Source organism: Vipera berus (assembly GCF_964194415.1).
Source record: "Vipera berus genome assembly, chromosome: 2".
In the NCBI taxonomy this organism is placed as follows: Eukaryota; Metazoa; Chordata; class Lepidosauria; order Squamata; family Viperidae; genus Vipera; species Vipera berus.
The window spans coordinates 71,637,082-71,756,403 of NC_138203.1; the positions used below are offsets into that span (position 1 = coordinate 71,637,082).

Here is a 119,322-nt window from a genome sequence, read left to right on the forward strand (position 1 = left end):
GATGATGTCATACATTGTGCTGACTGAAATGCAGGATAAAGCCTGCAGGCTTCAACATTCAAATATCAAAACCTTTCCCTGAACAACAGAACCTTTGATACTTTTGTTCATAAGGACAAAATTCTGTGAAGCAGCGGATTTAATCATGGTTCTTGAATAAAGCCCCAAAATTGTAATCACCTAGCAAGCTAAACCCAACCCAACCAATCGCACAATGATTTCAATGCATGTGGGAACTCAGCCAATCCAGGTGTGAATGTTTTGAGATCCAAAAGGGGTTAAGAGCTATATATAATCCTTGAACTTCATACAGAACAAAGAAATCTATCAATCAGTGCTTTGCAAAAACCACTCCCTGTAATAATAATAATAATAATATTTCTCACAACTGGCATGCTGCAGCCTGTCATGAGATTGTCTTAATGGTGCTGAGTTGTGAAAAAAAACTGGATTATGAAAAGGGCATAAACACCAGTCTTACGCAAATATTTTTTAAAACATGCTTACTCACACACATTGCTGCAACATAGGCTAAATTAGCATTGGTTTATAGTGTTGAACCACTGTCATATTTTTAGTGCTCAAAATATAAACAGTATATTAGAGAATCATCAGTTGTTGGAGATTTGAACCAGAGGTTGGCAGTGGTTAATCTGTACATCCTGAATTGCTAACAAAATTGGCAAGGATGAAATTGTGAATGTTTTAAGAGGTTTTAGGGAAGGCTCCACCATTGTTCGTTAGATCCATTTGCTTTGCTTAATGACTGTATAGAGTTAAACCCCTAATTTTTCCAAGCATGTCTTGTGCACCAGGACTGTAAAAGTATTCTTCTGAAACTGGGAAGCAATAAACCCTTGAGAATCACCAATACTATCATAGATGGATTGGTGGTTTAAGAAAGAACTGGTCTCAGAAAACTTTTTATTTAATTATTTGAACCATTTATATGGCCACCCATCTTGTCCGTCATCTGGAGCAGGTTGTAACCAAGAGCTACTTGGAGGGAAAACAGGTCTTGAGTGCTGCTTGGATGGTTAAAAGGATGGGGGCCTGCTGAATTTCAGGGGAAGGGCTTAAATAAATTTGTTGACATACTGTATATTGAGCCTTTCTTACTTCTACAACTTTTCTCAGATTCTCTGATGGAACAACTATTGCCAAGAAGAAGGTAGAATCAGGGTCATCTGATTGCTTGATGCATGAGACCACATTGACTGTAAATTGTCTTTTAGTAACCCCAGGAAATAAGTCCTATGGAGAACAGTGTCCCCTTGAGATCTTTGACAGTATGGAGAACAATAGGCTGCGATGTCACCTGTTATATTCATGAAACAATCTTGAGTAAAGTTTATATTGCTAAGTCAAGAACTTGAGAAATCCACAATTAAATCTCGAACAGTTTTTTTTAATGAGCTATTTCAAGTGACATATAAAGATGAATCAGAGAGCTCACCAAGTTCATTCTTATCAGGAATATGGACTGGAAAAAATACATCATGCTCTTTTGATAAATGAAGTTCCATTACAAATATCCAGACAACTTTATCTCTAAGTTCAGCAGTGAAAGGAAGGAAGGCTTGGATTCCCCTTGGCATGAATTGAGGCACTGCAATTTAATTAAAGGGGCATCTTTATTTCAACTTACATACAAGTATTCCAATCACTTACAGCAGTGGTGTCAAACTCACAACGTCACATGATGTGTCACGATGTATTGTGACTTTTTTTCCATTGCTGGCAATGGGGTGGGTGCGGTTTCGGCATGACGCATCCGACCCACAGGCTGGCAGTTTGACACCCCTGCCTTACAGTAACTGAGTGCCCCATTGATAGAAAACAATCTATGTTTTCTGTCTGCACCACCCTTGAAACTTTTATTTAAAGTGATCTAACTCAACCATCCAGAAACTTTTTTTATTGAAAAGTTTTTAAAATACATTTTTTAAAAACATAAACTCCCTCCCTCCCCCTCCCCTCCCTCTTACCCTCCCTTATCTCCCCCCCCCCCGACTTCCCAGAGCTGAATACAGGGTATTAACTTTACAAACTTAAGCTAAAATATGCTAAATAACTAAAAAAAGACATATTAAATTCTATCGCACTTCAAATCCCCTTAAACATAACTAAATAACCATCCAGAAACTTTGAGCATTTTATCAAGCCAATAGAAGACAAAAATATTTCTCCTGTTACAAAAGTTATCTTGTGGCCAGTAAGAAAGAGTGGAAACCAAAATATCAATGAGACTTTTCAAACAGGAGAAGTCAACAGTGGCGTAGCGTGGGTTGTCAGCACCCGGGGCAAGGCAAGCACCGCACCGCACGCCTGGCACCCCCCCCTCCACAGTGGGCGGCGACCTGGCGGCTCGGATCGGATTCGCACAGCCAGCACTGCAGTGAGAGAGAGTGAGTGAGCCAGGCAGGGGCAGAGAGCTGCGAGTGCGAGCGCGCCCCCCCAGATGTTGCGCCCGATGCGGCCGGCCCCCCCTGCACCCCCACGCTACGCCACTGGAAGTCAAGTCACAGTGCTGGCCAGAAGCTGACACTTCATCCTTACAATCTGAAAGAAGTCACCCGAGCAACTTTCTCCTCTTATATGAAGGATGGGCAAATATGGTAACTTTACAACCTGTGGACTTCAACTCCCAGAATTCCATGCTGGCTCAGGAATTCTGGGACTTGTAGTCCACAGGTTGTGAAGTTGCCATAGTTGCCCACCGCTGTCTTATATGAACCTCCAGGTCTTAAGGAATAGCAACACCCATACATACACAGAGATGAAGAAGAACCTGTAAAAACAATACACCATTTCATTCTTCCTTTCTCCCTACCAGCCAATCAGCATTTAATAACCAGTAAATAGAGCCAGGTTGTGTAAATGCTTTTGAAACTCTGAGATAAATACTTGGCGTTTCTAAAATATTGGGATTTCCCCTGTTCCTGTTGATATTTCACTTTTCTATATGGATGATGCATTGACTTGAAGTCACCAACTGTTCAGTTTCACCACCTTATGTTCTGCACTGTCAAGACTCCCCTTGCAAAGCAACTATTTTGAGTTTCAGAGTTTATCTATAAGCCAGTTTCTGCCCTATAAAATATTAGGTTTATTACCTTATTCCAGGGGTGTCAAACTGGCAGCCCAAGGGCCGGATGCGTCATGCGGAAGCCGCACCTACCCGATTGCCGGCAATGCAAAATCGTCCCGATATGTTGTGTGACGTCAGGTGACGTTGCGAGTTTGACATGTCTGCCTTATTCCACATTTCTTTTCTTGTGGTGTGAAAGTTGTATCTGTAGTTTGATTTCTGGGTGTTGCCTTGAAGGTTGACTTTCACCTGCTGTTGACCTTCTTCTTTGCATCCTTTTTGCCTTTAAAACCCATCTGACAGACTTCTCCTGACATATAAGGGTTTTTTTTCCAGCTTATTCTGTGAACCTATTCATTATGGTTTTGTCAGGGCCAGCTTATTATGGCTTCTTCAACAAACCTGATTTAAAAATGGTTGGTTTTATATTATACACCTGTGTCCCTGCTTTAGCAGCTCACAAAGCCTGATCCAGTTACTCAAGCCTTGCTTTCAGCATGAGTGATGATCTACCACAGGAGAGGACTATTGTAGGAAAGTGTTTTTATGGGACAGGGGATGAAAGGAGAAAATAGAAAGCCAGAGAAAGTTAAGCAAATCCTGCCTGCTGATGACCATCTTTCTATTTCCATGAAAGCATCCAACAGAAGAATGGAAGGTTAAGAATTCTAGGCTTGTGTTGGAATATGAAGTTCTGTCCTCAAAAGGATTGATAATCAAAGGTCTGAATAGTAAGTGAGTTCAAGCTTTAAAAAAACCAAACACTTTTGCTTTATCTTTACAGCTCAACTATTTCACAAATGAAGCTTTCACTTTTCCTGCTATGTCATACCTTCTTTTAACTGACATTCCCACTGCAGGAGAAATAGATGTTTAATTCTACGGACTGCAGATTGGAGTAAGGCATTTCTCCACAGATGTCACTAAAAGCTCTATTCTTTCGGTAGGCTTACTGCTCTAGGGAACTTAGCATTTTCTAGGATCCTTGACAATGTTACAGCATGGGACATTGTCTCTGTTTTAGTGCAGAGGGAGAGAGTGAGAGCGATGACAATGGTGAAGTCAGTCCAGGCAGGACTAGGACAAAGTTGATGTATTACAGGTCATGATGTCACTGGCAATTGGGTGGTATTTGTTCCTGCCATTCAGTGCCCTTGATTCCTTCCTAAGTGCCTCATAAAGCAGATAATACATGCTTTCCAGGTGGTTTATGCAAGGAGGACTACATAGTAAAATATCTCTCTTGGACTTGATTCCGGTTCAAGGATCTATATGGGCATCCCCAGATGCAAATTCCAATGGAAAGCATAGAAGGTGTTTGGTTGGATTGCATGTGCAACTATAGCAAAAATGAGACAATTCATAGGAAGAACAAGATTTTCTTGTTACAGAAAAGGGTGCTTTCAGATAAGACTATGTGATGCTCTTATCCTGCTTCCTTCTTGGGATATTATAGAGAGGATGATTTCATTTGGAATCTAGTTATCCCCCACCACCACCACCTTGTTAGTTATTATTCAATGGTTGTGCAACACCTTTTGTTTAATAATTGTAGGAACTATCATCTGAGAACACTTGCAGAACGCTTGCAGAAAATGTTTGTTCTTCTTCTCTCTGTCCTTTGCCATTATCTCCAGCCAAATTTCATTTAGGTTTGGTACCTAAAAGGTGCTGTGGGAATTTGTGAGAAGATTCCCCTCTATAGCAAACTGCCTCCACATTTAACCTGCACTACAAAAGCATCAGGATGTAGCTTTTCTAATGGTGGAACTGATTATGAGTCATGTAAGTGATACTGAATATATTAAAATAAGAAAGGATCAATCAAGGACCTTCTAAATCGCCTCCACTTGCAAATAAATGCATATAACCAAAGACAAGCAGTTAATCTTTCCTGTCTATTTGAACAAAGTTCTTTTTTAAAAACTTATTTTTAATAAGCCAAGAACCACTCTATACCTTTGGAACAAATTGGTGGAAGGCTGAGAAGAATCTTGTAGATAAGGCAGCAAGAATTTGCTGAGTTTATGTTGGCAATTAAACAATACAGGAAGCATTTTTGTCTCTTCTTTGGCAGTGTTTTGATTATAAGTTAATCTCCTGAGATATTATGACTGCTTTAAATGGTTAATGGGTACCTTAACACGTGTCCAAAGGACACTCAGTCTCTGATCATATAAAATCTGTGCACAGAAAAGGAGAAATAGTCCAACCAGAGCACGCTGAGACTAAGAGCAAGGATGTCCAAGAAACTCTTCTCATTTGTCCGCTTGCTTGTGCTGTTACTTGGCTTTGTAACTATTTGTTTAGGAGCTTTTTGCATCTCTACAAGTGCCTCCGCCTGTAAGTGCAAGAGCTTGCCGCTGGCGTATTTTCTTCTACCATTTGGATTCTTTCTTCTCATTGCTGGGATCTTCTGGAGCACCTATCATGAAGCCAGCAAGCACAACAGCTTGTTCCGCAGCATTATACATGGGAGTTCCAGACTTCACGAAAGTCACATCACGACCATAGATAGGTATGTGTTGACTGTTTCAGGCCATCAGCTGGCCCTGATGTACACTCCTTTTCCATCTTAATTCTCCACTCTGAATTTGCTTCATTTAAGTTCTTGGTTTTTTTCCCCCCCTCCTGATAATGACTCACTAATTATACATGCTATAAACACAGCTCTTTCTTAAATGGTACCCCATTGTCTCATTATATGTGTTGCCTCCATTCTGGCTTCTTTTTAATAACATCAAGTAATTGTTTATTATTTTTTTCCAGCCGATCGTAAGGGGAATTCTCTTTACATATAATTGTTCAACTTCATATTTTAAATACCCTCAGTTTTCATTCATTCATTTACTTTTATCACATTTTACTGATTTGTGATGGCACAGAGGGTAGAATGCAGTATTGCAGGCTAACTCTCCTGTCTGCTAGGTGACGTTGGGCCAGACACTTTCTCTCAGCCCTAGGAAGGAGGCAATGGCAAATAATTTCTGAAAATCTTGCCAAGTAGTTGCAGTTCCCAGAAGTGAAAACTTGCTTTAGTTTACCTCCTACTGAAAAATGGAATACATTATATGTTTTATTCGTTGGTTTCCTACCTAACATTTAAGATTTGGAGACTTGGGTTAAATTAGTTTTGTTAAGATCTACTGAAATAAACTAAGCCATTTTTAACTTAATTCCCATTGATTTAGGAGAATAGGTAACAGTCTGAATCTAACCGAATAGGTTCTGCAAATTTTCTCCTATCTATCAATAGCATATTTATTCCCTTGTTTCCCTCATTATCTCTTCCTTTTTCTACGTATATTATAATTCATATTTTAAATCTCTCCTCTCCTCTCTATGGGTAATTAGATGATAGTACAGCTATCACACTCAGCCTTAAATTCTCTAGATTTGTCAATGCCATGATCCAACCCATCTAGAGAGAACTAATTAAGAATGGAAAATTTATTCTGCTTTCATTATATTTCCTAAAACTAATTTGATCCTTACTTAACTGCTTACTGGACTTTATTGACCATTCTAGATCACCTTCAATGGTCAATCATGCAAGAATCCAGTTTAGTGCTAGATGTGGAGGCAGCAGAACTAAATTCTGTTTCCTGTTTAGCCACTAGAGGGCTTAGACCTGTGTTTCTCAACCTTGGCAACTTTAGTATGTCTGGACTTCAACTCTCAGAACTCCCGAGCCAGAATTCTGGGAGTTGAAGTTCACACATCCTAAAGTTGCCAAGGTTGAGAAACATTGACATAGAATAGATTATTCCTTCTAGTCTAGTGGTTTTGAGCATGTTCAGTTATACACTTTTAAGGACAGGCAGCATAACAATGCTTATCCTCACACCTTCTAAAGCAGGTATTGTGTATCTTTGTCCAAATTTCTGTGGGGTTGGCTTGAAGTCATATAGGGAACTGTCACGAGCTGGTCACTATCCTGAGAACTCATAACAAGTCTTGGATATTATAAATTCTGAATTCAAATCAGAGCCTTTAAGAATGGCATGCCTCAGTCCTATAAGTATTTATGGCTCTACAATATTTTTCCAAAATGTCAAGAACACATTCTTTTTAAAAATCAGCTGATAGTTTCAACCATGTTCAGTATGTGTTGAAGTGGTGTGCAGTTGCCTGCTTATTTTCAGTTTAAAATCCTCACAGTCATATTCTGGGCCATTCTGCAAGAAGACTTACACTCTCACAATATATTTCTTTTAAAGTCAAACTGGCCTTTAGACTGGCAAGCCTTGTTAAAGGGCTACAGATACAAAAGTCATTTCTTATTCTGTTATGGTAACAGTGCCATAAACACACACAATCGGCAAAGCAACAGCTCTATAAATATGACAGAGTGCAAACCTTGCTTAGATAACCAGAAAAATGTCACACTTTGGAAGACACCATAGCCTCATTAGGAAGTAAATTTAGGAACACTTTAGACAGAATACACATATGCAATTTTTGTTCAAATACCAGGGAAATTAATGGAAGACTGGCACATAAACTATTCAGTATTAATCAAATTCACTTTTCCTTAGATGTGCCTCATAATATTGCAATTACAGAATACATGTAGTCCTCGACTTATGACCGCAACTGAGCCCAAAATTTCTGCTGCTAAGCAAAACAGTTGTTCAGTGAGTTTTGATCCATTTTACGATCTTGCTTGCCACAATTGTTAAGTGAATCACGGCAGTTGTTAAGTTAGTGACATGGTTGTTAAGTGAATCTGACTTCCCCATTGACTTTGCTTGTCAGAGGATGGCAAAGGAACTCTTTCATAAATATGAGTCAGTTGCCAAGCTTCTTAGTGGAGCTGGTTGACTAATTAAAACTTAATTCCATCTCCCCCCTGCCCCCCCACCCCCTTGTCTGGCTCTCTCCTTTCCCACCTAGTGTTAATGATTTTATTTCTAATGTGTGTTTTATTGATGATTCAAATGTTTTTATGACTTTTTTTCATCTGTAAGCCATCCAGATCCATTGACTACAAAATGGCTGGCAAGTTAAATAAACAAACAAATAAATAAATAAATAAACAAATAAACGAGCTGTGATGCTTGCAAGGCAAAATAATCATCCAAGCCTCTCTTCTACGAATTTTCTCAGAATTTTACTATCTGAAAGCTTTTTTGGTTCTTGAGGTAATGAAATGATTAAGAGGGTCATTTTTTTTGTCCTGAAGTAGGAGGAGAATGGTCATTGTAAAGAGTAGAGAAGAAAACCCAGGATTGTATAATTTATAAGCCAATATGGGATCATTTTTAATACCACCCTCTTAAATCTGAGGACCCAGATTGTTGGGGGTAATAAGCTGACTTTGTAATAATGCTGCTTGGGGGGGGGCGAAAGCCCTAATAAGCAGGCATATACAAAGAATGAAGGCTATTGCTAAGCACATTGGTTTGTGCTTAACTTGTAAGCCGCCGTGAGTCTTCGGAGAAGGGCGGGATATAAATGGGATTAAAAAAAAATAATATGTTTTTTTTTCCCTGACTGTCTTTTCCAGGCCTGATTTCTACCCGCCGTCTTACGAAGACAGCACCGGTGTGGGAAAGCAGACTTTCTCAGTGCCAGCCTGCTCACTGGAGCCAAAGAGCTATGCTTATAACATACCTCCACCTTTGTACACAGAAAGCCGCTTCGAATTCATTGAGGAAACTGGTGCTCAGCAACAGCAGCCACCTTCCTATGAAGTCTCTGTGCAGCAGCAAGCCACAGGGAACCACCCAACACAAGCAGAGGCTTCTCACGCACCACAGCCATAGAGCAAGTGCTAAGAAGATGGGCTGTCCAAGGACTGGAGAAATTAAGCCATACCTTTTATTCTGGGACACAGACAATGTTTAGGCATTGTGTGTAAAGCCTTGATGAGGAGGTGCGGAAAGGACAGTGTGATTTCATCACTGGCCACAGATGAGGGAGCATTCAGTGGCTGTCAGTCACTGGGCACTGGGCACAGATGAGGAAACATTCCATGGCATTCGGAAAGGTTGTGTCAGAAATAGTCTTTGTGACCGGGAATAAGCCATAGTGTTGCTGGTATTAGGAATGATGATGAATTCAGCCCAACATTGTTGGCTGATGGATGGGAACAACTGGATCTTCTTGAAGATCTTATGTGATTGTATTCTGCCTCTATTAAGCAATGCTCGCAATAGCCAGCGGTATCTTCTAAATAGCAGCATGCACTGCAAGAGGCAATGAGTAAATGAAGAAACCTAAAGCTTCAACTTAGTGATGAACATGGGAAATATAGGTATAGCAAAGCCAGGTCAGTTACATTAGTTTTCATCAACTCAATGCGTTTCATGTGAATTTGACTTCAACTCTGTCAGACGTGCACAATCTTTTGGGAAGTGAAGTTCAACACATCAGAAGAGCACCAGACTAGAGAAGGTTATGTTACTGTAAATATTCTATTCTTGGCATTCATAAAGGAGATGAAAGGCACTTTCCAAAATTAAACTCCTACCTAAGCTCTTTTGGTGCTCTGCAAGCGTTTCTCTGTACCAAGAGATGAATGGGTCCAGTTGAAATGACCAAAGACTAGGACTTGGTTTACCAGCTCCTATTCTACAGTTTGAGTTAAAAAAATACCCTTTGATTTAAACTTTTACCATTTTATTGAAATTGAAGTTAAACAGCTTACGTGAGTTGTAGTTTCGTCTTGCTTTGGTTTTTTTCCATGTTTAAATTATTGTGGTACTATTGTGTAGGATCTGGGATCCTGGAAACTAAGTTAAGCCTGCACTCAGATGAAAATATGAAGACAAAGAATTCTCTGGATAAAATAGACTGATTAATATGTTCTTATTTCAATATTTATTCTTTTTAAAAAGAGTAATTGTATCAGTATTGCAATTAATTATTTTTCATCATTTAACCAACTTCATTACCTCTCATTACTTTTGAGGGGACAGAGTCTCTTGGTACAATGTAGATAGCCCACTGAAAAAATAGCCAACTCAATGTTAGAGGTTTAGACAATTGCAGTAAGACAATTAGCATTGGAATGTCTTCCATACATATGTAATTTTTAAAATATCTTGGAATTTTAGCATCGGTTCTTTTTGTTATCCATTAGCATTACAGGCTGAAATCTAATTAATTACCTAATAGTTGACATTTGTTGTTTATAGTAACTTTTTATTGTGTTCTGGGGCTAACCAGTTTACATTGTTTAATGCTGCACTGCAGTTTTCTTGTAATAAAGTTTTGTAATGAAATGTATTCTGTGAAACAATTAGCAATTACTGGCTAGGGGAATAAATGTGTATTTGTTTCCATCATACAAAACAAGGAAGAAGAAAGGAAAAGTGTCTTGGTAACCTTTTCTTCTAATTCCTCCATTGCTCCTTTATACTGTATAACAATCAAGCCTTGAGCTTGTTTATGGCAAAGTTAACCCAGTGGTGGAATTCAAATACCTGAACAACCAGTTTTCTTATTCGATGCAGGCCTGGGCCTCTGAGGCCTAGAACAGACTTCCAGAAGTGGCATCCATGCACTTCCAGCTGGCTGTTCTAAGTCTGGGAGCCTCTAAGGCTTAGAACGGAGTTCCAGAAGTGGCATCCACGCACTTCCGGTGGGCCGTTCTAGTCCTGGGAGGCTTCTTCTAGGCCTCCAAGGCCTAGACTGGACTTCTGGAAGCCAGCCATTCTCCAAATGCAGTAAAATTTAGCTATCAGTTCTACTGATAAAACTGGCTAAATTCCACCACTGGGTTAACCCACTATTTTATGCATATCTAGTACTGAATCCCGAGTGCCACGTAGCAGAGTGAGCGCCTGTTACTCATCCCAGCTTCTGCTAACCTAGCAGTTCAAACACACGTAAAAATGCAAGTAGAAAAATAGGGACCACTCTGGTGGGAAGGTAACAGTGTTCCGTGCGCCTTTGGCGTCTAGTCATGACGGCCACATGACCACAGAGACGTCCTCAGACAAGCGCTGGCTCTTCGGCTTTGAAACGGAGATGAGCACTGGCCCCTAGAGTCGGAAACGACTAGCACGCATATGCGGGGGAAGCTTTACTTTTACTAGTACTGAATTCACTAGGTTTACCTTAATAAAGACATTTTCCCCATATTTCTGGAAGTCAGAAAAAGAAATCCCAATTCTCATTTCATGGTAAATAAAAGTATCTGCCTATCAAGATGTAAAGGACAAACCTAATACTCTAGGGCAGGGATGTCAAATTCGCAACGTCATGTGATGCAACACATCATGACTTTTTTGCCATTGCCAGCAATGGGGAGGGCGCAGTTTTGCTATGATGGATCCAGTCCACGGGCCGTCAGTTTGACACCCCTGCTCTAGGGCATCGTCTTATATTTAGGGTAATCCTTATGAGCAAAGCAATTTTGCGAATCTATATTCAATATTAACTTCGATTCTAGTATCATGACAAGTTTAAAATGGTACAGTATTTCTTTTAATGAAGTGGTTTAACACTTGGAGGTCTTCTAGTCCGACCTCCTCCTCAAGCAGCCATTGGACAAATGGCTGTCCAATCTCTTCTTAAAAACCTCCAGTGATGTGAGCACCCACAACTTCTGAGGGCAAGCTGTTCCACTGATTGTCACTGTCATGAAATTTCTCATTTCTAGGTTGGTTCTCACCTTGATTAGTTTCTGTCCATTGCTTCTTGTCCTGCCTTCAGATGCTTTGGAGAATAGGTTGACACTCCCCCTTCTTTGTGGCAGTCCCTCATATATTGGAATGCTGCTATCATGTCATCCTAATCCTTCTTTTCATTAAACTGGACATACCCAATTCCTGCAACCATTGTAGCCACTCCTAATCATCTTTGTCGCTCTCCTCTGTACTCTTCCTAGAATCTCAAAACCTTTTTTATATCGTGGCAACCAAACTGGACTGATGGACGAGTGGTTGTGTTTTTCTTGGCAGCAAATTAGAAGTGGTTTTCTTCTGTCTTCTGGATGGTTTTGCAATTTCACAATCTAGTCTGCAGCCTTGAGATTTCCCTGAATCTAAGAAAGTGCTGCCATCTGCTGATATGGAGGCCGTGTGTTTGCAACAAAATAAAAACAAAAGTTAACACATCTCCAATCCTTTTTCATGGATTGGCTCTAATCAGTAAATGACTTCAAAACCCATGACAATTTGTATGCATTTTAATTCAAAAGTTGGATATCATTTATGAAGATCTCTTAAATTGTTCTCAGCTTTTAACTTGCTCCATATACAATAAATTCTCCAGCAAATCTTTATACCTCTTATGAAAGGTCAGCACAAAATAAACCAAACTAGCTACTTGTTGCTCTGGGCAGCCAAAAGATTATATACTGTGTAATGTTATATAAAACAGAACAAAAGTATTTGACTTACAAAAAATCTGTTTAATAATACTGCAATAAAACACTGTGCAAAGATAAATCAGTGCCTCATTTACCTAGACACAGCTTAAAAAGAAACCTGTTGCATTAGAGCAAGTTGTGTTCCATCAGCGATTTCATGCAAGGCATATACGGCACAGCAGTTTATTAAATGTCATAGTAAGTTTTGACACATATCAAAGAATCCAAGTCAGTTACTTAAAACACAGCAGCATTCAAGATTGCACTAGAAAGGAAGGCTTGCCGTCGCAATGTTACTAGACTATGAATGTTTCAGATTGCACAAAAGCCACTGTAATGACTAACAGTCACACCTCAGCTTCCCAAGAAGAAAAATATTTGAATTAGTGAAATTTAGAAGTTTTATGTCACAGTTTTGTGCTATGGATGGAGCCTTGTAGACTTGTTTTTGAGTTTGTAAAACAGGGGTGTCCAACTTTGGCAACTTTTAAGACTTGTGGACTTCAATTCCCAGAATTCCTGTCAGCATTTTGGGAGTTGAAGTCCACAAGTCTTAAAGTTGCCAAAGTTGGACACCCCTGTTTTACAAACTCAGAAACACTTTTCAATATCCTAGCATTCACTGAGCAAGCCTCCTTCCCCTGCCATATTATTCCCTGACTTTTTAGTAAGACATTGGGCAAGCTTTTCATTAAGTGAACTAGGCAAATATTTCTAAAACCTCTCAGTTCCACTAACAACCCAGATGGTGATTTAGTTGGGAAAATTTCCCTCTTCAGCTCCATACACTCTCATGCACCCAGAGCCCTGTCTCTTGATTAAAAGAAATAACTTGGAAAATGGAATTTTAATTTCTTTGTCCAGAGTTATGCAAAACAGTACATTTTAATTCTAATGCCAGCTGTTTCCACTGTCTTCCTGCTTTCCTTTTTTTCAGCTTTCTTCTACCATTTGAGGTTTTAGAGTAGGGATGTCCAACCTTGGCTACTATGAGACGTGTAGACTTCAACTATCAGATTTTCCTAGCCAGAATGGGGAATTCTGGCTGGTTGGGGAATCCTGGGAATTGAAGTCTACAAGTCTTAAAGTTGCCAAGGTTGGGTACCCTTTAGATACGAAAACCAGGTTTTCTGCTGCTTTAGCTTGAAAAGATCCAAAATTCCACTTGCAAAATTGAAGAAATTATCTGCTGTAAAAAAGTGATGGGTTCTTTAAAAATGGTTTCTGATGTAATGTTTCAGAGATGTTGATAAGGAATAGATAGAAGCAGGAATCTTACACTTCCAACAGGACATAACATTTAAATATTTTAATGTTATGTGGGGATGTAGCAGAATCCTAATTTGTCGAGTCATATTCACATACAAAAGAATTAAACTCCACTATGTATTTCCAACTATATAAGAGCATACAGTCCTTAAAAGAAAGATTATGCCACCTCTGTCACTAAGTGTGATATTCAATTGTCACACATTTGCAATAACCAAACAGCACTTCCAACTTTCTGAATTATGATTATAAGTCAGTGCATGACAATGGAACACACCACACAGTCCCATTTCCTCCACCTTATCCAAATTCATATGTTGATGGAGTCCTTGGTCCTCTGTTTGCTTGCAGACATTTCATTACCCAACTAGATAACATCACCATCATCATCAGTGAATGTGGTTTTTCTGCCTGTTCATATATAGTAGCTTGGCCTGCCAGGGTTGGAGGGCATGTGGTTTTCTCCTTGGTATTTACTTAGGGTATTGTTTTCTGCTGGATTGTTTGTCAGGTGTCAATCCCTGCTTATCTGGATATTGGCTCTGGGAAAGGAATGGTTTCCTTTTTAGCTTTTTTTATTCTCTTATGAATAGTGGGTTTTTTAAAGAAATCAGCTGATCCACCTATATAAAAGTTTGAACTCTGCTGTGATAACTAGCCCTTTTAAAAAGTGGAACATAAATATATCTTGAAAGGTATTTTTTAAAGATTTTGAATTAAATTAACTTTAATTAAATATTCGTATATGAGAGAGCAATAGTGAACATGCACACGAAGAGTGAGAGGGAAACAGCCTAAAGATTTACTTCTAAAAACAGAAACTCATAACAAAAGGGGAGGGATCATTGTCAAGATTTGTCTCCACAGTAGGAGACAAATCCACAATAGAAAACTTCATCAGCTAATAGCAAAAGGCTTTTATCTTAAACTGAAGCTGCATAAAGTTGAATCCAAATAGAAGGTGGATGAAGAAATAAGTAGAAAAAAAAGCAGTCCTGTTTTTAAACTAAAAGCAGAGAGACCACACACACAAACCAGATATGCTGGTGATGGTAGTTAGGAGTAACAGCAGACATGAACAAAACATGAAAGCTGTTTGCCAAACAGTTTGCTGCAAGATAATTTCTCATTCTTCCATTTAAATACGTAAGATTTAGTTATATAAAGTGTGTATAAATGTAGCAGCTGGTGCATAAAATTGGACTCATTAGTCTTAAAACTTGAGCTGAGAAATTAGGAATGGCAATTGCCAGCATGCTTTGAAAAAGATAATCAGCTAACTAAAATCTCAGAATAAAGCTGCAGAATTAGGCATATTTATGGAAGATTGCATTTTAAGGCACTCAGGAGACCTATTTCCAAATAAACCTGCTGGGCTACATATTTGTAACCTCTAATACAGATTAGAATAGCCCCACCTGCAGATTCTGCTCATGAGCTGCACCTCTTGGACTCAATGGCTATGTTCACACAACACGAACTTATTCATGATTAACTCATAGTTTAATTAATTTTCCAAATTTGCAGAAATCACTGAACCATAAATTAACCACACAGACCAGAGTCACAAAGCCACTAGGTCAAAACGTGATTGGCTAGTTTGTGGTTCATTGTATTACACAAATTCTTTGTCTCAGAAAGGACAAAATTACTGACATTCTAGGTTTTTCCACCCTCTGGGACTTCAAACATCTGAATTTTTATTCAAAATCAATCCATCATAACTACCAGATGGGTTTAGAAAATAAGGTAACCCAAGAATAATATTTTGTTTTTGAGCTTTTAAAGATGTCCTTGACTATCATGAGTGCTTTTTTTAAAAATTATGATGGGAAATTCATAAAACACTATTACCAAAAATCTATGTTTTTCAGCCAGCACTAGCTAGCAGGGGTGTCAAACTCGCAATGTCATATGACGTGTGGCGACATATTACAACTTTTTTGCCATTGCCGGCAATGGGGTGGGCGCGGTTTCGCTATGATGCATCCGGCCTGTGGGCCGGCAGTTTGACACCCCTGAGCTAAGGAAACATGTAGCCTATTTTCGCCTTGCAAATGCAAACAGGAATCTTTTTTAATCATCTCTTCTGAACACATCTGTTCAGAAAGCCCTGGTTTTGATTATTTGCATCACAAGAAGAGGCTGAAGCTATAATAGACAAGTGCACATTTTTCGTAATAATGAAATTCAAATGAATTTTGTCCACCCACCTCCCCCCAACTGCCCTCAAGCCCTTAGACTAATATAAGGCACAAAGAACTGGTGTGCTTGAGCAATGCCTTCATTCTTCCTTGTCCTTCCATGTTTGGCCCTGAGTGAGCAATCCTCCTTCAGGTGATGACCGTAGGACCTTTACGAGCTGTCCTCTCATGAATCTGAGATATTTTCAGTGCAATGGCGATGAGTGGACTCAGAACTGCCTAGAGAAGAAAAGAAATTTGAACATTTAAATCAGTGGTTTATGTATCAAAAAGGAAGAAGTTACTTAATACCCATCAACATATGTGTATGTTAAGTTGGCCGACTCCACCAATTTGTTTCCATAAACCACCATGTCTTTCAAAATTCATGTTTAAAGTAGAAAAGGAATTGGGTATTAAAAATGCAAAAAATAGTATGTGATTAAAACATGCATGATGTTAATTGGAAAGAAGATAGCTGTTCACGTTGAAGATTTTATCTCCCAGGCTTCACATGGAAGGTAACATACCAAGCTTCGGATAATATTTCAACATGCCAGCTTGACAACAAAAGGTATGTGTGTATGTTTAATACTAAAAATGTGATGTTAATTAAGCTAGCAAGGTGGGAGACTAGATGTAGGATACTTGACTGCTGTTTTAATATATATTATGTATTTTATTTATTTTATCTATTTTATTGTAGGTCACCCAGAGACATCTAAGTCAGATGGGAGGCTATATAAGCCAAATACATAATAATTTAAATAAATGGTTTCTAAAACCATTATGTGATTAATTTATTTAATTAAACTACACAACATTTGCCTATCCCAGGACCTTAGGAAAGACTCAACAGGGGAACCAAAATGCCAAATCCAATCTAAACATGAGACCAACTATAATAATAATAGTAATTTGCATTTACTTGGAATCTCATGCTAAAAGTATGCCTTTATTTGTGTAAAGATAGGATACTTTAATTTTTTTTCCAGTGAAAAAAAAGGATATTTTCAGGAACAAAGTAGAAATGTTGAATTGATTTTAACAATTAGCATTATTTACAGATTAAAAATCATTTTATTTATTTATTTATGAGTTGATGTGTTCAGCAACTGCTGGTCAAGAAAAGACTGGAACAATCACCGTAGCCCCCACCTACTGATCCAGGAGAGACTCCATATTTGTATTGACTGCTTCAAAGAAGTACAGGAATCAAGAGCAATTTAAGGTGCTACCTCGGCACCTGAAAGCCTCTGTAGAAAAATAAATCTGTCTTGCTAGGATACAGTCTGTTTTGCCCTCACCCACTCTTTCATAGATCCAGGCACTGAGTCAAGGCTTCCACTATATCTCCACGGACCTTGGACGAGAGATAGGTCTCTGGTTATCGTCAGCATATTAATTTTTTGGGGGGTGCCTTGGAGTCAGTGTTGACTCTTGGCAACTGCATGACAACTCCTACAATTTTTTTTGCAAGATTTCAGAAGTGATTTGCCATTGCTTCCTTCTAAGGGCTGAGAAAAAGAGAGTGATTGGTGCAAAGTCACCCAGTTGAGTTCATACTTCACCTCAAACCTAGGGTTGTAGATGTAGATGTTAAAGAAAACTGAAATGTCCAAAGAGTCAAATTGTCCCATGAATACCTCATTTAAAAAGTTCTGCCTACCCTGAAAAAGACTTTTAAAAAATACAAAGAGTACAAATTTTCTGCATATGGTTGGTTCCATGTTTGGAAAAAATATGGTTTGCTTCTATAAATTATTTAATGAAATATTATTTTCAAACATTAACCTGGAAGCTTTTATGACTTTGTAAACCTTACTGTGGATGGGAAAATGATATAACAGAAGAGTTTACTTAATGTCTAATGTCAAATGTTATATTTCGTTCATATCCATTAATTTAAAAAAAAACAAAATTAATACTGTACTAACACCAACTCTAACCCAACAAATAAATTCTATATAACAACTTTGATTCCAGTATTAACTAGCTGAATTTTTTATGTGTGAGAAAATCACATAATGGTTTTAGAAACGTCCCTCTTAAACAGAAAACTGAAAAAGATTTTTGGCTGAAATCACGTTAGCTTATCATAAATAAGAAAGGAACCACTTATATTTGCCTAAACACTGCTCCGTAATACAGTGCATTATGAAAACAGGAACTTGTTTAATTTATTACATTTTTAATAATATGTGATTCAAGTGGTTCCAAGATCTGTTTCACAAAATAGTGACATCATTTTAAGGGTGGAGGACATGTTGCTTTTATATATATCTGAAATGTTATTGTCTTCTGCTTCCAGCAAAACTCAACGTATCTTTTTTCTGAAAATTGAAAACAATCTTCTAAAAAAAGGTTATATGATGGGCTGAAAAGAAATATCTATTTATCGTTCTTTACAACTTGCTTTTCCCCTAGTACTCTTATACCTGTAACGTAATATTACAAATACAACGGGCTTTCTACGAAATCTCAGAGCCATAGGCATTACAAGGCTCAGGACAGGTAATCTTTCCTATAAGGGATGAAATGGGAATTTGGTGCTATAAAAAACCAGAAATAGAGTAGTTAGTTATACGTCCATTAGAAAAAAAAATAACACTGAGCATGAATGGGGTTGGTCTTTCAACTTTTGAGAAATTATTGAGGATTCTGTCTTAAAATGTCTGCTTAGTCTCTAAACATCCTCTTCATGCAAGGAAGAAGGAGAAACTGGTAATATATAAGTAGATGGATAGATAAGATAGATGATAGATAAGATAGATGATAGATAGACAGATGAGAGAGAGAGCGAGAGAGAGCAGAAACTACAGGGCAAAAACACGACTATAACGCAAAATATAAACTCAGTTTTTTCCTTCTATAAGTACCTGTTTAATTGAAGTCATTTAATTTTCCTCTAAAATTACTTTTCTTCAATTGAATCACCTGCACAAAACCTGTCCTCAGTATGTTTCTGTTCAGTTCACTAATTTCTCTTCTGCTAACCATCTCATTCTCTAATCTCTACCAATCAACACAGGGCCATCTCTCCCTTTATGCCAGCCATTTCATTCATGCTTCACCTGCTCTCTCCACTCACCCCACTCTTCCCTTCTCTCCTCAATAATTTACTCAGCACTTTAGAAAAACAAAACTGCTGTCCAATTTTACATTTTTTGATGGGTGTTTCAGGTCTGAACAATGCACAATTAGTGTACCATCAAAGCCCACACCCTCCAGAGCATAGGAAAACTCAAAGAAGTAATGCAAGATAGGTAGATATGGAGAGACTGGGCCCATAAAAGAGTTGGACAACACTGAATGGATAATATCATCATGAACAGTTACTGTAATGTAAAATAGTACTAATACCACTTTACAATGCCTTGGTAAGGCCACACCTGGAATACTGCATCCAGTTTTGGTCACCACGATGTAAAAAAGATGTCGAAACTCTAGAAAGAGTACAGAGAAGAGCAACAAAGATGATTGGGGGACTGGAGGCTAAAACATATAGGGAACGGTTGCTGGAATTGGGTAGGTGTAGTTTAACGGAGAGAAGGGTGATAGCAGTGATCCAATATCTCAGGGGCTGCCACAAAGCAGAGGGAGCCAAGCTATTCTCCAAAGCATCTGAAAGCAGGACAAGAAGCAATGGATGGAAACTAGTCAAGGAGAGGAGCAACCTACAACTAAGGAGAAACTTCCTGACAGTTAGAACAACCAACCAGTGGAACAACCTGCCTCCAGAGGTGGTGAATGCTCCAACACTGGAAGTTTTTAAGAAGAGACTGGACAGCCATTTGTCTGAAATGTTATAGGGTTTCCTGCCTTAGCAGGGGGTTGGACTAGATGACCTCCAAGGTCCCTTCCAACTTATTATTGTTGCTGTTGTTGTCGTTGTTATTATTATTATTATTATGGCCCTCTCCTACATTCAAGGAGGTTTCTAGCTAAGATATGGCAGGAGGACAGCCACTGCCAGAGAGCATTTCATTAAAAAGAGCCATACTTTTGTCTTCTTTTATTTCAGGGGACAGCTGGATTTATGCTGTAGTTTACTTCACATCCACTTGTGCTTTGTACTATGCATTATCAAACAATGCATTCTCTGTGCACCATTCTGAAAATTCACAGGATGTAAATGGAAAATAAAACACTTGCTGGATTGTGTATGTGAAATGGCACTATTTGTGAACTGAGAGGATTCTTGCTAGGTAGACACAAGGATCCACTTAAGGCAACGTGACTTTACTTCGAAGTACATAATTGCCCCTGCTCCTTTGTTAAGGGGCAAAATAACAGGGATCCATATGTTTTGTTAATGTTTAAGTAGCTTATGGGACATTCCAAAGAATATAACCAAAGGTGGTGGTTATATTCATCAAATATCTATTCATCAAATATCTTATTTTTAAAAAATCATGCAAATTATATCACCTCTATTGAGCTTTGAGTCTTCATATCTGTTTCTTCCAAAACAGTCTTTTCCCACATGGGTTCTCCAAATGTGTTCAATGCCTTTCATCACTAGCTGACACAGCTGATTGTTACAGAATTTTTTTTAAAGAGAACACTTTCTTTGTTTTAGATTGTGCATACAGTTACATTGTAGGAAACACCGACAGTTGAGTGACACTGTTCTGTGTAAGAGGAAATGGAAATCATTGGATGTTGCAGGAGGCCAGAGGAAGACGCGTGCCGCCCTAAGAAGAGCGAGACGAGAGCAAGAGCAAGACCAGCAGATAGTTATGGAATCTCCAAAGTGTATTTACAGTGAAGATGTGGGAGGGGCGCGGTCCAAAGAAGTTTTGGGGGTCATGACAGACGTGCTCCAAAAGTTTTGGGGCGTTAAGATTGCTGATTAAATTTTAAATTAGTATCTTAATGGATTAAATTTATCATAGAGGAGAAAGAAAGTTTTTTTAATATTTAACACAATTTAAGATGGATGTTATTTGCTTGTTAGAAAAGTATATTAGGGTTATGGACTAAAAGTGTGTGTTGAACTAAGAATGGGTATGCAAGCTCCTAATTAACAACAAGTTGTCTTACAGACTGCTTAACCCTTTTTTTTTTTACTCTTTTTATTTGAACTCAAGGATGACTTGGAACTGCGAGACATTTGGTGTGATACATGCAAGAATTATTTTTGATTATGGTTTAGTTTGGTTGGAGATTATTAAGGTTAATAGATAGGTGCTTTTGGCGCGTAACTGAGAATTTGTTTATTTTTTTTTCTTTGAAATTAATATGAATAAGGACTGGGATTAAGAAAATCTATTCTGAGTAAAGCTCTTTTCTGTTTTTCTCTTTTTCTGTTTTACTTTATTTGTAATATTAGTATTGTTTGTATTCATTTTACATGAGCTAGAGGGAGATAGAACTAATAGTTTATTGCTGATAACATAGGGGTGCTTATGTTTGTTTTTTGATTTTATACCCTGTATTTAGCTCTGGGAAGTCGGGGGGGGGGGAGGAGGGAATGGGGGGAAGGGATAGGGAGGGTTGGGTGGGGGAGGGGGAGGGGGGATTAAAGTCAAAATGTATTGTAAAACTTTTTAAATAAAAAAAAAAGAGGAAATGGAAATGCCTTCTGGTTGCTAAGGGGAGTATTTAAAAAAAATCAAGATGGCAGCCACAATCCTGTAACTGAAAGTCTATTTGCTTTTAAGCATGCTGCATATACCACAAGGAAGTGGGTTTTGATTGCACTATCATAGCTACCATCTTAACTTTTTTCCCAACACTGCTCTTTTTATTGTTCTTCCAGATCCAAATAACAATTTTTAATAAGCCACCAACTTTTCAATAGCAAAATTGCTGTTTCTGGGAAAATATTATTCAGGAACATTCTGCTAAGCCAGTTTTAAATTCTATTATCTGACTCTTACTGCGTAAAGTAAGAACAAAAATATTTATAGTAATTTTATTAAACATTACAGTTACAAAGATAAAACTAATAGAAACTAGGTAAAGGTAAAGGTAAAGGTTCCCCCGCACATGCGTGCTAGTCGTTTCCGACTCTAGGGGCCGGTGCTCATCTCCGTTTCAAAGCCGAAGAGCCAGCGCTTGTCCGAGGACGTCTCCGTGGTCATGTGGCCGGCATGACTAGACGCCAAAGGCGCACGGAACGCTGTTACCTTCCCACCGTAGTGGTCCCTATTTTTCTACTTGCATTTTTTACGTGCTTTCGAACTGCTAGGTTGGCAGAAGCTGGGATGAGTAACAGGCGCTCACTCTGCTACGCGGCACTCGGGATTCGACCCACCAAACTGCCGACCTTCTGATCGACAAGCTCAGCGTCCTAACCCACTGAGCCACCGCGTCCCTATAGAAACTAAGAAACCCTAAAACAATAAAAAGAAAAAGATAGCAGGTGCAGGGAAATCAAAAGAAAAAAGAGAAAAGAATAAGAACATAGTAAAGTAAAAGAAAAGAAATATATAAAGAAATGACTTCCTCTTTCCTCAGAACAAGTATAAACAATTTGCTAACTTATCACCCTCTCTTAAAGTATAACAAATTACCTCTTCTTTCCATAGCTCATCTCTTATCTATAAACAAAGGACAGGAATATATGGAAAAGTTAGTAAATAGATAATCCATTCAAGTACAATAAATTATATCTAAAACTAGTTCCGATATTGATTCAAAATGTGCAATAATTATTTTATTATTCTGTTCACCTTTTCATCTGTAGCTAGTTGGGAACCACATGATATAAATGAATTTAGCACAGTCATAGATTCACTTGATAAAGAAATAAAATCAAATTATAAGAGTACGTAGAAGTCCAAGGTTCTATTTATTATAACTAATAAAAGGCAGGCAAAGGTTATGGCTGTTGAATAATACTATGACAAACAGGGGCACTTTTTCAATTAATTATCAATAATGATGCACATGATTTCCAGCTCTGTAATATTCAAACTGCTTGCTATTCCAGTTATAAAGTGAAATAAAGGTTTTGTTCACAAAATTATAATTGGTGATAAGCAGGTATTTGGTCTGGTATTCCAGCAGATTCCATAGTAGCCAACATTTTACTTTGTTTTCATTGATATGTTAAAACAACGATTCCTGATTTGAGGAAACTTGTTCTACCCAACTCATATATGATCCCATTTTCTGCCTCTCAGGATCAAAAACACCCAGCTGATCAGCCCATCTGGGTTCCACTTAAGATGCCTGACTTTGTCTTAAGAGGCCAGAAGAAGTATAATTACAAAGCAAGTTTTGTTATGTGGAGGCAGATATTATAACAAGACCAGATGAAATAAGTAAATTAACTTACATCTAACCTTGGGGAACAACTAAGGGCAAAACATTTTGCCTTAAGTGCTTTGAATCATGTTCTTCCTTCAGATGGTAATAATCTATTAATATTTTTGCTTAGTTATGTAATAAGCTATGTAATAAATTACACACACACACACACACACACACGTTTGTGTGTGTGTGTGTACCCAAATTTAGCATGTATTTGGAAAGACATAAAGCACTAAGTTCAATAGGCTTACATAAACTCAAGAATGTAGGCTAGGATAGATTGGGAGCCTGAAGCCTTACAAATCATTTTCAATAATGATCTTATTATATAGATAGTCCTCAATGTACAGTTGTAATTGAGTCTGGAATGATAGTCATAAGTTCTTGCAGTCATTAAGCCAGTCACCATGTCACCGTGACTGATTTTACAACTTTTTTTGCACTGGTTTTTAACTGAATGCAATGGTTGTTAAGTAAATCCCTTTTATTCAGCGGATTATTTTTAAACTCAAAACTAGAAGTAAACACTGGAAACTGGTAAAAAAATTAAAAAATCATGATCATTTTACCATAGGATTGTGCAAATGGTTGTAAATGCAACAGCTGCCAAGCAAACAAAATTGAATCATGTGATCCTCTCTCTCTGTTTGTTTGTGTGTGTGTGTGTGTGTGTGTGTGTGTGTGAACTTCAAAATCAGATTATAAGTACTTTTTCTGGGGGTGGATGGGTCTATAACTCTGAATGGTCACTAAGTGATCAATTATTAAGCAAGGACTACATGCATGACATGAACATCTAAGAGTTACAGTTCAACATCTAGACAACCAATCTCCATGGGTGATAAGGAGAATTTTACAACTTGAAGTCAGACAGTTAAGGAGGACTACAACTCCCAGCATCCTGGACAGCACTAACAATGGCCATAGGACTGTCATCTGATATATCACAAATACCTCAAAGTCATCTAGAGTCCTTCCAGGTTTTAGATTATTCTCCATAACATTTGTGTGGTAAATCAGTTGCCTTGTCTACTGTGCCAAACAGTTACTTCTACCAAGTCTGTAAATGAAAACTGATCAAATGTAGCAAACATTTCCAAAAAGTGTGTTTTTGCCTTCCTGATGTAAGGCAACAAGGCACTTTTCAAACAGTGACTGTGAATTTTATGAAGACCGTGCATTAAAGGGAAAATAAAACCTTACTAGAATAATATACTCTGTATCTTGATGTGTTCCATTTTAGCAATGTTCACATTTGAGGAGTGGAGTTGCTTTTCTCATAAATCATCTGATCTTTCGCACTGCAAAATCACCTTGTAACTTACATAACCATCCTGTATGTTCACCATATACTGAAGTAGGGTCACTATAAATTGTGTTAGTTCAAAAGCAGCTGTAGACACCAACCATTCCATGAGGTCAGATGAATTTGGCAGCTAAACTCATTTATTCATGACTCAACTGCAATGTTATCCAAATGACTTTTTTTGGGGGGGGGGGCAGAATTCCATTTTGTAGTAGTGAAACTCTGCTGAGGTTGTGAGCCATCTGTTTCCCCATTGGAAAGAATGCCTCGTTTTTATTCCAGACATCTGAACGTTAAACGCAGAACTTTTAAGGTAGGGTTTTCAAACATTTTCTTAACCTCAGATCCACAGAATGTCAGCCAAAGCATTTTTTTGCAGGAGGCTAAATCAGCCCTACCCTTTTGGCTGCACCTTAGAACAACTGGCATGGACTCCTCAGTTTCACCACCTCTTCTAAGCGTAGGAGATGAACAGCTATAAGTTACTTGAAGTTTATAAATTTTATTTTATTTTCTTCCTTACTAATTGAATTCATTTCCTTTTTGCATGGATGGACTTTCTGCTCCAAAATGGAGAACAGCTTAGACAAGCTACTGGCTAAACAAGGGTTTTTTGGAAGAAGGCACCGATTGTCCTCGGCTTTCAAAAACTGGAAGGAATAAAGCTCAATGGCTCTAACCAAAGCTGAGAATCAGAACTAGGGGGGGTTCTTCTTTTTTAGTTAATCCCCTTCTGTCCAAAGTTTTTTCACAATGCAAATCCATCAGATTTTTTTACACTACTATTATTAGTCACCTGAAGTAGGACAAATACATTTTAAAGTTAAAAAAAATAGTAATATATGAGCTCGGTTTGTCCATGACAATTAATAAGGTAGTTGTAAAAGAGATTGAAAAATGTATTATTTGGAATGGTTGAAATATTTGGGTTTAGGAAGTAGTGAATCCAGAGAATAAACACCAAACTTTTGAAGTATTTGTTTTGCACATACTACATTCACGGTATTTAAGGTTTCTCATGTAAATGCGTTGCATTTCTGAATGTGATTCAAAACTAATTTCAGAGACTGTTCTCTATGTGGGTAGCATAAATTACCTTTGCATTTTGACCAGGTTTTTTTTATCTCATTGAATATTTCCCCACTTTTGATATAACTGTACTTGTGTGGACTGCATAGATAATAAAATATACCTAATAACTTTTTTACTGTGCTGGAATGGATCGTGTTATTGCTGCCATTGATAAAACAGTGCAAGTTGTCTTTTTTTAAAAATGCTGCTTAAGCAACTAAGAGGGCAATGGAAAATAAAGAGGAAGCAAAAAAAGCTATATTACAGAACAAAGGGAAATCGATCAATAATTGTAATAACTATACTACAATGCTTTCAAGCGTCACTGAGATTTTGTTGTATATTTCTATTTTTAACAGAATAACAGAATTGGAAGGGATCTTGGAGGTCTTCTAGTCCAACCCACAGCTCAGGCAGGAAGTCCTATGCCATTTCAGACAAATGGTTGTCCAGCCTCTTCTTAAAAACCTCCAGGGTTGGAGCACCCACAACTTCTGGAGAGAAGTCGTTCCACTGATTAAATTGTTCAAACTCTCAGGAAATTTCTCCTTAGTTCCAGGTTGGTTCCCTCCTTAATTAGTTTCCATCCATTGTTTCTTGCCGTGCCTTTTTGAAACAAATCTTTCTAAAAACATTGTTATGGTTTTAAATGAATCTCCACTGAAATTTAATTTTGAATCTGTAAGTGTGTACATAAGCGTACCTCATAATTACAACATATATTCTTTCTTTGGCTTTTCCCCACCCAAAATGATTCTATAAGATCTACCTTTATCAATAGTGCTCTGCTGGGTAAAAGTTAAATGTCTTGAGAAATGAACCAATTTTTTATGGAAAGCAAATATTCTGTACACTAACTTCAAATCATTCATTGAAAATGGCATTTGAAACAGATTATTGCTCAGTAATCAGAGATTCTGTATGACAGTTATTACTAACAATACCTGCTCTTGCCCTTTATATTTAACAGAAGCTAAATCAAAACTGTTATAGATGAAGCATTTTCCATCAAAGAGGAAATAATAGGAGATGCTGCCCAAATCCCAGACACAGAGTCATTTGACAAAGCTTTAATTGTATAGTGTTTTTGGACTTAATAAAATCACGTTGTTCCCCACTTTTTACCTCATGACTTCTATTTATTCTGGTTTGAATGATTACCACAATGATCCAATCTTTTTTTGCAAAAGGGCTTCCCCTTGGTCTTAATTAGGTGGGTCAAAGTCCCTCAAATAATTAGGTATTTTATTGGCAGAACATTCCCTATTGTTTTCCAGGTTATCTCAAAATACTTAAAAAAATAAATCTTGTAAAATACATAGTCTCAGTTGCCAGTGGACAGGAAGTATGACTCCTGCATGCGTTTCAGAGGCTGAAAAGGCTATTAGAAATGCACTGCAGGTTCCCTCAGATGTGTCCGGAAAGGAAATCACTACATAAAGTCTTACTTTTTTCCATGACGCATCTCCAGTTGACATATGCCCTGCCCACACTGAAAAACAACTCACTTAAATATCATGATGTTTATGTACAAGGTATGGCAATGAATGGTAAATTTAAAGAAATATTGATGGCAGGGAAATGAAGGAGTAATGGAGATTAATAATAAATAAAATGAAATAAAAATAAACTTCATATACAGTCTATATTCACGCATAATAGTAAGCAAATATTTTTAACTACAGATTGCTGAAAAAGCTAACCCACAGTTCAGGGATGGGCAATCACTTTGTGGCTAGGAGATACACATTGTAAAACACCACCTCAGCTTTTTAACGGTAATAGAGCTTGTAATGAGGAAATGAGGACTATTTACTGGAAGCTAACAGAACTAGTGCACTGTGTTGATTTTTTTTCTTTTTGTTTAATGAAAAATGTCGCTGCTGCAACTGGCAGGTTTCTGCCAACTCAATGCTGGGGGATACTGGATGCCACGAAAAATGGTCTCACTGATAGCTTATTTCTGCAACAATTGGTGACTTTGGGTAAAGCAAAAACCAATTAATCCCATTATGACCTAATGCAATGTGTAAGAATTACTTTTAGTCCAATTGCACTGCCTATTCTAGTAGATTACTGGGTATCAGCTGGAGATTAATTTTTCTCCAAAGAGTATGTTCATTATTGCACTGGCTGGGCACAAAATAACCCAAGTCATGCCATTTCACACACAAAGAGAAATACCTTGTTATTCTAGCAACTGCAGCAAAACATTACTTGGGAAAGATTCCCAACTTCATTATTCCTAGTTATGGGCCAAAAGTTGGAAGAGATATCCACAACTTCTATGGGCAGACATTGTTGCTCATTCTTTTTTAAAAATCTCTGTTTCAAGATGTTATAATATGTAATAGTGAATGAGAATGACCTTTGGGGTCAAGTTGCTGGCTTGGAAACGAGACAAGATATGGGGGGAGCTCCCAGTGGCTTAACAGTCAGAGGCAAAAACTTAGAAGTACCCACTTCCTAAGTTATCTCAGCTGATAACTCAGCACCCTAACAGTATTCCCAATATTGAAATGTTTTCTCCTTTTCTGGTTTTTTTGCACTCGCTGTTTCCCAATTTATTGCTCCTATTGATAAAAATAGCAGTAAAGGGTTTTTTTTCAAATAGAAAAGGGAAATAAAAGGAAGAAAACCATTAGCACTTAATGGATCTTTAGCAAAACATCCCATCTTAAATCATTCCCAGATGCACTTTCCCTCCTGGAAAAAAAAAAAGCTGGATTGGATAACTTGCTAATTTTGACAATCTCAAATTCTTTTCCTAATGAGAGGCAAGGTTATTCTGCAACTGTGATAGTTATCCTGAATGTAAGGCTGAGCCCTAATTTTTAATTTCACATGTTATTCTCATCCCTCTGAAAATTAAGATACTGAACTTCATTCTCTTCCCTCGGGAAAGCCCGTCTAGCAAACATTTCCAATCAGGCAAAATTGACAGCAAGTATGAATCTGGAGATGTTGGCTGCATTCTGCTGAAACACTCCTTTAGCCTTTAACTCCTCTTTAGTACAGAACGGTTTTTGTTTATAAATACAAAAAAGAACTCTCCAGCAGCTTCGCATTTCTTCCTTACAAGGAATCCGAAAGTTGCTTGGATGTATTTCCCAAATGCAGTACTACTGCAGCATTTTACTGGAACACATCAGGAAAGCAATTCTCCAGACAAATTAGCTTAACAGCAAGCTATTTTAAAAATGTTAAATTTTAATTTAGATTTATGAAAGTAAAGTAAAAGAGAAAAGGAGAAGTAAGTAGGTCTTTGTGCATAAATCTTAATAGACCTACGGTATGTTTCCTTCTTTTTTTCCCATCAGGAAATTTCATATTAAAAGAATGTATCCTATACCCATGTATGGTGCACATAAAAGTAGTTTTATAGAAACAGGCAAAAACCCCAAAGACACACTCTCATTACAAACTATTTGATCTTGGCTTTTGAGCTGCAATCTTTTTAGGCATAGCAGGACAAGCTTTCTTAAGTTCTGCTTTAAGGAACAGGAAGAGCAGATGAAATCTACTCTTTTTAAATCAGGGTTTTATAGCCTAATTTATTTATTTATTTGGAAATGCAACTCTTGTGCTTCAAATAAATGTGCTTAGACTTGCAATCTTGCAAGTTGAGCTGCATGTGCATGCCACTCTCCTCCCCCAAGCAGGGCTGCCAAGCCACAAAGGTTGGGATCGCTGATATACAGAATATCTTTTTCTTGGAAGTGTAAAAGTAATTTCTCTCCTGTTTACCTGTGGTTCCTTCTCATGCTTGCTAGGATCTTTTTCATAGCTCTCCGCATAGATTCTAAGGGTGGCTCGCACATGGCTTGAAGCACTTAATCTAAAGATGAGTCTGGAAGCATCAGTGAAAATAATCCTCAACCCCTGTAGAGCAAATAAATATTGTATAGGCATGGAAACAGAATTCTTGTGAACAGTCATTTGCTAATGTAAATGTTACTATACTGTAGCAATTAAAGGTTCATTTTCAACAATAATTGATTTTCTTATTCAACACAAGGACATAATTTTCGACCTTATTCTATGTAACTGTACAGTTGGAATTGGTTGGGTTGTCTGCTAATTAAAATAGAAATGATTTGTGTTATGCTTACTGTTTGGGCCTTGGAGATATTTTCCATTAATAAAACTGTCACATTTATAATAGCAAAAGTTAAAAATAATGCACATTTCTATTTCTCTTCCCAGTTGCTGTGTTTGGAATCCCCTCAGATCTAGCTGTTGCTGCTGGCAGTGAAGGATAAAGCAAAAGGTAAAAATTATGCAAGTTTATTTTATTTATTTTATTTATTTATAATTAGATTTCTATACCGCCCTATTCCCGAAGGACTCAGGGCGGTTTACAGGGCAAGGTTAAAACAGTTAAAGCAGTACAAAAATTAAGATAAAATTAAGATTAAAATAGGATTAAATAACAATAGCCCAAATATAAAATTTAAATTTAAAAATTTAAAAATTTAAAACCCCTGAGTTCCCAATTACCTTGCTTAGTCTTGTCCTGGTTCTTACCAATTATTTCTCTGTCAATGATGGCATGTTATGTGAAACAAATCTCCTGGACATACCTGTCTTTTGGTCACAGTGCCATCTACGGGATCCACGTATTCAAAGCTGGTTGCTTTCTGCACAGTGTAAACATTGTTTCCAACAGCAAACTGTTGATTAGTGAAAGATTTGTTGGTGATCAAGGCTTCCAGGTCTCTCATTATGTAGTATGCCATTCTAGGATCCAGTGCTTCATAATCAAATCTTGTATGGCAAATATGAGAAGGGAAGAAATATGTGAAAAGTTAATATGTATTATTTATTTATTAAATCTGCATGGCTGCATTTACATTATATGACTCTTGATACCTGATAGTTAAAATGGGATAGAAACAGAATAAAAACACAACCAGTAATTAAACACATAAATACATAAAAAATAGCAACCAATCTTCCCACAATCATTTAGCCGAGGAACAGCTCATTCACATTAATCAAGTCTCTGATTTTGATGGCAAAGCCCAGATTTTAATACCTTGAGAAAGGCCAGTAGGTTTGGAGAAAGTCTGATCTCAGGGGCGGTAGGGGTGGAAGGATGTTCACGTCACAAAAATTAGAAATACAACAGAACAGGACAATTTTAAATCTATTCAAACGCCTGAGTCTGAATCTGGTTGTGTGGGACACCTGCTGTAATCTGAAATGGTTACTCTTATTTTTTTGCCATCCTCTTTAAGCATGTGAGCTTTATCAAGAGCCAGAGAAATCCTAAATTATCTGCTTTGCACTTTGAATGAAATTGTGAAAAGCAGAGGGAAGACAAGATACAACGATTAGCCAAAGGTCCCTGGTATCTAAAACAGAATGACTCCATCTCTTATCTAAGTCTCACTCATCAATCTCATATAGTTAAGTACAGTTGTCATGGATATGCTATATTTTGCCGTATTACAACCTGCTAAGGACTCATGCCTTCCTTTTTCTCCTCCACTATCTCATCTAGAGTGCCTTAGAAGTTATGAGGAAGACAGTGGTTAAGGAGGCAAGCAGTCTTCCAATCTATAAACACTCAAGTCTGTTCCTTTATATCTCTGGATGGTGGAACGGGGACAAATTTCCCAGAGAAGCAACTTATAAATCTCTTAACACATTGTCACTGATTTGCTGTGCTATGACCTTGCCAAGGAAATGAACAAGGTTAAATAGGAAGTTTTCATTCTGCATGATAGAACTCTCTTTAAGCTAATACTGGAAGAAAATCTTTCTGCAATCAGTCTACGGTGTGTGGGAATTATAGGAAACATAATCCTATTCTTCTACAGGGCACCAGTTGGGAGAAAGCTAGTGTAGAAATACAGCTGAGGTTTTTCTTAAAGCTTGTTAACCTTGTTAACCTACATAGCTTATTCAATTGGGAAAATGTGCTACAAATTTAAAATCCTTATCTAGCTGGCAGCAGAGGAATGAGAGTTTTGCTAATTCGGAAAAAAATGGGAAATCCATATCTATATGTTATTTTTATACTGTCAGCTAATGCATCCCGCCGATTCACCAGACCTATGGTTCCAAATATGATGGCATAAACTAGGGGTGTCCAACCTTGGCAAACTTTAAGATTTGTGGACTTCATCTCCCACAATTCTTCAGCCAGCCATACAATTCTGGGAGTTGAAATCCACTCTTAAAATTGCCAAGATTGGATGACATCCCTGGTATAAACCACACTACTACAGCTTTAATATTATAATCATGGGACAATGTTTATCTATTTCATTATTTTCCTTTTATAATAAAATTCAAATAAAAGTTCAGTGAAATTAAATAATACATGGATAAAACATCTTCAATATTCTTAATACTTTTTTAGCTTTAGAATATCTGGTTTTGAATTTTTTGGAGTATGCTGTTATTCATTTTTAAAACGTCTGCAAATGAAACTCCATATCTTGGCTATATAAATTAATAGCAGCCAAACTCTATCTGAATGCAGGAGTCCACTTTACAATGATTATCACTTCTCCTTGCTCCAGTACAACCCAATATTGCAGTTTTTGCCCACACCCACTCTCATAATTGTAGTTACTTTTATCATTATTTCTCAAAGGCATAAAACAGATGATATAAAAACCTGAATCAGAATGCCTATTAATCTGCTGATAACTCTTCACCTGCAAAAGTAGTGGCGGCCAAATTTTGTCCAATGATCTCTAACAATTTCCTCCACACCCTGCTTTCGAGCAGCCATGATTGAGAGCCAAATTAAAACAGCCCAAAGTCCATCTTTCTCTCGGATGTGGTCAGATCCTATGGGAAAAATAGTAGACATGTTATATGTTAAGAGATAATCTCAATTGGATTGGAAACAGAGATACTGCTATTCAGTGAATTACTGTACTTCCCAAATATGTGAGAATATTCTTATGATATTAAAAGTAGACTTATGCTTATGCAACATACATAAAACAACACACTTCAACTTCTCCAGACTGTCCCCGTTCCTAGTTACATTTATTGACTGCATTTTGTAAAATTCCAGCATTTGAGAGACAGAATACTTTTATCAATTAATAGTACACAACCAGAAAGAGCCAGTTTGTTATAATGGTTAAAAGCAATGGGGTAGAAACTGGGAAACTGGGAGTGCCTTAAGAAGAAAACTAGCTGGGTGATTTTGGGCAAGACATTTTCTTTTACAGTAATTCTACCGTAGGAAGAAGACAAGAGCAAATAATCTTTGCAAAAAGTTCCAAGAAAACTGCAGGGACTAATCCAGGCAGTTGTCAGAAATCAACACTAACTAGAAGCACCAAAAAAAAAAGAGTTTTACTAAATAGAAGCAAGAATGGTTCCCATATATCTGCCTCCGGTCAGAGAAAGCCGGCTGGTGGCCCCCAGGGGGAGGGCCTTCTCTGTGGGCGCCCCGGCTTTATGGAACCAACTGCCGGTTGAGCTCCGGACGGCACCGGATCTTCGCTCCTTCCGGCGCGGGTTAAAGACCCATTTATTCGAACAAGCTGGCCTGGCCTGATGGGGGAACGTTAGGGTTTTAATGGGTTTTATATTTTGATTGTTTTAATTGGGCAATTATTTAATCCTTTTTTAACTTTTGTATTTCTATTTATATGCCCTGTTCACCGCCCTGAGTCCTTCGGGAGAAGGGCGGTATAAAATTTTAATAAATAATAATAATAATAATAATTATATCCTATAATCATACAAGGCAAACTCAGACATTAAGAATATGATCAAGGGAAATAATTAATTTACAGACAGAAGTAATTGCACTGTTTATAAGTATCTTGATGCAATCATAAGTCAGGCTGGGAAGTAATTTAGAATTTAATGTTGTTTTTACTGTTTTTTCTACTTTTTTTCCCCTCTTCTGATTTTTCTTCTTTTCTTTTACTTTACATGATTATGTGCATTTATTCTGGGCACCATGACAAGTGGTATCATCTCAATATTACTATTTAGAAATGTATATAGATTTTTAGTTATTGCTTAAGATGATACTATAAATCTAGTTCTAAGGATTTAATTAATGAAATAATGAATTTTAAATATGATAATTGTAAATAATTTATTGACCAGGTCTTTTCCCACATTTTTCCTTTTATGTAGCTATTTATTCTATTCTTTAAATGCTATTTTTTTAAAAAAAGATAAAGCTCACATACCAAAGATGGTATAATGGATGAAATATAAAGTAGAATGTTTTATGGACAAATACTGATCATGCCAATATACTTCGGAAGAGTTCATCGTTAAATTTCTACCGATTCCAATTCACTGAACAAAAACACATATACATTTCAAGCAGAAAGCACACGTTAGAAATTCATGTTCATATATGGTTAAGTTGCTGCTCTGATTCATGTTTTAAGTAGACTGAGAGGGCAAGAGAGAAATCATTTAGCAATCCTACAGCCCAACTCAAAATTGAATTCGCTATTTTTCTTTATAGAGGTTTTCATGGCACATAGTGATTGGCATTAGCTTATTCAGTGGAGGGCAAAACAAAGAAACATGTGTAACTTCATCACACAAATGCTACAACTTATATATTTGCATAAGATGCTGAGACGCAAGTACCGTGCTTTCCCGAAAGTAAGGCTTACCCCGAAAATAAGCCCTAGCTTGATTTTTGGGGGTGGGCCTAATATAACCCAGTTTCCCCCCAAAAAAAAAATAAGACCCGGCCTTATTTTGGGGGAAATATGGTATGTAATAGCAGCTTTGGCCACTGATGGCATCATCCATGTACCTTCAATTTGGCATTAAAATGGTTTGGAGATCATTAAGTGCTTACTTATGCATTATTGTTCTTCTCTTCTTCTTCACTTCCTCTTTTATTGCTTTGGGTGTCGTGGGAGATACAAAGTTCTGGCTCTTGCTTTTCTGGCACCCTCAACCATTGTTAGTTGATGCTGTTGTAGTGCTTCTTTGATGTTTATCCATCTTTTTCTGGATCTGCGTCATGTTCTTTGACCTCCTCTTTTTGTATATACCTCATACGGTATGGAATCCCACGTCCTCTCCAGGTAAGCTAACTACTTTATTTGCTGTTTTTGTATGTATTTGTATGTATAATGTTCTTCCTAAACTCCAAAATGTTTTATATATAATTTAGCATGTTTGGGGTAAATGCCAATATGCTGCTAATATAGGAACAAAATCTTTTTCTGCTGCATCAAAGAAGTCTTCTAGACAGCCTGTATTGGCTTTTGCTCAAAAAGTTCAGAATTAACAGAGTGAGCGCCTGTTACTCATCCCAGCTTCTGCCAACCTAGCAGTTCGAAAGCATGTAAAAATGCAAGTAGAAAAATAGGGACCACTACGGTGGGAAGGTAACAGCGTTCTGTGCGCCTCTGGTGTCTAGTCATTCCGGCCACATGACCACGGAGACGTCCTCGGACAAGCGCTGGCTCTTCGGCTTTGAAACGGAGATGAGCACTGGCCCCTAGAGTTGGAAACGAGTAGCACGCATGTGCGGGGAAACCTTTACCTTTTACCTTTTAATCTGATGTACAGAGATTACGGTAACATAGGAGACCTGGCTCTAAGTTTAATATATTCAGCAGAAATTTATTTGATAGTCTTTTTAAGAGTTGTAAAATGGAGTAGGTGTTGTAGTTTAACAATATTAAGAACTACTTCCAGAGTATTAATCTTACCAGTGCCAAAACTTTCTTCTCCACAGAGGGAGCATCGACCAGAATCCATCAGATTTGAGAAGAACCTCCATCCTGTCGGTGTTTCATATACGGGTACTTTCATTGATTTTGCAACCCTAAAAAAAGGCATTACACAACATACCTTTTAACTGTACTATAGTCTTTGAATATATAGCTATTTGTTGTTGTTAGTTGCGAAGTCATGTCCGACCCATCGCGACCCTATGGACAATGTTCCTCCAGGCCTTCCTGTCCTATATATAGCTATAGCATTATTTAAATGCATTCATTTTAAGTAAAGCCATGGATTAAAACCTGAACTCAGGTTCTGGTCATAACAACCTATCACATGCCACTTCTCGTTCTTGTTTCAATGTCATATGCAAATTTGGATGAAAAAGTCAAATAATTCTATGCATGCAACATTGATACTCTAAATCATAATTAATATTGATAGGATATTTGTTCTTCCTTTCTCTATTCTCAACACCCTAAACTACCTAAACAATAGAAAGCTAACAATCTCCAATAAACATTATTGTACTGAAATAATATAATGTATAATATATCAAGATCTATGGCAATATAATAAAAAAGAATAAAACAATTTGCAATAATTAAAACAAAAAACAATCAAACAAAGAAATGATAGTCACATCAACAAAACATTAAAGATAAGAATATCCCTCCAACATTAGTCAACTAAGAATTGTCAAGGCAAGAAACAGACATAGGATCAATGTGCTTAAGGCCATTCCCTTTATTCACCTCTTACCATTTGCCCTAAAAATCAACAATTGTCAAATATACAAAGAGAGGATGCAGTCTTCAACAAAGGGGCAAAGATCAGTTGGACAAACACACTGCAAGGTGGATTACAGTTTGCAAATCTGTAATACAGCAACAACTGGATCCAATAGTATTTTAATTATTTTATTTCACAGTGGTAGTTTCCAGGCTTTCAATTGAATTAAATGAAAATAATCAAACACAATTAAATCTAACTTTTTTATTCCCCCCCCCCTTGCAGACACCTTTATCGTACAGATACACAGAATAACTGATATGCCAGGCAGCCTCATGTCTCTTTTTATTATAATCAATATTTCTAGCATATTTTCCTAATTCTTTTACTGGAGGAATCCTTGAAATAATTTTCAGCTATCAGGAAACTCTGGCAAAAAATACAAATACTTCACGATACAATTCATTTCTAATTTGCACAATTTATGATTTACAATGTTTACATCAGCAAACCAGGTTGTGTCACTGCAAGTACTAGCATTTCAAAAAGCAGGGTTTTATTTTAAGTCATGACATAGAGTTTCAATGGACACTAATTGAAAAATGCTGCTCTACACCTTAGAAATCAGGATATAATAAAATATAACCACAAAGGTAAACTATAGATTGCATGTACCGTATATTAGCCGAGGTATTATTTGAAATAACTACAAATATTTCAACTTTAAATAAGATAGGTTAATTTATGCGCAATTAGCTCTGGTATGAGATCTGTATTATGAGAGAAAATTATGATCACTGATTTAATGCAACTTGAAGTTCAAAATATTAGCTAGCTATTTCAATCCAGAGGGTTGTCTTCAAAATCAATATAAGACGAAGTGTGCATTACTTTTTGTACCATTTTTGGTGCCAATAATACCCAATAATTGCCACTTTTAGATGTTTTTTATAGACTAAAATAGCTATAATTGCTTCTTACATATGTATAGAAAAATTCACATAGTTTACAGAAGAGCATATTTTGATCTTGCTGAATAAAGCAAATAGCTTGTTGTATCTTTAGAAAATTTTATTTCTCTTTACTTTGTAACTTTTCACAGTGTGTTTACAATGGAATGCAAAAACATTAGTATAAATTTCATAAGTGCTACTATATCTGGGAGTCTACCTCTGTGAAGATCTGACCTGGAAAGTTAACACAACCCACGTGGCTAGAAAGGCCCAACAGAGGCTTCACTTTCTTAGGATCTTGCGGAAGAACAGGGTAGAACAACAGCTAATGACCCTCTTTTACCGGTCTACCATAGAGAGTGTCCTCTTGTATGGTATTGTGGTTTGGTATGCTGGTCTGACAGCCGCGGACAGGAAAGTATTACAGATGGTAGTGAGCACAGCACAAGACATTGTGGGCTGTTCCCTGACACCACTCTCGCTGCCTTGGAAGAGTGAGGAAGATTCTCAGGGATGACTCACACCCTGGACGGTATCTCTTTACTCTACTACCATCCAGTAGGAGATACAGGAATATAGCCAGCCGTACCAACAGGCTGAAAAATAGCTTTTATCCATGGGCTGTTAGGCTTTTAAATGGGACATAATCTTATGCAGAATTGACTTGGGAGACCGGTGTGTGGTGTGGTTGGTTCACATGGTGTGGTAGGATGGAGGGTTTGTTGTCACTGTGTGTTGGGGGGAGAGAGCACGGGGGGAGGCTCAGTTAATCTCAATGTACACATGTTGTACTTTGACAATAAAGGTTTATATATTATCTGGGTTACAATAATCCAGTTGACCACTAAATAGTGCCAAAACAGTTTACAATAACTCTCTGCTGCCGAAATGATGGTTGTCAAAGTTTTGCAGCCTGATATCATAGCCCTACAGTAATAAAGAAAATACTGTAGAATGAATTTGCTTTATATCTTGCTTAAGCAGGGGACTGGACTAGAAGACCTCCAAGGTCCCTTCCATTTCTATTCTATTCTATTCTATTCTATTCTATTCTATTCTATTCTATTCTATTCTATTCTATTCTATTCTATTCTATTCTATTCTATTCTATTCTATTTCTATTTCTATTTCTATTTCTATTCTTTTCTTCCTACAGAAATAAATTTTCCAACTGTTGCAGCTTTCCACAGTCTTGGCATTTAATTTCCTAAATCTGAAAAGGACACGGAAGAACAGAATATCCCCCCCCCAAAAAAACAGGCTTAAATAAATACCCCCCCCCCAAACAGAAATTCAAAAAGTTAATACAAAAGGCATCAGGAGTGAAACATGAAAGTAGTATCTATTCAAAATAAATATTATAAACCTGCCATACAGTACTATGCCGGTTTTGAAATCTCTGTTGGTTGAGTATTTCTATAGCAATATGGTTCGCACATTAACAAAAAATTAACTAGTCCTCAACCTATGACCACAACTGAGCCCAAAATTTCTGTTACTATGTGAGACATTTGTTGTGAGTTTTGTCCATTGAGTTTTGTCCATTTTAGGACTCTTCTTGCCAGAGTTGTTAAGTTAGTAACATGGTTGTTAAGTGAATCTGGCTTCCCCATTGACTTTGCTTGTTGGAAGGCCACAAAAGGTGATCAAATGACTACAGGACGCTTCAACTGTCATAAATATGACTCAGTTGCCAGTGGAAGTTGGACATTGCTTCTATTCCCACTGCTTTTTTGCACCTTCACGGTTATTAGGTATCCTCCTTTAGAGGAGTAGCAATCCTACTCCTTTCCTTCCTTCCTTCCTTCTGTATCCTTCCTATTTTCCTTCCTTCCGCCCTTTCCCTTCCTCCTTAGAATTCCTGCTGGCTTCTCAAATTTACTTTGTCTGCGGTAAGCTTGTAGGGAGAAAACCAATGGGAAAATCAGCAAGATGATAAAGGAGGGAGCAAGAGGGAGGAAGGAGGCACCTTGGGGTGTGGCTTATCAATTGTACATGGGAGTACACAAGGGGTGGTGAGAGTCAGGGAAGATATGTGAGGATGCGCAAGATGTACTACATGGTTGAGGAAGGTGCACGGGGAGGGCATGAATTGGGGAACCGTACAGGGGTGTCTTAGGCCAGAAAAGGTACACTGGGTTCCTTCCTCCATGTTCCTCTTTCCTTCCCTATTCCCCCTTTCCTTTTTTCATTCCTCCCTCTTCCCCTTTTCCTCCCTCGCTTCCTATTCTGTACATGAGCCCATTTGAGGTATCTTGTTGCCGTATGATGCACTGTTTTATCCAGTTAAAGATCACAACAATGAGGGTTTTAGTAGTATACAGATAAATATATAAGAATACCTGTGAAATTAAAAAAAATGATTTGAAAGAAAAAGCCAGCTAATTTTACTGGGCCGAGAAATGGAAAATGTTAAAAACAGTTTAGTCAAAAGAAATGTCCTTATCTTCGAATGTACTTAACCCACAAAGTTTCGACTGTTTCATCTTCTGTCAAAAGGAGTGTAATACAGAAGATTTAAGAGAGTTTTATGTGATGTATTCCATGAACGGAATGGGAATATAACCAAGAACATCTGTGAGAGCAGCTCAGGACCATGATAAGGCATTTGACATTTTTTGCAGCCTGCATATTTTTTTAATAGAAAATACTTCAAAAGTTACTACGTTAGTATTGAATTCAGTGGAGTTTTTACCTCAAAGTATATGCAGTTTGTTTTGTCAAACTTTGCAGTAATGTGTAAGCCAAGAGACAAACCACAACAATACTATCTTGTATGAAGAACTCAGATGGTAATTTTATCTGTTATTCTGGAGACCTTTATCTAAGATTTCTGAATTTAAAAAACTCTTTTCCTTTCTATTCAAAGCTTGTAGTTAATCCCTGGAGTTTGTAGTTCTCCTATGCTTCTAAGAGTGCAAAAGTGGCAGGTCTATGAAATAGATGTTTGGTTTCTGGATATTTTCACTCTGCAGGCACTGAGTTCCCTTAAAAGGCATCAAGTGTATACACCAAGAGTAGAACCAAGCAACTGCCAATATCCCATATATGGTAAGCACTGCAGCTGCTATTCCCATTATTTTGGATTTATGTGCAAAATAAAAAAATAAAAAAACTTAGGAACTGCAGCTTTGACCCAGCAAACAGATAAAAAGGATGCTTCAGAAAGATAAGAAACAAAATGACTAAATGGCCTTCTTTGATAAAATATTTCAGAACTGGAAGGGAATTCAGTAACAGATTGCCTGTCCAATATCCTTCTCAAATGCCTAATTGTGGCTCAGCTAATTCATACTTACTTGTAAACTAAGCCACATGCTAATCTGTAGAATCCTAGTTTGATATTGTTAGGACAACCAGACATGGGCTGTAGAAATCTGAATGGTGGTTAGAAGGCAAGGATTTTTTCCCCTCTTTATTTTTGTTGCCATTTAATGGTTGGCTGGATTTTCAGAGCCGAGAACGGATCATCTATATATTTTTAATGTAGCGTATCCATTACTTCAAATTAAAGAAATCTTACCTTATCTTATAAATTGCATTCATGACACTGCAAATAAATCAATTTGTTCAATTAAAACATTCAGTATTTTGAAAGGATTCCCTGGCTACTAGTGTATTTCTGTAAGTATTTCTCCATTTTATTTCATACATTATGCCCCATTTGTCTCACCAAAGCAACTCAGGGTGGCAAAATATTTCAAAAATTAAAAAAGCGAAATAAATAATTGTAAGAACATGCAACATATAATCAAAACCAAACCATCAGAGTAATAATAAATCCCAGGGGCTCAACTTACGTATTTTCCAACCTCCATACCAGAGCATTGCCAGGTCTTGAAAGCTTTCTGAAGGCCAGCAGATTCTGATCTTGGGTGACAAGGTGTTCCAGAGGGCAGATGTCATAACAGAAAAAAAACACTTCCTGCATCCCACAATACGCCATTTAATTTAATTGATGGGAACTGAAGCACACCACTGTTGCCAGATATAATAGGGCAGCTAATGGCAATTGGACAGAGGCAGTCCTTCAAGGATCTTGGCCCCATATCTCTATAGGCGACCACCAGTACATTTTAGTTCAACCCAAACCCATTATGGTTGAATAAAGCGCACTGCTGAATAGTTTTTAAAAAAACCCTAACCATTCACAAGCAGTTTGAAACCAATCTATTACAACTTTGCTACCTGCAGATCTTTGCTGACACCTGGGGGGTTTTGTTGATTACTTGTAAATCTGGTGTTCCCAGAGAATTTCATGAGCCCATTCATTCCTTCACTTTCTAGATGATCAACCAAGAATGGAAACGTTCCCCACATACTGAGATGCCACCAGTCATGGAGGATGAGAAGAACGAGAAGCTCTTTACTCCTGGAAATTAATAAATTACTTCTGTCTCCCAGGGCCATGCGGGGAAAAAGGAAGCGATCTTTTAGAAAGAAAAGATGCACCTCTCTTTTTCCAGATATTTTTTTCCCCCGGTTGTAGGAAATGTCCAACAACAGAAGTGAAAGAAAAGCATTTGGGGGAAGGGACTGCAAGGAAGGAGAACACCTTTATTCCTCTCTTCCCGGGCCCATCTACATTTAAAACTGAATTCACTCCACACTTGTGGTTCTTTTTCCCCCCTGGCCAATTATTAAATCTGTGTTAACAATGAACTGTTACCATTTCAGCTAGTTTTCCTGGGGATTCCCTGAAGTATTTATTGCTTGCTAATAATGTATTTTCAGAATACTTCATTTGGCTAGTTCCTGGAATAATTTCAGATATGTTTTCCTTCGAATTCAGTCCCTGAAGTCATGGAAATTTACAATTGTGCCAAGGCAACATTCATACAGTGTATTCTCTCTAATTCAAGTCAGATTGTTTTTGCACATGAAATATTTAAACAAAAACATATACCCATCACACAACTTTCTTTTGGAATAAATAACATTGTGAAAGTAAAGTAATGGAATACAAAATAATAAGCAAAAGTAACTAAAAGCATGTAAATAGAAAAAAATACACTGCTGAATCTAATTATGCCAACATAGTTATTATACCTCTCCATACATTATTTCTACCTACATTTGCATATATTAAAATTTATTCATCCACTTTTTCATTTTTGGTAGTGGACATTCTAACAGGATACACAGATTCCTTGTTTGTTTTAGGAGGGTTTTTTGCTACTTATGTATAACTTGCAATCATTTATATATTTTTTCCTATTAAACATAATTACTTTGGTCTTTGATATATTATTTTTCAAAGAATTACTCTTTGGTAACATACAATCTAATATTTGCTGCAAAATACTGAAGTTCTAACCCTACAAGATGGTAGATATTTATAATACCTAAAAAAACACATTCCCATTCCCAGCAGATATATCTGAAATCTCACCACAGCCATTCCTTATGTATTTTCCATAACTATTTTAATCATCAAGGGGTGTTATACAGCTACTCACTGCTCAGTACATTAAAATTTTGGTTTGGCCTCTTGGGTGCTTTACTTTCATCATATATTCCTCTTATCACATTCATCAATCACCTTCATCTCTATTTGGGTGCAACATTCCATAATTCAAGCCTATCACTTTATCAAACACTTTCTCTAAAAAAAGGAGAATATTGTTCACATTGCAATAATAATAATAATAATAATAATAATAATAATAATAATAATAATAATAATAATAATAATAATAATAATAATAATAATAATAAGAAGAAGAAGAAGAAGAAGAAGAAGAAGAAGAAGAAGAAGAAGAAGTTGGAAGGGACCTTGGAGGTCATCTAGTCCAACCCCCTGCTAAGGCAAGAAACCCTATACCATTTCAGACAAATGGCTGTCCAGTCTCTTCTTAAAAACTTCCAGTGTTGGAGCATTTACCACTTCTGGAGGCAGGTTGTTCCACTGGTTAGTTGTTCTAACTGTCAGGAAGTTTCTCCTTAGTTCTAGGTTGCTTCTCTCCTTGACTAGTTTCCATCCATTGCTTCTTGTCCTGCCTTCGGGTGCTTTGGAGAATAGCTTGACTCCCTCTTCTTTGTGGCAGCCCCTGAGATATTGGAACACTGCTATCATGTCACCCCTCTCTTCATTAAACTACACATACCCAATTCCAGCAACCGTTCCCTATATGTTTTAGCCTCAAGTCCCCCAATCATCTTTGTTGCTCTTCTCTGTACTCTTTCTAGAGTCTCGACATCTTTTTTACATCGTGGTGACCAAAACTGGATGCAGTATTCCAGGTGTGGCCTTACCAAGGCATTGTAAAGTGGTATTAGTACTTCACGTGACCTTGATTCTATCCCTCTGTTAATGCAGCCTAGCACTGTGTTGGCTTTTTTGGCAGCTGCAGCACACTGCTGGCTCATATTTAAGTGATTGTCCACTAGGACTCCGAGATCCCTCTCACAGTTACTACTATCGAGCAAGGTACCACCTATACTATACCTGTGCATTTGATTTTTCCTGCCTAAATGCAGAACCTTACTTTTTTCACAACTGAATTTCATTTTGTTAGATAGTGCCCAGTTTTCGAGTCTGTCCAGATCCTCCTGTATCTTAAGCCTATCTTCTGGAGTATTGGCTATTCCTGCCAGCTTGGTGTCATCTGCAAATTTGATGAGTTCCCCATCTATCCCCTCATCCAAATCGTTGATGAAGATGTTGAAGAGTACTGGGCCCAGAACAGAGCCCTGGGCCACCCTACTACACACTTCCTTCCATGTAGATGCAGTTCCATTGAGGACCACACGCTGAGTACGGCCTGTCAGCCAGCTACGAATGCATCTGGTGGTGATGCTATCTAACCCACACTTTTCTATCTTATCAAGTAGGTTGTGATCTACTTTATCAAATGCCTTACTGAAGTCCAAGTAAATTATATCTACAGCATTCCTCTGGTCCACTAGTTTTGTCACTTGGTCAAAGAATGCAATAAGGTTTGTCTGGCATGATCTGTTTTTGACAAACCCATGTTGGCTTTTAGTGATAACTTTGTTCGCATCAAGGTGTTCGCTGATTTGTTGTTTGATTATCTTTTCCAGAATCTTCCCAGGTATTGAGGTCAGGATGATAGGTCTGTAGTTTCCTGGATCTATTTTTTCCCTTTTTTGAAGATGGGAACTACATCAGCTCTCTTCCAGTCCTCTGGTAGTTCCCCAGTGCTCCAGGATCTTTGAAAAATATAGTTCAGTGGTTCTAAGATCATGTCTGCCAGTTCCTTGAGAACCTTGGGGTGTAATCCATCTGGTCCTGAACTCGTCTAGGCTGGACAGGTGCTCACTTACCATTTTCTTGCCTATCTTAACTTGCATTTCTATTCTGTTTTTTATGGCACTGGTTTTGGTAGGTTGGACTGTTTTTTCCCTTTGTGTAAATACAGATGCAAAAAACGAGTTAAATAGTTCTGCTTTCTCCCTGTTGCTTGTCACCTTCTTGCCACTTTCCCCCACTAATGGACCAATCATTTCCTTAACTTTTTTCTTGTTTCTTATATGTTGAAATGACTTGCTGAAGATCAAAAAAACATCTGCACGTTCTCTGCAAAGCCTAAAGTTGCACTGTTAATTTCCATATTTTGCTCACTGATACCACTCATACCATTTCAGTCAGAAATGTGCCACACAACTTCCCATGCACACTCCACAAATTTATCCTCCTCTAATTTTTCCATGTGCAACAGTTATCTTATAAAGCAATCAAGTAACAGTTACAGTGCAGTATTGCAGGCTAATTCTGCAGACTGCCAGGGGTTCGATCCTCACTGGCTCAAGGTTACTCATCCTTCCGAGGTCAGTAAAATGAGGACTCAGATTGTTGTGTATGTGGGGGGCAATATGCTGACTCTGTAAACCACTTAGAGAGAGCTGTAAAGCACTATAAAATGGAATATAAGTCTGAGTGCTATTCCTACTGCTAATGTCTAATTACTGTAGTATTTCGACGAATAACAGTTTTCTAATTGTCAGACACAGATGGAATCCTTAACACACATTAAACAAGTGCTCAATCATTTATAAGCAAACTCTTGTAGTTATATTAGGAATTAATAATGGTGATCACAGCAGCAACACATACCTACTTTTCTATTTATCACATTCACAGATAGCTCCCCAGCAGCAATTTTTAAAGTGATTCATTCCTTCATGGCACAGGTGTCAAACTCGATCCCGCCATATGACATATCGTGACGTATTGTGATGTTTTTTGCCTTTGCGGAGCCGGGGTGGGCGTGGCCTGTGCATGACACATCCAGCTCATGGGCTGCCAGTTTGACACCCCTGCTTATGGGTCAAGCCACAGTTTCAGCTTTATATCCACTATAACAAACATACTAGACAGTCTTGTCTCAATGTTTACACATTTTCTGTGTGTCTTGGATGTGGAGGAATAAGTTCAACCCTGAAAAGATTGAGCGACTGGTATTTGGACAGCCTAGTCTGGAAATGTTCCTTTGGGATTGGCATGCCAGGAGCATATGACAGTTGTGGCCATCAAGGGCCTTCCACAAATATGTTCATAATTGTACCAGGAGAGCCTTGGCGCAGCTGCTCATGCTTTGGTCATCTAAGACTTGACTACTGCAATGCATTCTTTATGGGGCCACCCTTGAAGATTTTGTCCAGAATGTGGCACAGGCAGCTATGGTCCTGCCATACTATGCCCATATAATACCACTCCCTGACCTACACTGGTTACAATAGGCTTCTGGGTGAAGTTCAAAATGCTAGTTATCACCTACCTTTATAGCATAGGGCTACGTATTTGAGGATCCAGGTCTTTGGTAGCTTCTAACATCCTACATAATTGGGCAGAATCAGAATCAGTATATTTTGGGTGCCATTGATGCCTCAACATTTGACATTTTATTGCTTTATTTTGATCGCATGATTTTGGAGTGCTGTGGAGGATATACATGGCCTCAGGTTCCCATCCCTTCATTAAACCCTTAAGCAGGATTAACATAATGCTATTGCTGAATTATGCAACATACTATGTTTGTATTAGTGAGTTTATTTAAAACATTTATATAGCCATCCATCATATACTAAATTCGAGACTGCTCCCAAGCTTTTAAATTATTTGACCTAATTACCTCTTTCCCCAATAGTGAATAAAGTCACTACTTCTAAAAACAAACAACCAGACCGCTGTTTTACATAAGCCTCTTAGAAGTGGCAGTCCTAAACTAGATCCTTGACTCACAAATGATCAACTACAAATTTCTCCATTACTCCTAGGATATGCCCAAGTTACCCCCACGAGTGTAATTAGCCACAATTTAAGAACACTGCAGTAAGCTACATTATGGTTTAATGTAATTATCTGGTTCACAAACCATGCAATCAATATATTCTTGCAACCTACTGAACACAATTTATCGAAATCCCCCCCATCCTAAGCCTAATATAGCTTGTTGCATTCACTATACTAAAAAATTATAAGCATTAGGCTTAATATATTGGCCAGGTTTGTAGACATCTTTTCCTTCCTTCCTTCCTTCCTTCCTTCCTTCCTTCCTTCCTTCCTTCCTTCCTTCCTTCCTTCCTTCCTTCCTTCTGCTTTTCAGTGTCAAAGGTTCAGTCTAGGTCTAGGCCATGAAGGAAATGAAAAGAGGCCCAGGTCTTAGAGGAAGGTTACTGAATAAAAACTGCTCTGAATATTCTGGAGTTAATAACAAAATAGACTTTGTTGTTTACAAAGCCATTTGATTAGTTTTTGGGGAAAGTCATTAAAAATATTAATTTCAAAACAGTTTTGTCATATCCAAACAAAAAGAAAGGATACTGGAAGGAAAAAAGCAGTGCCAAGTTAGACATGTCTGTGTAAATAATGATAACATATAAACTTTCATTTTGGTGGTGGATGGAAAATATTTTACCCTTAGAAGAAAGGAGAAAATAATTTTGAGCTATCTAAATAAAGTTTCTCAGAAATTTTGAAGACTAAGCTCAATAGCACAATTTGTAAATGAGTTTTACCAAAGTCACTTCAGCAGAGCTAGTCATCTCAAAGCAAAGGTGGGGGGCCATTTTGAATGCTTTCCTCAGCTTCTGTGGCATGCAGGAGGCGCAGTTAGTGACACAATTTTATAATTGAAGTCTGGTGTTTCGTTTCTGTTTAAAATACAAACTAAGCCTATCAAAATCCGTAGGGAATAAAGAGCCCTAGTTTGCATGTTCTTTAAGGAAAACTACAAAATCCATACCTTACTGAGGCTCAAAGGTTTAGTCACCAAATATTGTTCTGGGCTTATTCTGAGTTTTGAAAAATGGAGGTTTGCATGGAGTTCACAAACCAGGGATAGCACATCCCTGCCATAAAGCCAAACAGGGTAAAAGTATCATGCACTGAAGAAAGGGTTGCTGGCTGAGGAATTCTGGGAGTTGAAGTCCACAAGTCTTAAAGTTGCCAAGGTTGAGGACCCCTGGAATAATAGATTACAGGTAGTCCTTGACTTAAAACTATTCATTTAATGAACTTTTGAAGTTACAATGGCACTGAAAAAGGTGACTTATGATCAGTTTTTACGCTTACAACCCATGCCGCTTCCCTGTGTCCACATAATCAAAATTTCAGCACTTGGTAACATATTTATGACCATTGCACTGTCATGTGACCACCATCTGTAATCTTCCTAGCTGGCTTCTGACAAGCAAGGTCAATGGGGGAAGCTAGATGCACATAATGACAGCATGATTCACATAAAAAATGCAGTGATTCACTTAACCATCATGGCAAACTACGGCATAAAATGGGGATCTGATTTGGTTGTAAGTCGAGGGCTAGCTGTATATAGCCAACAGGACTCTTTAAACCAGGGCTCTTCAAACTTGGCCCTTTTATGACTTGTAGACTTCAACATGGCTGGCTGAGGAATTCTGGGAGTTGAAGTCCACAAGTCATAAAAGGGCCAAGTTTGAAGACCCCTGATTTAAACAGTAATGTTTATCAGCAGATCAGATGTTTGTGTCTATTTAGACTGAATTCATACATCACATAGTTATGATTTGGTTTAACTATGCTTTGTCGCCTACTCAACTTACAACAGTTCATTTAGTGACCATTCAAAGTTGCAACGGCACTGAAAAATGTGACTGGTGGCCATTTTTCACAGTTACGACCTTTGTAGCATCCCCATGGTCACGTGATCAAAATTCAGATGTTTGACAACCAGTTCATACTCATGACAGTTGCTTTGTCCCAAAGTCACGTGATCCCCTTCTACGACCTTCTAATAATCAAAGTCAATGGGGAAAAGCCAGGTTTATTTAACAACTGTGTTACTAACTTATCAACTGCACTGATTCACTTAGTAACTGTGGCAAGAATAGTCATAAAATGGGGCAAAACTCACTGAACCAATGTCTCACTCAGCAAGAGAAATTTTGGGCTCAATTGTGGTCGTAAGTTGAGGACTACCTGTAGTCACAATTGGTTGGTTTAATAGGCTAAACCAGGGGTGTCAAACTCAATTTCATTGAGGGCCGCATCAGCATTGCGGTTGCCCTCAGGGGGCCGGGTGGGTATGGCCAGGGTGGGCGTGGCCTACTGGGTGGGCGTGGCTAGAGTGCGTATGGCCTACTGGGTGGGCGTGGCCAGCTCTACATCGTTTGCATCAAGGGTGCCTATGGGGGCCTGGGCAGGAGTGGGACAGATCTGAGGGTCTCTGGCAGAAGGAGGGTCTCTGGGCCAGGGCCAAGGCAGTGGGGGCCGTTCCCTCACTGTTTCCAGGATGGCTTTGCGGGCCGCATGAAACCACTTCACGGGCCGGATCCGGCCCCCGGGCCTTGTGTTTGACATGTCTGGGCTAAACCAACAATGAAAGCTTATAAAGCACCACAGCTGGACTCACACAACATGCTTAGTGACAGTCTTTTCTAGCTGAGAGCTAAGCTTGGTCTTTGAATAATCTGCCAGTCCAAAACAGTAGTTAATAATTCAAGGGCACATACTAAATTCAACTTTATTTCATTTATATTAAAATTTTTGACTTTTAAACAATTTGATAAAGATATTGAAATCAGTAATCGGTATTTGAAACATCATGCCCGTGGCTTTGTCAAATCAAGAAGAATGAGTGACATGGAAAAACAGCTAGAAAATTCAAGCGTTTAAACAAAGATTTGTAATTTGGTAGCAACCTTTCTGAAACAAAGGTGTTTTGCTCATAGTTTCTACTTTCTATTATGTGGAACTGCACACACATGCACTACACAACAACAATAGCTCCAATTTGTATAGCTCCTCTGGAAAATGATTCTGAAATACACAAGGGTTTGTTTAATAGAGATTATTCTGGTTCATGAGGTCAGTGTCTCTGCAATTAACTGCACACTTTATATGTTTAACTCAGAAATGGTCAATTTGTGGTCCTTCACATCACATGAAATAAAAGCTCCTAGCAGTCCCAATCAGAAAGCTTAATAGTGTGAGAAGCTGAAGTTGAATTTCAGAGATATATATCTGGAAAAATAAAAATATCTGGAAAATCCAAGACAGTAACATCCTTCCCACTCCAAAACCAATGGCTGGATCTATTTTGAGACGTTTTGTAGATTGAAAGAACATTTTACTATAATTTTGATGCATTTACACAACTATTTATCTAACCATTGTTTTATGAATGCCCTAAACTAGGATGGTAATAAAACATGAAGGAAATCATCTCTTGGTGGTTTGCTGATGAAATTTAGTTGAGAATTTCTGGTGGTTGTAGGAACTGCAATCAAGGTGTTGAATATAGCAGTCAATTCCTTATACATCTCTAGATTTATAATGATACCAATAAAACTTGTCTCCTACCTGTCCAAGGCAGTGCTGGTAGGCATACTCCTACCAAAGCCTCGCACAGCCATCTGACAAAAATATGGAATGCAATGGAGATTTGCTGCAATAATGGCCAGGGAATCTGAAGGGGTAACAAAAAATCCATTTTGACCTAGAATCATATAACGGTCCTGAAAGAGAAAATAAAATGTATTGGGTAAGGAAAGAGGAAATGAGTAAGTAAAAGAGAATGGCTGGATCTCCTTTTTTTCAATTTCCAGTCTAGCAAGAGGGAGACCCAAGATTGTTATCTGGCTTTAGTGTTTCATAATACTCAGATACATGGCTTGATCTAAAGTCAACAACAACAGTAAAGTTGGACGGGACCTTGGAAGTCATCTAGTCCAACCCACTGCTCAGGCAGAAAACCCTACACCATTTCAGACAAATGGTTGTCCAGTCTCTTCTTAAAAATGTCCAGTGTTGGAGCATTCATAGCTTCTGAAGGCAGGTTAATTGTTAATTGTTGTAACTGTAGAAAATTTTTCCTCAGTTCTAGGTTGCTTCTCTCATTGGTTAGTTTTCATCCGTTGCTTCTTGTCCTGCCTTTGGGTGCTTTGGAGAATAGCTTGACTCCCTCTTCTTTGGGGCAGCCCCTGCTATCATGTCATCCCTCATCCTTCTCTTCATTAAATTAGACATACCGAATTCCAGCAACCGTTCCTTGTATGTTTTAGCCTCCAGCCCCATGATTATCTTTGTTGCTCTTCTCTGTACTCTTTCCAGAGTCTCAACATCTTTTTTAAATTGTGGTGACCAAAACTGGATGCAGTATTCCGAGTGTGGCTTTACCAAGACATTGTAAAGTGCCATTAACACTTCATGTGATCTTGATTCTATCCCTCTGTTAATGCAGCCTAGCACTGTGTTGGCTTTTTTGGCAGCTGCAGCACACTGCTGCATGGAGAACTTGAAGAACTTTAGTTTGCTTGAATAGATTAGGGAAAAATATAATACATATAGCTTCTTTTTTTTCTGAAAACACACTATGTCTTGAAGAATAGTAATATTTTTCTCTTACATTAAGCTTGATTAAGAAGGAAGGAAGGAAGGAAGGAAGGAAGGAAGGAGGGAGGGAGGGAGGGAGGGAGGGAGAGAGAGAGGAAGGAAGGAAGGAAGGAAGGAAGGAAGGAGTAGAGAAGCAGGGAGGGGAAGGAAGGAAGGAGTGAGGGAGGGAGGGAGGAAGAAAGGAAGGAAGGGGGGAGGGAGAGAGGAAGGAAGGAAGGAAGGAAGGTCAGGAGTAGGGAAGCAGAGAGGGGAAGGAAGGGAGGAGGGAGGGAGGGAGGAAGGAAGGAAGGGGGAGGGAGAGAGGAAGGAAGGAAGGAAGGAAGGAAGGAAGGAAGGAAGGAAAGAAGGAAGGAAGGAAGGAGTAGAGAAGCAGGGAGGGGAAGGAAGGAAGGAGAGGAGGGAGGGAGGGAGGGAGGAAGAAAGGAAGGAAGGGGGGAGGAAGAGAGGAAGGAAGGAAGGAAGGAAGGAAGGAAGGAAGGAAGGAAGGAAGGAAGGAAGGAAGGAGATATCTTTTATCAATACTCCTTCATTGGGAACTGCAAAATCAATTTTGAAATTTAATTATTAGTATCTTAAAACAAAGTACAATGTTATCAACTGTTTTCTTTAATTGAACTGTGAAAATTTCCAATAATTATGCTCTATAATACTAGGCAGGAATTGTTCTACAACAATCTTTTCAGCAAAGAAAGGATAAATAACTATATGTTAGGATGAGATAAAGAATTGAATTTAACTGGAAGTACTAAACTTCCTAAAATGGTCACACAATACTTGGTAAAAAGTTCTTCACGCCCTAAACAAAGGAGTTAAAAATGTGCCTCCAAAGTATCTTTTATACTGATTTCTTCATCTGTTTCTTACTGATTAAATCAGAAAAAAACCCTTTCATTGTTCTAGAAAGAACTGGAAATTATTTTGGTAATGACTATGAAGAATGAAAAATGGAAAAAAAAAATACAAGTGAGGTGCGGTATAGAAAAATCAATTTTCCAATTCTAACTGCCAAGCACTTCCAATACTATCAAACAGATGCAAGCATCTGTTTGGAAAATCCATTGTATACATTATGAACTTGAAATGTATATTCTAATACGTTATGAACTTGAAAAATCTATAGTTGATTCTGTGGGAGCAACTAAATGATATATTTTGGAACTCTAAATATTTTAGCACTGAACATCGTTGAACCACTGAATCGTTCATAACAGTGAGGGACTACATAAACTATTAATTTCTCCTGCGTTTAGATGAAAGCCTAATATCTATGTAAAAGATAGAAATCTTTGGACAGTTGTTACTCACTTTCAGCTATGAATTTAGCTTCCCCAAACCTACCCCATCAGCATCAAACGCAGCTCCAAATCCGTACTCTCCTCCTTTCATTGCTTCCAACAAGGAAGTTGCATATGTTAGGTTTGGATCAGGGTGCTGGCCACCAAAATCTTCCAGAGGGACACAATCAACCGCAGAATTAGCCGGTGCTCCCAATTCATCACACAGGATTCTCCGGACATAGGGGCCCATCACTGCAAAAGGGATTTGCCTTCAATTTAAAGACCATTTTCAAATAAATATTCAGAATGAACACCTTTGTGTATTTAAAAAATGGAACCAATTTGCATTAAACAGGGTATTATATAACTCTCTATTAAACAAGACATCCTGCAATTCTCTACAAAAATGCCTCTGTATTTATATGCATATTTGGTCATCTAATCTCCTTTGAAAAGATGAAGGCTATGAAAGATCTGTTCATTACCAAATAATTTAGGGATTATATACATATATACATACATACTATTGAGTAGTGGGTCCGACGCAAGAGAGACGCCAGCCGGTGTGTGAGTTCAGCTCTTTATTGGAAGGGGAAGTGAACTGAGGAATGAGGGCTACCTGGCCTCCTTATATACCTGGCCAGGTAAGCTAACAGCCAATGGGGTTGGCCCTAGGTTTCCCGCCGAAACTGTCCAGGCCAACGCCCCCTGATGGCTGTTGCTATGCAGATGCCTGCATACATAACACCCCTCCCCCCTTAGAGAAGACCCACATAACAACAACAACATGCAACTACTCTAACTATGAGTATATATATAAAAAAAACAGTGGTGTCCTTGTGTGAGGGTCACTTGCACACATAGTCCGACAGGTAGGCTGGTGTCCTGTGTGGACGGGTGGATCGTCTGGGTGTGCTTGGCCCCTGGGCTTGGACCGTGGGTTCCTGAGGCCTTTGTGCAGGGCTGCAAGGAGCCGGCATCAGGAAGTCCTCCTCCTCTGGTCCCTGCCCTGTGACGTCCTCAGCTGGGTTGACCCCTCCTGGAGTGTGGTCCTCCTGTTGATCGTGTGCGTTGAGTTCAGGGACGTGTGTGACGTGCTCAGGGACTCTTCCTCTGAGCTGATCGATGTGTCGCCTTATGCGTCTGTCCCCCTCCACCCCTACAATGTACGAAAGGGGTCCTGTTTTCCCGACCACTGTCCCCGGAACCCAAGGATGTCCAGCCCCATAGTTCCTTGCCCAGACCAGGTCCCCCAGGTTGAGGACCCTGTGTGTGGGTGATGATGGCAATGGTGATGGTAGTGATGCTGGTGGTGATGGTGATGATGGTGATGTTGCCCTTCCGGTTTCGGCTGCTACCCGGTCTGGGTGTAGGCGGTCCAGCTTGGTGATGAGGCGCCGTCCCCATCGCAGTTCTGCTGGGCTCTTGCCGGTAGCCACGCATGGTGTTGTGTGTTGGGCTAGTAAAAATTTGGCCAGTCTGTGGTGCCAGTCCCCGCTGATGATGCGCCGGAGTGTGTCTTTGGTCGTCCTTACCATCCGTTCGGCCTGCCCGTTGGTAGATGGATGGAAAGGCGCGGAGGTGGCGTGTCTAATCCAGTTCGCCTTCAAGAACGCCTGGAAATCAGCAGCAGTAAACTGAGGCCCATTATCAGACACAATTACGTCGGGGAGGCCGTGTGTGGCAAAGAGAGCTCTGAGCACCTGGATTGTCCTCCCCGAGGTCATGTTGGGGACAGGGACTACCTCTAACCACTTGGAGTGACTGTCCACCACTACTAAAAATAGTTGACCCTGGAATGGCCCCGCATAGTCAATGTGAATGCGGGACCATGGCGTGTGTGTGGCCTCCCACCGGTGTACTGGTGCATGTGGCACTTCTGGCCTGGATCTCTGGCACGTATAACAGGCCTTGACCCGATCCTCAACCTCCTTGTCCAACCCAGGCCACCAGAGGTAGCTCCTAGCCAGTGCCTTCATCCTGACCACCCCCGGGTGCCCTTCGTGTAAGGAGTCCAATACCCTGGCGCGTAGTGCGGGTGGAATGATGACCCTGCTACCCCAAAGGAGGCACCCTTTGTGTGTGGAGATTTCATCGCGTCTAATGAAATAGGCCTGAAACTCTGGTCCCGGGGATTTGTCCTGCCACCCTGTGCAAACCCATGAGTGCACCCTGCCCATGATGTTGTCTGTGGCTGTGTGGCTGGCAATGTCCTTGGCAAGAACTGGGCACTCGGGTAGTTCCTGCAGGGCTAGGATCTGTGTGGCTGGTGCTGGGTCTGGGTCGTGTGTGTCTAGGGGGAGCCTACTTAGACCGTCTGCGTGGCCCATCTCCTTCCCTGGCTTGTGTACCAGCTTGCAATTGTATGCTGCAAGGAAGATGGACCACCGGAGCATCCTGGGGGACAGAATCTGGGGGGTTTGCCTGTCTGTGGTGAACAGGCCCAGGAGTGGTTTGTGGTCCGTGAAGACAGTGAACTCCCTGCCATATAAGTAATCGTGGAATTTCTTGATTCCTGCCACGATTGCCAGGGCTTCTTTGTCTATTTGGGCGTAGTTTCTTTCTGCTCCAGACAGTGTCCTAGAATAGTATGCTATGGGGACTTGTGCCCCGTTGGGCTCAAGGTGGCTTAGGACAGCGCCCACACCATAAGGGGATGCATCGCAGGCGATACAAATGGGCTTGGACTCGATGAAATGGGTTACTGTGGACTTGTCCGACAGCAATGCCTTCAGGGCCTTGAAGCTCTGATCATGGGTGGCCGTCCAGGCCCATGTTGCCTGTTTGTCTAGCAGCCTGTGGAGCGGTTCAGCGATGGCTGCCTTGTGTGGGAGGAATGTATGGTAGAAATTCAGCAGACCCAGGAATGCCTGAAGCTCTGCTTTGTTCTTGGGTGTGGGTGCTAGTTTGATGGCCCTCACCTTGGATTCTGTGGGGTGGATTCCCCTGGCGTCTACTCTGAACCCCAAAAATTCTGTGGAAGGAACGCCTATGCTGCATTTTTCCTTTTTGAGTTTGAGGCCAGCTGTGCGCAGCCTTGCCAGCACTTCCCTAAGCCTCCCTGCCAGTTCCTCTGCTGATGCTCCTGCGATCAGGATGTCATCAAAATAGGGGCAGACTCCTGGAATGCCCTTGAGTGTCTTTTCCATAACCTCCTGGAAAATGCCGGGAGCAACGCTGACTCCAAACTGCAGCCTGTTCACCCGGAACGCCCCCCTATGGGTTACTATGGTTTGGATGTCAGCTGTTTCCCTAGTGACCGTGAGTTGCTGGTACGCCTGTGCAAGATCGAGCCTTGCAAAAATGGCGCCGCCTTGGAGGGAAGCGAGAACGTGGCTGACCGCGGGAACCGGGTAAGCGTGCAGGTTTAGGGCGCGGCTCACCGAGCACTTATAGTCGGCGCAGATCCTTATTTCCCCGTTGGATTTGAGGGGGGTCACGATGGGGGTTTCCCACTCCCCTCCATCTACGGGCTCTAAGATTCCCTGGGCCACCAACTTGTCTAGTTCGCGCTCGATTTTGTGTTTGAGCGCAAACGGGACTCGCCGTGGCCGGACCCTAACGGGGAAGACGTTCGAGTTAAGCTTGAACGATATGGGGGCCCCGGTGTACTTGCCTAATGACCCGTCGAAGACGTCGGCGAACTCCCGGCAAACGGCCTCAACGGAGTCCCCCTGGATCCGATGGATCCCGGATACTGAGATTCCCAGGGCCTCAAACCAGTCCAGCCCGACCAGGCTGGCTCTGCGGTCCTCTACCACTACAACGTCCAGGTGCCCTTCGCGACCCTTAAACCCCACTGAAATGGTGGCCTCCCCCTTCACCTTGACCGGCGAATTCTGAAAATCAGTCAGGGTTAATTTAGTAGGCCGTAATTTAATCCGTTGCTTGCTCCGGCTAATTATGTGGTTAAGGGTCTCGTCCGAAATAATCGAGACCGCTGATCCGGAGTCAAGCTCCATGCTGCAAGGGACGCCTTGCAAACGGATTGTTAATCTAATTTAGGTTTGAGCAGCCGGCGGCTACCCGTGTGGTTAATGGCCAGCCGGCTCTCAACATAGCCAATTTTTGTTTTGGTGGGGGCCCCAGTACCTTCGAATGGCGGTTCCTCCGGCTGCAGCTCGTGGATCTCCTCTCAGGGGCGGCGGCTACGGCAGACGGCGGCTATGTGGCCTGTTTTCTTGCAGGCCCGGCACGTGGCGGACCGGAACTTGCAGAGGCTGCGCATGTGGTTCCCACCACACCCTGCGCACCTCTGGGGAACGGCAGTGTTGCTGGGAGGCCTGGGCCTGTCTGGGCGTCTGGCTCGCTGGTCGGGGGTCGACTTCCGCTGGAGGAGGTCGATGCTCAGGTCGTCCTCCTCTGTGGCCCCTTGCCGGTGGACGCTGGTTGCCGGGCCGGTTTCCCTGGCAGGCTTGGACGGCCCCGCAGGCCGCTTCGTGGGCTAGGATGGCGTCCTCGGCTTCCTGGAGAGAGACCTCCTCTCTTTCGAACAGGCGCTCCTGCAACCGCCTGTCGCGTAGGCCGCAAATCAGCCGGTCCCGTAGTCGCTCCTCCAAATTTGTGAACCTGCAAGCGACGGCAGCTTCCCGTAGGGCGGCGAGGAAGTCGGCGCCGGTCTCGTCGGGGCGCTGGTCCCTTTTCTCGAATTGTGACCGTGCGGCCACCTTGGAGCGCCGGGGCCTGAAATGTGCGTTGAGCCTGGCCACGAGGTCTCGGTACGCGACGGTGTTGATGGCCTCCTGGGGGAACAGGTTCACGGCGACTTCCAGCAGCGCTGGTCCCCCAAGGCAGAGCAGGGCGGCCGCCTTTGCACCGTCCTCCGATATCTGATTGAACCGCATGTACAGTTCAACGTGAGCCAGGTAACGGGTCCAGGTTTCGGGGCGGCGGGTCTCGAATTCGTGGGGTTGTCCGGCTCTAGCCATGGCGGCAGTTGGTCGTGGATGTGGCGCTTGGCGTTGCCGGTTCGGCTGGCGGTCGTGGGGGGAAGAAGGAAAAATGCCTTTCCCTTCAGCTCGTGGAGCGTTTCCCCAGTGACTTCAGTTCTTGGTCGGCAGCAATCCCATCCTCGTCGCCACTATTGAGTAGTGGGTCCAACGCAAGAGAGACGCCAGCCGGTGTGTGAGTTCAGCTCTTTATTGGAAGGGGAAGTGAACTGAGGAATGAGGGCTACCTGGCCTCCTTATATACCTGGCCAGGTAAGCTAACAGCCAATGGGGTTGGCCCTAGGTTTCCCGCCGAAACTGTCCAGGCCAACGCCCCCTGATGGCTGTTGCTATGCAGATGCCTGCATACATAACACATACATACATACATACATACTGCATCAGTAAATTAAAGTGCATCAGCAAATTACAGTAAAAACAATAGTAAAACCAAACTAAAATAAATGAAAATAAAAGAGGTTCATTAAGCACATAGAATAGGCTCCTCTTTATTTATTTTTTGTTCTATAGCTACTGCAGAAGGAATACAGTAATTTCACTAAGTGGTAAGAGCAGGGATCTTCAAACTTGGCCCTTTTATGACTTGTGGATGTCAACCCCCCAGAATTCCTCAGCCAGTGAGGAATTCTGGAAGCTGAAGTCCACAAGTCATAAAAGGGCTAATTATGAAGACCCCTGGATAAGAGCCATGTTTGGTTCAGTTTTAGGGCACTTTGGGGAAGTGAAACAAATGTCCGATGCTTCAGTTATTTCTTGCACTTATTTTGTTCTTTATGCTGCTATAGTAGTACAGGTAGGCATTGACTTACAATCATTCATTTGGTGACTGTTCTAAGTTACCACGCATTGGAAAAAGTGACATGACCAATTTTCACATTTAGGACCGTGGCAGCATCCCCATGATCACATGATCAAAATTTGGGCACGTGGCAACTGGCATATACTGTCCAGGGGTCATGTGATCACCATTTGTAACTTTCCCAGCTGGATTCTGACATCATTGGGGGAAGCCCAATGATGATATTAAGATTCACTTAGCAACTGCAATGATGTGCTTAGTAATTGTGGCAAAAAAGGTTGCAAAATGGTGCAAAAATCACTTAACAACTGCCTTGCTTAGCAATGGAAATTTTGGACTCAATTATAAATTGAGGGCCACCTGTAGCAAAACTAAATTGGCAGTTTGTCCACTTTTTAAGCCACACAATTTGGTGACCTGCTAGGGCCACAAATGGAGGGTGGTGGCCCAGATGCACCCCAGTTCGACTACATATGTCATTTCTATGATAAAAAGCCTCAGTCAAAGTCAAACATATTAGCATGGTGATTAATTTAAAGGCAGATTGATTCAGGATTAATTTGTACTCTGAAAATTCCCAAGTGAAAGTCCAGCTATTTTATAAAAGTAGTGAGAACACAGGGCAGCAATACATACCATCTGGTATATATTAATAAATTACAAACTTCATTTGGAAAAAACCCACGAGAATGCTTAAGAAATAGCTGTATAATATCAGATACAAATTAAATATTCTACTAGTGGACATTTTATAGCAATAGTCACATTGAAAGAGTTTTATGTTTTAGCAGGGGAAAGAATGGCCTCAGGAAATGAAAGGAAACTGATTTTTTAAAAAAAGAATTCTGTTCTACTTAAACACCAACATCAAACATAATTAAAGGAAGAGACAGATTTTCTTCCACTTCTGCAAAGAATTTTGTGGCTCTTTGAAAATATCTCCTTTAGCCAATTGCTGAGGGAAATAGCTGGTATGAGGTAATATATCTAAACTCAATTATAGTATCTGCATTTTTGTGGGGACAAGAAAAATTGAATGGCATTTTTCTTAAATACAAATGGAAAACAGGCAGTGGTTGAAATGTGGTATCACTTTGTGTATAAGAATTTAATAGAAGAATGCATTTCAACAATTTATTTGTGGTATAAACACTCTTGGCATATTTAACTTTTCTCAGGATGATAATAATCAATTATTTTAGAACCTATTATTGAAGGTTTTAGAGTAAACTGAAGAAACCAGTTTGTGGGCAAAAGTATATACACTTAAAAATATACTAATGTATTTTTTTAATCTGTCACCTTTGTCCCAGTTGCTTTTGCCACATTTGAAAAATTTGGGTTTCTATGAATTCTTCAACATATAATCCATTAAATGCATTTGTCATACCAAGTAACTATATCACCGTTAAGAATAAATTGTCTCAGCACAGAAGTAGCAGTGTGTATGTGGAGTTGCTGAAAATAGTTCATACCTTAAGGGCTTGGGAGCTAGATTTATAGATAGATAGATAGATAGATAGATAGATAGATAGATAGATATAGATATAGATATAGATTTTTATCTATATCTATATCTATCTATCTATCTATCTATCTATCTATCTATCTATCTATCTATCTATATGGATCTTTGGTCATTCGGGTTTTTCCCCGCGTAGAATTGAAGGTCTACACCTTCAATTCTACGCGGGGAAAAACCCGAATGACCAAAGATCCACATACAAATACCCGCGAAAACCTCAGAAAACATATATATAGTTGATGTCCTTTCGATTCAAAAAGAACAAAGCTATAAATACTTTTCATGAGTTAACTGGAAAAAAACATGTCCTGGACATTCAAGAACTGCTTTTTCTCACAGCCAACTAATATTTTGGTTTTCATCTCCAAAATTAAGTCAGTAGGAAATTTAAGGCACCTCTTTGACTCTGCCCCACTCTCACCATATACATAGCTCCCTTAAGAGCATAAAAGACGGGAGACATTTTGAATACTATACTTAACAGCATAATCATGTGCATTTCTCTGCATTCCCTAAGGATCAGACTCTAGCAAATGTATTTGGAATTATAGCCTGTTATAAATTGATAGTAATTAGTTACTGTATGAGTTTTAAATCTTATTTTCAATATTTTAAAAATCAGTGATTTACATATTGCATTAAAATGGTGCTCTTTACCTCCATTCATGGCATCGATTCTGATCTTAAGTTGGTTGGGCCCTGTTAGCAAGCCTCGAATAGAACTGAAATCAAAGATGGTCCGCAGAAGATTAAGGTAAACTTCCACAGAGTCTACTATCTCAACTGTGCACAAAAGATCAAACAAAGAATGTAAGTCAGGATACTGTGCTTAGTCGTTAAGTACACACCAAATGAAAAATTATTACTACAAAAACTTTTATCACTGAATAAATGAAAATGTATGCCATAAACACTTTGGGAATTAACCTAGCACCTTTATCAAAGATCACTTCTTAATTTGGCAATGCAACAGGGCTAGTATTCTTTCTAGGGTTATCTGAACTATTCAGAGGGCAAAACTGCATAACACTTCAGCAGCAAAATCAGCTTCTGTGCATTTTGTTCATGCACATGTACATGCATGTTCAGTCAACATAGTAAGGTCCTTGGGAATGTTTCACTTTCAAGAATACAATGCTTCACACTTACCTCAGGGTACTTTAAGGGGTTTTTTACTTAAAAGGTTACTTCACAAAATGTCCAACTTAATTTTTTTTTTTGCTCAGTCATAATTTCTATCTGATCTTATCAATTCTGAATATTCTACCATAGTTAGCTTTTTGGGATATTCTAGGAGTAAACAAGAGAATAACTTAAGACATGCTTAATTTATTTATTTATATTTCATATTTCTTAGCTGCCTATCTCCCTCAGACAGGGGCCCTGGGTGGTAATAATGTCAAGACCGATAAAGGCACAAGCAAAGATAGATTTATAACTTCTAAAACTTACTATATTGCTTCCATAACTGTTGGCACACAATAGAATAAAACAAAATATCAAAAAGTCTAGAATAAAACCATGTATTAAAAAGAACTCTATAAAATGACTACAGTATGTGGCTTAGTAACACAATGACCACAAAAATCCATAATCAATTTAGCAAAGTAAAATAAAGGCTGCAGAATGAGAAACTGAAATTTCAACTCGTGCTTTAAGTTTAGGAGTAAAATGCCTGAAGAGAAATATCTAGCATGGGAATATCTAATAAGAAACAGGGAAACAGAAAGATGTTGGTTTGAATTTCAGTCACAGCCAGAATAAGATCATTATCAATATGGTACTGCGTTTATAGTACTAAAATTTATGTGAAACTTAAACAGTTGGGTAACAAGGGAAAAGCCACATTTCCATTGTGGATTTCCTATTTCAGTTCTAAAATATTACCATGCAATAACTTTTTAAAGGACTAACTTTTAAGTTTTAATTGCAATTTTTCCCCAGTATGGAAAAGAATTCAATACCCCGGAAAGGCTTGAATTTATTCTCCAGATCAAACTCTTGTCTTCCCAACCGAGACAAATCAATTCTCAAATCAGGGCAAATGGCATATTCTTCAAGGGTTTTGCTGATCTGATAAATTTTATCAGAAACAACATCTGGAGCTGGACCTGAAAATATAATAAACATAAGCTGTATCAATTCTTGAACATTGCCTCAAAACAAGGTTTAAATGCTCTTAAATACAAAATAAATGTTATATATTATTTATATAGTTTAAATTAACTATATAATATAAACATAACTAGTATTTTAGCAGTGCATGCGTATTTTATTAGAGGTGTTTATGGTCTCTGAAATCTTCAGATTAAATCTGATTGAATGTCTGATGTTGACTCTTCTGAAAAATCAAATTAAACTCCTTGGGTTTAATGTCTCAGCAAATATTAATTAGTAGGAATTTTTTTCAATCTAGTTCAATTATTGGGCCCAGCTTGTTGGGGGCCATATGCTGACTCTGTAAACCGCTTAGATAAGACTGTAAAGCATGTGAAACGGTATGTAAGTGCTGTTACTATTGCTATTATCGGTATGTACAAAATTTTGCAGCCAGTGGGCATATTAGAATTTTGAGAATCTGCAATATTCTCACAAAATGGCCACCATGTCCTATGTGGAGAATAGCACATTTAATTTACCATAGGAAAAACTGGTGGGAATATTCCTTGTCATTCTTTTTTTCCATACAGGATGCATTCTACCAGTTATCATCTATTAACTTTTAATAGTATATCAGATTCCTATTTATTTATAATTAAAAGAATATCTTAGGTAAATGAAATCTAATGAGACAGGAAGCTGTGCAGATGTCAACAGAGGTGTCTGTGGCTACTATATCAGACTGCTTATCTCTGATCTCATGCCTGGAACCAAGAGAGATGAAAACATGTCTATTCAAAGATTTTAATTCCAAAAAACAAATAGTTGGAAAAGTCTACATTGTTTAAATATACTGTATTTAAATCTAAGATGTCTTATGATGGGTAGTTGGATGGCTGGACAGACAGAAATAGACAGACATTATTTTTTAAATTTTTATATGGTGAACATAATAGGCATATTTCTTTTCAGATGTTTGGGTTTTTTCTAACCCAACCCCCCCGAGTTTGTAATAAGATGCATCACTACAACTCTTACCTCCATTGGCAATGTTAAACTTTACTCCAAATTCTCCTCCAGGTCCTCCAGGACAGTGACTAGCTGTGAGAATAATCCCCCCAGCAGCTTTGACCTTTCTGATAATGCAGGACGCAGCAGGAGTAGATAAAATGCCATTTTGCCCAATAATCAATCTTCCAATCTAAATGCCAGTAAAAAAACAATGTCAGAGGTGGTTGAAGGCACACCATTCATTTATTGAAGATTATGTCTATTTGTAAAAAGAGACAGCTTAGTTCCAAATATAATCATACTGGTTGACATCCAAACTGCACAGCCAATATTTTGAGTCATTGATCCATGATAAAAAAGCAAGGATTTTCAACTCTGATTCAGTGGTGGGATTCAGCCAGTTTGCACCACTTTGGCAGAACTGGTAGCTAATTTTTTGTTGCCCAGGCCCAGAATGGACTTCCAGAAACAGCATCCACACAGAGAACCAGTTGTTCACATGTTTGAATCCCACCACTGCTCTGATTGTGCTGATGAATAAAGAACACATATATGTAAGTTTTATCCATGGATTGCTGCTATACATCTGCATCTATTCCATAGTGTTCACTTGCCTTCCTGTTCCCTTATATCTTAGTCTACAGCAAGATTACTCTATGTGCCATCAAATGGTGTCATAAATTATAGCAATATGAGAAACCTTTCATTATAACCAATATCCATGATGCACATTCATCAATATGTCACACAGAAATGTTAGAACAATTATTTATGTCATGTTATAAAATACAGATTGATAACCAAGAATTTGTTTTTATTAAGAAGAATATCTTAATAAAGACAGTCAGTGGTACAGCTTCACTAAAGTTTGGGAAAAACAGAATTGGTCACACATGATAATCAAAGCTGAAGTCTGTAATTTTGTCAATGGAAGTCATTAGAAATCAACTAGGCTTCATCAATATGCAGGAATCTGAAACATGTGAGTTCAACTGTAGGCTTAGACCTTTAATAGGCATGAGAAAAGACAGCAACTGTCATTCATGGGAGCCCTTAGCAGGATCAAAGAATGACTGATAGCTAGGACCCAGAGTCATATTTCTGTGTTAAAAATAAAGGCCAAGAATACAGTGCATTTCCGAACACTCTGGCTTGCTGTGTGGTACTTGCCAAAATTAGTGTGAATCAAGAAGTAAACCCCATGCCATTCTTACAGCATGACATAATTTTGGGTATGCAGTTAATAATAATTTGCTCACTGTGTTTAATGTAAGCAAGCAGCCTTTAATTGAACTATACTTTTTTTTTCTTCCTTTCAATTGTGCCCAATTCTCAGAGACTCCTTGGACAAGTCCCTACAGTTTTCTTGGCAAGGTTTTTCAGAAGTGGTTTGCCATTGCCTCCTTCCTAGAGCTGACAGAGTCTGACTGGCCCATAGTCATCCAGCCAGCTTTTTGCCTAAGGTGGGACTAGAACTCACAGTCTCCTGATTTTTAGCCTTATGCCTTATTGAATACATCAAACTGGCTTTCTGTACTTTCATAGTGTTATTCTAATACTATTTGAGTTTAATATAGGAGTAACTTCAGAGGCAAATATCCTATTTGCTATTTGGCACTATAACATAAATTGACAAGAGCAGAAGTTAGTAGAAGTACTTCATTACAATTAAAGACCAGCTCAAATGCAGAAGAAAGAATTATGAGACAGGAAATAAAAAATGCAGTAAAAGACAATAATTATGATATTGAAATTGGTTGAAGTATGGTATATTTAATAAATAGTAAAACAAAATCTTGCTAAAAGAAATAAAATTATAGTGACTAGATAATAACAATTGTAAATAAAATAGATCCAGGTGAATTGGAAGCCTGATTAGATGTGGTATTATTAGGTATCTTTACCATGAGAGCAATGATAAATATAAATATAAAAAATGTGGATTAATAGGTCAAAGTCTCTTTCATCACAGAGACAACGTTTTTGTTTAGATATCTCAGGATAGCCGAAATTTTCCCCTCAAAAACAACTGTTGGAAGAACATTAACTTTTCTCAGGTTAGAGCTCTTCTGAATTTAGGAACCATATTTGACTTAAGTATTTAGTTGGCTTGAAAAAGGAAATCATCTTTGATAGCCAGTTCCTTGGCACACTATTTAAAGGCAGCCATTGCATGTTCACACATACCTCAGGATTGCTTTAAGGAAGAAACCAAAGCACTTCAGTTTCATGTGCGCTGTCATAGATGAAACCAAGTCACTTAAACACAGACATGAAAATCAGAGACATTAATCCCCTGATGTAAAATGTGAAAAAAAAATATTTTTTAAAAAAGTAATTTTAACCAGTAAAAATGATGCATAACCAAATGTTAGTTTACATTTTGGTCACATCAGCCTCATGATTTAAGTCCATGTTGGGAACACAAACCCATGTCAAACATGGGGTCCGCGGTCTGAATGTGCCCCACGCAGGCCACACCCACCACAGCCCCGCAAGGGCAAACAAGTCCCAATACGTCACGATACAGCCTGCGATGAGATCGGGTTTGACACTCCTGCATAGGATCTGAAATATATTCTTTAAAAATCTCTAAAGGAAGTGAAGGACCTACGTATATGGTCTCAATTGGGCTCTGAACAAAACTGTTGCACTCTAGCTGAAAATACCTATGAATAATGCACTGCTGGAGTAATACAAGGACTGCAACCTGTTGCTGACCTCTGTTGCTAGAGACAATGTACTCTAAGTGTGCCATGCATGAAACACTATTCCTATATATGTAAAGAACTAAACTTCTTAAAATTGGATAAGCATGTATTTTAGGGCACTTATATTATGTTCTGTATATACACCAACATATTCTTTTCTATTGTACCAATATTTTAGGTTTTGCATAATTAATGTTGAGTGCTTCTATCTTGCAATATGCAGCTAAAGGGGTCAGCAACCTGAAACAGTGAAAGAGCCACTCGGAACCGGTTCCCTCACAAAAGGAAAAACTGGGAGCCGCAAAAAAATGTGTGCACATGCGCATACATGGGTGCATGCGCAGAACAGGGTTTGACTGAAGAGTGGAGCCAAGGCGAGATATGCACCTACCCTGCATATTTGAATTGATTGGTTGAACTTTTTTAGTCCCACTTTTTTTGGGGGGGACTGCACATGGCAGAGGACTGGGAGCCGCAGGAGACAGCTGAAAGAGCCTCATGCGGCTCCAGAGCCGCGGGTTGCAGACCTGTGGCTTAGACCAATTGGTATCTAAGATAATAGCATCCACCTAACTTTTAAACTAGAATTCTCACTAAGTTTTATATAAGAAGAAGCAGGCATCTTTCATTCTTAAGTTTGCACTATGTGTAGCAATAAGTGCAAAAGTGATTCTGAAATTGTTAAAAGCTGCATATTGTGCAGATCCCAACTTAAAAGTAGATGTTGCAAAATAAGAACATGATCTAATACTGAATGTCCAGTTGTAAAGCATTCATGTTCTTCAACTGAAACATTTTCTGATTTGATCCATTCCAAGCATTTATTGTAGAACTGCCTAGCTGTCTGAAAAATAAGAAACTTGAATTTAAATGATTTATTTTTTGAAAGAGGAAAGCATGTTATTCAGAGATTATTGAAGAATACAGCATATATGCATATTAAAGAGTCCACCATGGTTTTCTTTTTTTCATTACTAAAATGCAAGTAATCTACTATGTTGAATATCAAACCAGCTAAGAAATCCTACTTAGAGCTCTCTCTGATTTCTAAAACCAGCTCTGGGATTCCTTTTACCCCTAGCTGGTATGTAATCAAGTCTTCAGAGATAATAATTTTGTCACAATACCAGTCTCCCTATGGTGTGCAAAACAACAGCATCACCATATATGGAGTTCAAGAATGTGGCTTAGCGCCCTTAACATAGTGAGAACTTAGCAGATTTTGATGAGTGACGTTGAACCTGAGGTTTCCTCCCAGTGCTACAGCTGAAAAAAAGGAGTGATCTACATTCTCTCTGCACATCCAAACATGTATGTGGATGGGTAACTATAATTAATTTTAAACTGATGCTTGTTGCGCACAAACTGAGAACTCTTTGCTTGTTGGAGGGAGATGGGTGATGCTCGTCTCTGTGTCTATGTGGTATTTTATCCACCAAAAAATGTAGAAGAGAACCTCTCATCAATTAGAAATTCAAAAGAGGTTTATGAGAGATACTGTGGTGCATTTCCTTGATGTAGCATAAGCCAAAGACAAAGCACTGAATCATGGTCATCTAAAATTCATCAACACATCCAGGTTATAAAAACCTTCATTTAGACATTAAACTCACTGAGTGATCTTGCATGTCTTAATCTATATTTTACCTCGGAGGTCCCAAACCTTTTGGGCACCAGGGACTGGTTCCATGGAGAAAGGTTTTTCCATGGATCGGACAGTGTGTGATTTTGTGCGCTGCCTGCATCCTACAGATGAGGCTTTGCTTGTTTATGCGGACTGGTTGCTGGCATGCTGCTGCCTGGTACCGGTCCACGGACCAGGTGTTGGGGACCCCTGCTTTACCTCACAAAGTTGTTAGATGAAAATAAGCTTCAAAATTCGTGGGAAAATATTATACAAAAACATCATACAAAAAAATATCACCAATGCAGAAGGGCAATTTCTTTTTCCCTCCCCCGCTTTCCTTTTTTTTTTAATTATCTGAATGCAACTTACATAGATTATTTTTAAGCTCACTCAGAAAAAAGGACCCATCAAACATTCTTAATACACTAGATAAGAACAGATTTTCAAGTGATTACCAATAAGAAACATAAAGGACAGAAAAATAAATATGTAAAACATTTATATTTAATTGATAATAAATTGATCACTAGATAAATTGTTCTTCAAAGCCTGATGCCTCCCACATGTGTTGAAGCACAGTTTCAAATGCAAGAAGGGCTGTCTGAGGATAAGAATAATACGTACATGTGTATATATGTACAGATTGCCTTTGACTTGCCACCATTTTTTAGCAACTGTTCAAAGTTACAATGGCATTGGAAAAAGTGACTTATAGTTCTTGCACTTACGACTGTCCTAGCATCCCCAAGTTCATGTGATCAAAATCTGGGTACTTGATAACCAGCATGTATTTGCGACTGCTGCAGCATCATGAGGTCATGTGACCTGCCATTTGTGACCTTCCCAGTTGGCTTCTGACAAGCAAAGTCAATGTCACTTAATGACCATGATTCACTTAACTACTGTGCAAAGACTTTGCAAAATTGTGTACAAAGTTCCTTAACAACAACCTTGATTAGCGACAGAAACTGTGGTTCTAATTGTGGTCGTAAGTTGAGGATCATCTGTAGTGCATGTAAGACTACAGTGGGGACACCAAATTGAGGAAGACTGCCATAATCAAGCTGGAATGAGTTAAATGAAGTGCTGCAAAAGCATAATAAACTGTATGAATATTTTGGAATGAAATACAAAGCAAGCGCAGCTTCAGATTCTTTTCTCTGAAGAGTGAGTTCATCTTTTCCCCCTTGCTTTAATAGTCATGCATAAAATGAAAACCATACATCTCCTTGAGAAAGAGCTAAACTAAAAACAATAATATTTCATTTTTAAAAGATGGTATTAATGTAACAGTAAATATGTACATTTTAGTGAGAGATAAGCCCCTTATGACTTACAGCATGCTTTGCAAACAAGACTTGTCATTTCTACCTTATTAGAAACAGTCGAGATTTTCCAAATTCCCTTTAAGTCATCTTGTTCTTCCAAATGTTCCTTTTTAAATTTTACTTATTAGACGATGTGGAACTATTCCAGCCTGATGGAACCGAGAAGCAAAATTCCACTGGGACTTCCATTACTAGCAATTCAAGGAAGGAAGGAAATTGTATTTCTTGACTTTATGAGGCTGCCACCACCTCTGCTACTGTTTAAATGGAATTGAAATGGATAAGGAAGAGTTTGGAATGACTAACAGAACGTTGTCAGAGTCTAACTCTAATCAGAGAACAGGGGAGAAACTCTTTCTCTGGTACAAACTTTTTCAAATCTCTAGAAGCGTGCGCGAGTAGGCCACATTAGTAGAACTTTTTAAAATAAAACTTTTCAGGGCATTCTAACTCTTTCAAAATTTGACTTAAAATAAAATTATATGCACAACCATTTGGGAGCATTTTTCATCCTTTTAAAGACTTCTTTATGCTTGTGAAGCTGGTTTTGAAACCATGTCCCTTATTTCTAGTTGATATTATATAGGCTTCTCTTCACTCAGCCTTTTCTGCCAAGGGGAAGTGCCAATGCTAAAAAGATGGGAACAGATTGCCACAAACTCTTGGTTAATCTTTCCAGTTTTGGTTTATGTAGATGTCTTGTAGAACAAAACATATTTACACTGCACATATATACAAATTCAACTTTTGATCCAATCTGCTTAAAAACATTCAAGCAATTAATAAAATAACAGGTCATACAATTTTGATAAGTTAATAAAAATGTAAGAGTTGAAAAGAATAGAGGATGAGAGAAAGTCAATCGTATTGGCTTAAATTTTGTTAAGGAAAGATGGAATAAAAATACAAAATAAATACTGAATAACCACTAGAATCAGCCACTATCACATATTATTTTACTGAGAATTGCAAATACATTTGTAAATTAGGTTTGTTATTTAAAGTGCACTGTGGAGTAGCTTTTTTATTTATGCAAAGCAGAGAAAATCATTACAGGGCATTGTGTGACATGTTTTACACATAAACATAGTTAACAATCCAGTTCAGACCCAAGTAACCAGAAAGCGATGCAGATTGTTAAAATTCACACTGTACTGATGTTGCCAAACGACAGGCACAGAAATCATGCAATAGACTGTACATATCTGCACAAGACTACATGCACCTCAAATGCATCAACATTTTGTACAGATTTTATGTGGTTTGTTCGTATACCACTCTTCAGACACTACTGATAATCTATACATAACAAATAAATAACAATGAGCCAGTTTGGCCTAGGGTTAAGGCACTAGGCTACAACACCGGCAACCATGAATTCTAGTTCCATCTTAGCCATGAAAGCCAGCTGGATGTCCTTTGGACAGTCACTTTATCTCAGCAACTCATTTCACAGGGTTGTTGTGGGCAAAATAGGAGGAGAAAGGTATGCTGAATATTGAGTTATTTGTAAATTAAGGCAGGAGATACTGTATCTGTATATATACATATATACACACATACACACACACAATCAGTCAATCAATAAATGTCTGGATTGGAATGACAATACTCTAGACAATATTTCCTTTAATATAAGAATGTATCAGCGGAATTTGAGTGCTGTTTCAAGCTTTGTGCACCAAATTAAATGTCCTAGTCCAAAAGAGAATAGAGTCACCATCCAAAGGGATGCAGCTAGAGTTAATGCTTTTATTTTAACTTAAGCTAATATTTTTGTTTTGTTTTGTTTTGTTTTGGTAGTGGTGAGTTTGGAATACCAAAACTACATTACCAAAATTGCAACTAATAGGACACTATGACCCCAAGACTCGAGTCGCCTCAAATCGTGAGATGGGCGGCATATAAATTTAATAAACAGAAATAAAAGACTCTTTTCTGCAACATCACAAACCTTTTGCTAACAAAAGACAGTAGACCTAAGCACAAGGCTGGAAAGGCAATGAGGAGTAGGGAGGCTGGCAGATAGGAGAAGCAAAGGATGTGGGAAATGCACCAGAGGTGAGTTCAGCGTTAGAAGGAAGCCAGAAATGCAGTGGAGAGCACAGCCATGAATACATATCTGGGAAGAATGTTTGAAGGTAAGGAGACTATGGGGAAAATCAAATAGGTCCTGCACTTAAGGAATGGGACTGGATGGAACATTCAGACTTTTGGCCAGAATCAGGAAAGTTCTAATGTATTTCAGATATGTATTAATATATAGAACGGGAAATTTTCAAACTGGGTTGAATGCCTCTCTATCTGGTGAACCGAGGTCAGAGTGGAGGCACTGGCTAAAGATGCAAAGTGAAAGCATAATCTAAAACTGAAGGGAGACAACTTCACAATGAGATTGTTGATCATTCCTATCCCCACTAGAGCTTCCAAGAATACAGCATTCTATACAAAACATAATTTCCTATCCTTATCTTAATGTTGTTGTTGTTAGCTGCGAAGTCGTGTCCGACCCATCGCGACCCTATGGACAACATTCCTCCAGGCCTTCCTGTCCTCTACCATCTTCTGGAGTCCATTTAAGCTCACGCCTACTGCTTCAGTGACTCCATCCAGCCACCTCATTCTCTGTCGTCCCCTTCTTCTATTGCCCTCGATCTTTCCCAGCATTAGGCTCTTCTCCAGTGAGTCCTTCCTTCTCATTAGGTGGCCAAAGTACTTGAGTTTTAGCTTCAGGATCTGGCCTTCTAAAGAGCAGTCAGGGTTGATCTCCTCTAGGACTGACCGGTTTGATCGCCTTGCAGTCCAAGGGACTCGCAGGAGTCTTCTCCAGCACCACAGTTCAAAGGCCTCAATTCTTTGGCGCTCAGCCTTTCTTATGGTCCAACTTTCACTGCCATACATTGCAACTGGGAAGACCATAGCCTTGACTATACGCACTTTTGTTGACAGGGTGATGTCTCTGCTTTTTAGTGTGCTGTCTAGATTTGCCATGGCTTTCCTCCCCAGGAGCAAGCGTCTTTTAATTTCTTGGCTACAGTCCCCATCTGCAGTGATCTTGGAGCCCAGGAAAATAAAATCTGTCACTACCTCCATTTCTTCCCCATCTATTTGCCAGGAATTGAGAGGGCCAGATGCCATGATCTTGGTTTTCTTAATGTTAAGTTTCAACCCAAGTTTTGCACTCTCCTTCTTCACCCGCAACAAGAGGCTCTTTAGTTCTTCTTCACTTTCTGCCATTAGAGTGGTATCATCTGCGTATCTTAGGTTGTTGATATTTCTTCCGGCAATCTTAATTCCAACTTTTGATTCATCTAGCCCTGCCTTTCTCATGATGTGCTCTGCATATAAGTTAAATAGGCAGGGCGACAGTATACAGCCTTGCCGGACTCCTTTCCCAATTTTGAACCAATCAGTGGTTCCGTGTCCAGTTCTCACTGTTGCTTCTTGATCCGCATATAGGTTTCTCAAGAGACAAATAAGATGGTCTGGTACTCCCATCTCTTTAAGAACTTGCCACAGTTTGTTATGATCCACACAATCAAAGGCTTTAGCATAGTCAATGAAGCAGAAGTAGATGTTTTTCTGGAACTCCCTAGCTTTCTCCATGATCCAGCGTATGTTGGCAATTTGATCTCTAGTTCCTCTGCCTCTTCGAAATCCTGCCTGCACTTCTGGTAGTTCTCGATCCACATACTGCTGAAGTCTAGCTTGTAGGATTTTAAGCATGACTTTACTAGCATGAGAAATGAGTGCAATGGTGCGATAGTTTGAACATTCTTTGGCACTGCCTTTCTTTGGAATTGGAATGTAAACTGATCTTTTCCAATCCTGTGGCCACTGTTGAGTTTTCCAAATTTGCTGGCAAATTGAGTGTAGCACTTTTACTGCACTGTCTTTTAAGATTTTGAATAGCTCAGCTGGAATACTGTCACCTCCACTAGCTTTGTTGTTGCTCAGCTTTTCTAAGGCCCACTTCACCTCACATTCTAGGATGTCTGGCTCGAGGTCAGTGACCACATCATTGTGATTATCTGGGACGTTAAGCTCATTCTTGTATAGTTCTTCTGTGTAATTTTGCCACCTCTTCTTAATCTCTTCTGCCTCTGTTAGGTCCCTGCCATTTTGGTCCTTTATCATGCCCATTTTTGCATTAAACGTTCCCTTCATTTCTCCAATTTTCTTGAAAAGATCTCTGGTCCTCCCTATTCTATTATTTTCTTCTATTTCTTTGCACTGTTCATTTAAGAAGGCATTCTTATCTCTTCTAGCTATTCTCTGGAATTCTGCATTCAATTGGGTGTATCTTTCTTTTTCTCCCTTGCCTTTCGCTTCCCTCCTTTCCTCAGCTATTTGCAAAGCTTCCTCAGACAGCCATTTTGCTTTCTTGCATTTCTTTTTCTTTGGGATGGTTTTGGTTGCTACCTGTTGTACAATGTCGCGAACCTCTGTCCATAGTTCTTCAGGCACTCTGTCTATCAGATCTAATTCCTTAAATCTATTTGTCACCTCTACTGTATATTCAACAGGGATATGATTTAATTCATACCTAAGTGGCCTAGTGTTTTTCCCTACTTTCTTCAGTTTAAGCCTAAACTTTGCAACAAGAAGCTCATGGTCTGAGCCACAGTCAGCTCCTGGTCTTGTTTTTACTGACTGTATAGAGCTTCTCCATCTTTGGCTGCAGAGCATATAGTCAATCTGATTTCTGTGTTGACCATCTGGTGATGTCCATGTGTAGAGCCGTCTCTTGGGTTGTTGGAAAAGAGTGTTTGCTATGACCATCGTATTCTCTTGACAGAATTCTATCAGCCTGTGCCCTGCTTCATTTTGCACTCCAAGGCCAAACTTGCCTGTTATTCCAGTTATCTTTTGGCTTCCTACTTTAGCATTCCAATCCCCCATGATGATAAGAACATCATTTTTTGGTGTTAGTTCTATAAGGTGCTGTAGTGCTTCATAGAACTGGTCAATTTCATCCTCTTCAGCACTGGTGGTTGGGGCATAGACCTGGACTACTGTGATATTGAATGGTTTGCCTTGGATTCGAACTGAGATCATTCTGTCATTTTGAGGATTGTATCCCAGTATTGCTTTTCCTACTCTTTTATTGACTATGAAGGCTACTCCATTTCTTCTTAAGGATTCTTGCCCACAGTAGTATACCTGATGGTCATCTGAATTAAATTCACCCATTCCTGTCCATTTTAGTTCGCTGATACCTAAGATGTCAATGTTCAGTCTTGTCATCTCTTGTTTGACCACGTCCAGTTTTCCTTGATTCATGGATCTTACATTCCAGGTTCCTATGGAGAAAAAATCTTTACAGCATCGGACTTTCCTTTCACCACCAGACATATCCACAGCTGAGCGTCCTTTCGGCTTTGGCCCAGTCGCTTCATTCTTTCTGGCGCTACTAGTACTAGCCCTCTGCTCTTCCCCAGTAGCATATTGGACGCCTTCCGACCTGAGGGGCTCATCTTCCAGCGTCATATCGTTTTGCCTTTTGGTACTGTCCATAGGGTTTTCATGGCAAAGATACTGGAGTGGTTTGCCATTTCCTTCTCCAGTGGATCACGTTTTGTCAGAACTCTCTGCTATGACCTTTCCGTCTTGGGTGGCCCTGCACGGCATAGCTCATAGCTTCATTGAATTACGCAAGCCCCTTCGCCACGACAAGGCAGTAATCCATAAAGGGGCCTTATCTTAATAGAAGCAGGAAAAAAAAAAAAAAAAAAAAAAAAAAAATTGGCCAAACCTGGAAGGCTTAACATGCAGTAGATGTTAATTAACTGTTCCATCATACTGTACTACTAACTTTACAACTGCTATATAATCAGTTGTTTTATTATATTAAAAAACCCCAAGAGTTTATCCATTGAGAATGTGACTACTCAAATGTTTTGTACTTCTAAGTATTAGAAGCATTTAAGCCGTGAACATATTCAACTTTCTTCACATGGATCCCTTTGGCTATTAAAATAACTCTCCCTTACTTTATGTAGTGTATCACCAGGATGGCATCCTCAATTTTAAAAAAAGTGTCTTGCTGGTTTGTGGGCTTTGAACGCAGACAGGATCTGAAAGACTAAGCCATCTGTTGAAAAATCTGACAAGACTGTGCATTTTGGTTGGACAATTCTGTAGAATATCATGAAGCACAACCTGTTCTTAAATATTTTTCTACAACTTTCAACTTTTGAAAACATTCTTAAAACAATAACAAAAATGTATAGATTTTAAACACACTGGTGAACAGACATTTACAGCCTAGCTCTGAGGGTTTTTTAATGTGCGAAGGAGCTCTTAAACATGCAACTCCTTTTCGCAAATCGTAGAAGCATATTTCTCAAAGGGCTATATTTTTTTCTTTTAACAAAAATAAAAATGAGCTGAAGAGACTGGGACAGATGGGCGAAATTGTTCAAGGCATACTTGACCAGCATGCCTAGAATGTGTGAGCTCAAAAACCCTATACATTCAAATAATGCATTGTTTTAAATTCTCTGGGCCTTGCCTTAAAATTAAAGTGACATAGTTTATTTTAAAAAAGGCTAACTCTTAAAATGCCTTGACTTTTAATACATTTCAGTGGAATGTAAAACTATTTCTGTTTATCAGTATTCAGTCAAAGCACTACAATCAGAATTGTAATGTCACATATATAATTTAAAAAATATAAAACACAGTCACATAAAATTCTATATGAATGACCTATTTAGGAAAACTCTAAGATTTGCTACTTCAACCAACCTGTTTCACAATTGTCATACATTTTAATCAATAAATTAACTTTGATATATACATAGACCAAAAGATTACATCTCAGATGCTGCCGAGTTCTTGTTTTTGTATTCCTTACATATTCTTCATAACGGCCAAGTTCATATCACTTAATGTGGCTTGTTTAAAGAAGCTTCTTGGATGAGAAGCAAAATGTTTTTTTTAAAAAAACACCCAAGTTCAGTTGCCTTTTGGAAAAGCACTTTTGGGACAACCATGATCTGGATTGAGAATCTCCATAGACATTATCCATTTTGGTTTTTCATGGCTTACCTTACCTTATTTTTCCCCCCTTTGCTGTGCATTTTGGAGCCTCCAAGTTAAATATTCCAAATTGTTGATATTAAAAAACACCTAACCTTTTTCTCTGTTGTATCACATCAGACTTAACCTTCCCCAAAGATATGTTACGTGAACAGATCAGAAAACTCTATTGTAATAATAATGGCTTACCTTACTGTGTGAAACTGGCCTACTGTAATTTAATCAATAATCCACAATTAAGAAAAACACTGCTTAATGCAATGTATGAACCAGCTAATGTTTTTCCATTATAATCAAATACTGTAGTGCACTGAAACTGAAAGTAAGCTGTCTTATAGAAAATAACTGTATTTTTAATGCTTCTGGCTTATAACTGTCATTACTGGCAAATAGTCAAATAAGAGGCATGTTTTTTCCCTTACAAAACATGTTCTTCAGCTCTTTCCCACATTCCAGAACTAAGAACAGATTGTTTCCCTCACTTATATTTTTTCCTCAGCAAAATTAACAAGATTAGATTAAAAGAAGAAAGTCTCAACATTCATGACAAGACATATTTTTCAAGAATATAACGAACATTTATCTAATTCTGTATTATGATGGCATTTGATAAGGAAATGGTTGTGAAGCCAAGTCACTGTGATGTCAAAATAGCAGCACTATAACCTGCAGTTATGAGAAAATAACCAGAAGGAAATTATTATTATTACAATATAGTCTTCTGATCTGTTCACGTAACATATCTTTGGGGAAGGTTAAGTCTGATGTGATACAACAGAGAAAAAGGTTAGGTGTTTTTTTTAATATCAACAATTTGGAATATTTAACTTGGAGGCTCCAAAATGCACAGCAAAGGGGGGAAAATAAAGTGCTGATACTGTACAGTATGGACAAAATATCCAAGTAATTGGAGGGGATAAAGAAAGAATCTACTACTGGAACAACTATATGCTGTGTGGGTGATCAATTATATCCTAGGCAAGCTAAAATATTTTTCAGGAATTATTCCAATCAGAACTCACAGGGCTCTTTCTCACTGCTGAATTAATATGCTCTCCAGCAGTTTTTTAGTCAGCAAAACAATATGTCAGCACAATGTTGACTGGCCCCATTCAGATCCCCATTCTACCATAAAACAATGTCACTGGATTGCCCTATCCTTATTTATTGTGTACCAGGTTAAGGCAAGGGATTGATGGATTCTCATTCCTCCAAGTGTTAATTGTAGGCCATCAATCACTCTCCCTAAGTGGGTGTAGTGAGTATAGACCAGGGGTCAGCAACCTGAAACAGTGAAAGAGCCACTCGGAACCGGTTCCCTCACAAAAGGAAAAACTGGGAGCCGCAAAAAATGTGTGCGCATGGGCGTACATGCGCGCATGCGCAGAACAGAGTTTGACTGAAGAGTGGAGCCAAGGCGAGATATGCACCTACCCTGCATATTTGAATTGATTGGTTGAACTTTTTTAGTCTCACTTTTTTTTTGGAGTATACATAGCAGAGGACTGGGAGCCGCAGGAGACAGCTGAAAGAGCCGCATGCGGCTCCGGAGCCGCAGGTTGCAGACCTGTGCTATAGACAATAGCTTAAACCGATGGGTTCTAACTCTTCTGTACAACAAGGATTTGTTCTCTATTTACTGTATAAGGAACCCATGCAAGACCTGAGAAATCCTATGCAAAGCACCAATCAGGCATTATCAAGGGGATGACTCTGAAGCCCAGGCCAAATTGGACACGGAGGACCAAACCCAGCAACCAGCCAGAAAGAAGCATAAGTACAGCAACCTAAAGTGACAAAAAATAACTGGAGAAATCCCAACCCCTGACCACACCAGCAACCAAATGGTCAGTGAAGGATTACAAACTTTAGCCATTAAAATTATATAAAATATAAAATTTAGACCTGAAAGAGTGAAGGATGCCTGTCAGGGACGGGAGCTGGGAATGAGGCTAGCAGTGAAAAATTAACATAAAGACATGACAGAAAAAAACATTACGGGGGGGCATGTTTGTGTCTTAATCAGGAGCAAAAGACAAAGAGACATCAGATAAGATAAGATAAGATAAGATAAGATAAGATAAGATAAGATAAGATAAGATAAGATAAGATAAGATAAGATAAGATAAGATAACCTTTGTCATTTTTTTACTGTGGGCACAATGGCACACATCAAAAATGAAATTTAGTTGCCCGCTCTCAAAGTGGAACACATACATGACACACACCTAACCATACTATATACACATATGTATAGACTCACACCCCTACATATACATAACAAAAATATTAAATACTGTCCATCTTGAATATATAATGGAAGGAGGAAGCTTGAGAGTTCACAAGGTTAATGCTGTATGGAATGAAACTATGGCTGAATCTGGGTGTTCTGCTGCGGATACCACGAAGCCTCCTCCCAGAAGGTAACAAGGAAAACAGGTCATGAAGAGGTTGTGTAGTGTCCCAGATAATCTTTCGGACCCTGCTCAAGCAACGCTTCTGTGCTATGTCCTGGATGGAGGAGAGGGAACTGCCAATGATCTTTTCGGCCATCCTCACCACTCTCTGCAACACCTTCCTGTGTGAAGCAGTGATGCTTCCAAAACAGACTGTGATGCATTTCCAACTCCTCTGATAAAATCCAACAGGTAAGATCGGTTCAGCGTTGGAAATCACTGCCAGCTAATTAGCAGCTTGTTTGGTCTTGCTTATTTTAGCTTTTAATCTTCTTTATCTCCAATTTATGCTTTGCTCTTTACAATCCACTAGCTTCACATTATGTCTATTCAATTTTATATATGGTTTATATAGGCTATTCTGTAAACAAACTTTTTTTTCTAATTTTGGAAGTGAGCAATCTACTGAGGTGCCAAGAGGTACACCGTCAAATCCAGTTTCTTATTATCAGTAGAAAATACAAATGGTGGGCACTCCTTTTTAGATTATCTGTCTCTTTGTTAAGAGCATAACCAGGACCATGTTAAAATTCTTCAGTAAAAGCATGAAAGACGTTTGCAGAGGATTTGGCTCAATGTTCTAATTTCCTTCCAAGGCAGATTTGCCTACAATACTTTCCCAAAGCAAATCTACTATTGTCTCTTCAGAGGGAGATTCTTTATTCTCTGCAAGCCAAGAAAAAGGTCAGGCAGATGTCACTGACTCAGAAATATACTACATGGCCTTCAAAAATACAATAATGTGAGACATATAGCTTGGATATTAAACATATCCTTTGCATATTGAAATTATTATGGGTTTTAAACTTGTAAATCAGCCTTAATTATGTCTAAGTGCACATACTTCTTCCTAAATAGATTTACTGGTATGATGGAACTACTTTTAAACTAAAGGAATGTAGGTAACCATGTTTGAGAAACTGTAACCTTTCACCTCACAGATTTCAAATCCATCTTATTCTATGAAATTAAAGAAATATAAATCAATTACAAGAGTGATTCCTGGCTGAATTCACACAATACGCTTATATGTATTTCACCACATACTTTGCTTAATTAACAAACTTCCTGGTTTCATGCAACACACTGAATTAATCATACAGACTGAGTTTGCACAATATGCTAAGCTAAATTTTTGATGATCTTGTACTGTATCATTAGAAAAGGCAGTACAGCAGAAAGCATGCAATATGCAGACTATATGATCAGGCAGATTGAGTGAATAACAAAAGCAATAGGACACTGAACTAGAGGGGGGAAATAAGACAAAGACTTTGGAACAATCGGATAGATATGGTGGATGCCAAGATAACCCAGTGAAAAACCACTGCATTTTTTTCAATAAAGTATTGGAGTAAATATGTCAAACTCAACTCAATATGTCAAACACAGTGAGCTTCCAAAATAGAGCCCAGTAAACTGTAAACTATCAATTCTCTAACACTCACAACAAACCAGTCAGTAGACCAAGCCCTGTAGCACAATTTTATCATTGCAACAATCATGAACTTACACAGATGGGGCAATGAAGGGCAGGCTAGCAAACAGTTCCACAGAAGAAAGGATGGGGCATTATATATATAAATAAACTAGATAGAAGCCATAGATAAGAGGAGAGATGGGATGTGACAGAAAATATATCATACACAAGTGTAACAGCACGTGATAGAATACATCATGGGCTGCAGATCCGTTACCCTATGGATCCAATCCATTATCCATTCGGATAATGGCAACTTGAAGATTCAAAAGGAAACCGGATCCAGTGGACCTTATAAATTGATTTTACAAGATCAACTGGATCAAAACTCGTTTTGAATTCAGAATCCCCCAAAATGGATTAGAAGGGCAGACTGCCCTAATTTCATCCTCATCCCGAGTTAGAAGTATGGGGGGAAAATCCCCCTAATATCCCGCTGGAGAAAGTCCGCCTTCAAACGAAGCTCCGGAGGAGCCAAGGGAGGAGGCGCCGCCGCCCTTACCCCGTTAGCTGCCGCCATCTGCACCACCACCTCGGTGGCCGTCCTGCTGAAGTACCTGCCGTCGCTTCCAACCACCATGGTGCAGCCCTGACGGTCGCGCAGGTCGATGGAGGAGAGCAGGCTCTGGATGAAGTTGGGCAAATAATTGCGCTGACCCTCGAAGATCGCGGTGGGCCTCCTCAGCCCTCCGCCGCCCGTCGGCTTTTGGTCCTCGTACGGGACCGTCTGCACCGTGAGCACCGGGATCGGACTCCCCTCCATGGCGCTCGGCTTCTAGCCCGCACGGGATCCCGCCTACGAGCTTCCTTCGGTCGGCGCGGCGATGCTTCTGCCCGGGGCTCTCCCTTCGGGAGAAAGATGAGTTCCCAGCGCCGCCCCGCCCTGCCCAGCTACCTCACCGCGCCTCTTTTCCCGCCTTAATCCTGGTTCTGCTTCGCCGTCCTGTAGCTGTGCATGGTGTCGAAAGCAAATTTGCTTCAGGAAAGCGAAGAGCCGAGGCTTCTTCCCGCTCGGAGCGCTTGCAGCCGCCCTGTCCGTGCTCTCCCTCTCTGCAATGTCCTCCGGGACGAGCCAGCTGCCCTTTTCGAAGAAGGACACGAGGGGGCTGCCAAAGCCTCTTTGCAGGCGGCAGCCTCGGCCAGTAATAACCCCGGTAAGCGAAGCTGAGAGTTGTTGGGCGCTGCCAGAGATGTAACTAGAGGCTGGGGCGTCTCTCGCTGTGTGTAAAAGACATTTGTTCCAGAGGATCACATCCTGTCAGTCCTCCAGCTTTCTATTTTGCACAAAGCCGCCCCAGCCCTTTATAGCTAGATCAGCCTGGTGCGCTGGTTGGGAATGCTCGTTAGGATCAGCTAAAAGAGAGCTCTGGGCTGGAGTCGCAGCCCATACCCGTGTAAAAGGGGGTTTGCTCATAGACTCACACCCACATGATCCTAAGCTTAAAAGCATTAGGACAGTGTTCGGTTAGGACAATGGGATCCACCAGGATGGAAGGTTATATATTTCCAAGCAATCTCATGACACATCAGCGGTGACAGTGTAGCTGGGTTGCTTTTATAACTTGGATTTGGTTTATTAACCATTTTTTCCTTACTTTGGGCCTTGATAATCAGGTGGGTTTTCAAGTCAGCATTTTTGAAAAATGCTCTAACAACAATCTTAAGGGGTTCCTTTTTCTAATACTGTAAGCGGCTCCTATGTGTTAGAAAACAAAAAGTTTCTAAATGGTAATTAATTAAATATTTTCTCATTAGTTCTCCAGCCAAGTAAAATTCCTACAATGGCTCTTTAAAATCAGTAATTTTATAGGCCCCACCCTCAGGTTAGCACTGTATAAGACACAAGGAAAGGAGAGGAAGGTGGAAGAAAAAAAAGACTGGTAGCAGAATATACTTAATTTTCACTGAATTTTATTCAGGTTCGTGCTGGATCTCTTGTTCTTATGGGTTGTCCCGTTCTTGGCTGTCCTGTTCCCTCCCCCACCCCACCCATTGTTGCTCTTTCTGCCCTTTTTTACTTTCTTTTTATGAATTTGTTTCTTCTTTCTCCCTTGGGTCAGAAATCCAGCCAGAGAAAAAAGAAATGTCATTGGTGATTAAATGGAAGCCATTCCATAATGGCATATTTCAGAAGGAGGAATAACTTTTTCCTCTTTCTCCTTTGAAATTAAAGCCTAGGGCTCCATTCACCAAATTGACAGGATTGTACTATATTATTATATTTCCAAACCTTAGATAAGGACTTTTTTAATGCTGGCAGCCTGCTCAGACTATAGCCCCAAACTGGGATAGCTCTGTCTAAACTAGAACATATTCCAAGCTTAATACAATTTACCATCCAAAGAGCAGAATCTAAAGTTACCCAATAAATAATATACTGCTTCCTCACTGTGCTATTTTGGATCCATTACTCTGTCTAATGATGCCAGAGATAGTTGGGGACAAGACTGGCTGGAAGGGAATATGGAAGAAAAAAATATGTCACAATAAGAACACATTGACATAAAACAATTCTGTTTCTCATCATGCTATGGGAAGATAAGCATATTGCTCTATATATGTTCCTAAATACTATAAGTATTTGTCCTGTATGTTTAAATGGAGTAAACATATACCTCAGGAATTCTAACCAGCAAGCTTTGGTCAGTCAGCTGTTGATTGTAGACATTGCAGGAGGGAATTCACCAGGTTTACTCCATATAAAGTCACAGGCTGGAGGGGTATTTACGCACCATACTTACCCATGGTTAACCTCATGGTTTAGTTAACCCAGTTTCATATTATATGCTAGTTTGTGGAACGGAGTAGTGTGGATACTGTTTTGAAATATTGTATGTCTGTTAGAACATGGATGTACACAAAGGGAGCAAATAATGGAAAGTGTTGTGATGTCCCCACTACCCCTTTTGTATATATCTAATGTTTTGTATGTGCTTATGTAAAAGATGAGCTTAATGTACATTGTGATATACATTTAATTACTGATGAAATCTCTTGACTCAGTGGGTGCCTTTGATTACAAGAAGGGAAAGGGGGTAAAGGACCTTGAAAAACTCTGCTGTATAGACCAATTTGACATTTTTAACTGTTAGTCAAGAAATAGAAATTATTTAATTGCAGCTTGCTTAACAGCTTTGTTTGGCTGAAATACTTGATCTTAAACTTATCTACAACACTACGCTTACAGGAAGTCCTCATTTAGCGACCACACTTAGATTGGTACCGTAACTCAAGAGTTAAGTGAAGCAGCCACTAAAGTGAAGCTGCAGCTGTGCACAGTTGTAACTGATAACAAGGCAGTTCAGTTAATGATGACTACCAGTATTTGGAGAAAAAAACCAAATGGAAATTACAAGTAAGTATATATAGGCTATAAGTGTGATGATAAAAAACGAAGAAGCTATAAGACAGCTAACCTGAATTGCTACAAGGTCTTCCGGAAATGAGCAATTCATCACTTTCAGATAAACCACCAGCACTAAATCCAGCACTAAATCCAGCAAAGGGTGGGGCAATGCATTACCATGTTTGTAATGTAAGTCTTGCATACTGCAAAAAAAACTCTGAAACAAATTCTAGGATGTTCAGTCAGTTCATATGGAGCATTGGAACTGCCACAATGCATAAATCATGTTTGAAAACTAAGGTATCAGATTGCTCAATTTCTACTCTTGGCAGGTTTAGCAAATGCTTTTAGTTTAAGCTTACTTTCCATTATATTTATGCAAGTGGGGATGCACAGCAAAAGGTTACTGTGCATTTTCGTCCTTTATAAAGGTTGTTGCCAAACCTAATTATTCTGAAGAAAGCTTTGGGAAACTATTTGGGATTTACAAAGACGCCAAGAAAATTTCTGGAATAATATTTATTTTTTTCCTTTCACCATGTAAGAAGAAAAGGCGTGTTTGTAATGCACATTTACAATGCTTCCTGTTTTCTATTTAAACCAAAGGTAAATAGCACTATTCCTGAGGACCAAAAAGTATTAAAAGATAAACTTAGCATCTGCCAGATTTTCTACTTCATCCAGCTTCCATTTTAAGTGAAAAGCTTTATCAATTCTATTGCTGTATTTTTATTATGAACACTGATATTTTGTCCTGAGCTATATTAACAATTGCTTAACATGTACACATAATGAAAAATCAAACAATTATGACCATTACATCCTTGTGTTGGATACATATGGATGTCTTCTGTTTATTTCACTGCTGTATTGGGTTCTTTCTTAATTTAGCTGCATGAATGTTGTATATAAAAAGGCTAAGTGTTGAATAACTGCCAATAATCTTTGTGAAATGTTACAATAAGCTCCTGGGAATTAAGGTTATGGAAAAAAATAAAGTATTTCTTGTGAATCATCAAAAATACTCATTGCTTGTAATTACTTTAAAAACAGTCACAAATGCTAAGACATGCATATGTATTTTAAGCTCATTATATTGATCTGAGATTGCATTAATCAGACATTAGGTTCCCCCGCACATGCGTGCTAGTCGTTTCCGACTCTAGGGGCCGGTGCTCATCTCCGTTTCAAAGCCGAAGAGCCAGCGCTTGTCCGAGGACGTCTCCGTGGTCATGTGGCTGGCATGACTGGACGCCAAAGGCGCATGGAACGCTGTTACCTTCCCACCATAGTGGTTCCTATTTTTCTACTTGCATTTTTATGTGCTTTCGAACTCTAGGTTGGCAGAAGCTGGGACGAGTAACAGGTGCTCACTCTGTTACACGGCACTCGGGATTCGACCCGCCAAACTGCTGACCTTCTGATTGACAGGCTCAGCGTCCTAACCCACTGAGCCACCGTGTCCCTTTTAATCAGACATTAAATATGTATAATTTTAAAGTTTCTGTAAAATGCAAACCCTTTCAGCCCAAGATATTTTTCTGTCAAAGTCTGCAAAAATTGTAGCAAATATTCCAGATAAAATTCATAATGTTAATCTCACTACTGCATACCCTTTTTCTCTCCTTCCCTCCCTTTAAACATCATACTAATTACCAGCATCTGGGCAGCATGTTCAGAAAATAATGCGGTTTTTCTTCTTAGAGAAAACTGTAAATAAATCATCCATTATAATGCCACCAATTGTAAAACACAGTAATAAAAAAATCAAAATAAGATTTATTTAAAAATTCAAGCAAGAAAAGTATTCTGACAACAGAAATCCAAAACAGATGCTTTGTGCCTGTATGTATTTTAAACTTTTAAAATATTGTCTGAGAAAGTGGTTGAGCAGCGCCACCTGGAGTGAAAAATCTTCACCGTATACTACATTTTTTCAAGATCTATATAATCTTAACTGGAATTGTACTATATATACAGATTTAATTGGAACAGTGTAACTGTATAAAAATATAAGTTGTAATAACCTTGAAAAAAAGTTGTTTGTTAGCCACTATTAGCATAAATTCAGGAGCATGAATTCTATGCCTGCTATCAAGACAAATTTCCAAATGAAGTTAAATCATAGGTATATGTGAGTGCATCTATATATGTTTAAATGGATGTTAGATAGATAATAGATTTCATTATCAGCCCAAGTCAATCCACTGCAGGTTGAAGTGCCATCTTCAGCTGCTTTTCAACTGCTTTGACATTTATAGTTAACACCTTGTGTAAGTTACAAACTGTGTTGATTTATGATTAGGAAGCTTGATGTTAAATGCAAAAGCTGTACAGAAGTTGAAGATGCATAAAAAGCATGGAGCTGCAACTGCTTAATATAATGCAATCTGACAGGAAAAGATTGGTTTGTCAGCTGAAATCATTCCACTGCAGAGTAGTGAAAACCTATTCATTGAAAGTTGTGGATTGTATTTTGCTTTACCGGTCCAGTGTGGGTTAGTATATAGATGTTTTTTGATTTCCCAGTCTGGGGCTAAGAGATAGTGTTTGGCTTAAATACATACTTAACCAGTTTCTGGTTAGTAATAACCAGTTCACTCAAGAAGAGATTGAAAGAAAATCATACTCAGTGATTATTTGTATTATTTTTTAAAATTATCCCCACATTGAAGATAAAAAATCCTACATATAGCTCACACACAAAAAAACCACAAAAAACTAAGACAGCTCCTTCTCTGATCTACTACTTTATTACAAATGGGGAATTTTTATATGAGAAGAACATTAAAAAGATAACTTTCTAAATTTCACAAAAATGTTTTTTTTTTTTGCTATCTTTATTATTTGATTCTGTGTAATACATAGTTTGCCTTTACATAAGTCTCGCAGAAGTAATAACTGTTTTGGTAAAATCTCCCAGGTTCATATGTAAAACATAGGGTGGAAATAGATATTAAAAAGCAAGCAGATGAAATAGAATGCTTAATTCTCCACCTATCCCAGCAGTTGAACTGGGTCACTGGCAATGTTTTATCTTAACCTCCCCTGCAGTCTGCTGTCTGTGAACTTTTTTCTCTATTGAATTGAAAAAAAGCATCCCAAACTATGGAATTTTGTCTGAAGCAAATAATAAAATTAGGTCCCTCAATTCCAGGAAAAGAAATTGATTGTAGTAATAGCTGACCCCTGAAATTTTGCAGTGGGGTATATTACTGAACTAAATTAAATAGGATACTTTTTGAGGCCTAGGACAGATTGCATAATACATATTGATTTTTCCTTCAAGAAGGGCAATCCGTTCACATGAGAAATACATATATTTGACGCCTATGCCACAGGCAATCTTACTACTCTAATTGTTTACCTGTAGTTCAAGATACGTTTTTGATGCTTGATAACAAGAATAAACTAAGGGATGGAAGATGTATATAAAGTAGAAATGCAAACCGAAATCTTTTCAATTAAAAATGAATTATAGTTCTTGAGAATTAGAAGGAATGTTGAACCAAGTAGTTGAAAGTAGAATATAAGGAATAGCAAAAAGTGTTACGGTTTTTAGTTGCTCTAAGTAACTGTTGATGTTTGACAAACAAAACTAATGGAAGATTCCTGGACATCTTAGTCTCTGTCTGGAGCTTGTCTGTCTTTGGATCAACTTGCATCCAAACTTTGTTAATTGTTTGGATGTTAAGATTTATATAATGCTCATGTGAGTGGTTACATTCATGACTTTTTTTCAATTCATGACATGAATTGAAAAAAAGCATCCCAAACTATGGAATTTTGTCTGAAGCAAATAATAAAATTAGGTCCCTCAATTCCAGGAAAAGAAATTGATTGTATTAATAGCTGACCCCTGAAATTTTGCAGTGGGGTATATTACTGAACTAAATTAAATAGGATACTTTTTGAGGCCTAGGACAGATTGCATAATACATATTGATTTTTCCTTCAAGAAGGGCAATCCGTTCACATGAGAAATACATATATTTGACGCCTATGCCACAGGCAATCTTACTACTCTAATTGTTTACCTGTAGTTCAAGATACGTTTTTGATGCTTGATAACAAGAATAAACTAAGGGATGGAAGATGTATATAAAGTAGAAATGCAAACCGAAATCTTTTCAATTAAAAATGAATTATAGTTCTTGAGAATTAGGAGGAATGTTGAACCAAGTAGTTGAAAGTAGAATATAAGGAATAGCAAAAAGTGTTACGGTTTTTAGTTGCTCTAAGTAACTGTTGATGTTTGACAAACAAAACTAATGGAAGATTCCTGGACATCTTAGTCTCTGTCTGGAGCTTGTCTGTCTTTGGATCAACTTGCATCCAAACTTTGTTAATTGTTTGGATGTTAAGATTTATATAATGCTCATGTGAGTGGTTACATTCATGACTAAAGAATGCAGCATTATATTGGTAGCATGGGAGGACAGATGAAAAGGACCAGAGTAATATTGTATCCAGAATAACCCACAATATTTGGGGAAGAAAAAAGAGGAATGAGTGTTCAGTTCAGCTGGAAGGAAACACAAACATATGTTGCCAAAAGCAGGTAAATGCAACACCTGGGAATCAAAGTGTCTCATTCTGTTAATAAAATGAAACTTCTTTATCAATTCAGCCCTTTCATAGGAGTCATCTATTTGTTTTTATGTAATTGAAATGTTGACGATTAATAAGCAGTCCATTGGTGTGAATTGAGCTCCAATCCAAATCCGATTAGAAATTAGAACCCTGCATTACACGGATCCTTAGATGTGGGGCACATGTAGACTTTGCCCAGTTGCTGCCGGAAAGGATGAAATTTTCGTTTTGTAGGATGCTGTGCTTCACCCCCCACCACCACCCTGATCAGCGTGGTGCGAAAGAGGGAGAACGGGAAAGGGACTTTCACAATTTAAATGGACACCTTCCTCAATTTTCGAAGCGGGGGCGCGCTAAAGCAGAGCAATCAGGGGTCAGATGAAAAGATCCGACGAGTCCTTGAAACCGCCGTCTGCAAGCAACGGGCCAGGTTCCAGTAAAAGAGAATTGGGAGCGCGGATCTAGAAGGCAGGAGAGGAGCTTTCTACGCTGAGGATCAACTCCGAGCGAGCCGCGAACAGCGCTGCGGGACCCTGACCGGGGCGGGGAGCCAGCAAGGTCCTCCACGAGGCTACGAGGCGCTCCGGGTGGGAGAGCAGAGCCGCGCTGGGGCTGCAGGTGGCGGCGGCGGCGGCGGCGGCAGGGGAGGGGATCCAAGCGCTCAGCTGCACCAGGGCAGGCGCCGTCTTCAGGATGCTCTCGATGCTGAAGGAGCACCTGCTGCTGTCGCCGCCCTGCAGGCCGATCTCCCCCAGGGGCCGCTTTTCTTCCTCTCCGGGACCCTGGCGCCCGTTTCCCGCTTGCCCAGGCCCTCGGGCCGCCCCCGCTTTTCTTTCCGCCGGCGGCGGCGGCTGCGGCGGCGAGGCGCAAGCGACCGCCGGAGGCAGCAGAGGGCCAGGAGGAGGCGGGAAGAGCCAGATCCCGGCGGCTGTGGGCGCGGGCCGCTTGAAGCGCTGCCTGCGCCGGAGGAAGCTGCCGTTGTGAAACATACCCTGCGAGGCCGGGTGGAGGCGCCACAGGTGGCCTTTGCCGGGGCTGCCGGGCTGGCGGGGGACCTTGACGAAGCAGTCGTTGAGCGAGAGGTTGTGGCGGATGGAGTTCTGCCAGGCGGGGAAGCGCTGGCCGTAGTAGGCGAAGCGCCGGCGGATGAAGGCGCAGATCCCGCTCAGAGGCAGCTGCTGCTGCGGGCTCTGCAGGATAGCCATGGCGATCAGCGCGATGTACGAGTAAGGGGGCTTGGCCAGCCCCTCGGGTGCCTCCGCCGCTGCAGCTTCCTCCGCGCCGGGAGCCCCTCTCCCTGCTGCTCCGGTGGGCTGGCTCCTCCCGGCGGCACCGCTCCGGGACTCCTGGGGACGGGGCCAGCGCCCGCGGGCGCTTTCGCCCGAGACGCCGGGACTTTCTTCCTCATCTGAACTCCGACCTCGGAGATGGTCCGAAAGGGCTTCCGCGCCGGATGGGCTCATAGGAAGGGAAGATCCACGCAGCCACGAAAAGGGGCGAGGGGGGGGGGAGACCTGCAGCTGGTGCGACCGAATTACCCAGCTCCGAGGCTGTGGGGTCTTTTATCGCCCTGTTTCCCCCTCCCTGTCATCTGAAGAGGGAGGGTCTCCCTTTTCCATTGGCATGCTCCGATCTCTGGGGATGGGGGGGGGGGAGCGCATCGGAGGGGACCCCCCCTTCCTCTCTGCCTCTGATAGGAATGCCAGATAGGAAGGTGAACTCAGAAATCCTATCCAGTTGTCCCGTGTGAAAGGGTCTTAAAGATGGGCACGGCAGGGCTCTCCAAATGATGCGTTCTATCTATTTTTTATTTTATTTTAATCCCATTTATATCCCGCCCTTCTCCGAAGACTCAGGGCGGCTTACAATCTAAGCACAAATCAAATGTGCTTAGCAATAGCCTTCATTCTATGTATATGCCTGCTTATTAGGGCTTTCGGGGGGGCCCTCCAAGCAGCATTATTACAAAGTCAGCTTATTGCCCCCAACAATCTGGGTCCTCATTTTACCTACCTCGGAAGGATGGAAGGCTGAGTCAACCTTGAGCCTGGTGGGACTCGAACCTGCACTAATTGCAGGCAGCTGGTGTTACTTAAGGAGGCATTAGCCCACTGCTCCACCAAGTCCATCAACCGTTGATGACATGGCTAACGGTGACAGAAGCTGTGGTCCAGAAAACTGAAGCCAGCCAGCCCATTAGATGGCTGAAATAAAGAGAGCTGCAATATTTGTATGAAAGAAGTAGGAACTGTCGTAAAGCAAAATCTTGGGCTCAGAATTCTCATAGGGTTTTTCCTTCATTTTTTGGGTAAATTAAATGTTGGCTGAAACATGCACGCCTTCTCGAAAGCCTATCCTACTTTCTAGTGGCTTACTGTCCCGAAAACAGAGAGTATTCTGGAAAAAAGCCTCCAGGCAATGGAAATTTTTGTAAAGCAAGGCAAACTGGACACTCAGGGAAAGAAAGCGTGGCTTATTCTTGAAGTGGGAAAAATAAACTGGGCAGGTATTTCAGGTTAGGCAAGGTGTGGAGTGGAGGTTGAGAGGAAAAAAACGATGGACGAAGAAACAAGGATGCTATGGTTACAGTAGTAGGTTTCCCCCCACCCCAAATCATGGAAGGGACAGCACTTTACAGATAAAGAACCTTTTTTAATTTAAAAAAATAGAGGGGAAAAAACCCCTTATCCATAGACAAAAAACCCCACACAAAAATTAAAATTCTTGTCAACTGCCCATGCAGTGAATGAAATCGTTAAAAAAAATAAGACATCTACTCTCTTGTAACATCACTCATATATTTCTAGTCAAATATATTTAAATTTCAGAATCTTTCTGATGTTAATCTATTACTTATTGATATATACTGTTGAATGTTTAATTTCAATCCATAGTGTGTTCATTTATAATGGACTGAATTACAAAAATTACCAAGATTATTTAAAGCTGTCTAGAAATAGCAGAACATGTTAAAGCAGTTATTCAATGTTTTCCTTTAAAGACAATAGTCAAATAACCTACTTATCAAATGCACCAAAATGTATTATTTTTCTGTCACGCTAAAAAATGGAAAATAACATCCTTGTTTTGAAATATTTCAAGTTCCTGAATTAGAAGTACTGGGCACCTGATTTTATGCAATCTTACTGCAATTATATCATTGGATCTTATTCTTTAGTAAATGTTTAGAATTTCAGTTTAAGAACAAATCTGATTTTAACTTTTCAAGGTCACTCAAAGTCAACCAGAGTAAAGTTATTTCAAGACTGCCTGTATTTGTATTTTTTTAATCCTCAAAAGCAGTTTCAGGCGGCCATAATCAATATAATACCTGCTATAATAATCTATGTGTAGCTACTTATTTAAGAGTAAATCTATTGAACCCAATAGGTGTGCTGCCTGTATCCTGAGGATGAGGCTTTGTTTGCGCGGCCTCGTTTCTGGCATGTCGTGGACAGGTGCCAGTCCATGGACCGGGAGTTGGGGACCCCTGTCCTAGAGCACCCTTCCCTAATCTTTATCCTGATCTACTCCTGAACAACCTTCGTTATCTGTTGGCCAGGTTGGCTGAAAATTATGGATATAGTAGCTGAATGCATCTGGAGAACTCCAAGTTGGAAAAGATTGTATTGGAGAGTACTGGTCAAAGTTTAATTAATTGTAAGAGCTCACTCCTAGCACCTCTTTATCAAACATAGGCTACAGGAAGGATAAGAGGTGCAGAATAAAAAGGTAAAAGGTAAAGGTTCCCCCGCACATGCGTGCTAGTCGTTTCCGACTCTAGGGGCTGGTGCTCATCTCCGTTTCAAAGCCGAAGAGCCAGCGCTTGTCCGAGGACGTCTCCGTGGTCATGTGGCCGGCATGACTAGACGCCAAAGGCGCACGGAACGCTGTTACCTTCCCACCGTAGTGGTCCCTATTTTTCTACTTGCATTTTTATGTGCTTTCGAACTGCTAGGTTGGCAGAAGCTGGGACGAGTAACAGGCGCTCACTGTTACGCAGCACTCAGGATTCGACCCACCAAACTGCCGACCTTCTGATTGACAAGCTCAGCGTCCTAACCCACTGAGCCACTGCAGAATACATTCCCATAACTAATATGTGTTTTTTTTGTTTTTAAATGGAACCTCTCTGAACAAAGACTGGAGAAGTGGCATTTCAAGGACATACACATATTTACTTTATTAATTATTTCCTCATTAATTCTTCATTCAGGATAAATTCAGACTTAATATTCTATATATGAGCAACAGTTTTATAAAGCTCAGCTATTTAAAAAGGAAAACAGGTCCAGGATATTTTAATAATCCACTGGTAAAAATGCAGGGTCAAAAAGCACTTTTCTGGCATCAACTATTTTCCCCTCTTTTGGTCACAGTTTCTATGAAGAGGTCTTTAAGGATATCATTATCCAGGTTCCTTCCTAGGGACAAATAACACAAAATTGAAACCATTTTTAATATCTTACAATAGTTTGCATTAAGGAAAAACTATTTCAATGTTTCCTGAAATACAACCAATGCTTACAAAAAAAATTATTAAAATCAGATGATACATAAAGGAGAGCCCCAGCAAGTCAGTGTGGATTCATCTATTCTCATGTAGCCTACTTCAGTTACTTTCTTGCAAAGACAAGACTGCTCAGATCTGCTTGTTGTCCTGACTATGCTGGGGTAATTGCTTGGATGAATAGTTATGTCCATCAAATGCAACTCACATCATTTCATTTTGTCACATTCCTTATCCAAGGAAGGCTGGCTTAGTTCTAGTTCTAATATTCCTTCTCCCAGTTTGTACTGTGGGAACATCTGCCTTTTATCTACATTTTTAGTACATTATTGAAGGAAAAGCTATCATGCTTTGACTTATTCCTCTCTACAAACTCTCCAGAGCTACCTCAGTCGCAAACTCTGTGGAAATCCAAGAATAACTCCAGACCTTAACCTCCTGGCAATGTTTTATTTCTCTAAGAAGTACTGTGCCTAATCAACAAGGCTACTATGCAATGAGCATCAACAAATGGTTATAGATTAGGAATTTGACTGAACTCTTAGTCTTGAACTACATGTAGACTATGGCAATGCAAGTTGTATTAATCATTTAAAAATGGAGCAGGGTTAACAAGTGTCATACAGCTGAGAATACTGTACCATTTCCCCTATCACTGTTTATTTCTTTTATTTTTATTAATATAATAAAATAAAGGTTTATTTAAAAAAAAGGGAGCATCAAGAAAGGGATAAAGAATTACTGACCTTATACAATAATGGGCAGTTAATAAAAGAAAAACCATGCCAAGCAAAATACTTTCATTTGCTTTTATGATATAAGAAAGAAGTATGATTATTTTAGCTCAGTGCCAAAATCTCTACTAAATCATTATTTATCAACGCTAAAACAAGACAAAGGTTATTTGCTTTTCAGCAACCTATCCTTTTGGTGACTTTTTCTTAATTCTGCATATTTTTAGTGCTAGAAACTATAGCTTTCTTCAGGACGATGCAGGTTCCTGAATAAAGTTGGCTGCTCTAATGGCTAACAGGGATGAGCCAAATGAGGTCCAAATAATTTCTTCCAAGTCATTCTGAAATGCACGTAGCCCTACTAAAAACCAGTAAAACTAATTACTGGATAAAGTGTATATCTAGGTTAAGACACAGATCGGAGGGTAACTCAGCATCCCTTCTCTGCAATGTCCCTTCTGTTCTTTGTTGAGTGTAGTGGCATTAGAAATTTACATGATAAATAAACAGCTGCATTCTATTCTTGGCTTCATTTATTCATTACTTATTATTATATTTATATACCACTATAATCCCAAGGAACTCTCAGTAATTCATACAGATAACATAGTAATTGAAACATGGTTGGTTGAAAACCACACCTTTTAAAATATACAAAAGCTTTATATGAGAATGAAAAAAATCTGAAATATGATTTTGCTTCCAATTACACTTAGACTGGGCAAGAACTGTCCAAGACTGCCATATATTATTCAGAAACTGCTCTGAACACACATTATAATAATAAAATGGAAGCAAACCTATTCAGATGCAGAATCAATTTGTCATGGTTCCGATAGATGAATCCCATTAAAGAACTTTCAGGCAAGAAGTCTTCCTTAAAGAACATTTTATTCAGGAAACAAAGTATCAGCACTACATAGTTGAACCCAAAACTAAATTCCCTTTCCCACATACAAAGTAACAAGTTGCAATTCCTACCCCCATGAAGCAGTCATAAATCACATTCTCCAATTAGACTGACACACGGGCTCCCTCCCACGAAGCTATATTATTATTATGGCTAGCTGAGCTCAAGCATTCACCCCATCCCCCTTCAACGCCTGATCTCTAAGCAGCAGGAAAAGCAAGCTGAAAGCAGAGTAAAAATGGCTGCAATTTCCCTCAGCTGTCAGAGTGGGAACATCCATTGTCGCAGGGGAAATTATGTCAATGAAATGCCAAGTTTAGTACTGTCAAATTTCAGGATATCTTCTTAGAAATTAGGCTTTAATTCATTTTCTGTAGGATTGTATCAAGAACAATTATACCGATTATGTTTCCATTTTTGTAGAATTAATAGTTTTATACAACCAGCATATGTAATGCACATATTCTTACCTATTAAGACTATTCGATTAATTCGTTCATCCTCTTTCCATTTCACAGTTGTTTCCTCTAGATCGTAGAGCTCATAAACACCCTGAACTATCACCTGATGAGATTTATCTTTGATGGACACCAATCCCTGATTAGAAAATAAAGTAAAATTAGCAAAGTGGCTAGTGAAAGCTTCTATAAATTGAATATAAAGTTTAGGAATTCTATATACAGAATCTATAAAACATATTCCAACATCCTTGGGTGAAAGGAATAGATTACTTTTAGTGATGGACAGAGTTACCTTGAGATAAGATGGGCAGCCTACAAATTTTATAAATAAATGGATGCTATAATAACCCTAAAGGGAGGCCTACTTGTATATAAATATTCTTCACTGCCTAACACAGGATAGGATAGGATAGGATAGGATAGGATAGGATAGGATAGGATAGGATAGGATAGGATAGGATAGGATAGGATAGCATAGCATAGCATAGCATAGCATAGCATAGCATAGCATAGCATATGCAAGTAAGTAAATGTCTGCTGTGGTAAAAACTATATAATCTACCTCTTCATAAAATCTATAATATCAACAACCTTGTACAGATAATCCTTGACTTACAACTGCCCATTATGGTTATAAGTTACGACAGTTGCATGTGGGTCACCAATTTTATGACCTTTTTTGATGAATTGCTAAGCAAACCAATTGTTTGCTATGGACCACTTCTGTCAAAAACCAGAAATACATGCTGTTTTAGCAAAAACATGATCACTGACTGCGGGATATTGCAAACAGCCATAAATGCAGGTCAGTTGCTGAGCACCTGAAATGTGCCCCTGGCACGGTCTTTTGTAACTTCAAATGGGTGCTAAGCAATTGGTCATAAATCAAGGACTATCTGTAGTTCCAAAGATCATGAAAGAGTTTCTTCTCTCATTATCATTAGCGTAATGTCTGTGCATGAAGGAACTATATCAAACATTTCTTCCAGAAGGTACAGAAGTTCAAATACAGACCTTTTGATACTATTAACTTTTGATTAAAAAGAACCACATATAGCTGTAATATAGAGCAAAATTTTAGAATTTTAGACCTTCAGTGTTTGAGCAACACATGATGACTCCAAATTAGCATATCCCCTTCTTTCCATATTCAGCCACTTTCTGCATCCAAATAAAAACAGTAATGGTTTTGAAAAAAAGAATCTTAATACTGAGTACTGAACCTTTAGTCTTATTACTTCCATGGGGTTACCTTTCTTGTCTTTTACATTTTTCTCCCACAAGAGATTCTAAGAGAGATATAAAAATGATTGGAAGAATTATACATTTATAATAAAATAATCTTCTTGGTGAAAAAAGGCAAGTTCTTTCAAATCACGTTTATTTCTCAAAGTGAAAGATGTGTTACTATGTAAAGAAAATATGAAATAAGTAATTTGGATTTTTCATGCAAATAATACAGCACTTACTTGAATAAACACATTTAGGTTTTCTTCAGTTGTATTTCCTAGTACTTCAAAGGTGGATGTAATAATACTCTGAAAATTGATACAGAAAAATGTGCTATATTTCAATTTTTAGTATATGCAAAATACATTTTAATGATAAAAATCCTATATTAGCAATTCATGGAATCTGCAAATTAATGTAATGTAATGTACTATACTGTACTGTAATGTAATTCAATGCAATGTGATGCAATGTATGTAATGTAATGTTGTTAAAAACGTTACATATTTTTTCCTGAACTATAAATTTGATGATTGTATATATTTCTTTCCATAATAAACTGGAACCGTTTAGAATCCTATGCAATAACTAAATGCACTCATATTTTCAGTGCATGCCTGGTTCTAATGTTGTCTCTCATTTTCACACATTGACAAAACACAATTATACTGATAGTTTCAAGTCATGATGCTACCAAAGAATCTCATTTAATAGCATAACATATTGCTACACAAGTCTTTTGAGATTCGAATCATCCTTTTTTACACTACTTTCCATTTAATCCACTTAGGCCCTGCTTTTGAGAAATAAAGAACTTTCTTTCAATTATCCTAAATAACTAAAGGGAGCCTTATAAAGCAAGTTTCAGATTAACATTATTTAGACATCTTTTTAAAAAAGCTAAATCTTTGAAACACAGATCAATTTAAAAAGAGTATATATTTATTATTACTAAAGCCTAAAATATTATCTATTTCTCATAAAACTGTAAAACAGATTATCAGGAACTTGGCCTTGTATAAGGAACATGGTCCTAATCTTCCTTTACAAGGCTAATTTTAGCTTGTGATATGACTAAAATTAGAGCAGGTGTGTCCAACCTTGGCAACTTTAACACTTTGGACTTTATCAAAAGGCTAATTTTAAGTGCTAAGTCTATACCGACCTGATCTTTGGCAATACTTAACAGACAGTTCCCTAGGTCTCCAGAGCAAACACTGATCTTTGTTCCTGGCCAGCCACTTTGAGAAAAAGCAAGTTTCCCCAGTGGTATTCTCAGAAGGCTGGGAGTAAATTCCCACAAGACAATTTTACACTGACCAATCAATACCTTGGATGGCTTGATCCAATGTCTTCCAGGTGGTACCTACTGTACCTATTTAGCATAGGATGAGTCACAAGGGAAGACAATCAAGGATTAGATTCACATAGATTTTGGGAGGGGATCTAGCTCAGGGATGTCAAACTGCCGGCCCACGGGCCGGACACATCACATGAAAGCCGTGCCCACCCCATTGCCGGCAATGGCAAAACAGTCCTGATACGTTGCGTGACGTCATGTGACGTCGCGAGTTTGACATGTCTGATCTAGCTTCTCTGTTCACATCCCATGCTTAATGAGATTATCTAACAAGAGGGAAGGGAGACTGAATCCATCCCAACTCTTGTCAGCATTCCACTGAGTGGTTGCGAAGAATGGCTGAACATAGGCTACCTCACATTCCCCAATAAAAAAGGCAGCTAACAGGTAACACTGCCTGCACAGACAAAAATATTCCCTGCAGGCAAAACAGGAAAGCTTGCCCCTCTCTTGCCCAAGCATCGTCTTGCATGGAGAAATTAAAGATATCAGAGAGCTAAGACTAGCTCTGAGGGCTGAGTTTTTCTTTTTTTTCCTGACCTGTCATCCACTTCATCCAGGCAGATGTGGGGCTGAATCTGCTATAAAGTATTCAAATTTGAAAATCCAAAATCTAATCTCTTACTTTTTTATTTCCCATCTCATTATTACTTGAATCTTATAGCATTCTTTCTTGTATCCCTTGATGACTGATAATGCATAGAGAGGAGGAAAAGCACAGACTTGCAAACTTCTGTGATTATAGTCAACCAATAAAGCAAAGTTTTAGTCTTCCTTTGGGTTTGATTTTTTTTATCTGGTTTACCTCACGGAGCTGGCATAATGATAAAGGGAAAGGAAGATAAAAAGGCACGTACAACTAACCAATGTTTAACCAGTCACACTTAGTGCAAACTTACTGCTCACCTTATCTAGATGTGGACGAGATTCTTCTTCAAGCTGAAGTTTCTGCTGCAAACTTATAAGGACAATACATTTAACACCATAGCATCGCAAACCCAAAACATAATTTGGACAATTGTCAATATTGGGGTGTAACAGAAATACAAGTTGAATTCTAAAACAAAGAACAACACGTAATCTTACCTTTTTCCTGATACACTGTCAAAAGCATGCAGGTCTAACACATTAGAGATCTCAACTCTAGGGTAAAAAATAAAATTAATTATGTCTTTTTTAAAAAAATACGTATTAAGACGACCCCTTGTTCAATGGTGTTTTCGTATGACTCCCCCTCTCCTCTGTAGCTTTTTATTTTTTCTGGTCAGCCTCTCTGAATGCTTGGAGAATTCTTGAAAAACTTTTGGAAGTGAACAGATGTGTATGTTTCCACTTGGCAGAAAATGTTAGCCTCTCTTTATTGAATAAGCAGTACTAACTAGGCTCCCACCTAAAGCTAGCAAATCTCCAAAGCAATGTTATTTAGTGCAGAGGAAGAATCCAGTCATAATGTAAATGGATGGAATTTTATACAAGAAAGAGCTATTTCAGGCTTCACATCTTCTCCCCATTTACTTTTGTGCTAATATGGAAAGCCAAACATTCACACGGAATCTCAGTTGCATGTGATGTCCAAAGTTAGGGAACTGTGATGATCTGAGAATAAATTAGGATTTGAAAACTACAATTTGATCCTTACAAATTCAGTAACCCTAATTTAATCCATCCAATTTTGTTTGGTTGGTTTTTTGTTTTTTTTACTTAAGGCACCCCAGGGAAAAGTATTCCATTCAAAAATTAACAAAGAATGCTTTTATTCATTGCTGTTAGAGCAGAGTAGTACAGATCTGAGGCTTGTTCTAGTCATTCTCACTGAAAATATGAGTTCCTTTTTTTAATTACGTAGAACAGTCAACCTTCTTTCAGCTTCTCCAGCACTGCAGAAATGGCTTACTTTAAGTCTTAAATTTATAGGAATGTAGGAGACTTCACAGAGCCCTCCAAAGTTCTTTGTTATCAGGAAATTCACACAGCATAGTTATTATAACACTGACACTTCTCTTCTTCCAAAGTTTGTTCAGAAATATCTAGACTAACTTTTGACTTAAAAAAAGCAAAGTCTTGAAAACAACTCCTTAAATTATTTTGCTTTATGGTGCACAATTAGAAATGGTGTTGCTCAACGAGAAATCGCAGAGGGCATTTAACAATGACCTTCATTGTGAACACTTTAACAATATCTTTAGAACTTAAGAATGGTTCGTCATTCCCTCCAAAATTTCTAATTCTAGTTTTGAATGTACGGACCTTTTTAAAAATCTAAATCTGATACTAGTGCACTTTAAAATATGCCATGCTTAGAATAATTATGATTGATAAAACAGGCAGTAGGACGCTAAGAAAAGCTATAGTTCTGATTCAGAGATTTAAGTTAGAGAACGTTACGTCGGAACAGTGTTTCTCAACCTTGGTAAGTTGAAGATGGATGGACTTCAACTCCCAGAATTCTGGGAGTTGAAGTCCACCCATCTTCAACTTGCCAAGGTTGAGAAACACTGAGTTAGAGCAGGGGTAGGCAAACTTGGCTCTTTTATGACTCGTGGACTTCAACTCTGCTGCCTCAGGAATTCTAGGAGTTGAAATCCACGAGTCATAAAAGAGCCAAGGTTGGCAGGCAACCTTGGCTCTTTTATGATTCGTGGATTTCAACTCCTAGAAGTTAGAGTGTTAAGTTGCTGGAACTATTCTGCACATTCCATTCTACCTTTCCAACTCAACGAAAGAAAGAATGACAAAGACTGTAATCCATATAAGCCAACATGACAGTTACTACCAAAAAGAATTTTCATAAAGCAACTGTTAAGCAGCAGGACATAAATCCTCCAGTCTGGAGCTGATCTGAATTTCTAATTAAATTATATCAATGGATCTGTTAACGGGATTAAAATGTTTGGACATGCAGCATTCAGCTGGTGAATAAGTAACAAAAAAAATATGTTGCATGACATCTTAGGTTTGCTGTCAGGCAAAATATGGGTGAATTCCTAAGTGGTATCTACGAGGTCCTCTGCAACCTGCTGTCTAATGATATTTCTATTATAAATTTGTAGATACTATTTGGAAAAATATTTTCTAGTACAAGGTATATAGGGAGAAAATGAATGTAATGATACATTTCTGATAGATCTAAGTCAATACAGGATTAGATCATGTGCCTTCCAGTGTCTTTAGGTAAAAAAAAATTACACAGGAACTGTATTTGCATTAGACTAAATAAACACTTATGTGATGTCACCTACATTCTTCTGTTGACATGTTGTGCTTTGTTCCTTGCTGAATCAGTACTATGCAAATACTGATGTTTACAACTTCTATTATTAACCAGCAATATCTAAAGGACCTATCCAGCAGTATACAGGCAGTCCTTCAATTACAACCATTCGTTTTAGTGACTGAACATTAAGTTACAATGGTACTGAAAAAAATGACTGATGATCAGTTTTCACACTTACAACCATTGTAGCATCCCCACTGTTACAGGATCACAATTTGGGCCCTTGGCATGTATTTATGGCCCTGTCCTGGGGTCATGTGATCCCCATTTGCAACCTTCCCAAGTGGTTTCAGACATGCAAAGTCAATGGGATAAGCCAGATTTGCTCAGCTGTATGATTCCCTTGACAACTGCAAGGATTCACTTAACAACTGTGGCAAAAAGGTTGCAAAATGGGACAAAACTCACAACCGTCTTGCTTAGCAACAGAAATTTTGGGCTCAACTGTGGTCATAGATTGAGGACTACCCATGCTATATTTAATTGTTAGCAAATTTTGAAATACTGTAATTATAGGAATTCAGAATGTAATGATAACTTCATTAGATCTCTTTAACAATTGCATTTTTGTTTTTGGAAGTGTTTAAGGCTTTGCTTATATCAATTGCTACTTGGAGGTTGAGAATAAAAAGAAAGGCTATTAAATGTTTGATATACTATTTTCTTATTGATGTACTTTTTTCCAAACTGAGTAATAAAATTTATACACTTTAGCTTTAATCAATTTAGTAAAATTAAATTTAAATCAATTAATTAAGCATGAAAAACAGTAAGGTTATTTAATTACTTGAGATACATTCTATAGTTAATATAATCCTATTTGCTTTGTTACATAAACTCTACTCAGTTTAATTATAAATGTACCTGGTTGTCCAAGGGTGCAGTAACAATGTTTTGAACAATCTGGTGGGGATTGAATGGCCAGCTAAGGGTTGGACTAAATAATGCATTATGTTCAGTGGTGGGATTCAAATATGTGAACAACCAGTTCTCTGTGTGGATGAAATTAGCTACCGGTTCTGCCAAAGTGGTGCGAACCGGCTGAATCCTACCACTGATTATGTTATATCTAATCATATATTCTCATTAGGTTAGAAACAGGAGACTGTGAATTCTAGTCCTGCCTTAGGAACACAGACAGTTGTGACTTTGGGTTAGTCGCTTCTCTCCGAGCCCTAGGAAGGAAGAAATGGCAAACCATTTCTGTAACTGCAGAGACTTGTTCAGTCACCAGAGGTCGACCTGACTTGAAGGTGTGCGTGGGTTCACACACACACAAACCCACACAAATACAGTGTACCATCCTGATGCAGTAAAACCTCTATTTTTTGGACCAGACGGGAGTATCTGTATAGTCAAATGTATATCAAATAAAAAGCATGTAATTCTATAAAATTATGCAAACAATTTACTAAAATGTTCACATCTTGCATAAAGAATATAAATATTGTCCAAAGTGTTTTGCTAAACAGTGGACAAGTCTATTGTTTACCAGAGCAGTCTGAATTCAGATTTTGTCCACTGCATCCAAAGTCCATTGACACCAAGCAACTGGTTTTTGTTTTTTCCCCCAAGCCACTGGAGCAGTCAGGGATAGGTGTCAAATTAAAATATGAACTGATTGGACACTGCCTGTGTAGCTGACTTCCTGAATAAAGTAAACTTTTCAGATTAATGTATATTATTCACGATAGTAGGGAAAAAATAGTTAATTTAGCATTGTTTTAATTACCTTGAGCGCTGAGTTTCTAAAATGTTGGCAACTCCATTTATTGCACTAACATTATTGAAGAAGAGAAGAAAAAAGATATAATAGAATACTCATAATCAGAAATAATTTACAACCCACTTGACAAAATTTAGATTCCTGTGTTTAATCTGATCCCTGCAAAAACAATAATAACAGACTTTACGTATTATGAATTAACAAGGTTTTCTGGAAGTTTAATTAAAATATAAAACCACAACTTCTAAAACATTAAATGTTAATTTAAAATGTTCAACAGGAAAACCTAACTCAAAGGGTGTTGTTTTCAAATGCTCCTGAAATTCAGCAGGGAGGACTTTCCAAAGAAATGAAATAGCTACAGGCAATGCTTGATTTCAAGTTCCTGCAAGAAGAACCCTCAAAGAGGCAGATCAACCGCCTCATATGATAATTTAGAGATTCATAGAGAAATGTCATCATTGCCTAAATCCTCCAAGATGATCGTATATATTGAGCCAGTGTAATACAATGATTAACTCTAGAAATTGGGCTGAGGAGACTAGGGCTCAAATCTCAACTCAGCTATTATTCAGTGGATCCCTCTGTGTTGATCGCTCAATACCAGCCTATCTACTTCACAGGGTTCTTCTTCTGGAGAAAAAAAAATAAGTTTCCTTTTTCTACAGATTTCTTGCTTCTTTTTCTGATTAAATTGGATTCATAGTTAAATAGGACAGAGGAGGATCTATAGGGAGGCTGATGGCTACCAAAAAGTATTTGCAGGTATACTGGTGCTTATAGGCACAATGAAGTTTTTCCCCAATCAATCTGATTGTCTGATTTATTTAACTGTCTCTGAATGTTAAAAGAAATCTGCTGTTTGAAAAGAAAATTAGAAATTGGGAATCCTAGAGTTTCATATAATCTCTCAGCTCAGAGTTGGATAACTTCTTTTGGACTCAAGAACTATGCTTAACAGTTTATAAGACTGTTTGGCTTCTGAAAGTTGTGGAAGGGCTTGTTGATGTTATGATAATGTTGAAAATGGGTGAGCCTTTGGGTGTTGGTGGGAGTTGTAGGATTAAAGGCAAAAAAAGGAGATCCAGATGTGCTCTGAATGAGAAAAATGGATGCTGGAACTGTAGCATGGGTCTGCCCACTTAATTTCCAGTCAGAGAACTTCTGAAATCATATTCTACCTCAAATGTTAAAGTTATCACATTGGACATAGCAGTGTAACTAATCCAGTTTATGCCCTTAACCTGGACTTACTTACTTACTTACTTCATTCATTCATTCATTCATTCATTCATTCATTCATTCATTCATTCATTCATTCATTCATTTATTCATATAAGGCCACTCTGGGTGGCTTACAAATGAAACATAGGATTTCAGTTACAGTATACAGAATCCATACACGGCGGAATTCAACTCTACTGCCAAAGCAAAAATAGCTGGGTATTTGAGCCTCAAGATCATCTTTTTCTCCCAATAAAGGATTTAAAAATGATTAATAATCATGGTTGTAAATCTGCCTTAGTGAAAAACTTCCTGACTTCTTCAAACTCTAGGAGATTACAACTAATCTCTGTTCTGACAATTTCACTTCATACAAAATGCCAAGCCTATAGCAAGTACACAGAGTTGTAAATCTTTTAAAGAGAAGGTATTTAAATAAACACCTGACAATTAAATAATTAAATCAAATATACTCTTTTGATCCCATGTAATCTACTGTTCCAGCTGCAACAGTCATAGGAAAATAACAATAAATATTTCAACCAAATTCCCTAGGAGCTACTTTATCTTGCTGAACTCAGTGCATGAAGACCCACCCACCTTCTCTCTGGTGAGAAGCTGCCTATTTTTCTACTGCTTTTGCATGGTTCACTTAAATTGGTCTTTCCCAACCTTGTCAACTTTAAGATATGTGGACTTCAACTCCCAAAATTCTTCAGTCAGAATGTCAATTGAAGATAACAGGTCTAAAAGTTGACAAGGTTGGGAAACACTAACCTAAATGATTAGGTAGTTGAAATGCAATGTACACTTCTAAACTTGTTTTAATTGTATTTGTTTTGATTTCTAAGGCTTTTTTTTTAAGTAAAAGGACAGTATAAAAATGTTTAAATAGATATTGGAAATAAACGTATGCTTACCTAACAGCTGTTCTTAATTTCATCAGTTCAGCTTGTGAAACCAAGTCTACCTTATTGATGATGATAAGATCTGCTAAGGCAATTTGCCTAGAGAAAAATGAATAAATGGAAAATAAGTAAAATAAGTAAACACAAAGTACTTGTGTGCTTAATAACACAAGTATCATCTTTTTCTTTTAGGAGGACTACATTATAGTGTTCATGCAAAATAAAATCAAATTCTATTGCAAATTTAGCTAATAATCATTTACATGATTTCAAAACACCAAGGCTGTAAATTGTTTCCTAAATGCACTGTTGAAAACTGTGGAACTTATTTCTAAACAATTATACTTAAAATGTACTTTTTAATAAAAGAAATAACCAGACTTTAAGATTTTTTTGTCACTCTCGTTACAATAAAGAGAAACTGAAGTACCGGAAAAGGTAACATGTTGAACTAAGAAGTTATTTAAAAGTAGCACAAAGTAGTCACTTATTCTGATGGAATACGCTGAGCAGAAATCTAAACATTTCCAGAACATTAAAAAAATAATTTCGTCCCACACTCTATTAACTTAAGTGGCTTATAATTTGGGTTGCCTTTTGTTAATGTAACTTATTGGGTTGAGGAAATCCAGTCAGTTATGGATTATAGTCAGTGGTGGGATTCAACCAGTTCACACCACTTCGGCAGAACCGGTAGCTAATTTTTTGTTACCCAGGCCCAGAATGGACTTTTGGAAACGGCATCCACACAGAGAACCGATTATTCACATATTTGAATCTCACCACTGATTATAGTTAATTATTTAACTATAATTTAAGTCAGTAATTAAGCTAACCACCATCTGTGAACCCACTCATTTTTCATTCAAACTCATCTGGGTTCAATTCATGTTGTTGGTTATTAGGTCAGGTGATTTGAGGGACCACTTCTCCTTGGTTACATTTACTTGTCCCATCAGGTCCAGCAGGATGGCATGTGATGTGTCCTGTTTGCTAAGGAGTTCTATCTAATGGGACCCCAAGAGGAGGACCTTATGGCCCAGGTGGCATCTGCCCTCTGAAACATAGTTTCCTGTAAGGTTAGATTGGCCCCAACCTTATTGGCCTTTTGGAAAACCCTGAAGACACGGCTTTGCCATCAGGTCTGGAGATCCCATGGAGGTATGGAGCCTGCAAGATGGCTGCATTGTTTGTAAGCTACTGGTTGGCAGCCATTGTTTTAACTGCTGCCATTGTTTTTAGCTCTATATTTCTATGGGTTTTGTTTTTTGTTTTAACTTTGAGCCATCCAGAGCCATCCCTGTAGGCGAGATGGACAGTTATGTGAATTGAACAAATAAAAATACATAAAATACAGGAAATAGCTTTTATTTCAATGGGATACCACAGAGGAACAATTGAGCAGAGGCATTCAGGAAACAAGTAACAGAGCAAGTGAATTGGATCCACCAATTGAACTTTCAATTAGTAATGTTCCTAAATGATCCAAACCTTTTTACCGTTTATGCGCTTCCCATTAAACAAACTATAAGATTTAGATTAAGAAAACTGCAATATACCAATACCTAGCAGCTTCATTAATAAGGCCTGTGGGCTTTTCTTCTTTCAGGTGCTGGAAAAAAGATTCAAAAACACCATATTTTGTGTTATAAACTGAGTACACATTATCAGCAAATACCTAGAATATCATTAACTGTTTTTCATGTTTCAGTCTCAAAACATCAGGTGAAGAAAAGCTTAAAGAGAAAAACTCACAACCGTATATATATATAAATGTATTTAAAATAGCTGTCTTAGATCTGCTTCTATATGTCAGTTGCCCTGAGAGATATTTATACTTGATTCAAATGAAAAAAGACTGATGTTGCTAATTCTCCCTACAATTATAATATTAGTAGAAATTTTAATTTGTGTTTTAATAATTTTGATTTTTTTAAAATTTTACAGCAAAAATTCTGAGGGTGCTTTCTGAAAGGAAAACAGAAAACCTAATAAAGGTACCTATATTTCATTGTTTTATCTGCTTGAGATACGTTAGTCTGTCATCAACTGTTCACTTAGTTGTCAATGGTCCTGGACCAAAACTAGGAATAACACAGCCGCTAGTACTTCACAATTACAGGAAATCCTCAACTTGCAACTAACATTGAACTCAAAGTGTCCGTTGCTAAGCAAGGCAGTTGTTAAGTGAGTGGTGTCTCATTTTAGGACCTTTTTTGCCATGGTTCTTAAGCAAGTCATTGCAGTTGTTAAAGTGAACCACACAATTATGAAGCGAATCTGTTTTTTCCCCATTGACGTTGTTTGTTGGCTGGGAAGGTTACAAATGATGACCACGTGACCCCGGGACAGTGCAACTGTCATAAATACATGCCAGTTGGTAAGGGCCCAAATTTTGATCATGTGACCATGGGGATGCTGTCGCAGTCGTAAATGTAAAATCCGGTCATAAGTCAGTTTTTTTCAATGCTGTTGTAACTTTTAATGGTCACTAAACCAACTGTTGTAAATTGAGGACTACCTATATTCATGTTAGTCACTGCCACAGTATTTCAACAATCAATTTGAATATTTGTTTGTTAAATTTATATCCTTTTCCTTCAAAGAACCCTGGATGACTTAGACAGGGATCTCCCTTCACTTTATCTACAAAGAAATCACTGAGGTAGGTTGCGCTGAAGAACTGGTGACTCAAAGTGACACCACAGCTAAGCCTGGTTTTGAACCTCACTCTGCCCAGTCTTAGTTCACCTTAATCCTATATTACCCTGGCAATATAGATGCTTCCAGTTTGATACACTATTTCAAGGAAAAGAAGAAGAAATATGCAATGGAAAGGTTCTTTTCATAGACTTGATCTTGGCCAAAAGATTGAGAAGTGATTTAAGTGTGGCTGCAAATATTTTTAAACCGCATTGCAAATCTGAAAAAAAATAGTTTCAATAGTATTTTCTGATTGAATATATTGAAAAGGATATCAATAATAATAACAGAAGAACTCTTTTTTCTTTTCACTGATTCTTTTCTATGAAACACTACCGCCAAGCTTTGTACATTTAAAAAGAACAGCATCCCTGGTTTAGGTCGTCAGTGTTATGACCCGTCATTGCAAGCTGTCCAATCATTTGCCTTTAGATTAAAACATGAATATTTCAGATTCCTAGGTGACAATCCCATTAGAGAGATAGTCCATGGTATCAATTACCATTTCAGTTTCAATTTGACTTGCTAGCCACAGGGTAAAATTTCTCAGCTTCATACGGACTAGGTTGGATCCACGAAGCATGACATTTCTAAATTGCTACCTATTATCCGAGTGTCATCACTTGTATAGCCTCCAGACGGTTTTTAATCATGTGCCAAGGCAAAGGTCAGGCTTTGAAACCACAGGAATTGGACAGGTTCGCAAATTCCCTAACACAAAGCAAAAGTTATTTATCTGGCATATGACTGAGAAAATGTAAAGGCTGCCATCTAACTGGCAATGTGTCAAGCTTTTTACGCATTTACTGATTGAATAACGCAAGGCATATTGCATTCCAAAGATATCAAATATTATACATTTATTACTTAAAAAACTTTTGCAAGTTTTTTTAAATGTTAACTACCGTATAAAAATACTTTTCTATACAGTATATAAAATAATTAATCTAAGTATATTTATTGTCACATAAAAACCCAGACAATTTATTTATGTTGCATGAACCTTAAAACCCACTAGGGTATGGCAAATAATGATATAAATAAATGTATGTAATTAACTGTTCAGATTTGGGCAAATTTGTCCTGTGTTAAGTGATCCTTCAGATGTCCCCAGAAGCACTTATGATTCATTTTCAAAGTTCTGGCCACAACAACCCCTCCCCCCACAATCTTACGATCACATTTTGGGCACCAGCTTGCATTTACATCCATTTGCAGTGACCAGTGATCAAGTGACTGTGATTTTTGCCATTTTTGGGGGTCGGTTTTTGCCATTTATCACCAGTTTCCAATATAAAGCATCCACTGGGGAAAAACAAATTCACTTAATGTCTGTAGCTTTTGATTAACCACTGCTGCAAAAAAGGTCATAAAATCAGGTGCAATGACCTGGTGACCAACTTAGCTACAACTTACAACCCTAATTCCCAGCTCAATTGCAGTGTTAATTTAAGAGAGATATGTAGTCAAGCATCCTAGTTTATTAGGCATATAGAAATCATTGTTTTCTTTGCTATGTAATTGACAATAACCGTCGTATGTTACCTGTAGCCCATGCTTTGCGTCAACAACAGATATAATACCTAAAAAAAGGGAGGAAGAATCTTGATTTGAAGCATACCAATAGAAGACACAGATGTTTCACATATTTACATGGAATTAAGAAAAAAATTACCTAAGGCGCAATAACCCTTCAAAACATTTCCTTAGATGCTGATGTTAATTTAAAATTTATTGTAGGCACGTTCAGGAATATTAAAAATGGTTTTAATTTGAACTTTTGGAAAGTAGAAAAGTCTTGCCTTTTCCAGAACATTTTCCAGAAAGAACTGAGGAGATAGCAATAAGCTGGAACCTTCCAAACAACCATTTTTGTTCCCTTCCAATTAAAGACGCCCCCCCCCCCCGTAAAGTAAGAAGCTACTGCAAGTATTTATTTATTTATTTTAATTCCATTTATATCCCGGGAGAAGAGAGAAGGGTTGAATATGTTTCTATAATGAATGAAGTGGTTAGCTGCATATCTGAACCGACTGAATTGGGCTGTTCCACAGGAAGAGAGCCAATCCTTGTTTAGAGGCGATCAGAGAGAAAATCTGAATCAAACCATATGCTGGCAATGTGGTTTGTGTATGTTTTGTTTGTGTGAAAGAAAGAAAGCAATTTGAGAAAATTTTCTTACTTGTAGAATTAAGTTATAAAAATTTAATAAGAAGCCAATTGCTTTGTCTTCTGAGATGTGAAATAAGTACTTTCTTAGGAAAGGAAACTGTTGATGGAAAGGAGCAAAAATCTGCATTTAAAATTTATCAGTTTAATATCTTTTGACATTTTGTGACAGTATAATATTTTGTCATTCCCTATGCCTTATAGTCATTTTATGATAATATGCATAACACTTTCTCAAAAATCCAAACATATCTAAATAGCTTAAAGACCCCCATTTAACTAAATTATTTTGAATGCAATTGTGTTTCATTTAATCTCAAGATCTCTTTCTACCCACACACATATATGCATACTAGATTTTCAACTATTAATTTTCTTACCATCAAGATAAATGTCACTTCCTAATTCAGCATCCACCCAAAACATGGAGGCCACAGAACCTAGCAAATAAAACATGTAGAATATGCCAATATAACGAATGTTTCCATTTCTTCATATTCCAAAAAAGAGGGGGGGAAATAAAAGAGCAAGCAAAATGATATAAATTATTATATTTTTATAAAATAAAAAATATGAATTATTTGTTCTGACCATATTTTTATGATAAGGAATACTTCTAAAACATATGCAACATTTGATTTTAACTTTAGGTATAAAAAAACCTTCAGCGGAAACTTAGGGATGTAACAGATAGTCTTCACAACCATTCATTTAATGACCATTTGAAGTTACAGCGGCACTTTAAAAAGTGACTTATGACCATTTTTCACACTTAAGACTACTGCACCATCCCTGTGGTCACGTGATCAAAATTCCGACATTTGGCAACTGGCATGTATTTGACAGCTGCAGTGTCCCAGGATCATGTGATCACCTTTTGACCTTCTGACAAGCAAGTCAATGAAAACCCAGAGTCACTAAACAACTGTGTTATGATCTTAATAACTTCAGTGATTCACTTAACAACTGTGGGAAGAAAGGTTGTAAGATGGGGCAAAACGAATTTTGGGGTCAATTGTGGTTGTAAGTCAATGACTACCGTATTACTACACTTAAAATATCATTTACAGAAAACTTGATCAGCCTACGGTGTTCCATTTTCAAGATACATATTAATAAACATTATATACCATAAAGTTTTCAAACATTAATTTATTTTCTTCTTTTTCCCCTTTTCTGTATATTTAAAATTCATGCTCAGTTTAATTTACATTTTCTTTTATCAACAGAAATCATAATGCGATATACTTCCAATTAAAATATTTAACTCCATTACAGTTTAGTAGCATTTTAAGAGTAGGGATTAAACAACAGAATATCAGATATGAATTCTATTTCCTACAATAGAATTCCTACAATTGTTTTTTGTTTATTTAGAATTAAAACCTACATAGATATACTTTATTTTTATCAGTATGAAACAAACCAATTTTTGGACTTACTCTATAGCAGTATCAGTAATAAAAATATTATTATAATGCTCAAAGCATGCTAGAATCTTTGGTGACTAATGGCTATTTACATAGATTTTATCTGTAAAGAACAACCCAGCAAAACTATGAAATGAAATTGAGCAATATTGTGTCTCAGAACGAACACATTGCTATTATAAAGCAATGCAAACAGCGTGCCTGTTTCTGAGCAGTGAAAACTGATGATGGTGTTGAAAAATGATAGTTTTTGAAAAATAAAAAATCAATTTGCTTTGATGTGAACTGATTCAATACACTCAAATGCTACAACAGGAAGGCTGTGAGAATTTGACAACAATTAAAAGTATTGTCAAAAGCTCACAAATCTAGCGGATGTCAAGGCTGTCTTAAAAAATGAAGCAGACATGCATAAAACAACGGTATCTGAAGCTGTTTCAATATCTGAAGCTGTCCACCTGAATTGATAAGATGTGATCTCCCAAGCATTGCTGGTGTCAAAACTGAAGTGCCTATCAACCGTTTACAGTAATCACTCAGGCAAGATATAGCCAAGGCCTAAACATCTAATAGTTTCCAGGTATCTATTGATTTGTTTTCTTCAAATGCTTAATGGTTTCCAACTTAACTGAAATAAGATTTGTTTACAACAAAAGCCGAAGCAATGTCCTATTTTATGTGGTGTGTGCCTTTGAGACATGTCGACACCTGGCAACTGCCTGGATAGGTTCTTGCAATTTTTGTTAGTGTGCTGTTGCCTTCTTCCTAGGGCTGAGAGAGGGGGACTGGCCCAAGGTCAACCAACTAGCTGTGTGCCTAAGGCAGGACTGGAACTCATAGTCTCCTCTGTGTGTTTTAATAAATGTAGACAAATGTAGACAACAACAGGATCAGAAGAGCAGAAAATGCTACACAGTGCAACCGCTTTTAGATTCATATGTTATGCTATTATCTGGTGACATGTGGAAGTAATTTAGTTACTTGGGGAATACGATGATGAATCGCAAAGTGATTTACGTGGCTACTTGGTTTATGCAAATTCTTATAACAGGTATTCACTGTTTACCAAAATATCTATATACATTAAAAGTAATGATTATGTTTGGGTATATTAAACACAACATGACACTCTAGAGAATGAATGGGGGAATAAGTTGCAAAATTTAGAAAAGGCAGAGATTTGAAAAAAAGTGAGGTTATAAAACTGCAGGGAAAAATCAAGCCAGGTGAAAGCGTGGCAAGTAGTTAGCAAGTATCTAGTCTGCCAGGAGAAAGACAATGGGAACACTGAAGTCTACAGGACAATGGCTGGTTGTCTATGAGCTAGAAGATTTGCTGAAAGGTACAAAAGAACTATGATAGCAGTCGTAGCAAAATAAATCCTAAGATGTCCAACATTAAGACAATACATTTGAGGTGATATGTGTATTGTAAAATGCCTCACTTTTGAAGAAATCCACCATTTTCTGAACAATAGCCTCTTCTGTTTTATAGGTGATCATGTATGGATATCAATAGTGAAAATTACTTACTTTTTAAATAAAATTGAGTTCTGGTTAATGTCCCTAACAATCCTGAAATTCAGTTCCGAAATTCTCAGGAAGTAAAAGTAATTAAACAGAATTGTGCAATCCTATTTTGTGCACGTTACTACTGACTTTCTAACAGAACTGCCACTTGCAGCCCTTCTGATGTTGTTGGTCTCAAACTCCCATTAGGTAAAGGTTCCCCTGCACATGCATGCTAGTCGTTTCCGACTCTAGGGGCCAGTGCTCATCTGTTTCAAAGCTGAAGAGCCAGTGCTTGTCCGAGGACGTCTCCGTGGTCATGTGGCCGGCATGACTAGATGCCAAAGGCGCACAGAAAGTTGTTACCTTCCCACTGTAGTGGTCCCTATTTTTCTACTTGCATTTTACGTGCTTTCGAACTGCTAGGTTGGCAGAAGCTGGGACGAGTAACAGGTGCTCACTCTGTTACATGGCACTCGGGATTCGACCCACCAAACTGCCGACCTTCTGATTGACAAGCTCAATAGAAATGGCAAGATATGACAGAAGTTGGCATCATCAATATCTATGGGGCCAAATATTCTCTATTCTGGCTCTAATGTACTTTTAAATTTCAGTTGCCATAGACTAAAAACTTGGGTGTTGAAATTATGTTGAGTAAGACTTGATCCTGATAGATGAAACAGGGAAAAGTAGACTTTAATCAGGAGTTACTCATCTACCATTTATCATATGCTGTCAGCATTTTCAAGATTAGCTGGACAGATAGTGCTGCTTATCAGTAGTATTATGTGAGTGAAGATAGGTGGTTTGGTATAGAAGAGTGCCAGTTTGGTGTAGTGGTGAAGGTGCTGGGCTACCAACTAGGAGACAGTGTATTCTAGTCCTGCCTTAGACCTGAAAGCCAGCTGGGTGACTTTGGGCCAGTCACTCTCATCCAGCCAGACCCATCTCACAGGGTTGTTGTTGTGGGAAATAGGAGGAGGAAGGAGCATTATATATGTTCATCTCTTTGAGTTACTTATAAAGTAATAAAGGCAGGATAAAGATCTAATAAATAAATATAGTCCTTCTGTGGCCTGCCGTACTAGTTAGATCCTGTTGTGAGAGAAACAATCCAGATTATCTGACTTTGCCTATCTTTGTTCTGTGGCTATTCTAATTATGACCTTTATCCTAGCTAGATTAATAGTACATATTATAAAGCAGAAGCGCACTGAAACTTCTAACAATATATAAAAAAAGAGTTTCACAATCATTCCCATTTCTCTGTATACCTGGATCTGCCAATCCTGTTGTCTCTAGCAAAATGTAATCAAACTTCCCTTTCTTCTGCATCAAATTTTCAATTGCTTTCAAACCATTGTCTCTAATGAGAAAATTAAACAAACAGCATTATTTTTTTCTGTTACATTTATGTCAAATTCTATATGTTGTGTGTAAAATATTATCTCCCAATCACAAAATCTATCAGGAAATATAGAAAATATATTTATTAAATAAGTTTACAAACTAATTGCAAACCTTATAATTAATTTATAAATAATTAATTACAATTAATATATAGACCCATGTTAATTTTAAAAGTTTGTTTCTATATATCTAAGTTTCTGCATGCTGTCTGTTCTCTTATATCTTCTCTAAATTATTCATTACTTTAGATGAAACTGTCAAAAAGGAAGCAACTTATCAATACCCACTCTTAAAATAGATGCAATTTGCAATACAGATGACTCTTTAACCTTAACTTTAAGAACTTAATTTTATTATGATTTGTTAAATTGAGTAAAACATATAGATCAGGCAGTTACAGCAGCCCAAGGTCATGTGATAAGCCATTTGTGATCTTCCTATCTGGCTTTTGACAAGTAAAGTCAATGAGAGAATTTGGATTCGCTTAACAACTCCACGATTCACTTAACAACTGCATGGATTTGCTTAATGACCAGGGCAAACAGATCATAAAACTTGGTGCAATTGACTTAACAACTGCATTGCTTAGCAATGGAAATTCTGCCCCAATTGTGGTTGTAAGTCAAGGACTACCTGTATTATAATACTAGATCTTCCCTAGCGTAACTGGCCTTTTCATCAGGAGAAACGCAGACTATAGTTTGAAATCCTCAGCATTTCAATTTTACCAAATAAAAAAAATCCTTACTTTACTGAGCAGCAAAGGCAGCCATTTCTGAGCTCCAGCCATTCTTCATAGAGTTCTCCACCTTGACTTATAGCCAAGGATTTTTCCAATGCACTGCCTGAAAAAACAAGAAAAGCTATAATAAAAATAGTACTTTTATTGAAAGAAAATAAAACAGTGAAAGTATAATCCATTTCAGGTTTTGGATGGGAAAAGTATCTTAATTTAATTAATTAATTTAATTTATTGAGATTTCTATACCGCCCTTCTCCCTAGGGGACTCAGGGCGGTTCACAGGGCATATATAAATAACAATACAAAAATTAAAAAACAATTAAATCAATGCCCAAGTTAAAACAAGAATGATAAAACAAGCCTATAAAAACCCATATACCCCCATCAGGCCAGACCCGCTAGTTCAAATAAATGGGTCTTCAACCCGCGACGGAAGGATCGGAGGTCTGATGCCGTCCGGAGCTCAACCGGCAGTTGGTTCCATAATGCCGGAGCACCCACAGAGAAGGCCCTCCCCCTGGGGGCCACCAGTCGACATTCCTTGACCGGAGGCACCCTGAGGAGGCCCTCTCTGTGGGCACGCACAGGGCGGAGGGGAGTCGACGCCGGCAGCAGGTGGTCCTCGAGGTATCGCGGACCCATGCCATGTAGGGACTTAAAGATCATAACCATTACACGAAAGTCTTGGTTTTCTTAGGTTTGTTGCGAAAGTGATGCTAAAGGAGCCCGAAAATTAGGCCACACCCTAATTTTCCTGCAGCATCAATCTTTAGTAAATGGAAATAACTTTCTCAGTTGCTATACTTCATGTAGTCTAATGTCCTTATTCAAAACCCCAAACTTTAAAGCACGGTCTTTAGATTACAGCAAGAGTGCATAATATTACTTGGAAAGCAAATTTTGCATCACAACTGTTAAAATGTGTGAACATAAATTGAAGAAAATATTTTATATTTTTGAAAGTAAACAGTTAGGCTTCAACGTGAAACTTTGTTTTCCACTCACACTTGCATTTTTACATACCTTCACCAAATTCATTTAAAATAACTGCTATTCTCTTGCTATGTTGTTCAGTCAAAATATAATTAAGAAGAGTAGTTTTTCCAGCACCTAAAGAAAGCAGAACGAATTTCATTAGACTAAAAAGAAACACTGATGTCCCATTCTTTATACTAAGGAGATATTTTGAGATGTCATTCTAAAATTTTCTAACCCCTCTAGCTTTTTAAGTCAGCAATCTCCTATACTTGAAAAAGCAGAATTCGATCATGTATTTGGAAGTCGATTTACACAAACCACTAAGCCTGGATTGTCAAAATCTGAAGCGCCACAATCACCTATGATACAAATTAAAAACCTTTTCTTTGGAAGTCATTAAACATCTATTTTAAAACTATATTTTAATGAGAATGACTCACTTAATTTTGCATAATTCTGAGGAAGCTGGAATTCTTTGGAATTCTATTTCTATTTTTGGGACAGCCACTCATTTCTCACTTATATTTGCAGTTTACTACCAAAACTATAAAAAATAATAATTTCTTGCTGGCTTGCCCAGGCAAAGTAAGGGCAAATCTTATTAGCATTCTTTGCTTTGCATGAGCAAGCCCGGAAAAACATGCAAACTGCTTCAGTCAAATTTGTGTAATCTCCTGGAGAGTTGCACACCCTACCTTGAAAACCTTTGTATTAAACCATAAAAATAATTTTGTCTTAAATTAGCATATCATGTGCAATAATCAATTAATATAATGTAAACGCAACTTAAGGATTCTGGACGCGAGCTGTTGAATCTAAACTTGGCCAAATCAGACCAGCAGGCCCCTCCCAGGAACTTCTGTAATCACTATAACCATGGTGAAGGAAAAAGTTTGCTGTTGTGGCCATCTGTAGCCAGTCATAACTATCCACTAACCAGCTCCCAAAAGGTTCCCAAAGGAATGTGCTATATCTGTGTCAAATCAGTGTTTTTCAAACTTTAGCAACTGAAGATATATGGATTTCAGCTTCCATATGTGCTGACTGGAGAATTCTGGGAGCTGAAGTCCACATCTTCAAGATGCCAAGGTTAAGAAATATCAACTACATTGTAATGTTCTAGAACATGGGAGCAATCTTTTCTTACCTGAATATTTCAAATATATATATTGGGCTTGGCAAAGTTAGGGTTGCTTCCTTTCTCAGGACCTGAGCTTCTGTATAAGGCTCCTACTTATTCTTTGTGTCCAGGGACAGACATAATGCCCTGACAGCTGGGGTATGCTTGTCCTATCATCACATCAAGAAATAAGCTCACAGAAAAGAATATTTCTAATGGAGCTCATTAAACCCCCCAATTATTCTGTAAATCTTGTTTTATATATTCTGCCACCTAGGAGTAGAAGGCACCTGCAGAGATGCAAAATTTTCTGCGTGGCCACAAGATGCCTTCCCAAAATTGCTATCCATTTCTTATTATGACAAAAAAAGTTCAAGTAAAGTAATTCTTCATTAAAAACCATTCTAGAACTGTGACAAATCAGAGTGAATCTACCATTTATTACCTAAATATCCTGAGATTATAGTAACAGGAATCTTAAAATTGTTGCTAGATTGAATGTCTTCTACATTATCCATTATTGCTGGCTCCCTTATGGGAATCAATTCAGGGCAATCCTCTTCATCATCCATAAATGAACTTTCCATCTCTCACCTGTCAAACTAAAGATAACATTTATGAAATATTATATAAAAAGTCTCAGATATAGATTTCACTAAAATATTGAACACAGGAACCCAGAGAGATGGAGGTGGAGAGAATAACACAAGTAGCTATAGTATTTGGTATACTGATTTTTCTTTGCATGAACTTCCAAACAGGAGCATCCTTTGGCTTCTCCCTCTTTCATCATGGAGAATGAGGAATGCATGTTAAACACTACTTTTAAGTAAGCACAATCATTAAGGAAGCCTGAAGATCAAATGTGATTCAGCATGAATAGCTTGGAGGAGGCTTAACCTCAGGAAGGTCTCTTTTCAAAGAAAAAGGATAAGACAACAGTCAGATCATTTTATGCGTTTTCAGAAAGAATGTCAACAGCTGTAGAAAACAGGAAACACCCTCAGCCAGTTTTGTCTTGAGCTAGAGAAGGGACATCCAAATTTGGCCATTTTTAGACCTGTGGACTTCAACTCCCACAACTCCCCCGGCCAGCCATGCTTGCTGAGGAATTAGGGGAGTTGAAGTCCTCAAGTCTCAAAGTGGCCAAGGTTGGAACGTCCCCGGACTAGAGCCTTTCTGACAGTCCGAATGGGACTGTTTCACGCGAAATTGAAGAAATATTACAATAAGGTACCGCGCGAACCGAGAAACCGTATTCAACTCCATCGAGCTTCTCTGCCAGTCCAGATACACACTCGATGATGCTCATGTTGTGGTTAACAAGCTAAACAATGTATTTCTAAACTCCCCCAACCCACACATTTCTTTTCCAACACCTTTCTTTCTCCCCCTCCCACTTCCGCTTACCGCCGGTCTTTCAGTTCCCGCTGTTGTAACTCCTCCTCTCTTCTGACAAGTTCCTACCCTAAGTACGCATGCGCTCTTTTGTTTCATGCCCTGATAGATGCAACCTGTTATCGTGGGCGGGGTTTCTTCGCCCTTCCTGCATTTAACCAGATTAACAACTGTGCATCGGTGTAACGCAACAAAACGGAGTAGAGAGGGAAAACTGAATTTGAAGACCGACCGAGCTGTTCAAAAGCTTCCTCTAGGATACCTAAAGCGAAGCTTTTGGTATGTCTACTTAGCCTGGGAATAATCGGTATTTCTCCTTGCATTCTGCGACAAATACAATAGGACCGATTATAATAAATGGATCAATAACACGTTTACCTTAACAGTGCTCATCTATTAAAACAGGGAAAAGTTATGTCCTGACAGCAAGACCAGCCTTTCTAGATTCCAAGCATTAAGTTTTGATTGAACCGTAGCCCGTACTGTGGCTTAAAGTTGCATCAGGTTCAGTAAAAATACACTTTTGTTTCAAAATGAAAGATCATTTCTTTCATCTCTACTTTGCAGACCTGGCTATAAATCAGTTTCCTAAGGTGCAATCGTTAAATTAATTTCAGCACAACCAAGCAGTTTGGGACATTGCTTGCTTGTGCTGAAATTGTTTGCTGTAGAACTGCCATGTTTATTCAGATTTACTGGGCATGATATATGCTATCATCAAATTGCTGCCCTTACATTTTTTGTTTCAAAGTACAGAAACATGGATTTCTTTACAAAGAATAGGAAAAATAATTCAATCACAGAGGTGCAGACTGCTGTTAACATTTTGATTTCAGGAAGGATACTAAGGTGAATTCCCCTTTTCCACATGGTTCTGTCATATTGTAAAAGCACTCGTAGATACGCAGATGGAAAAAGCAATTTATTTGCTGATGTGTAGCAAAAACAAAGATTGTGTAGAAATTTTTCCAGTTTACTTCAAAGTTGCTTTTCAGGTGTTCATATGAGAAGCCATATTAATAATAACTCGTGACATATTAATAATAACTCGTGACATACATATGCTCACAGAAAAGCATTGCTACTGTTTAAAATGTGTGGGCAGAAGCCACAAAATGTATCAAGCTGAAATTTGAAAGACAGATTTATAGGATTGCACTTTCAATGTTCTCTTACCAACATGATCAAATTTTATTTTCTAACAGCAGAAGCTTTTTAAAATTGTCTTGGCACCTTTACCTTATGGAACTTTTTTCTTGTATGTTCCTCATTTCTTTATGCCATGCACATATTACAAAAAAGGAAGGAAACCAGCAACTGAGTTTGACCCCTCCCTCACTGCCCAGCATACTGAAGAAATATAAAACACTTAAAAGGTCGTTGGTTTCATAAATGGATAAATATTCATATTGAGCTGAATGGATAGGATGTAGAATCCTAGATACTTGCAACCCACAAGACAACACATTGTAGGTCCCACCTGCCTTCAGTCTATTTCTTCCAGATTCAGGTGCACTATACTCACTTGTTTCATAGAGCACTAAATGGTGGAATGATTGGGGTGTATACAATGATAAGGTTCGTAGTAAAGCATAAGAGATGCTTTCCTATTAAGAGATTCATGTTCAGAGGAAATATATGTGCAGAATACTCCTTGTCAAGAAATGACACAGAAAGAAAGAAGTTGAAGGGAGCTTGCTTCTTCTAACCCCACTGCCTGGCAGGAAAAAAAACACACATTCATCTTGAACCCTTTCTGGGACTACAGAGGGAAGAAACCTGTGTTCCTGGCCACAGGAAGAAAGACACTGTGTAATTATGTGTACTGCTAGGTGCTGTAAGGTGACATGAAGAGTGATTGTTGTTTTTCAACAAGTGAATGCTGCACATCTACAAATGTGTGTATTTTGGTTTATTATGGGAAACAGTAAGTAGACTGCTTGAGACTCAGAACAATAGATGTCGGGATCTCCTCCACTTATGGGGACTTGGGACTCAATTCTCTCTCTTTCTCTCTTTCTCTGTGTATATGAATATATATATATACATACATATATTGTGCAGGTATCATAGAGCTTGATCCACTTCTGCCCACCAAAGAAATGTCCCCCTGTTTAGTTGACACTGTTATAATCTTGAAGGCATTAGATAATCTTGACTGATAACTGATTATATAAATCCTGCAAATATTTATAAACCCACTACCGTAAATGGCACATCAGCTTAATAATTTCATGTTGCATTATAATCCAGACAAAGCAAGGTTGTTTAGCTTTATTCACTGGGCACTGGCCTTTACTCAAAGCAGTTGTGAAAGGTGAGAAATCAAGTAGGCTGATGGTGTGCTGCGTCACTACAAATCCCACTGCAATCAGAGAGGGCAGTGACACATGGATAATTTCAGTATTGGGAGAAAAAGAGAGGCCCAGAGAATCTGCTGTTCTTGCTCCAAGCATGCAAAAGAAAAGTACCTATTAGATATTCTGGATTTTTGAAAATTTTCCCTCTTTTTATTGCAGTAAGGCAGGGGTGTCAAACTCAATTTCATTGAGGGCCGCATC

The 119,322-nt window shown here is 38.6% G+C and overlaps 3 protein-coding genes across 13 annotated transcripts; 1 reads left to right on the forward strand and 2 right to left on the reverse strand.

Annotated features, from left to right (window-relative positions):
- Positions 1–5,331: 5,331 nt before the first annotated feature.
- On the forward strand, positions 5,332–8,859 carry TMEM252 (transmembrane protein 252; the record flags this gene model as incomplete). Its single annotated transcript, XM_081318880.1, has 2 exons — positions 5,332–5,609; positions 8,601–8,859. 2 exons carry the CDS (start codon positions 5,332–5,334, stop codon positions 8,857–8,859), a joined length of 537 nt encoding a protein of 178 aa, XP_081175006.1.
- Positions 8,860–12,980: 4,121 nt separating this feature from the next.
- Positions 12,981–80,024, reverse strand: PGM5 (phosphoglucomutase 5). The gene is made up of 11 exons (XM_081319369.1): positions 79,527–80,024; positions 62,406–62,568; positions 61,232–61,378; positions 59,925–60,050; positions 52,056–52,246; positions 49,686–49,840; positions 35,183–35,298; positions 32,177–32,312; positions 30,089–30,272; positions 29,253–29,387; positions 12,981–16,105 (listed from the first exon to the last, which is right to left on the reverse strand). Exons 1-11 carry the CDS (start codon positions 79,785–79,787, stop codon positions 16,016–16,018), a joined length of 1,704 nt encoding a protein of 567 aa, XP_081175495.1. The 5' UTR covers positions 79,788–80,024; the 3' UTR covers positions 12,981–16,015.
- Positions 80,025–91,044: 11,020 nt separating this feature from the next.
- On the reverse strand, positions 91,045–116,823 carry LOC308662670 (zinc-regulated GTPase metalloprotein activator 1A-like). Of its 11 annotated transcripts, none has more exons than XR_014025268.1 (17): positions 116,774–116,821; positions 115,809–115,965; positions 114,289–114,375; positions 113,272–113,368; positions 112,388–112,479; positions 108,553–108,612; positions 107,549–107,586; positions 104,866–104,912; positions 103,313–103,399; positions 101,175–101,219; positions 97,255–97,311; positions 97,075–97,126; positions 95,048–95,116; positions 94,802–94,867; positions 93,588–93,714; positions 93,008–93,084; positions 91,045–91,387 (listed from the first exon to the last, which is right to left on the reverse strand). XR_014025268.1 is itself a non-coding variant. In XM_081318755.1 (17 exons), the coding sequence occupies exons 2-17, from the start codon at positions 115,948–115,950 to the stop codon at positions 91,372–91,374; spliced, it is 1,155 nt and encodes a 384-aa protein (XP_081174881.1). In that variant the 5' UTR covers positions 115,951–115,957; positions 116,774–116,823; the 3' UTR covers positions 91,045–91,371. The 11 variants fall into 11 exon arrangements, 6 of the variants coding, with proteins under 6 accessions (XP_081174881.1, XP_081174878.1, XP_081174879.1 ...); XM_081318755.1 differs by having other exon boundaries at positions 93,008–93,080; positions 115,809–115,957; positions 116,774–116,823; XM_081318752.1 differs by having other exon boundaries at positions 93,008–93,080.
- Positions 116,824–119,322: the final 2,499 nt, after the last annotated feature.

What these genes read in the sequence shown, in the direction of transcription:
- PGM5 (XM_081319369.1), bottom strand. Translation starts at nt 79,787, where the DNA reads ATGGAGGGGAGTCCGATCCCGGTGCTCACGGTGCAGACGGTCCCGTAC. An exon ending in AGAAGAAAGTTTTGGCACTG is followed by an intron (nt 32,313 to 35,182) that starts GTAAGATTAATA and finishes TTTTTCCCATAG; the next exon opens with GATCTGACCACATCCGAGAG. An exon ending in AGCATGAGAAGGAACCACAG is followed by an intron (nt 16,106 to 29,252) that starts GTAAACAGGAGA and finishes TTTCTTCTCTAG; the next exon opens with GCAGTTCTGAGTCCACTCAT.
- LOC308662670 (XM_081318755.1), bottom strand. Translation starts at nt 115,950, where the DNA reads ATGGAAAGTTCATTTATGGATGATGAAGAGGATTGCCCTGAATTGATT. An exon ending in CTCGTCCACATCTAGATAAG is followed by an intron (nt 95,117 to 97,074) that starts GTGAGCAGTAAG and finishes ATCAATTTTCAG; the next exon opens with AGTATTATTACATCCACCTT. An exon ending in TAATCGAATAGTCTTAATAG is followed by an intron (nt 93,081 to 93,587) that starts GTAAGAATATGT and finishes TCTTTAAGGAAG; the next exon opens with ACTTCTTGCCTGAAAGTTCT.